The 133,644-nt window shown below is 43.1% G+C and overlaps 2 protein-coding genes across 3 annotated transcripts; both read left to right on the forward strand.

Moving 5' to 3' along the window:
- Window positions 1–6,154: 6,154 nt before the first annotated feature.
- Window positions 6,155–79,304, forward strand: LOC120024308 (connector enhancer of kinase suppressor of ras 3-like). 2 transcript variants are annotated; one of them, XM_038968523.1, is made up of 13 exons: window positions 6,155–6,393; window positions 19,358–19,521; window positions 27,168–27,370; window positions 28,086–28,173; window positions 30,505–30,546; window positions 47,375–47,494; window positions 48,252–48,311; window positions 48,440–48,508; window positions 50,242–50,388; window positions 51,308–51,432; window positions 75,542–75,741; window positions 75,926–76,012; window positions 76,624–79,304. In XM_038968523.1, the coding sequence occupies exons 1-13, from the start codon at window positions 6,342–6,344 to the stop codon at window positions 76,947–76,949; spliced, it is 1,683 nt and encodes a 560-aa protein (XP_038824451.1). In that variant the 5' UTR covers window positions 6,155–6,341; the 3' UTR covers window positions 76,950–79,304. The 2 variants fall into 2 exon arrangements, with proteins under 2 accessions (XP_038824451.1, XP_038824452.1); XM_038968524.1 differs by lacking the exon at window positions 47,375–47,494.
- A 3,801-nt stretch (window positions 79,305–83,105) lies between these two features.
- Window positions 83,106–92,599, forward strand: ipcef1 (interaction protein for cytohesin exchange factors 1). Its single transcript, XM_038968855.1, has 9 exons — window positions 83,106–83,357; window positions 83,670–83,863; window positions 87,054–87,127; window positions 87,610–87,681; window positions 88,584–88,660; window positions 89,520–89,614; window positions 89,795–90,005; window positions 91,190–91,359; window positions 91,671–92,599. The coding sequence occupies exons 2-9, from the start codon at window positions 83,705–83,707 to the stop codon at window positions 91,875–91,877; spliced, it is 1,065 nt and encodes a 354-aa protein (XP_038824783.1). The 5' UTR covers window positions 83,106–83,357; window positions 83,670–83,704; the 3' UTR covers window positions 91,878–92,599.
- The last annotated feature ends 41,045 nt before the right edge of the window (window positions 92,600–133,644 follow it).

Here is a 133,644-nt window from a genome sequence, read left to right on the forward strand (position 1 = left end):
GTAGCATGCACTCCAGCAGGTATATTCACTGGTCATCCCCAAAGCCAACACCTCCTTTGGCCGCCTTTCCTTCCAGTTCTCTGCTGCCAATGACTGGAACGAATTGCAAAAATCCCTGAAGTTGGAGACTTATATCTCCCTCACTAACAGTAAGCATCAGCTGTCAGAGCAGCTTACCGATTGCTGCAGCTGTACACAGCCCATCTGTAAATAGCCCATCCAACTAAATACCTACCCCATCCCTATATTTGTTTTTCTGCTCTTTTGCACACCGGTATTTCTACCTGCACATCCTCATCTGCACATATATCACTCCAGTGTAAATTGATAAATTGTAATTACTTCGCCACTATTGGCCTATTTATTGCCTTACCTCCTTACTTCATTTGCACACACTTTATGCAGATTTTTCTATTGTGTTATTGACTGTACGATTGTTTATCCCATGTGTAAGTCTGTGTTGTTTTTGTAGCACTGCTTTGCTTTATCTTGGCCAGGTCGCAGTTGTAAATGAGAACTTGTTCTCAACTGGCTTACCTGGTTAAATAAAGGTGAAATAAATAAAAAATAAAAAGGCTTTCCACTAGATGTTGGAACATTGCTGCGGGAACTTGCTTCCATTCAGCCACTAGAGCATTAGTGAGGTCGGACACTGATGTTGGGCGATTAGGCCTGGCTTGGAGTCGACGTTCCAATTCATCCCAAAGGTGTTCAATTGGGTTGAGGTCAGGGCTCTGTGCAAGCCAGTCAAGTTCATCCACACCGATCTTGACAAACCATTTCTGTATGGACCTCATTTTATGCACAGATGCATTGTAATGATAAAACAGGAAAGAGCCTTCCCCAAACTGTTGCCACAAAGTTGGAAGCACAGAATTGTCTAGAAGGTCATTGTATACTGTAGTGTTAAGATTTCCCTTCATTGGAACTAAGGGGCCTAGCCCGAACCGCGAAAAACAGCCCCAGACCATTATTCATCCTCCACCAAACTTTACAGTTGGCACTATGCATTGGGGCATTTAGCGTTCTCCTGGCATCCGCCAAACCCTGATTTGTCTGTCTGATTGCCAGATGGTGAAGCATGATTCATCACTCCAGAGAACGCATTTCCACTGCTCCAGAGTTCAGTGGCGGCAAGCTTTACACCACTCCAGCCAACGCTTGGCATTGTGCATGGTGATCTTAGGTTTGTGTGCTTGGCATTTCGCATTGTGATCTTAGGCTTGTGTGCGGCTACTCGGACATAGAAACACATTTCATGAAGCTCCCGACCAACAGTTTTTGTGCTGATGATGTTTCCAGAGGCAGTTTGGAACTTGGTAGTAGAGTGTTGCAACCGCAGACAGACGTCTTACACACTTCAGCACTCGCCAGTCCCATTCTGTGAGCTTGTGTGGCTGAGCCGTTGTTGCTCTTAGACATTTCCACTTCACAATAACATCACTTATAGTTGACCAGGTAAGCTCTAGCAGGGCAGAAATTTGACAAAGTGACTTGTTGGAAAGGTGGCATCATATGATGGTGCCATGTTGAAAGTATGATGGTGCCATGTTGATGGTGCCATGCTGTGTGCTCGATTTTATACACCTATCAGCAACGGGTGTGGCTGAAATAGCCGAATCCACTCATTTGAATAGGTGTCCACAAACTTTTGGACATGTAGTGTATCTAGCTATATCCCTCTCAATACAAACGAGACACATAAATGAGAGTTGAGTGATACAGAATAAATGTGTAATTTAGCTGACTTAATGCATGTCGTATTGGCTCCTGGCTGTCAGTCCGTCTGATTTGAAAACACTGCTGGGTCTGTCATTACAAAGTTGCTTTGATGTTGCTAGCATGAGCTATGAATGAAAACTGAAATTGTGGGCGATTTTCATTCAGCAAACGATTGAGAATATTTTCCTAATGCAGTACTTGCTAGTTTGACCATATTTCTTCATTCTCAGCACCACCAGTGCCAGCAACATGCTGAAGAATATGGATAATAATCACAAAAGCCAGCTCTGTCTACTGGTGAGTGAAGCAACATAGCTAGCAAACTTTGCAGGAGGTTCTAGCTGGCTAATTGTTTTCCTCTTGGATGTGTAGTTTACTATTGCAACCTTTTGATGGCGAATTTATTCAACCCTATAGTTGCTAAGGGTCTACTTTTCCTGGCATGTTTGCACTGCAAGAGATCAAGCGGATAGACGGCCTATATTGTTGAACTTTGTAAATTATATGTAAGTGAGAATTCCATTTTACTGCATTCATAGCTGACTCTACTTGTACATTTTTATACAGTAAAGTAACCTACAGTACATGCTAGTTGTAGGCTACAATCAAATGAGAACACCAGCTGTCAGATACTGACTGATGCTGGCTGCCTGGTCTCAGAGCATTTCATATTATTCTGAATGTAAATCCGAGACACTTAATTTAGTATAATATGTTACGTTTTGTATGGTATGTATTAATTTGTGGATGTCCATCATCCATTTCGTATGATATGTTACAAATTATAATTCGTATGATATGTTATGAATTAGCAAAGTGTATGATATGTTCCGAATTCTAATTTGTTGTGGCTAATGTTAGCTAGCTGGCTAACGTTAGCTAGGCTAGGTGTTAAGGTTAGGTTTAGGAGTTAGGTTAAAGGGTTAATGTTAGGGTTAGAGTTAGGGGAAGGATTTAGATAAAAGGGTTAAGGTTAGGGGAAGGCTTAGCTAACATGGTAAGTAGTTGCAAAGTAGCTAAAAATTAGTACATAGTTGAAAAGTTGCTAATTAGCTAAAGTTGTCCCTGATGAGATTTGAACACACAACCTTTGGGTTGCTATACATTTGCATTATTCACCCACCCATCCATCCATCCATCCACACCAACCAACCGCTCTCCTTTCATTTTTGCCCTAAGTAACCTTCTGTATTATGTAAACGTAACATAGCATACTAATATGAGTGTGTCGGATTTACATTTACTATGTTACGTCTAGTCTATGAGACCAGGCTGGATCGAAGGGTGGCACTAGAGAAGTCTTAGATAGAGCATGTTGTGATGTCTTCCTTGCCTGTTGTTTTTTTTAAACATTATGTCTTGCCTGGGTTTGTTTTGTCGCCCCGACAGTTTGATATTTCGCAATCACAAACGATGACCAATGCTCAAGGCAGAACAAGAATGCATCAGTCACACAGGAAGTCTCATCTGAACACAGGACGTCTAGAGATACACTGCAAGCGAAAAGCGTACTGCACTGAAAGAAACAGGTGTTACAAAGGCACTGATGGAGATTGTACTGTATATTGTGGAGGCACGCCAAGTCAAGGACCAAAAAGAAAACCTTTTGTGACATTGCCGGTTCATTATCACACATATACAGTACCAAATATCATATTATTGTTTATGCAATAAATTGTACACGCACGCGTGCATACACACTCTTGTTAAAGAGAATATCTATTTTTCTTCTCTGTGTAGCTCTCATAAAGCACATGGTTTTCCACTCCTAACAACAAAACCAACTGAAGGACAAACTGCTGCATTGATCAACCTGAGCGCCGTGCCCTTGTAACGCCGATACATTTTCCTGGCCCACAGTGAATTTCCTCCAAACAAATTATTATTTTGTTCTATTAGTCTTAGCCTGTGGAAAACTACAGAATAGCAAAACCTTGGGACACAAGCGTGTCAAGCATAGAAAGGAAAATATTGTTCAGAACAAGTTTATATTTCGGCAGAGGAGGGCTTACTTGTCAATGTCTGAACAAGTTCTACATTGCATTCATTAATGAATACCCAAGTAATCCTGCATATATAGTACAAGTCTGTATTGCGAGCCTAATGTTAGTCATGGATTAGTCTGTGCATAGCGATCCTATTATATTGTATTCTGTATGTATGTAATTATATTACTCGGAGCCTCAATGAACAAGCTCACCGACAGATTCACGTAAAGAACGTGCTTGTTCCAAATAGCCAATCTGAGCAAGTTAGCTATGGAGATAATGTAAATACCAACAACAACAAAAGATTTGGTACATGTATATTGGGGGAGTTAGTATTGACTTCACTGTCAAGTGTTCTCCAACTGCTAAAGTCAAGTACAGATGTGTAACGAGTGCGCTGAGAGTCGGGAAGCAAGTTCAGGGAGTGAGTGTTTTAAATAATAAAAATAAAAAACACGAAACTTGAAACACAAACAACGCACCGACATGAAAAAAGAGTCAATAACACCTGAGGAAAAACCAAAGGCAGTGACAGATATAGCAAGCAAGGATAAGCAAGGAGGTGATGGAGTGTCATGAGGCGCAGGTGCGCGAGACGATGGTGACAGGTGTGCGGGATAATCAGCAGCCTGATGACCTAGAGGCCGGTGAGGGTGTATACGTGACAACCTTTGGGTTGCTAGATGTTCGCATTGTACACCTGCTGCGGGAGAACCTTCCTGCAATGCAGTACATTTAAAACGTGTAGTGTATTTGAGGTTAAAAAAGGCTTCAGAAGTTTGTTTATGCAATAAATTGTACACGCACGCACACACTCTTGTTAAAGAGAATGTCTATTTTTCTTCTCTGTGTAGCTCTCATAAAGCACATGGTTTCCCACTCCTAACAACAACTGCTGCATTGATCAACCTGAGCGCCGTGCCTTGTAACACCGGCTCAAATTAAAATCCTACAGCTGTTACTACCCAATGGGCACAGACATAATTTCCGACACACTATAACAGTTTATTGTGAAATAGACACACATTTTTTGACAGTCCTCCGAAAAAGCCCACTTTTTCATGTATAATACACGATTTTCATCATTAAGCATTTTGTGTGTATTACATGATTTTCTTTCTTCATAACTAATTTTGGTACATTACACGAATTCCAATTTGTTGTGGCTAACGTTAGCTAGGCTAGGGGTTAAGGTTGGGGTTAGGTTTAGGGCTAGTTAACATGCTAGCTAAGAAGTGAAATGGTTAGGTTTATGAGTTATGTTATAGGGAAGGGTTAGCTAACATGCTAAGTAGTTGGAAAGTAGCTAAAAGAAATAGTAAGTAGTTACAAAGTAGCTGATTAGCGAAAATACTAGTTGTCCGTGACGAGATTCAAACACACAACCTTTGGGTTGCTAGACGTTCGCATTGTACACCCACCCATACTCCCCTACGAACCTCCCTTGTTTCTGTCATATTAAGTAACCTACTGTCTTTATCTGTGATTGAAATGCACTGTATAGAAAATTGTGTACTGCACATGAAAAAATTGACTTCGTGTCTATTTCACAATAATCTGTGAAACTGGGTTGATCAATTCAAAGTGTATTACAGGTTGGTTCAAGGTAACTCCATTGAAATGACGTGGAAACAACATTGATTTAACCCAAGTGAGCCCAGTGGGTAGTAGGCTAGTCTACATACAGTAGCAGAAGACAACCAACTTCCTGTTGTCAGAAGAGGGCAGTCTTTCCTTAAATAAAACTTTTACTTCTCATGATGTTTTACAGGTTGTGGATTGTATTGCCAGACAAATGAATGCTACGATGTTTCTAGATATAAGTGGCAAAGCCTGTCATTTATCCAGTCCCCCCCAAAAAGTATTATGAACTTATTGATTAAATTAAACATGACACCCACCAACAATAAATTGTGTTGTTGTTCATTTACACCCTTGTCATCTAAAAAGTATTATCATAACCCATGTAACCCAAAGTCCCCATAAAACCCTTAAAAGTCCTGTCCCCGCGTGTCTTGTGTGATATCACTGCCCCCACATCAATGTTGCCTGCACTCTTCCCATGGGAAACTTTTGGGACCTAAAAAAGTCTCATCGGGCAACACCCAACACATGAATAGATGGTTTAAGACTTATATGACGAGTCTAATTAGAGACCACTAGATCAAACTGTTGTGTGAGAATCTGTCCTGCGAAAGTTTGAGATACATTTCTAACACGTCACATGTTGTTCATAATAGTAGGTTAGGTTAGGTTAGTGTACTGTATTATTGTCACAGAAACCTGTTGATTCATGAAGTTTCACAATAAACTTCGCTATTTGCCTGCAATAGACTCTAGTAGAATTGATATATGTAACGGTTTTAGTTGAATAGGGTTGATGACCTGAACTGTAATCGGATACTCCCGCCCCTTCTCAGGTTTGCGCCGCTCCACTGTAAACTTGTTGTTTCCCCACATGCGATCGGTCTGTCATCGGGGCTGTAGCGGGAGAGGACTATGTCCATGTAATTTCGTCGTAGTTACATGTCTATTATGCCTACTATGTGGAAATACTGATTTTTCATCAAAGCTAACCTAAAAGACAAAGAAAAAAAAGCCGGTTCAATTTTAGAGAGCACCAATTCAAAGATGGATCCCATAACAAAGTGGACTTCTAAACAAGTTGTAGATTGGATAAGAGGTGAGTTGATTAGCCTTCCTAATTCTAACATACACTGTTACCATTATATTAGCCTAATGTGTAATACATTTTTTGAATAGCCTATGTTTGTTTCACTTTAGCTATATAATTCGATATTCGGCTATTGCATAGTTAATTGCCTGTTAATTAATTAATTGTCAAACTTTCTGCTTTAATTATGTTTTTTTCTCTCAGGATTGTTGGGAAGGGCCGTAAGTAAGCGTATCAATGTTAGTCTACACCTGTTGTTGACGAAGGATGTTACAAATACAATTTGATTTGATTTGATTTTCATTGGTTTTAGTTACCAACAACGTACAATTCAAAATTGCCCCGTATTGAGAATGTTGAGTGAATAACAGTGTTACAAATAGCAACAAAAGTTGCATTTGACGATAGGTATCTATTAGAAGCAGCCTAGGTGTCGTATTAATACTTTGTAACATAGTGTTTTATTGCTTGTTTGGGCAGCTATTAAGTCTCATCTTTAAAGCCATTTTAAAATTACATTTGATGATGAAAGGAAATTGTGTGCCAACGGGGAGAAGGGTTTATGTTTACTTTAACGTACATGTGCTCACTATATGGTTTTGACAACCAAAGCTCAACTGTCACCTTCTATGAACCCACTGGTAGGCTACCTTAAAAGGGTCAATCTGCAGTTTCTACATCAATTTTTTTTAAACTTAGAAATGAATGATATATACCCATTGATTCTTGAAGAATATAACTCTGGAATGCATCATGAGCTTAGTTCAACCCCATCAGAACCTAACATATAAGCTTGTTTTACTCCAATGGTTGTAAACATTGTAAATCTTAACAAACACTGTATAGCCGCAAAACATGCCTAAAACTATAATTTTGATATCATGGATGGCTAGTCCTTGCATCCATAGCTCTGGCTATGAATTTGAGAGTGGTTTGTTTCTCTAGCCCCATCCCTCAGCTTTTTACCGAAACAGGGGTGGTGTCACGTTCCTGACCGGTTTTCTGTTATTTTGTATGTGTTTGACGGTCAGGGCGTGAGTTTGGGTGGGTAGTCTATGTTATGTGTTTCTATGTTTGTTAAAGGGTGACCTGATATGGTTCTCAATTAGAGGCAGGTGGTTTTCATTTCCTCTGATTGAGAGCCATATTAAGGTAGGTGTTTTCACATTGATTGTTGTGGGTGGTTGTCTCCTGTGTCTGTGTTTGTCGCGCCACATGGGACTGTCTCGGTTTGTTTGTACGTTCGTTCTTTTGTGTAGTCATTTTCCTGTTCGTGAGTTCTTCGTTTTATGTAAGTTCGCATGTCCAGGTCTGTCTACTCCGTTTTGTTATTTTGTTAGTTATTCAAGTTAGTTCGTTTTTTGTCTTGTTAAATAAAGTCATTATGTCCTATTCCAACGCTGCATTTTGGTCGAATCCCTGCTCCTCCTCTTCGGATGAAGAGGAGGAATTCCGTTACAGGTGGAGGGTGCTTTGTTATTGTTTCAACTGCATATTGCCCCTTTCATCTAAATCAGCACATTTAATTTCCTATTATGCTTTACAAAATCCATGTCCACACTTGACTCCTTTGAATAGTGTGCCTAAATAACCATGGCAGTGGATTTCAGGCATTATGAACCCCTACTCCTGTCCTGTCACATATGACAAAATAAATTCCTAAAATTCCTAATGCATCACCATGCGGAGTGGATTCTATTGTGGGCTGCACACTTCTCCCTTCTGTTGGTGATCACTAAACCTATGGAGGCAGGGTGACATCTTAGTGTGAAAGTCAGAGGCAAACTTCTATTGCCTTCAATATAACTCTGAATGTATCTATTCTAATGCCTTGAATTCAACTGTGTTGATTCCAATGGAATGGTGTGGGAAACTGCCTTTAGGTGATGCCCCAGCAACACTGAACCAGGGAAAGCCTTGCTTATGCCCTTACAATATAAGCCTACCTTATTATTAGTTATAAACTATGAGTTGTGTTTAGATCAGACTAGGGTTGCACGTTTTGTGGAATATTCAGAGGTGGAAACTTTCCTTTAGAATTAACAGGAATATATGGGAATTAACGGAAATATATGCAAATTAATATTAATACAATTTAAATGTAGATGTTTTTTGCATTGGATATATTTACCATATCACATGGAGACAGAAACAAACTTTTACCTTATCATAAGTAGACATAATTGCAAATTATGAAATCCTTCCAATAGAAATTTAAAAAACAATTTAGTTACGAATTGAACTTTAATTAAATGAGTTGACTCTTCACATGGGATGATTTCACTGAACAACAAAAGAAAGGGAATATTGAAGGACTGCCAAGAACCTTGCCCTCATCCAGGCTAAGGTGGAGAGACACGGTAGTGATGACACCATACAGTAGGCCTTGTTGATCTCTGCACCAGACAGGATGCTCATCCCAACATACCTGGGGTCCAACATGTACGCTGCGGCGTGTATGGGCTTCAGGCAGAAGTCTTCACACTTTTTGATGTATTTCAGAACTGCAGTTTCCTCTGCTTGGAGCAACAATGAAGTGGTCAGGGCAGTACAGATTTCTTCTCTTACATCTGCAAGCAGAGTCTGAACATCAGACAGGATGACATTGTCTCCCTCAATCCGCGCAATGGCTACTGCTATAGGTTTCAGGAGTTTCAGGCTGCTTACCACTCTCTCCCAAAATACATGATCCAGGAGGATCCTCTTGATGGGGCTGTCCATATCGGCAGACTGTGAAATGGCCATTTCTTGGAGAGACTCCTTCCCCTCCAGGCGACAGTCAAACATGATGACAACACCACCCTAACGGGTGTCGCTGGGAAGCTTCAATGTGGTGCTCTTATTCTTCTCACTGCTCAGTGCGGTAGATTGCTGCTATAATTTGATGACCCTTCACCTACCTAACCATTTCCTTAGCTCTCTTGTAGAGTGTATCCATTGTTTTCAGTGCCATGATGTCCTTGAGGAGCAGATTCAATGCATGAGGGTAGGACTCCTCCACTTCAGACCAAGCAGCCATCGTGTTCACAGCATTGTCTGTCACCAGTGCAAATATCTTCTGTGGCCCACTGCCTTCAGCTCGTCTGCAATGTAGAGACCGGTGTGTCTGTTGTCCCTTGTGTCTGTGCTCTTGTAGAATACTGGTTGAGGGGTGGAGATGATGTAGTTAATTATTCCTTGCCCTCGAACATTCGACCACCCATCAGAGATGATTGCAATACAGTCTGCTTTCTCTATGATTTGCTTGACCTTCACTTGAACTCTGTTGAACTCTGCATCCAGCAAATTAATAGATAAAGCATGTTTGGTTGGAGGAGTGTATGCTGGGTGAAGAACATTCAGAAATCTCTTCCAATACACATTGCCTGTGAGCATCAGAGGTGAACCAGTTGCATACACAGCTCGAGAAAGACATTCATCAGCATTTCTCTGACTACGTTCCTCCATTAAGTCAAAAGAACTTCTGATTCCAGGAGGACCATGAGCTGTTGCTATCGATAAGGTGTCTGATTCATCATTTTCACCTCAAATAGAAGTAGAGGGACTTTTTGTCAGATGTTGCTTTTTGTGAGTGCTGAGGGAACTTTATGCACTTGGCCAGATGATTCTGCATCTTTGTTGCATTCTTCACATATGCTTTGGCACAGTATTTGCAAATGTACACAGCTTTTCCTTCTACATTAGCTGCAGTGAAATGTCTCCACACATCAGATAGTGCCCGTGGCATTTTCCTGTAAAGATTAGAAAAAAATGAATAAAAAAAAACCAAATACAATTCCATGTACAGATAAATAGTTAAACAGTTGGATTAAACAACTCATTTGTAAGATAAATGTTTTCAAATGTAACATGTATGGAAACAGGTGAATTAACACTCAGTTATCAGGCTCAAGCAAGCTAAAACCCACATGGTAGCAAAAACTAACTAGCAGAAATTCTTAACAAGGTAAAAATTATTTAAACACACTTTGCTGTAGGCTACTATTCACTAGTTAACAAAAAGTAATTGTATGTCATATAAAATATATTCACCCCACCCAGTATTATAATCAAAACTTACCAGAAAGCATGTAGTCCTTAGCCCAGACAGTGTAATAGTGTGGGCTCAATAGCATCTCATTAGTGTGCAAGATCTTGAGAATCAGCTGTACATGAGATGGAAGAGTGCATGTGATGAAAGAATGCACTGTGCATGCAGAGGGTTGCAATTCCATTGAATTGGGGATAGTTTAACTAAAATATGCCACAAGACCTAGACTTGCTTTATGTGTATCCTACAAAAAAGGTTCACTGTTACAAGCTAACTTTTTTAATTAATTTAAGCGAAATTACCAAAATTCCCAGGCTTAACTTCCCATGAAACATTTCTGGGAAAATTCCGGAAATTCACCGAAAAGTTTCCGACCCTTTGCAACCCTAGATGAGATAGCGCCTGTAGAGGATCTGACAGTACAGTCCACACAACCCCTGCATGGCCATTGTGTCAGCATTTACGGCATGCGTTCATATTGATGTGTCGTTAAGCTGTGATTGATGACATTATGATACGCTTGACCTGTTAGCAGCTGGTACCCCCTGTATATGGCCTCGCTATTGTTATTTTACTGCTGCTGTTTAATTATTTGTTACTTTTATTTTATATTTTTTACTTATCTATTTTTTACTTAACAATTATTTATTTTTTTACTTCTTAAAGCATTGTTGGTTAAGGGCTTGTAAGTAAGAATTTCACTTTAAGGTCTACACCTGTTGTATTCTGCGCATGTGACAATTTATTTTGATTTGATTTGATTTTTATAAACACATAAATAAACAGAGAGTAATAATAGTAATAACAGGGAAATAATTGACAATGAACAGTAAAAAAGTATATGTTTTATATATCCTGCCCCTTATATATGAGATGAACTTTGAAAATGCATAAGTCAGATACAGTAGAAGTAAACATTTGTGAGAAACACGCTCAGGCAAGTCTGCATTTTCCCATGCACTTCTGGCAGGTGCGATTATAGAGGATGATTGTGATTGATTGAAAATAAAGATTCAAGACTATAGATTTAGGTCATGCAACTCCCAATTCTGTTGAGTTATTTACTGAAGAAAAGAAAGGCATACATTAATAACTTTGAAATAAGGGTTGTTATCAAGCGGTTATCCTTATTCTATTAGATAAATATAGATTTGCCCTTTTGATATTTTTCATTTGGGCGTGACATAACACACTCACTGTTATCTTTTGGATAAGGAAGACTGTATGCATGAAACTTCTTCCCACAGGACAGGAGCATCCAGTTTATGTGCTTGTTTAGAGGGAGGAGGAGGACGCCAAGGGTGTGTCCCAAAGGGCACTCTATTCCCTATATAGTGCACTACTTTTGACCTTAGCCCCATGGGTCAAAAGTAGCACACTATAGGGAATAGGGTTCCATTTAGGATGCAACCCAAGTTTCATCTTGGAGACACCTGAGTCTGCGTCATAAGACTCTTTCACCTTACCATCACAACCCTCTGCCATTGGTTGAGCTTATCAGGAGTGAACCCAACCAAACCTCTGAGGAAACAGATCAACCTCCTCTTCCTGTTTCTTTTTGAATTGTTCCTTATTATTAGGGGCCCACCTACTACCACAGTCCATAGGGTGACACGTCACATACACTTACCTACCTGTTGCAGTTATGTGTGACCACTGGTCACTAATGACTACAAGGTCATGTTGTTTAAATTGATTACAGCTTAATGACACCACCAGAACGTCTTCAAAGTAATTGTATTGAATAAAGGAAGATAGTCGGGATAGGCAGCTGCATTTACACGTAACAGATGTACTGAACGGCTTATTGGCAGGATGCTATACTAATGGTTGACCACATTATCACTACGCAGTACACACTAATGGTTGACCACATTATCACTACTCATTACACACTAATGGTTGACCACATTATGACTAAGCAGTACACACTAATGGTTGACCACATTATGACTACTCAGTACACACTAATGGTTGACCACATTATCACTACTCAGTACACACTAATGGTTGACCACATTATCACTACTCAGTACACACTAATGGTTGACCACATTATCACTACTCAGTACACACTAATGGTTGACCACATTATCACTACTCAGTACACACTAATGGTTGACCACATTATCACTACGCAGTATACACTAATGGTTGACCACATTATCACTACGCAGTACACACTAATGGTTGACCACATTATCACTACGCAGTACACACTAATGGTTGACCACATTATCACTACGCAGTACACACTAATGGTTGACCACATTATGACTAAGCAGTACACACTAATGGTTGACCACATTATGACTACGCAGTATACACTAATGGTTGACCACATTATCACTACGCAGTATACACTAATGGTTGACCACATTATGACTAAGCAGTACACACTAATGGTTGACCACATTATGACTACGCAGTACACACTAATGGTGAATCGCATACCGCATCAACAGATCCACAGATGATGCAATCTCAGTCGCACTCCATACTGCCCTTTCCCACCTGGACAAAAGGAACACCTATGTGAGAATGCTGTTCATTGACAACAGCTCAGCGTTCATCACCATAGTGCCCTCAAAGTTCATCACTAAGCTAAGGACCCTGGGCCTAAACACCTCCCTCTGCAACTGTATCCTGGACTTCCTGACAGGCCGCCCCCAGGTGGCAAGGGTAGGCAACAACACGTCTGCCACGGTGATCCTGAACACTGGGACCCCTCAGGGGTGTGTACTTAGTCACCTCCTGTACTCCTTGTTTACCCACGACTGTGTGGCCAAACACGACTCCAACACCATCATTAAGTTTGCTGACGGCGGTAGATCAGGTAGGCCTGATCACCGACAACAATGACACAGCCTATAGGGAGGAGGTCAGAGAACTGGCAGTGTGGTGCCAGGACAACAACCTCTCCCTCAATGTGAGCAAGACAAAGGAGCTGATCGTGGACTACAGGAAAAGGCAGGCCGAACAGGCCCCCATTCACATCGACAGGGCTGTAGTAGAGCGGGTTGAGAGTTTCAAGTTCCTTGCTGTCCACATCACCAAAGAATGGTCCAAACACACCAAGACAGTCGTGACGAGGGCACGACAAAACCTTTTCCCCCTCAGGAGTCTGAAAAGATTTGGCATGGGTCCCCAGATCCTCAAAACTTCTACAGCTGCACCATCGAGAGCATCCTGACCAGTTGCATCACCGCCTGGTATGGCAACTGCTCGGCATCTGACCGTAAGGCGCTACAGATGGTAGTGTGTACAGCCCAGTACATCACTGGGGCCAAGCTTCCTGCCATCCAGGACCTATATAATAGGCGGTGTCAGAAAAAGCCCATAAAATTGTCAGAGACTCCAGTCTCCCAAGTCATAGACTGTTCTCTCTGCTACTGCACAGCAAGCGGTACCGTAGCGCCAAGTCTAGGTCCAAAAGGCCCCTTAACAGCTTCTACCCCCAAGTCATAAGACTGATGAACAATTAATCAAATGACCACTGGAATATTTACATTGACCCCCCCCCCTTGTTTTTACACTGCTGCTACTCACTGTTTATTATCTATGCATAGTCACTTCACCCCTTCACTTCACCCCTACCTTACATTTACAAAATACCTCAACTAACCTGTACCCCCGCACACTGACTCCGTACCGGTACCCCCTGTATATAGCCATGTTATTGTGTTAATTTTTTACTTTATCAAATCAAATGTATTTATATAGCCCTTCTTACATCAGCTGATATCTGATAGTGCTGTACAGAAACCCAGCCTAAATCCCCAAACAGCAAGCAATGGTGTTTGGTAAATATTTTCTTAACTCTTCTTGAACTGCACTGTTGGTTAAGGGCTTGTAAGTAAGCATTTCACGGTAAGGTCTACACTTGTTGTTTTCGGCACATGTGACAAATAAAGTTTGATTTGATTTGGTTGACCGCATTATCACCACGCATGACACACTAATGGTTGACCACATTATCACTACGCACTAATGGTTGGCCTGAACTGACTCACTCAGAACCATACATCCTGGTTACGTGTTACCATTAGTTTCTCTGACGTACATAGGAACATAGATAGGAGAGGCTGTTATTCATTTAGTATTATTATTATGACTCAGTTTTATGTCTAATCATTCCTCAAAATAGCAGGGCATGGAAACTTTCTCTTCAGTGGCTGAGTCTCAAATGGCACGCTAAAGTGCACTAGGGCTCTGTTCAAAAGTAGTTCAATATATAGGGAATAGGATGCCACTAGGGACATAGTGTCCCCATCCAGTTTATATCAGTCAGAAGAAGGGTTTCCATGGGAACAAACATGCCATTAATTAACCCTGTTACAGTACATAAGGAAACCCTGTAACCTCTTTGCTAGTCCCCAAATGTTGGAGAGATCTGTGAAGAGTAGGCACTGTCTGTCACTGGTTGTTTTGATAGGATAGGCTACTATTACGCTAATTCTGGATTTTTCCCAGAACACACACACACACACTCACACTCACAAACACACAATTGTTTTGTGTGATCAAGGAAATCCTTTTTCCTCATGAATCTGTTTTCCTGAGATAGGGTGTTTCCTGTCCTTTCTGAATGGGTTAGTGGAGTCTATAAATAGTCTGAATGCTTTAGAACCCCTCTCAATTCCTCTCGAATGACGACAACCACCACCTCTGTTCTGTTGTGAAGGGTGAAGTAAATATTCCCTATGTTGACCCCAGCTCTGCAGGTCCAAACTCCACTCATTTATTGCCTGTCTACCCCAGACGGCACAACACGTGTCTTTGTGTGATGTGATGAACAAGCCAGAGGCAGCGTTCACTTCAGTTCAATGTCCAATCTATCAAACCTTTGAATATAGACAGGATGCATGCTGCTAGCTTGTTAACACACATATCACAGTTGGTTGGTTAAATGTTACCACTCACAACACAGTCTAGCAAAACACATTGAATATGGTTTACTAGACAAGGAAAGTGAAACACTTGAGGAGGAAAGCAACCAAATTCTGGACGCGTCTGGGTTTTGTTTGTTTTTATGTTTCCGATAAATGATTAACTGGATTTTTCTGTGGAATGTGATTGCAGCCTGAGTCATGCACAAGAGTTTACTGACCTCAACCATTTTCTCAGTAACCCACTTCTTCTTTGCATAAATCTCCATAATCAGATGAGGAGGTCAATATTCATACACTCTTAGAAAGAAATGTTCTATCTAGAACCAATAAGGTTCTTCATAGGAGAACTATTTGACGAGCCCTTTCTGGTTACAGGTAGATCCCTTTTGGTTCCTATGGGGATAGCCGAAGATCCCTTTTGTTGTAAGAGTGTAGGAACTACATGGTTCATCCTGTAATGGGGTTATTTCCTTCATCATAAACAGTTCAAGACTACTTTATAACACTGTTTTTGTGAACATGCATAGAGAAGAGATAAAACATGATCATTGATTTTACTGGTCAACGGGGGAATTCAGAGTTCTAATTTATCAAGTTCTCATAGTTACCTAAAGGGCTGTCTCAAGTTGGAGCCATTTGTAGAATCTTGGGCTATTGTCAACTGTCAATAGAGCAGTGAAAACAATTAAGATGCTTCTGTCTGTTAAAGAGGTTGGTCAGTGTAAAAGCAATAGAGTCGTACAGTGCTACTGCCTTTTGTACACAAACGGCTAGCCCACTGTCAGTTCATTGGTTGTGAGGCCAGAGGGCCAGAGCTGTGAATACTTCATGGGAAGAAGGATAGTAAAGAGAGAGAGGGTTGCACCATTCCCTCATTTGTAACAAAACCTTGAGAAACTACCCCACCCCCCCCCCCCCCTCCTAATACTCTGCTATATGCCTGTTAGCCACAGGATTTGGGAGTAGGTCGGGCATGATCTGTGTCCAGATTTACAATTGGCTCATTCATCCCCCTCCTCTCCCCTGTAACTATTCCCCAGGTCGTTGCTGCAAATGAGAACGTGTTCTCAGTCAACTTACCTGGTAAAATAACGGATAAATAAAAAAATAAAAAAATTAGAAGACTTTTCATTTGGCTGACTGTTTTTTGGCGTGTTTTCACATGTGAAATGTACAGTGTGTTAAGGGGCTTTCACACTGAGCGGCTGTGTTAAGGGGCTTTCACACTGAGCGGATGTGTTAAGGATCTTTCACACTGAGCGGATGTGTTAAGGGGCTTTCACACTGAGCGGATGTGTTAAGGGGCTTTCACACTGAGCGGATGTGTTAAGGGGCTTTCACACTGAGCGGATGTGTTAAGGGGCTTTCACACTGAGCGGATGTGTTAAGGGGCTTTCACACTGAGCGGATGTGTTAAGGATCTTTCACACTGAGCGGATGTGTTGATGATCTAAGAGCTGCTGCTACATGTATCCATTGAGAGAAGATTAGATTATGTTGAGGTGGTGATTGTGCACATTATGTGAAAGCATGATAAACAAACTATACAATTGTACGAGTACAATTTGATTCGGCTAAGGGACAGCTAGTACACAAACAATGATATTTTGCAGCTTATCAGAAGTTAAATAGTTCTGCCTTTTTGCATCAATAGTTAAATAACTGGAATTAGCTCCATTTGTGCTTCACTCATTTCCAAAGCAGCCTATATACAGATGTAGGATCTTTATTTGATCACCCTGTTACAGGACAACTTTCCTGCAATGCAGTACATTTAAAACTTGTAGTGTATTTGAGATTTTAAAAGGCTTCTGAAGTTTGTAATTTCAACTTCGAAATTTCAGACTTGATTTTCCCTTACGAAAAATGTATCAACCCTTACAAAAATGTCCATTAATTATAATCAACATGATAATTCACATTTCTTTTTGCTGCAGGATTATTTTCATGCTGTAGCAAACTGGCTAAAATTAAGATCCTAATGTATGTCTGTATCGACATCCAACTGCACCAGTTGTTTGGTGTCTTTGTGAAGGTACAGTATACTGTAACTGATAGCAACATACTTTCCCTGGTCACAGATCTCTCAATGTAAATATTTAATGTGTGTGGGGACATCTTTGCCTGTAACCATAGTGACTGTTAAGTCATTAATGCTCAGCTGGAAAAGTCAACAAGTCTTTCTTTTTGAATAGCGTTCCTAAAGCAGGAAGACAGGGATGTTTTGAAATATTTCATCATTGTAATCCACACTAAGCCAGAGTTTAGTTGGGCTTTGAAGTTTGTCCCAACATTGGACTGAGCCAAACCCCAAGAAGGTTGAGGTTAAATCTAGTTGAAGAATGATACAAATGTTATGACTGTAAATTAATTTGAAAATCTTGCATTACTTTTGATGGGCTCTGGCCGTTTGGGATTCACCTGTTGTGTGTCATCATTAACAGGTGGTGGGCTGTGTAGCGTGACATTGGCTGGCCCTCTCTTGCTGTTGAGAGAGATTATTGCCCTCCTCAGGTGTCTGAAACGTGATCCTGCATGCTAGTTACCTTATCCCTTCATCACATCCTTATAGACAACACATAAAGCCTTGTCAGCTGACCCATGCATTACTTTCCGCCCACCTACATCTCCACCCAATGGCACAGGGCTAATTTCTTTCCCCAACCATTTAGAATGAGCATTTCATCTAATATTTAGCAGTTCTATCCTCGTGAAAGGTCAAAACACTTATAAACATTACTTTGGTTGCGTAAAGATTAACCAGAGTGCTTTAGTGTAACAACACAGTCATTAGCTTGTGCTAACACAATGGTGGCAGAAGGCAACACATTACAGGCTCGTTAAGAGGCGTTTCTACTCCGTAAACTCTGGAGATCTGTCCCAAATGGCACCCTATTCCCTATGACCCCTGGTCAAAAGTAGTGCACTATGGCACCTTATTCCCTATGTCCCCTGGTCAAAAGTAGTGCACTATGGCACCCTATGTCCACTTAAGAAATAAGGTGCCATTTGGGACGTAGTTTCAAAGTGAGTCATCTGTGGCGTAGCGCGGCATTCCAAGCCAAACGGAGCAATGGTTGTCTGGGATTTTAATGGTCACATGTGGTGGCAGTTGCTTTTTTCTTCACTATTTACAAACATATCCGTTTTGGGGACCAGTTACTAATGCCGTTTGGGTCAGAAGGTCTGAACATCAGATGAGATGCTGTATGTGATGGTCATAACCTCTGCTGCTATGTGTACGGTGTGGAATTCTGGGTGGTTAGATGTGTGGTCACTGGTGGTCAGAGATCAGTTTGATTCTGGGTGGTTAGATGTGTGGTCACTGGTGGTCAGAGATCAGTTTGATTCTGTGTGGCTAGATGTGTGGTCACTTGTGGTCAGAGATCAGTTTGATTCTGGTTATTGCTGGACAGTGCTATCCTGAGAAATGCCTGAGTGATGGACTGGTAAACAGCTTGTATTGACTCACTACGTGTTTTCTTCAACACTTGTGTGGTATCATAACAGGTCTTGGACTCTGAAAGAAGCTCTTTGTCTTACATCTGTCTCGCTCTCTCTCCCCCTCTACCCCTCTCTCTCTCTTTCTCTCTCTCTCTACCTCTTTCTCTCTCTCACACACACACACACACACACACACACACACACACACACACACACACACACACACACACACACACACACACACACACACACACACACACACACACACATTGCTAATTCTCTGTGAACATTGTTGAACATCTCTCTCTCTCTCTCTACCTCTCTCTCTACCTCTTTCTCTCTCTCACACACACACACACACACACACACACACACACACACACACACACACACACACACACACACACACACACACACACACACACACACACACACACACACACATTGCTAATTCTCTGTGAACATTGCTGAACATCTCTCTCTCTCTCTCTCTCTCTCTCTCTCTCTCTCTCTACCTCTTTCTCTCTCTACCTCTCTCTCTCTCTACCTCTTTCTCTCTCTCTCTCCCTCCTCCCCCTCTCTATCTCTCACTATCTCTCTTTCCCAGGCCTGGACGACAGCCTACAGCAGTATGTCCCGTACTTTGAGCGTGAGAAGATTGACGGGGAGCAGCTGTTGAAGATCTCCCACCAGGACCTGCTAGAACTGGGTGTGACCAGGATTGGACACCAGGAACTGGTGCTGGAGGCAGTCGACCTGCTCTGTGCTCTGGTTAGTAGTCTAATAATCACCACACCTACCACACACACACCTTCCTTCATATCCTATCAGAGCATAAGGTTTGGTCACACTTTATTTGAATAGTCCCTTAGGCGTATATATGATCTACAGATGTCAGACTATCAACCAACGTCATGTCCAATCATCCATTCAAATATCGCATAACTATTGTTTGATCATGGTTTGATCGCGTGTCAACTTCCCGTTCCCATGTCCCAAATGGCAATGTCATTTTAGGTCACTCTAAAAGTGGGAATTAGACCACATTCCAGCATGATAACATTCATGCCCCTGTAATTTCCAATGAACCTGGTGAAGTGATAGTGTATGGGGCTAGATGTGTGTAGTAGGCCTACTGAGTCTGAGTGGTGCTTCTGGTACTAGCTTTCCTTCTGATAACTTTAGTTAAGCTGTAACAGTGAGAAAGTCAGTGCATTATGCCAGTGCCTTGGTATCAAGTGGCTTTGACATTTTTATTTTAGGGGGTATCTTGAACTACCATCTTGTTTTTGAGGGTCCTCTTGAATAAACAGTAAAAAAGAGTAAGAGCTTGTTGTGCCTTCGGCAGAGTGATTGTTATTTAGCCCAGAGCGATCCCAGAACGAGCCCAACTTGAGCGTGTCCAAACGTCCCATGGATGGGAGAGGCTGGCATTGGTCAAGACACTGGGATTAGGGAAGAATGTCCGGTCAGCTGCCTCTCTCTCTCTCTCTCTCTCTCTTTCACACACTCTCTCTAACTCTCTCTCTTTCTCCATCTCTCTCTCCCTCAGCTTAAGTGTGTCCAAGTGACCCATTAATGGGTTACGGTTAGGGATGAGTGTGTCGAAGCGGCCCATGAACGTGTTAGGGTCAGGGTTAGGGATGAGTGTGTCGAAGCGGCCCATGAACGTGTTAGGGTCAGGGTTAGGGATGAGTGTGTCCAAGCGGCCCATGAACGTGTTAGGGTCAGGGTCAGGGTTAGGGTCAGGGTTAGGGTCAGGGTTGGGTTTAGGGTCAGGGTTAGGGTCAGGGTCGAGTGTGTCCAAGCGGCTTTTCGATACCGTCAATACTGTTGAAACTATTTCTTTGAAGTTTGACTATTTTAATATTTGTAGCTACTTTTTAAGTAGGTACCTGCAGTCAACTTGTGCAATACTTTAGGAGATAAAGCAGATCACAGATTCTGTTACATTATTTTACATTATGTAGCTTACCATAGTTCCCCAGAACAGTTGAGCCAGTCACATGTTTGTTTGTAAATAGCTCAATGGGAGAAAGCAGGAGTCCAGCTGTGCATTGACAGGGTTTTATAATGAAAGTGAACAGTGCTTTTTTTGCTTCAATAGAGTAATTTATATGACGTGCAACTATAGTTTTCCTTCACAGAAAATACATTATTGCAAAACATTCGGCAGAAAATAGCTTCATTTTCATCAGATGGCAACAGAAGTGGCTGGCAGCCACACAAGCAAAAACGATGCATGTCCATCATATTTCTAATGTTTATCATAGAAAGAATGTAGCCAGCTACATTTCCTAATGTTTTGTTTAAAGTTAATCTTGCATTTTACAGGAGAAAAGTTGTCTGGCTACACCGAAAAAAGTACTGGAGAAGAGTAGCTCCACATCAGTCAGAGCGCTGTATTTTCATCCATATCAAGTGAACCGTTTTTGAAATTAGAGCACATTTTGTACTTAGTCCCCCCATTTTTAAAGGTTTGTGACTACAAACTTGTTGGATGCATTTCCTTTTAGTTTTGGTTGTATTTCAGATTATTTTGTGCTCAATAGAAATTAATGGTACATAATGTATTATGTCATTTTGGAGTCACCTTTATTGTAAATAACAATATAATATGTTTCTAAACACTTCAACATTAATGTGGATGCTACCATGATTACGGATAGGCCTGAATGAATCGTGAATAATGATGAGTGAGAAGGTTAGACGCACAAATATCATACCCCCAAGACATACTAACCTCTCACCCTTACAATAACGGGGGAGGTTAGTATTTTTGGGGGGTATGATATTTGTGCGTCTATAACTTTTCCTTCAGGATTATCCATAATCATGGTAGCATCCACATCCACATTCATGTAGAAGTGTTAAGAAACATATTCTATTCTTATTTACAATAAGTGACCCCAAAAGGGGTATATTAGATTGCGTAGAAATGCAGGAAATTAGCTTTAGATGCCCCAACCACTTCTGAGGGAGGACCCCCAGATCCCCGCCAGGTTATGTCCCCCCCACTTCTAAAACCAAAGTTGTACCCCTGGTTGTATGTCCAAGCAGCCCACAGATGGGATAGGCTAGCATAGGTAAGAATGCCCAGTCAGCTGCCTCTCTGTCACTCTTCTCCCTCTCTCTCTGCAAAAACAGGTTTTTAGATTTGAAACTGAAATATCACATTTACATATGTATTCAGACCCTTTACTCGTTACTTTGTTGAAGCACCTTTGGCAGTGATTACAGCCTCGAGTCTTCTTGGTTATGACGCTACAAGCTTGGCACACCTGTATTTGGGGAGTTTCTCCCATTTTTCTCTGCAGATCCTCTCAAGCTCTGTCAGGTTGGATGGTGAGCGTCGCTGCCCAGCTATTTTCAGGTCTCTCCAGAGATGTTAGATCGGGTTCAAGTCTGTTCTCTGGCTGGGCCACTCAAGGACATTCAGAAATTTGTCCCGAAGCCACTCCTGTGTTGTCTTGGCTGTGTGCTTAGGGTCGTTGTCCTGTTGGAAGGTGAACCTTCGCCCCAGTCTGAGGTCCTGAGCGCTCTGAAGCAGGTTTTCATCAAGGATATCTCTGTACTTTTGCTCCGTTCATCTTTCCCTCGACCCTGACTAGTCTCCCAGTCCCTGCTGCTGAAAAACATCCCCACAGCATGATGCTGCCACCACCATGCTCCACTGTAGGGATGTTGCCAGGTTTCCTCCAGACATGACACTTGGGATTCAGGCCAGAGTTCAATCTTGGTTTCATCAGATCAGAGAATTTGGATTCTCATGATCTGAGAGTCCTTTATGTGCCTTTTGGCAAACTTCAAACAGGCTGTAATGTTCCACTCTACCATAAGGGCCTGATCGGTGGAGTGCTGCAGAGATGGTAGTTTTTCTGGAAGGTTCTCCCATCACCACAGAGGAACTCTGGAGCTTTGTCAGATTGACTATCGGGTTCTTGGTCACCTCCCTGACCAAGGCCCTTCTCCCCCGATTGCTCAGTTTGGATGGGCAACCAGCTCCAGGAAGAGTGTTGGTGGTTCCAAACTTCTTCCATTTAAGAATGATGGAGGCCACTGTGTTCTTGGGGACCGTCAATGCTGCAGACATTTTTTGGTACCCTTTCCCAGATCTGTGCCTCGACACAATCCTGTCTCGGAGCTCTATGGACAATTCCTTCAACCTCATGGCTTGGTTTTTGCTCTGACATGCACTGTCAACTGTGGGACCTTATGTAGACAGGTGTGTGCCTTTCCAAATAATGTCCAATCAATTGAATTTACTACAGGTGGTCTCCAATCAAGATGGAAACATCTCAAGGATGATCAATGGAAACAGGATGCACCTGAGCTCAATTTGGCGTTTCATAGCAAAGGGTCTGAATATGTATGTAAATAAGGTATCTGTTTTTATGAATTACTGTTCTAAAACCTGTTTGTCATTATGGTGTTTATGTGCAGATTGATGAGGAATTTGTTTTATTTAATACATTTTAGAATAAGGATGTAACATAAGAACATTTGGAAAAAGGGAAGGGGTTTGAATACTTTCTGAATGCACTTTATATACTCTCTCTCTCTGGTCGTGCCCTGCCTATGACATGGCCTCACACCAGGAAGCCTCTGTTCTCCATTACATACACAGTCCTGACATGACTTATGTTTGGATTGCAGGTAGGCCCACTGTGGACATCGTTGGGTTCTGTGGGGAAGAGAATCTTCTTTCTCTATGGATATCACATGGTCTAACAGGAGTTCCCTTCTGTCATCAATCAAATGATAAACATTTTGCTGATGTAAGAATAATGTTCTGTGTTTGTGCCATCTTGGCAACTCCCATCATTGTCATTGTCAAGAATGACCATAGGAATTGGCTATACAGCACAATGTCACGAATCGGCTCGAACCCAGGTGTGTCCCATTTCGCTGACGACCCTCCCGGCTCCGCCCACCAACATCCTATTAAGGAAAACAAGAACAAAGAGAAAGAATTCGGCAGACAGAGTGGGAGGGTCGTCACAACAAACAGATCTGGGACCAGGCTAGTGGTGCAGAACACGGTGTATTGTATTCCAGTGCTATGTTCTCTGGACTAGCTTCAGTGTGTAGTGTGCGATACATTGAAAATAGAATTTACAGTATACTCAGTGTTCTACTCTATTGTGAAGGCTTTTTGAATAGGGTCCACAGGCCAGAGAATGGAGCCCTGATACCCCCTAGTGTGAAGGATTACTAACAGTGGCACACATTAATAGGGCACATGGAAACAGATTGGCATGGGGCAACAGATTGGCACGGGGCAACAAACTGGCATGGGTTACCAGATTGGCACAGGGCAACAGATTGGCACGGGGCAACAGATTGGCACGGGGCAACAGATTGGCACGGGGCAACAAACTGGCATGGGTTAACAGACTGGCATGGGGCAACATATTGGGTGCCAGAACAGGTGGTGGTAGTACACCGGACCTTGTTATCTTTTAAGAGAGCTTTAGTGGTAGTACACCGGACCTTGTTATCTTTTAAGAGAGCTTTAGTGGTAGTACACCGAACCTTGTTATCTTTTAAGAGAGCTTTAGTGGTAGTACACCGGACCTTGTTATCTTTTAAGAGAGCTTTAGTGGTAGTACACCGGACCTTGTTATCTTTTAAGAGAGCTTTAGTGGTAGTATATACCGGACCTTGTTATCTTTTAAGAGAGCTTTAGTGGTAGTATATACCGGACCTTTCTATCTTTTAAGAGAGCTTTAGTGGTAGTATCCCGGACCTTGTTATCTTTTAAGAGAACTTTGGTGGTAGTATACCGGACCTTATTATCTTTTAAGAGAGCTTTGGTGGTAGTATACCGGACCTTATTATCTTTTAAGAGAGCTTTGGTGGTAGTATACCGGACCTTGTTATCTTTTAAGAGAGCTTTGGTTGTTGGAGGAAATGAACTGGGATCTTGACCATGTCCTACGTGAGAGGGAATATACATTATCTGGCCAATATAAAGTAGTGAGGGTTGAGTGTTGGCTGTGGGTGACTAGTAGGACTGTATCCCAAATGGCATCCTATACCCTACATAGTGCACTACTCCCTATAGGCCCTGGTCAAACGTAGTGCACTGTATAGGGAATTGGGTGCCATTTGGGATGCAATCTGGGCAGAGCTTTATGTTCTCGGGGATATCTCCTGGTGCTCAGGAAACAGATGTGACCCCACCCCCCACCTGTAATACACACATCCCGCTCGGGAAAAGCCGTTACACCATTGTTCCTGTGGTTTCCGTCTGGTGATTGGTTTTGCCCCTGCCTCTCCTCTCTCCGACCGTGCCCCATACATCATAATTGCTGTAGATCTCAGAGTCAACACTTTCTCCTTTTCCTCCCTTTGTCACATGCTCTCTTCCTCCTTTTCTTCACTTTCCCTTGCCCCTCTTCAGCGTCTGAACAGGAATAGGCATTCCATTGGCTTCAGAAGTTTCCATTGCTTCTATGCTTCAGGATAGGAACGTTCGCGCTGAACAGCTGTCGTGCGTGTCTGTGTGCGTGTCTGTGTGCGTGTGTATGTGCGTGTGTATGTGTGTTCATAGTGATTAAGGTAATAATTTAAGAGATTTTATTTGATCTCAATCAGACCTTGTTGGACTTTCCCATCCCACCATCCTTTGCACTTAATTAAGGCCTTTTTACCTCCGTCTACCATAGCTGTGCTACAGGTGTTACAGGGCCAGTGATCCACAGGTGTTACAGAACCAGTGATCCACAGGTGTTACAGGGCCAGTGATCCACAGGTGTTACAGGGCCAGTGATCCACAGGTGTTACAGGGCTAGTGATCCACAGGTGTTACAGGGCCAGTGATCCACAGGTGTTACAGGGCCAGTGATCCACAGGTGTTACAGGGCCAGTGATCCACAGGTGTTACAGGGCCAGTGATCCACAGGTGTTACAGGGCCAGTGATCCACAGGTGTTACAGGGCCAGTGATCCACAGGTGTTACAGGGCCAGTGATCCACAGGTGTTACAGGGCCAGTGATCCACAGGTGTTACAGGACCAGTGATCCACAGGTGTTACAGGGCCAGTGATCCACAGGTGTTACAGGGCCAGTGATCCACAGGTGTTACAGGGCCAGTGATCCACAGGTGTTACAGGGCCAGTGATCCACAGGTGTTAGCCTGCTATTAAACCCCTAGAGCTGTGTAGATATGAAAGGGTTGATAGTTCTCCCTTGCCATCTTCCTCCCTCCCTTGTTCACACACTTACATTTACACTCAGCACAAACAAAGACACACACACACACACACACACACACACACACACACACACACACACACACACACACACACACACACACACACACACACACACACACACACTTAGAATTTGAGATAATTCAGGTAGACGTGGAAGGGAATATGTTTTAGTCAGATGATGGGCCATGCAGGTTGCCATGGTGACTGGTCCTGAGTGTAGGGGGACTTGAGAACTTTGTCATGAACTTGGTCAGAGGGACTTGGTCATGAGAAAGACCCTGGAGTCCTTAATCCTCTGTCACTCTACAATTCAACAGAAAGGTAATGACTGTGTCTGAAATGGCACCCTTTTCACTCTGTAGTGCACTACTTTTGGCCAGAGCCGATGAGGGCCCATGAGACTGGCCAAAGGTAGTGCACTATAGATGGAATAGGGTGCCATTTGGGACATAGGCAATGTTTTCTGAACCCAAGCCAGTTGGTATTGAATGGAATTGATGACTTTATTTAAATTTTATTTATTTAACCTTTATTTAACTTGGCAAGTCAGTTAAGAACAAATTCTTATTTACAATGACAGCCTACCCCGGCCAAACCCGGACGACGCTGGGCCAATTGTGCGGCGCCCTATGGGACTCACAATTACGTCTGGATGTGATGCAGCCTGGATTACAACACACATGCTAATCACACTAATCAAAGCTCTGATAGCTACATGTATGGTATGTGACTATGATAAACTTAGTGAGTCAGATAACCTTGGTGTATTTCTTTCTTATTTTTGAATGTTGTGTTATGAGAATATGCCCATACATTTAAGCAATAAGTCACGAGGGTGTGTGGTATATGGCCAATATACCACGGCTAAGGGCTGTTCTTAACGCAACGCGGAGTGCCTGGATACAGCCGTTAGCCGTGGTATATTGGCCATATACCACAAACCCCCATATTGCTATTATAAACGGGTTACCAACATAATTAGAGCAGTAAAAATAAATGTTTTGTCATACCCGTGGTATACGGTCTGATATTCCACGGCTGTCAGCCAATCAGCATTCAGGGCTCGAACCACCCAGTTTATAATTTACATTTCGGTATTTTAGCGGACTTACAAGTCAGTGCATTCAACTAGGGTGGTTAAAACAACCACAAATCACAGTCAATGCAAGTAAAAACTTTTATCTCTTTTGTCTTCCAGAACTATGGGGTGGAGACAGACAACCTGAAGACTCTGGTTGGTCGTATGAGAGCGGCGTCCAACAACCTCCACAACTCAGCGTCGGAGCGCAGAAAGAACCCGTCGTACGAGGGCAAGAAGTCCCACAAACCCCCCAATGACTTCCTCACTGCTGTGGTGGAGCTCATCGGAGCAGCCAAGAGTCTACTGGCCTGGCTGGACAGGTAGGCTATACAAAACACACTTACATACATGCACGTAGGCAGTGGCACGCACACACACACACACACACACACACACACACACACACACACACACACACACACACACACACACACACACACACACACACACACACACACACTTAATATTTCACCTGGAAGGAATGCATTCTATTATGGTCTTAAGTGATGCCCATGTTAACATACATGTTATCTTGTTAAAGTCCTGACTTGAGGAAATGTTTTACTGTCTGGTAGTCAAAACAGCCACAGTGAAGTCTTTCCAAGTGAAGTAATGCAGCCGGTTGTATTCCTGTGCTTGTGTCGGCTTGAGACGCATTCCAGAAGGTCTCCGCTGCAAAATGAAACATCTGTATTGACGGACAACAGCAGATGCTGTTAGTAACCCCTCAAAACATGTTAGGGAGGGTACTGTAACCTACGTACATGACCAGTCAAAGCTCATCAAGTCAACAACAATAATTGCTATTACATTTCTCACATACCTGGGTCGTTTTTATTTAGATGCTGTCTTCATGCATCTGTCACACAACACTCATAATTGCTATATTATACAGAACCGTCATCACATTCAGCTCCATGATTGCACCTGATATTGTTATGATTGTACACACAGCGATAGATAGATTATTGCTGTGTTATTGGGGTTGTTGTAATTGGAATGGCTCCTGTCCTTCCTCTGGTCTCTATATAACAGGACTTCTCTGACGGGGATCAGTGACTTCACCTCCACTAAGAACAGGATCATTCAGCTGTGTCTGGAACTCACCTCCACCGTTCAGAAGGTTTGTTCTCTAATCATCACTATTCACACTCATGAGGTTTCATGGGACTTTGGGATGACTTTGCATATAAGGAAACTACTTGTGTGTGTTTGTTAAATTAGCATGATGCATGAATATTTCTTTCATGCTCGTAGTCAACACACAAATTAAAATAGAGCCCCTCTCATGAACGTTCTGGGAACCAAAAATGACAGTTTTTAAGGCATGTAAAAAGCAAACCATCTCTGAGAAAATTGTCTGTGGTTTCAAAGGTAGCCCATCTTACATGAACTTGTAGGGTCACAATGTCAGTCACACGAGACCTTAAAAACCCTGCATCAGAGGCTACTTCTTTTGATCTGTTACACATTGAGGTGGAGTTCAAATAGGAAGTGTTAGCTGAAGGTGTGGCCCACACAGACACTCACCACAGGATGCAATAAGAACTGGACCACTGAATTGTTAGTTTTTATTAAAAAAATTTAAATAATTTTTTAAGAGGGTGGATCAGCTTTAATATTGCGGATAGATTGTTGCTTTCATCAATGTAATTGTCTGCATCATTTCCAATCCCCCATATATTTTTGGGGTAGATATATATATCTATATATATACACATACATACACATACACACATCCACACATATATATAAACATTCATACATATACACATACATACACATATACAGTTGAAGTCAGAAGTTTACATACACTTAGGTTGGAGTCATTAAAACTCGTTTTTCAACACTCCAGAAATTTCTTCTTGACATCATTTTCTGGAATTTTCCAAGCTGTTTAAAGGCACAGTCAACTTAGTGTATGTAAACTTCTGACCCACTGGAATTGTGATACAGTGAATTATAAGTGAAATAATCTGTCTGTAAACAATTGTTGGAAAAATTACTTGTGTCATGCACAAAGTAGATGTCCTAACCGACTTGCCAAAACTAGTTTGTTAACAAGAAATTTGTGGAGTGGTTGAAAAACAAGTTTTAATGACTCCAACCTAAGTGTATGTAAACTTCCGACTTCAACTGTATACACATACACATTTTCTTTGAATATACCTTCCTGTATTATTCTCCTACCACCCCTCCTCCAACTGGAGTAAACTAGTGAACAACAACACTTAGGCTTCTACTTCCAGCTTATACACACTATATACATTTTACAGACACAATCTATTTTACAATAGTTATATTTTGTTTGTTTTTAGTCCTGGCCTTCCTCAATTTCTGATGTCCATCCAGTTTGATTTATATTATTTATATTTGTAACTGTGTCACGGCCGTCGAAAGAAGTGGACCAAAGTGCAGCGTGGTGATCGTACATATCCTTTTATTATTGAATGTCGCCAACAAAACAAGAAACAAAATAAACGACCGTGAAGCTTCCGAGGGCTATAGTGCCACTAACAAAAGTCAACTACCCACAATCACAAGTGGGAAAAAGGGCTACCTAAGTATGATTCCCAATCAGAGACAACGATAAACAGCTGTCCCTGATTGAGAACCATACCCGGCCAACACATAGAAATACAAAAACATAGAAATCAGAACATAGAATGCCCACCCCAAATCACACCCTGACCAAACCAAAATAGAGACATAAAAAGGCTTGACACTGTGCTATTTCACAAAAGTTCTGAACCTATATACATTTTACAGACCCCGTATGTTTTACATTTGTTATGTTGTTGGTATCAGTCCCACCCAACAGCTCCATTCAACCCCTCCCATCTATCTCTTAACACCATCCAATTTGGATTTCTATTTGACATATATTTTTCAACTGTGCTGTGATGCTTCACAAAAGTACCCACTGAAGACCTCCACCAGCAGCACATGGGAGGAGGAAAGATCAGCCTAATTCTGCTCTCTCCCTCAAAACGTGAAGTATACAGAGTCCGTTGTGTCCCAAATGGCACCCTGTTCCCTATATAGTGCACTAGCCAATAGGGTCCTGGTCAAAAGTAGTGCACTAAAAAGGGAACATGTTGCTATTTAGGACACAGGCATAGTGAAGGATACAGAGTGGGAGCAGTGTCCTTTCCACCTCACTGCTCCCTATAGTTAAGTGCCGTCCCACAGATCTGTCGTGCAATCATCTTGTCACACTGTTTACAGGGAGTTGTTATTTAAGTGCCCACAAGACACATCGTCCTGTATATTTGGGATGCTTTTTGCATTCCTGTTTGGTTTCACTCCCAATTTTTTATTTCCACAAATATTTGTCCTCCGCTCACTGCTAATTTGTGTTTTCGTCCACTATTTCCTGCTACGCCTCAGAGGGACACAGCTTAAGTGTTTTACTGTAGCATCTTGTGAAATATACTTCTGTCTCTGATTGCAGGACTGCACAGTTTATGACATGGAGGAGAAGATTCTGGAAGTGGTAAGTGGTACATCCTCTTTTTACCTCTGGTCTGGTCTGTTCACCAAGTCAGCCCTGGAGCTTCAAAATAAACACACTGCATACAGATATACACACAGGAAGCACACACACACACACAAGTACACACACTTCCCTTTCCTGTAGAGACTGCCATGGTTCTTGTGATGTCTGATGTGTTCCCGTATGGGTGCAGGGCTTTGTTTATACAGTTCAGAGCTGTTTTCCAAATGAAACCCTATTCCCTATATAGTGTACTATTATTGACCAGACCCCTATGGACATGGTCAAAAGTCGTGCACTACATGGGGAATAGGGTGCCATTTGGGATGCAGCCCCAGTGCTGTGATGGTCTACAGAAGCCCTGCTTCCACATCCTGTGTGAGATAGCCCTGCCTGGGGGGCCGTTGGGCTACACAGTCAGCTGAAAACTTAATTAACTAAGTGATAATATTAGTTTGGATCAGCAGTTTCCCTCAGAAGTTTCCCTCAGACCTACTGTATAACCTCAGCCTCCCATGCTGTGCTGTTTACAGCCAAGTTGTACAATGCTTATGTAAGTCTGTGTCAGGCTGTTGCAGCTTTAAAGCTAATATCCTACAATACTACCCATTTTGCCATGAGGCAGAGAGAAAACTTTGCAGTTTTAAAGTTTAAATTAAAGTGCATTTATGTTTTTTTTAAATACAGAAAGTATTGAGTTGTGCATACCAATATCCCTGTAAGCCTCCTAGGCCCATGTTTCCCAGTGTTAAGAAATTGTAGATGAATAATATTAGAGTCTTTCCACCAATTCAGTGCCTTTTGAGAAGTGTAACTTGGTAAAAAAAAACGATGTTAATTTCACTGAATTTCAACATTCTGTCATAAAGAGCACACAACTTCATAAAAAACATACTTTCCTATCTCAAGAGGTTGATGATTTATTCTTAAATCAGCCATGAATCCCCTTGTAACAGGGGGAATGGAAGCTTGTTGTGTGCAAGAGGGAGCCATGAATCCCCTTGTAACAGGGGGAATGGAAGCTTGTTGTGTGCAAGAGGGAGCCATGAATCCCCTTGTAACAGGGGGAATGGAAGCTTGTTGTGTGCAAGAGGGAGCCATGAATCCCCTTGTAACAGGGGAAATGGAAGCTTGTTGTGTGCAAGAGGGAGCCATGAATCCCCTTGTAACAGGGAATGGAAGCTTGTTGTGTGCAAGAGGGAGCCATGAATCCCCTTGTAACAGGGGGAATGGAAGCTTGTTGTGTGCAAGAGGGAGTGGCAATTGAATGCAAGCTTCATACCTTTTTTTACATGTATTTTTTATATATTTCTAGCCTGTCTATCTATGGGTAACAGGTTTGACTTGTTATGCTCGACCCACTCAGTTTTCCACCACAAAACATCAGAACATGTCCAAAAAGAGTAGAACTAGCTCACCTGCTTTTACACTATGATTTGAATATTAAATGTTCAATCTTAATTTAGAAAAAAATATTTAAAAAGGAATAGTTTTACCATATTATAACAGTTATCCTCACGTTACAGGGTTGACCTTAAAATGAGGGAAAGACGTCCACGGACCCCACTTTGAGAACCACTGCTGTAGAGTTCTCTAGGAACACACTAACACCTCCCTCTATTTTTGAAGACCCCTAACTACAGCCCCAAGCACCAAGTAATGGCAAAGCTATGACAACATGGATTGTAAAAGGGCCCTACCTATCTGCCCTATGTTATGACTTAGAATGAGTGGCACAACTGAAGTTCCTATGGTAACTTGTTTGTCAGAAGACAAATCCAAAACAGAAGGGTGTAGAAAACAACGAAATTTAATTAAATGAGTGGCAGTGTACAGAGCTACAAGCACAAGGCAAAGTAACACCCATGCTAAAATGTCCCTTGAAAGAACCCCAGTCATTATGAGCCATTATACAACGAGTAGGTCTAATCCTGAATGCTGATTGGTTAAAAGTGCATTCCAGCTGGTATCTATTCCAAGTAACCACCGGCTAAATCAATTTACTCTGTTCCATCTGACTGTGCAATCCACTGTCTCATCAGCCCAGGCAGGGAAATTATAAACTTGATCTCCACTATTAAAAGCATCTAGACATGATCTCACATTTCTTTTAGACTAACATGTAGTTTTCAACAGCAGAGATTTGTATAGACCTTGTTGTCTGTCTCTCCGACATCTGCAACATTGTTTCAATATTCAAATTCGATCTCCAACTGTCCCATAGTAAAGGAAGTGTTAGGGTCGGGAGTCGGAACGAGAGAGAGAGGCAGGCAGAGTTTCTCAACCAGTCGAAATCATGAATCAACTGGCATCATTTTTATGGATATATACAAAGAAATGTCAATTGAAAAAAAAATATTCTTCTCTGCTTGTGCTGTACAATTTATGACCATTGCAATAAATAATACTAAGTCCACCTTTTTAACATGTAGCATTTCATTATCCCTCGGTGGCTCTACTACCATTTCTTCTTCTCCACCACTTGTTCCTTTCAGTTTTCTCACCGCCTCCAGATAGGAGACACTCTGGACACTCCTTACCCTTGCCACCTCATTTTCCTTCACCCTAACAGGGCACCCCAAGAATTCAGGCGCATGTTCACCTCCACAGTTGCAGCATTTCCCTTCATCTGACATACGATATTCTTTCCTTCTGTACACACTTGACACATGACCAAATCTATTAAATTTATGACACTTAACGGGCTTGTACACAAAAGCTCTTACAGGGTATCTCATGAATCCTAACTTTATACAGTGGTTCGTCCTTTAAAAGTTGCAGCATACTGCAGCACATCTTCAATGGTACCGCAGAATTATATGGCACATTATTTAAGTGTCAGCTATTGTAACCATTAAAGTTAGTTGGTGCTAGTTTGACCACCAGAGGGCATCTTTGAGAAGCATTTGATAGCCTTCAATAGTGGCTGTACTAGAGAATTTAAAACCTTTTTTTGAGAGAACATAGTACATGGGACTGATTTTAGGAAAGTTTGCGTAATTAATTTGCTTAATATTATGGTGTTTCTATTCCAAGAAAAACTAAAAAACCCTCTGGGTTTCCGTTAGGATGGAAAGGAAAATATGGCGCTGTACAACATGACGGTCGGGAGTAGGCTACAGTACTGGGCTATTTAGCTAAAGAATCCCCATGTCGTGCGGGCCCGCGGGAGACCAGGGTTCAATTCCCTGACTGGGAGGAAGTAGTAGGCTGTCCTTGTAAATAAGAATTTGTTCTTAACTGACTTGCCTAGTTAAATAAAGGTTACACTAAGGGGATAACATTTCTACACCCTAATTGTATAATTGTAGTCTAACCAATACCCAAATGGAGATTCAGTGAAAATAAAATCTCATTGATTTATCAAGACCAGTCCCCATGCTTATCTCAGAGCAGGGCGAAACGGTGCTAAAATACTTGTAGGCTGGGCCTCCCGGGTGGCGCAGTGGTCTAGGGCAATCTCGCAGCGCTAGCTGCGCCACCAGAGTCTCTTTGGTTCGCGCCCAGGCTCTGTCGCAGCCGGCCGCGACCGGGAGGTCCGTGGGGCGACGCACAATTGGCCTAGCGTCTTCCGGGTTAGGGAGGGTTTGGCCGGTAGGGATATCCTTGTCTCATCGCGCTCCAGCGACTCCTGTGGCGGGCCGGGCGCAGTGCGCGCTAACCGAGGGGGCCAAGTGCACGGTGTTTCCTCCGACACATTGGTGCGGCTGGCTTCCGGGTTGGAGGCGCGCTGTGTTAAGAAGCAGTGCGGCTTGGTTGGGTTGTGCTTCGGAGGACGCATGGCTTTCGACCTTCGTCTCTCCCGAGCCCGTACGGGAGTTGTAGCGATGAGACAAGATAGTAATTACTAGCGATTGGATATTTTTTAAATAAAAAAAAATACTTGTAGGCTATTGCTTCTAACTTCAATATGCTCTTTTAACACCACTTTTAACAGCACATTACTCAACACTAGTGAGACTAATGTCGCCTAGGGTAGGCCTGCAGTACATCGAAAAATATTGACCTCCAATAATTACATATGGGTCTCCCGGCACAGGTATCAAACCTGCATCTGTAGCAACGCATTTGCACTGTGATGCAGTGTCTTAGACCGCTGCGCCAATCGGGAGGGCTATTATAATACTGTACATGGTGTCCAGGTCAGGATAACCAAAACATTTCTTTATTAAAGACTATCAGAAAGAATGTTGGTACTTATTTATTTTGATCCAAAGGCATGAATGAGTGAGTCACTCAGTTTTATGTAGGTGCCAAGGCTATATGACTGTGCCATCAACTTGATAATATATAATGATATTTTGGATGTTATTTTGTTTTCAAAAAACAAAAGTGAGCGATTGTAATCTGAATAAAGGCCAAAATAATATTTGTAAAGGCCAAAACATTTATTTTTGCTTTTAGAGGGAGAGAAACGCTGGGCCAATTGGGCGCCGCCCTATGGGACTCCCAATTATGGTCGGATGTGATACATAATAATAATAAAAATAATACTTTTTGTTGTATTATTTGTTGAGTCTTTTCTGGTGTATTAAACTGAAATTGCAACTAATCACGGATGGTTGTGATACAGCCAACCTAACTAAGAAATACATTTGACGATAGAATTCTCCCCCTACCCTCCTTCTAGGCAAGTATATTGTCCAGCTACCTGCTAATAGCCATAAGGACACTGTACAACGTGACCGTGTGTGTTTGAAAGAGTATTTTCCAGTAAGCAACAATTTGTTTACCTTCATTACACAACTTTGTTCCAATTTTCTGTAATTCAGTGATATTTATTCTCATAGTAATTCGTTATGAATCCATAACTAAATAAACATCTGTATTTTTATCATTATTTTATTAATGAAAGCATAAAGATGCTGATGAAGAAATGCAGTACTGTATAGTATATGCGTTATCCAACATTTTGCGGTTGCATGAGATGACCCACACGCAGCTTTATGTAGGTGCCGAGGCTATATGACTGTGCCATCAACTTGATTATTTAGCAGACATCACTTGCTTATATTCAGTCAACACATATATCTTAAGAATATCATGGAATATAATTGAACATTTTCATTTCTCCATGCTTGTCTCAGAGGTGGTGGAGTTCCAGAGCTCACAGGTATGCCTGGCATGGATTATGACTCCCATCTCGTTCCTCGCCCTCTTCAACACATCATTCTCCGCCCTCCGCCAATGCCGCCTGGCTCTGGACCAATGCATCAGCTGTCGCCCCTCAGATAATGTTTCTCTTTCTGCTGGTCTCCCTTCAATGACTCGATCTCGGTCTTCAAAGTTTGAATCTGATCCATGTGCACCTTCATCAGATGAGCAGAATGGTACCGCCCTGAGCCCCCATCGATTACAGCGGCCTATGATAGAAACGATAGATCAATTAACAATTAAAAGTGACTCCAACACACAAATGCTGCGTACACATTTTAAGAATCTAGCAAAACTAACCGCTTTCTTGGCAACCATGCGTTTTTTCGTTGCGGCCCGTTGTCCAGCCCTTTATCCACTGATCTCCACGGATGGTTGTCGGCATGGTTGTATGCTCTGCAAAAACACATTCACGTTTTTAGTACCCAACATTTTTTATTCAACCCTTATTTAATTATCGATTTTATTACACAGTATGCCTACACATTGATAGGCTATATACTGTATAAAAAAAAAATAAGAAAATGCACTGAAACCAAAATACCTTTAGTTTTGGTGATTCTCTCAGCTCCGGCTTATTTTGAAGTCCTGGTTACGGTCCTAACCCTGGAACGGGTAGCACCACAGAAAGAAGCTGGTGGTTACAGTCCTAACCCTGGAACAGGTAGCACCACAGAAAGAAGCTGGTGGTTACAGTCCTAACCCTGGAACAGGTAGCACCATAGAAAGAAGCTGGTGGTTACAGTCCTAACCCTGGAACGGGTAGCACCACAGAAAGAAGCTGGTGGTTACAGTCCTAACCCTGGAACAGGTAGCACCATAGAAAGAAGCTGGTGGTTACAGTCCTAACCCTGGAACGGGTAGCACCACAGAAAGAAGCTGGTGGTTACAGTCCTAACCCTGGAACGGGTAGCACCACAGAAAGAAGCTGGTGGTTACAGTCCTAACCCTGGAACGGGTAGCACCATAGAAAGAAGCTGGTGGTTACAGTCCTAACCCTGGAACGGGTAGCACCACAGAAATAAGCTGGTGGTTACAGTCCTAACCCTGGAACGGGTAGCACCATAGAAAGAAGCTGGTGGTTACAGTCCTAACCCTGGAACGGGTAGGACCACAGAAAGAAGCTGGTGGTTACAGTCCTAACCCTGGAACGGGTAGCACCACAGAAAGAAGCTGGTGGTTACGGTCCTAACCCTGGAACGGGTAGCATCATAGAAAGAAGCTGGTGGTTACAGTCCTAACCCTGGAACGGGTAGCACCATAGAAAGAAGCTGGTGGTTACAGTCCTAACCCTGGAACGGGTAGCACCATAGAAAGAAGCTGGTGGTTACAGTCCTAACCCTGGAACGGGTAGCACCATAGAAAGAAGCTGGTGGTTACAGTCCTAACCCTGGAACGGGTAGCACCATAGAAAGAAGCTGGTGGTTACAGTCCTAACCCTAGAACGGGTAGCACCATAGAAAGAAGCTGGTGGTTACAGTCCTAACCCTGGAACGGGTAGCACCATAGATAGAAGCTGGTGGCTACAGTCCTAACCCTGGAACGGGTAGCACCATAGAAAGAAGCTGGTGGTTACAGTCCTAACCCTGGAACGGGTAGCAACATAGAAAGAAGCTGGTGGTTACAGTCCTAACCCTGGAACGGGTAGCATCATAGAAAGAAGCTGGTGGTTACAGTCCTAACCCTGGAACGGGTAGCATCATAGAAAGAAGCTGGTGGTTACACTCCTAACCCTGGAACGGGTAGCACCATAGATAGAAGCTGGTGGTTACAGTCCTAACCCTGGAATGGGTAGCACCACAGAAAGAAGCTGGTGGTTACAGTCCTAACCCTGGAACGGGTAGAACCATAGAAAGAAGCTGGTGGTTACAGTCCTAATCCTGGAACGGGTAGCACCATAGAAAGAAGCTGGTGGTTACAGTCCTAACCCTGGAACGGGTAGCACCATAGAAAGAAGCTGGTGGTTACAGTCCTAACCCTGGAACGGGTAGCATCATAGAAAGAAGCTGGTGGTTACAGTCCTAACCCTGGAACAGGTAGCACCACAGAAAGAAGTTGGTGGTTACAGTCCTAACCCTGGAACAGGTAGCACCACAGAAAGAAGCTGGTGGTTACAGTCCTAACCCTGGAACAGGTAGCACCATAGAAAGAAGCTGGTGGTTACAGTCCTAACCCTGGAACGGGTAGCACCATAGAAAGAAGCTGGTGGTTACAGTCCTATCCCTGGAACGGGTAGCACCATAGAAAGAAGCTGGTGGTTACAGTCCTAACCCTGGAACGGGTAGCACCATAGAAAGAAGCTGGTGGTTACAGTCCTAACCCTGGAACGGGTAGCACCATAGATAGAAGCTGGTGGCTACAGTCCTAACCCTGGAACGGGTAGCACCATAGAAAGAAGCTGGTGGTTACAGTCCTAACCCTGGAACGGGTAGCACCATAGAAAGAAGCTGGTGGTTACAGTCCTAACCCTGGAACAGGTAGCACCATAGAAAGAAGCTGGTGGTTACAGTCCTAACCCTGGAACAGGTAGCACCATAGAAAGAAGCTGGTGGTTACAGTCCTAACCCTGGAACGGGTAGCACCATAGATAGAAGCTGGTGGCTACAGTCCTAACCCTGGAACAGGTAGCACCACAGAAAGAAGCTGGTGGTTACAGTCCTAACCCTGGAACGGGTAGCACCATAGAAAGAAGCTGGTGGTTACAGTCCTAACCCTGGAACAGGTAGCACCATAGAAAGAAGCTGGTGGTTACAGTCCTAACCCTGGAACAGGTAGCACCATAGAAAGAAGCTGGTGGTTACAGTCCTAACCCTGGAACAGGTAGCACCATAGAAAGAAGCTGGCTTGATGAAAACAATGTCCATTTCGTCTGTTCTCTTTGGTCGCAATGTCATATATTTTTTTTTTAGATAAACAGCTCGTTTTTGAATGGTAACTGTGTTAAGGGTGGAGTTTGGGGCGGGGTGAGGAGTACTGGAAAGGTGTGACTTTCACAGTACAGTAGCCGGGCTATAGAGTCTATTGTCCTGCTAATCGGGCTATAAGTGTTTGAAAACCTGTTTTCAAAATGCCACCAGCTGTCCATCACTACTGTAAATAAATACACAGCATCTTGTTTACATCTTGTTTACATTCTTTATTGTAACCACAATGTCACAAATCATTTGTATCTACCTTTCCAATTACTTTTAGAGTTTAGAGATTTACATATGTGTGCTTTTCACGTCACTTTTCGTTAAATCCAGTTCGGATTTAAGTCTTACTTTTGACTGACATCTTTAGTGAGAGGTCTAATGCTTTAATATTTAATAATATCTGGCCTCCGAATTCATATCTACGGGGAATTTTTCACACCATTATTGGTTACATTGTTTTAGTTTGAACGTGCAGACAGGCACTAAGACCAGCGGGAACGGTTCCCTAGTCAGCGCCATTATTAGTGCAATGTCCCTTAAAGTGTTGCTCTGTGCAACCCAGTGGGGAGGGGTGGGGGTCCACCCCCCCTCCCACTTCATCCTCCTTCCTTCCTTCCCTATGGGCTAGGTCTGTCTTCTGTGCGCGGCTCTGCGGCCCATCCCGTGCCCCCTGCCCTCGTGCTTTGAACCTCGCGCGCCCATCACTATTTCAGTGGATACAGCTGGAGAACTGCAAGGCAGTCCCATTCTGCACCTCTCGGGAGTCATGACCAATATGACCAATATATATTGTCCTGCTAACAACAGGGTTAATAATATATCTGTGAGAATATCCAAGGGGCTTTTATATAATTCTAAATTAATAATAATATTAATCACTTTTTTTTAAATAACAATATTTTGGAGATGATTTCGTTTTCAAATAACGTAAAATGAGCGAGAAAAAGGACATTCTTGAACACATTGACATTGTTACTAATTTGTAAATAAAGCCAGTTTGTTATTTAAAATTGTTTATTGTTTTTAGAGGGAGAGAAACCAAAACCTACAGTCATCTCATGGGTCTCCCAGTCGAGGCCAGCATGGGTATTGAACCAGCATCAGTAGCAATGCAGCTTGCACTGCGATTCAGTGTCTTAGACCGCTACGCCACTCAGGCGCTGTACAATGTCACCGGCTAAAGTACTACAGAAACACAGTAGCACCTTGGGACCCAAAAGCATAATCAGTGATCTAACTCCCCCTTGTGCTGGTCTGGTGCAATGACGTTGTGACGCAGGGTACCGTACTAAACCACAAATTACCTCTAAGTCCCGCAGCATAATCGCAAAACTTTTAGTGGAGCAACCACTGTATGAGAAGGGAGAGATCCTTCATCAAAGAACAGTAGCATGGATGAAGTGAGTCTTAACACACGCTTCTTCTGCTCCGCAGACACACAAACAATCTAAATAAGACCACTTCTTGTGACTCTCACTGACTCCACACTTTCTTCCAACACATTCCACATTTTCCTGGAGACAATAAACGGATTTCCCAAGTACCATTGATCCAAAACCCTGACTCCGACCAAAAATCGATTATTGTGGTTTCCTATTTTCCAACATAGCTTTACTTCTCGTTTCCCTTTTTGTTTGCCACTGTAACCCACTCATTCTCACTTTCTATTAGCTTCACTCGACTCACTAGCAGTTTCAAACAAAACCTCAGTTTCCGCTATCTTCCGTCCCCCACATCCATTCCTTCCAACCTCCAAACACAGGCTTCTCTGGCATTATCACTTAATTATAAACTGGGTGATTCGAGCCCTGAGTGCTGATTGGCTGACAGCCGTGGTATATCAGACCATAAACCACGGGAATGACAAAATATTTATTTTTACTTCTCTAATTACGTTGGTAACCAGTTTATAATAGCAATAAGGCACCTGGGTGGTATATGGCCAATATACCATGGCTAAGGGCTGTATCCAGGCACTCCAGGCACAATCCAGTCATTAGCACTAACGTGTGACTGCAGTCTTTCCCTCCCCTCACCTGAAGTTAACTCCATCATGCATGATCACACACCAGAGATCCAACACACCAGAATAGCTCTTTACAACAACCATAACCTCGTCCCTAGGCTAATTGTGCATACATTGCGAGGCATTGTCTTGTTAATGAGATTACAATGACGATGGTTATTTCCCCAAAGTTCAGTATACTGAACAAAAATATAAAATGCCGGCTTCCGGTGACGCAACTTAGGAAATGGCTGCCTAGTTTTTCGTACTGCACATCGGTTGGGAATTTCCCCCCCAAATTCAAGTATTTACTCTGAGCATTATAATAACTTACGCAAAATGGAAAAGGGGAAAACAGGAAAAGGTCGTGGAGCTACAACAACAGCCCGTAACAAGACAGCAGAAGATATAATCGTCGAAGAACCCGAAATGGCTAATGCTAGCGCAAATAAGATAGCAGCAGCAAAAGAACCCTCATTTCGTGAGGTGATGAAGGAGGAATTGCGCGAGGCGCTCACAGGCTTACGAGAGGAACTTCGAGAAGATGTAAGAAAAGAACTAAATGAGTTCAAGAAGGACATTAACCAGAAACTGGAAGAAAACAAATTAGAACTTCACAGCATATCTACAAGAATGGGGGACGCAGAACAGCGCATTGGGGAAACGGACACATGGAACTTCGCAGTCAAGGAAATACTTGAACAGTCACTGAAAAGCCAACACACACTACAGGCAAAAGTGACAGAACTCGAAGGTTTCTCACGTCGAAACAACATTAGACTTTATAACGTAGTAGAGGGCGCAGAAAAAGACTCTATGCCCAACTTCGTGGAGGGTCTATTCAAGGACATACTTGACGACGACACTGACCTGGGAATCAAGAGAGCACACCGAGCTCTGGCCTCAAAACCCCCCAGCGGCGCCCCACCAAGATCCATAGTAGTACGGTTCCTAAAATTCTCAGTCAAAGAGAAAGTCTTACATGCAACCTGGAAAAAGCCTGTTAACTTCCAAGGCCAACGAGTGTTCTTTGATCATGACTACGCGGGAGAGATACTGAAAAGAAGGAAAGAATACACCCCCATTAAGAAAGTACTTAAAGAGAAGGGTATTCGCTTCCAAACACCATACCCGGCAAAAATGCGGGTATTTCTGAAAAATGGCCCGGTTACATACGAGCATGCAGACGAGGCGGCTGAGGACCTGAAGTCAAGGGGCTTCCCAGTGGAGTATACCGCCAGGAGAAAGGCGACATCACCAGCGGAAAGACTCGAGCAGGCTCTCCCATGGATCGTTGTCAACAAGCAAGGTCATGGAGAAAGAGGGAAACCATCTCGGCGAGAGGACGTTCACATCCGAGAGAGACTCAGGCATTTCCAACGGGAAGATGAAAGACACTGAATCGGATTTAACAGAATTAATAGTTACCGCAGCTGTTAAGACTTTGGGTTGTTACGGTTGACATTGCAATAGATAAAATATCTCCCCTATTTTCCCCCAATGCTGAACAAGGGTGTGTTCTTTATGAACACATTAAGTAGCGTCACGTTAATAACATATATATTAGCTAAGGATTAATGACACATTGACAACGGGGCGACAGAAGGGCATATCAAGGGGAGGATTCATGATATGCACGCATGACCGATATAGTTTTCACTTGTAATTAAGCGAAGAAATAGGCGCACTTATTATTTTCGCTTCCACCAGGTCTTGTTTGTGACTACGTCACGCATTTTCATATCTGAGCGAGGGGCCCATCCTGCGGACAGGCTCATCCCCTCAAACCCCAGAGGCAAGAGACAGTCCTCTGACATGGGAGTCCAAATACCAAAGTACTTTCCCACTTTGGTTTACTTTATTATCGTTCTTGAATTTTCGTTCATTTTTAGGTTCATGATAAGCAGGCAGATATGGTGCACAGCTTTTTTTATTTATATCGATGCATCATCGGAATTTAAGGTCATAAGTCTCAATGTAAACGGACTGGGGAGTGCCATCAAGAGAAGTAAGGTAATAGCAAAGATGAAACGGGAGAGAGTTGACATACTATTCTGGCAGGAAACTCACTTATCCACACCTGAACACGAGAAACTCAAGAAAATGAGATATAGGAACACTTTTTTTTCTTCTTACAAAATGGGTAGAAGGGGAGTTGCAATCTTGATCCCAAATTCAGTTAATTTTGAGTTTATGTCAGAAATAAAAGACAAGGAGGGGAGATTTATACTTGTTAAATGTAAACTGGATAACAAGGAAGTTACATTATTTAATGTATACGCACCCCCAGGGAGTGACATGGTCTTCTATAGGAAGGTGTTTGATTTAATTGCCACAGAAACCACTGACACTCTTATCTGTGGAGGGGATTTTAACACAATTCTAAACTCAAAATTGGACAGCACAAATCAAAATAGGAAAATGAGCCTAGTTGCCAAAAAGATCAATAGGATACTGCAGGATCTAGGACTGCTCGATGTATGGCGTGACACCCACAAGACCGATAAGGAATATACTTTTTACTCAGCCCGCCACACTGAATACTCCAGGTTAGACTACTTTTTTATGTACAGTGCAGATAGACACAGGCTTAAGGATTGTAGGATCGGGCAGAGCGACTTATCAGATCATAATGGAGTTTACCTCACTCTACACCTTGATAGCAAACCAAGAAATACTACATGGAGACTTAATACAAGCATGCTGAATGATCCAGCATTCAAGGAATCAATAAAGACAGAATTGAACATCTATCTGGAGAATAATGATAATGGGGAAGTATCTCCTGCTATACTGTGGGATGCAGCTAAGGCGGTTATTAGAGGAAAAATCATAGCCACATCGTCTCTCAAGAAAAAGATTAAAGCACAGAAACTGCTGAAATTACAGGAAACCCTAAGAAACTTAGAACGATCTCATAGTCAATACAAAGACCCTCTTATATTACGAGAGATTCAAAGGTAAAACAGGAAATTGACCAGATTTATAGAGAAGAAGTAGAGAAAAAGCTTAGGTTCCTGAAACAACGATATTATGAAGCAGGCTCAAAGGCAACCAAATTACTAGCATGGAGACTCAGGAAACAACAAGCACAGAATACCATTTTTAAAATAAAAGACTCCAAAACAAAAAAGATCACATGCAAATTAGATGAAATACAGAATGCATTTGAATCATATTACACAAATCTGTACAAGCAACCAGAGAAGGCAGATGCACAGACAATAGAGCACTTTTTGAACTCACTTGATCTCCCCTCAATTGGGACAGAGCAAAATGATAGACTAACTTTAGAAATATCCACCGAAGAAATTAATAAAGCAATATCTCAACAAAAAGTCAACAAGTCTCCAGGCACTGATGGCTTCCCTTCAGAATGGTTCAAGACCTTCAGAGAACAACTAACACCTCTACTTAAGGCCTGTTTTAACTGGACTCTGAGGGAGGGGGGTCTCCCACCGTCATGGAGAGAGGCCATCATATCTGTAATCCCAAAAGAGGGTAAAGATAAGAAAGAATGCAGTTCATATAGACCTATCGCAATTCTTAACACAGATTATAAACTATATGCATCAATAATAGCCAAAAGAATGGAGAACATAATCCCAGAATTGATTGACGGAGATCAAACTGGTTTCATACAAAATAGGCAGATACAGGACAATATAAGGAGAACACTACATGTCATGGACCACATTACTCAGAATAAGACAAGTGCAATATTAATCAGTCTAGATGCAGAAAAAGCATTTGATTCAGTGGGATGGGATTACCTATTCCAAGTTATGGAAAGATTTGGTTTCAACAAAGAAGTGATACAGTGCATCAAAACACTGTATTCATGTCCGACCGCTAGAATAAAGATAAATGGACATTTGACACGAACGATAAAATTAGAGCGAGGGGCAAGACAAGGCTGTAATCTTTCACCCACGCTCTTCTCCTTGTACCTCGAACCATTAGCACAGGCAATAAGACAGGACCCAACCTTAGAGGGAATAACAATAAGAGACAGTGAACATAAGATATGCATGTATGCGGATGACGTTCTGTTATTCCTTAAAGACCCAGGCTCAAGCGTACCTAGATTGATGGATGTTCTACAAACATTTGGAACATATTCAGGGTATGTGCTTAACGTACACAAGACCCAAGCCCTAGTATATAATTATACCCCACAGGAAGAGCTGAAGAATAGGTATAACTTCACCTGGACCTCTTCATCCATTAAATATCTTGGAGTATACCTACCAAAAGATACACCCAAACTTTATTGCATGAATTACGATCACATCAACAAGAAAATATATGATGACCTAGACAGGTGGAACTCACTTCCCTTAGATCTTAGTAGTAGAATTGAAACAATCAAAATGAACATCCTGCCGAGGTTATTGTATTTGTTCCAATCACTGCCCATAGAAATCCCACCTAAACAGTTTAGGGAATGGGATAAACGGATATCAAGGTTTATCTGGAACAGTAAGAGACCAAGAACTAGATATACAACATTACAATTACCAAAAAACTGGGGGTATGGCCTTACCAAACCTAAAAGATTATTATGTGTCAGCCCAATTGAGACCCCTGGTTTGTTGGTGCAATTCAGAATACGAATCCAAATGGAAAGACATCGAGACTACTTTGACAGGGATACCCATACAGTCAGTTTTGGGAAATAAGGACATGGTAAAAGAAATATACAATAGACAAAATCAGTGGATTAATTTCTCTCTGAAGACATGGTTTAGGGTAGTTAAGCAAAATAATTTAGACAGAGAGATCAAACTGCTGAGTTGGCCCGCATACGACCCCAGCTTCATCCCTGCAACTCAGGACAGCAGATTTAAACAATGGACGCAGAAAGGCATCACATCATTCAGTACAATTATAAGGAATGGGAACCTAGATAACTTCCAGGACTTAAGTAAAAAACATGGCTTGGATAAACAAGATTTTTACAGATACCTACAAGTCCGACACTATTTCTTAAGGGAGATAAAAGTGACTGACCCTCGAGCACCTCCAAAATTAATCCAAGTATTCACTAACGCATACAACTTGGGGAGTAACAAAAAAACGATTTCAAATCTCTACTTGGGTATTCAATCCTCAAAGAAACATTCTACAAACTATATTAAAAAGAAATGGGAGGAGGAACTTAACATTGAAATAACTGATGAAACATGGTTGAACATATTAGAGACTCAACAAAGCTCCACCAACTCAAGGTCATGGAGAGAATTCTGTTGGAAGAATGTTATACGTTTCTTCATAACACCTAAACTGAAATCAAAACAGACTGGCTCACCACACCCTTGTTGGAGAGAATGTGGTCTATTGAGGGCGGACCACTCTCATATCTTTTGGTCCTGCCCCGCAATCGAAACTTACTGGGGAGAAATAAGATCTAACATTGGAAAAACAATGGGATATGACATAGAACAAACAATCATTTCTTTGTACTTGGGTGAAATACCAGATAACTTACACAATAGAGAAAAGTAACTCTTGAAGGTCCTACTGGCAGCCAGTAAAAAGGCTATCACTAGGAAATGGCTACAAAAAGACCCTCCCACAGTGACACAATGGATAGACATTGTAGAAGAAATACACCACATGGAGCGTATGACCTTTGCTTTAAGAACTCAACAGGAGAGAGGTCAGGAATACTGGGAGAAATGGGTTTCATACTTGGAAAAGGTCTAATTCAAAGATGCTAATGTAACTAATATGATGATGAAGGTATGAAGTGCACTGTAACTGCCAGATCATTTTTGTTCTTTTATTTTACTTTATTTGTACTTTCTTTGTGTTCCTACAATAAAAACAAAGTATAAAAAATATATATATATAAAATGCAACGTGCAACAATTTCTAAGATTTTACTGAGTTACATACATGTATGAGGAAAAAAGTCAATTGAAATAAATTCATTAGGTCCTAATCTATGGATTTCACATGACTGGGAATACAGATATGCACCCCACAAGAAAAAATAAAAAAAATAAAAAAATAAAAATTTAAAATTTTAAAATTTAAAAAAAATACAGATATGCATCTTAGGGTTACAGATACCTTTAAAAAAAAATGGGCCTCACAATGGGCCTCAGGATCTCGTTGGGGTATTTTTGTATATTCAAATTGTCAATCGATAAAATGCAATTGCGTTTGTTGTCTGTAGCTTATGCCTGCCTATGCCATAACCCCACCGCCACAGTGGGGCACTCAAATCGCTCACCCACACAACTCCATACACATGGTCTGCGGTTGTGAGGCCAGTTGGACGTACTGCCAAATTCTCTAAAACGATGTTGGAGGCGGCTTATGGTACAGAAATGAATAATCAATTCTCTGCCAACAGCTCTGGTGGACATTCCTGCAGTCAGCATACCAATTGCATGCTCCCTCAACTTGAGACATTTGTGGCATTGTGTTGTGTGAAAAAACTGCACATTTTAGAGTAGCCATTTATTGTCCCCAGCACAAGGTGCACCTGTATGCCACACCTGTCAGGTGGATGGATTATCTTGGCAAAGGAGAAATGCTCACTAACAGGGATGTAAATACATTTGTGTACAATATTTTAGAGAAATAAGCTTTTTGTGCGTATGGAACATTTCTGGGATATTTTATTTCAGCTTAGAAAATATGGGACCAACACTTTACATGTTGCGTTGATATTTTTGTTCAGTGTATATTGGTGTTCTGAGACAACGTAGCTGAGTGTATTCAGTTATATGTTCCATTCCAGTCTGTGGCTCTGAACGTGATCAGTGAGCAGACGATGAGGACGACCTCTGACCCCCAGAAGAGTCAGATGGCCTGTCTGGAGGAGGTCCATATCACCAACATCAGACCTAGGGATGGACTGGTGAGAAGAGTTAGGCTGCATCCCAAATGGCACCCTATACCGTATACAGTGGTGTAAATACTTTAAAGTACTACTTAATTCGATTTTTGGGGTATCTGTACTTTACTTTACTATTTATATTTTTGCATACTTTTACTTCACTACATTCCTAAAAAATATATATATTTTTACTCCATAAATGTTCCCTGACACCCAAAAGTACTTGTTACATTTTGACAGGAAAATTGTCCAATTCACACACTTAACAAGAGTACTGTCTCTGATCTGGTGGCCTCACTGAACACAAACGCTTCGTTTGTAAATTATGTCTGAGTGTTGGAATTTGAAATGGTTTATACTTTTACTTTTGATACTTAAGTATATTTTAGCAATTATATTTACTTTTGATACTTAAGTATACTTAAAACCAAATACTTTTAGACTTTAACTCAAGTAATATTTTACTGGTTGACTTTTACTTTAACTTGAGTCATTTTCTATTAAGGTATCTTTACTTTTACTCAAGTATGACAATTTAGTACTTTTTCCGCCGCTGACCGTATACTTTATAATGCACAACGTTTGACCAGGGTCCATAGGTGTCAGGTCAAAAAGTTGTGACTATATAGGAAATAGGTTGGCATATAAGAAGCTGACTTATACTTGAAATTAGAGAAGAGTCTTACATGATCAACCCGAGCCAGATGTACTGCTTGATTTCTCAGTCTCTGAGATTGATTGCTTCTTCCTTACATTATGCTGTCCTGTATCATCTCAGGGGTTGTATATCAAATCCACCTATGACGGGCTTCACATCATCACTGGAACCACAGAACATGTGAGTATCCCGTCTATCCCGATAGTAGTAGTCCAAGATAGTCTGGAGTGATCCAGTCAGAGTGAATGTACAGTACTGTGATGTCTCCTTGCTCACCATCTGTCTTTATGTTGTCCTCTGCCCTCCAGTCTCCAGCAGACAGAACACACAGGATCCACGCAGGAGACGAGGTCGTCCAGGTCAACAAGCAGACAGTGGTAGCTACCTCATAGAGCTTCTCTCATCTGTCCATTATCTCTCAGCCTAACCCAGGGCTGAGAGAGACCAAATATCTTTGTTAAATCAACAACAAGCACAGGGATAGACAGAAAGTCTATCAATAATGATAGGAGCACAGGGATAGACAGAAAGTCTATCAATAATGATAGGAGCACAGGGATAGACAGAAAGTGTTGATGATGAAGGGTCTGCTGATGGGACTGATGATGATGGATGTGATGATGGATGTGATGATGATGGGAGTGATGATGGTAGTGATGATGATGGATGTGATGATGGATGTGATGATGATGGGAGTGATGATGATGGATGTGATGATGGTAGTGATGATGATGGATGTGATGATGGGAGTGATGATGATGGATGTGATGATGATGAATGTGATGATGGGAGTGATGATTATGGGAGTGATGATGATGGATGTGATGATGATGGGAGTGATGATGATGGATGTGATGATGACTGGAGTGATGATGATGGATGTGATGATGGATGTGATGATGGGAGTGATGATGATGGATGTGATGATGGGAGTGATGATTATGGGAGTGATGATGATGGATGTGATGATGATGGGAGTGATGATGGGAGTGATGATGATGGATGTGATGATGACTGGAGTGATGATGGTAGTGATGATGATGGATGTGATGATGATGGGAGTGATGATGGTAGTGATGATGATGGATGTGATGATGACTGGAGTGATGATGATGAATGTGATGATGGATGTGATGATGGGAGTGATGATGATGGATGTGATGATGGGAGTGATGATTATGGGAGTAATGATGATGGATGTGATGATGATGGGAGTGATGATGGGAGTGATGATGATGGATGTGATGATGACTGGAGTGATGATGATGAATGTGATGATGGATGTGATGATGGGAGTGATGATGGAAGTGATGATGATGGATGTGATGATGGGAGTGATGATGATGATGGATGTGATGATGGGAGTGATGATGATGGATGTGATGATGGATGTGATGATGGGAGTGATGGTGATGGATGTGATGACTGGAGTGATGATGATGGATGTGATGACTGGAGTGATGATGGAAGTGATGATGATGGAAGTGATGATGATGGATGTGATGATGGGAGTGATGATGATGATGGATGTGATGATGGGAGTGATGATGGAAGTGATGATGATGGATGTGATGATGGGAGTGATGATGGATGTGATGATGATGAATGTGATGATGGAGTGATGATGGGAGTGATGATGATGGATGTGATGACTGGAGTGATGATGATGAATGTGATGATGGATGTGATGATGGGAGTGATGATGGGAGTGATGATGATGAATGTGATGATGGGAGTGATGATGGGAGTGATGATGATGGATGTGATGACTGGAGTGATGATGATGAATGTGATGATGGATGTGATGATGGGAGTGATGATGGGAGTGATGATGATGGATGTGATGACTGGAGTGATGATGATGAATGTGATGATGGATGTGATGATGGGAGTGATGATGGAAGTGATGATGATGGATGTGATGATGGGAGTGGTGATGATGGATGTGATGATGGGAGTGATGATTGATGGATGTGATGACTGGAGTGATGATGATGAATGTGATGATGGATGTGATGATGGGAGTGATGATGATGGATGTGATGATGAGGGTTGTGATGCTGGATGGGTCTGACGAGGTGTCCTATCTGTCTGTCTGTGGTGCCTCCAGGTGGGCTGGCAGCTGGAGAAACTGGTGGGTAAGCTGAAGGCGGACCCAGCAGGTGTTACTCTGGTGGTAAAGAAGAGGCCCTCGGGTACCTTTAGCTTCACCCCGGCCCCCCTGAAGAACATGCGCTGGAGGCCCCTTCTGGTGCAGGTAGAGCCGTAATACACACACACACACACACACACACACACACACACACACACACATACACATACACATACACATACACACACACATACACACACACACACACACACACACACACACACACACACACACACACACACACACACACACACACACACACACACACACACACACACACACACACATACACACACACACACACACACACACACACACACACACACACACACACACATACACACACACACACACACACACACACACTCTGTTTGGTATCCCAGAGCTGTTTGTTTTTGTGTTTGGTATCCCAGAGCTGTTTGTTTTTGTGTTTGGTATCCCAGAGCTGTTTGTTTTTGTGTTTGGTATCCCAGAGCTGTTTGTTTTTGTGTTTGGTATCCCAGAGCTGTTTGTTTTTGGTTGGGGTTTGACAAGATAGGACAAGTTCCTCAGTTATTCAGCCACTCTGGCTGAAGGTGACTCATGTTCACAGATCATGGGTCTAGTGTGACTGAATAGGCTTTGTGTTTCAGAACCCGTTTAGGATGTATGTTTTAAATAGATTGCATAGTCCTTCAAATGTCAGTAGTGGGCTGAGTCAGTGTGCCAGGTCTGGATTCTACCAAAGGGAAATTTGCTTAATTCGAAATAACGCCATGTAACGCATTAGTATTTTGCTGATTATTTTGCTGATCGTTATGGTGAAGTTGTCTAATTTTAGCAGCTAAGCTACCTCAAGCCAATCATTTAACACAGATTTCTGTCGTCTTAGTGTTTTTATTTGACAACATTTGGAAATATCTGGGAATCTATTCCGCTACACCCGCAATAACATCAATAACATCTGCTAAACATGTGTATGTGACAAATAAAAATGAATTTGATTTGATTATTATAACAAGTATTTTGTTGTTTTGTGTGTTAGAGCGCCCTGAGTATGCATAAGATCCAGTCTCCAAAACATGCCAGTGAAGCCCGCATGAAAAAAGAGAAGCCAGCCATTCTGGACCTATTTATCCCTCCTCCCCCCACTGTACCCTATACCCCACGGTGAGTATCTGTCTGTCTGTCTGTTTGACTGTCTGTCTGTCTGTCTGTTTGACTGTCTGTCTGTCTATCTGTTTGACTGTCTGTCTGTTTGACTGTCTGTCTGTCTGTCTGTTTGACTGTCTGTCTGTCTGTCTGTCTGTCTGTCTGTCTGTCTGTCTGTCTGTCTGTCTGTCTGTCTGTTTGACTGTCTATCTGTTTGACTGTCTGTCTGTCTGTCTGTCTGTTTGACTGTCTGTCTGTCTGTCTGTTTGACTGTCTGTTTGACTGTCTGTCGGTCTGTCTGTTTGACTGTCTGTCTGTCTGTCTGTTTGTTTGACTGTCTGTCTATCTGTCTGTTTGACTGTCTGTCTGTTTGACTGTCTGTCTGTCTGTCTGTTTGACTGTCTGTCTGTCTGTCTGTCTGTCTGTCTGTCTGTCTGTCTGTCTGTCTGTTTGACTGTCTGTCTGTTTGACTGTCTGTCGGTCGGTGGGTTTGACTGTCTGTCTGTCTGCCTTTCTGTCTGTATCTCTGCCCTCCTCAGGGATAACACCAACTCTTGTTTAGTCCATTAAGTCCCAAACATGTACTTATAACTTCTGTTGAAATTACTGTTTGGGAAGACAAAAGTATTTGTACCCCTACAATGCTGGATACTGCTCTGTTAGCTGGAAACTGCTCTGTTAGCTGGATACTGCTCTGTTAGCTGGATACTGCTCTGTTAGCTGGAAACTGCTCTGTTAGCTGGATACTGCTCTGTTAGCTGGATAGTGCTCTTTTAGCTGGATACTGCTCTGTTAGCTGGATACTTCTCTGTTAGCTGGATACTGCTCTGTTAGCTGGATACTGCTCTGTTAGCTGAATACTGCTCTGTTAGCTGGATACTTCTCTGTTAGCTGGATACTGCTCTGTTAGCTGGATACTTCTCTGTTAGCTGGATAGTGCTCTTTTAGCTGGATACTGCTCTGTTAGCTGGATAGTGCTCTTTTAGCTGGATACTGCTCTGTTAGCTGGATACTGCTCTGTTAGCTGGATACTGCTCTGTTCGCTGGATACTGCTCTGTTAGCTGGATACTTCTCTGTTAGCTGGATACTTCTGTTAGCTGGATACTGCTCTGTTAGCTGGATACTGCTCTGTTCGCTGGATACTGCTCTGTTAGCTGGATACTTCTCTGTTAGCTGGATAGTGCTCTGTTAGCTGGATACTGCTCTGTTAGCTGGATACTTCTCTGTTAGCTGGATAGTGCTCTGTTAGCTGGATACTGCTCTGTTAGCTGGATACTGCTCTGTTCGCTGGATACTGCTCTGTTAGCTGGATACTGCTCTGTTAGCTGGATAGTGCTCTGTTAGCTGGATAGTGCACTGTTAGCTGGATACTTCTCTGTTAGCTGGATACTGCTCTGTTAGCTGGATACTGCTCTGTTAGCTGGAAACTGCTCTTTTAGCTGGATAGTGCTCTGTTAGCTGGATACTTCTCTGTTAGCTGGATACTGCTCTGTTAGCTGAATACTGCTCTGTTAGCTGGATACTGCTCTGTTAGCTGGATACTGCTCTGTTAGCTGAATACTGCTCTGTTAGCTGGATACTGCTCTGTTAGCTGGATACTGCTCTGTTAGCTGGAAACTGCTCTTTTAGCTGGATACTGCTTTGTTAGCTGGATAGTGCTCTGTTAGCTGGATACTTCTCTGTTACATTTTACATTTACATTTTAGTCATTTAGCAGACGCTCTTATCCAGAGCGACTTACAGTAGAGTGCATACATTTTTTTTTTTTTTTTTTTTTTTACATACTGAGACAAGGATATCCCTACCGGCCAAACCCTCCCTAACCCGGACGACGCTATGCCAATTGTGCGTCGCCCCACGGACCTCCCGGTTGCGGTCGGCTGCGACAGAGCTGTTAGCTGGATACTTCTCTGTTAGCTGGATACTGCACTGTTAGCTGGATACTTCTCTGTTAGCTGGATACTGCTCTGTTAGCTGGATACTGCTCTGTTAGCTGAATAGTTCTCTGTTAGCTAGATACTGCTCTGTTAGCTGGATACTTCTCTGTTAGCTGGATACTTCTCTGTTAGCTGGATACTTCACTGTTAGCTGGATACTGCTCTGTTAGCTGGATACTTCTCTGTTAGCTGGATACTTCTCTGTTAGCTGGATACTGCTCTGTTAGCTGGATACAGCTCTGTAAGCTGGATACTTCTCTTTTAGCTGGATACCGCTCTGTTAGCTGGATACTGCTCTGTTAGCTGGATACTGCTCTGTTAGCTGGATACTGCTCTTTTAGCTGGATTCTGCTCTGTTAGCTGGATACTGCTCTGTTAGCTGGATACTGCTCTGTTAGCTGGATACTTCTCTGTTAGCTGGATACTACTCTGTTAGCTGGATACTGCTCTGTTAGCTGGATACTTCTCTGTTAGTTGGATACTGCTCTGTTAGCTGGATACTTCTCTGTTGGCTGGATACTTCTCTGTTAGCTGGATAGTGCTCTGTTAGCTGGATACTTCTCTGTTAGCTGGATAATGCTCTGTTAGCTGGATACTGCTCTGTTAGCTGGATACTGCTCTGTTAGCTGGATAGTGCTCTGTTAGCTGGATAGTGCTCTGTTAGCTGGATACTGCTCTGTTAGCTGGATACTGCTCTGTTAGCTGGATACTGCTCTGTTAGCTGGATACTTCTCTGTTAGCTGTATAGTGCTCTGTTAGCTGGATACTGCTCTGTTAGCTGGATACTGCTCTGTTAGCTGGATACTGCTCTGTAAGCTGGATACTTCTCTTTTAGTTGGATACCGCTCTGTTAGCTGGATACTTCTCTGTTAGCTGGATACTGCTCTGTTAGCTGGATACTGCTCTGTTAGCTGGATACTGCTCTGTTGGCTGGATACTTCTCTGTTAGCTGGATAGTGCTCTGTTAGCTGGATACTTCTCTGTTAGCTGGATACTGCTCTGTTAGCTGGATAATGCTCTGTTAACTGGATAGTGCTCTGTTAGCTGGATACTTCTCTGTTAGCTGGAAACTGCTCTGTTAGCTGGATATTGCTCTGTTAGCTGGATAGTGCTCTGTTAGCTGGATACTGCTCTGTTAGCTGGATACTGCTCTGTTAGCTGGATAGTGCTCTGTTAGCTGGATACTTCTCTGTTAGCTGGATACTGCTCTGTTAGCTGGATACTACTCTGTTAGCTGGATACTGCTCTGTTAGCTGGATACTTCTCTGTTAGCTGTATAGTGCTCTGTTAGCTGGATACTGCTCTGTTAGCTGGATACTGCTCTGTTAGCTGGATACAGCTCTGTAAGCTGGATACTTCTCTTTTAGCTGGATACCGCTCTGTTAGCTGGATACTTCTCTGTTAGCTGGATACTGCTCTGTTAGCTGGATACTGCTCTGTTAGCTGGATACTGCTCTGTTAGCTGGATAATGCTCTGTTAGCTGGATAGTGCTCTGTTAGCTGGATACTTCTCTGTTAGCTGGAAACTGCTCTGTTAGCTGGATAGTGCTCTGTTAGCTGGATACTGCTCTGTTAGCTGGATACTGCTCTGTTAGCTGGATACCGCTCTGTTAGCTGGATACCTCTCTGTTAGCTGGATACTGCTCTGTTAGCTGGATACTGCTCTGTTAGCTGGATACTGCTCTGTTAGCTGGATAGTGCTCTGTTAGCTGGATACTGCTCTGTTAGCTGGATAGTGCTCTGTTAGCTGGATAGTGCTCTGTTAGCTGGATACTGCTCTGTTAGCTGGATACTGCTCTGTTAGCTGGATAGTGCTCTGTTAGCTGGATAGTAATCTGTTAGCTGGATACTTCTCTGTTAGCTGGATAGTGCTCTGTTAGCTGGATAGTGCTCTGTTAGCTGGATAGTGCTCTGTTAGCTGGATACTTCTGTTAGCTGGATACTGCTCTGTTAGCTGGATACTGCTCTGTTAGCTGGATAGTGCTCTGTTAGCTGGATAGTGCTCTGTTAGCTTGATAGTGCTCTTTTAGCTGGATACTTCTCTGTTAGCTGGATAGTGCTCTGTTAGCTGGATAGTGCTCTGTTAGCTGGATACTGCTCTGTTAGCTGGATAGTGCTCTGTTAGCTGGATACTTCTCTGTTAGCTGGATAGTGCTCTGTTAGCTGGATACTGCTCTGTTAGCTGGATAGTGCTCTGTTAGCTGGATACTTCTCTGTTAGCTGGATAGTGCTCTGTTAGCTGGATAGTGATGTGTTAGCTGGATAGTGCTCTGTTAGCTGGATACTGCTCTGTTAGCTGGATAGTGCTCTGTTAGCTGGATACTGCTCTGTTAGCTGGATACAGCTCTGTAAGCTGGATACTTCTCTTTTAGCTGGATACCGCTCTGTTAGCTGGATACTTCTCTGTTAGCTGGATACTGCTCTGTTAGCTGGATACTGCTCTGTTAGCTGGATACTGCTCTGTTGGCTGTATACTTCTCTGTTAGCTGGATAGTGCTCTGTTAGCTGGGTACTTCTCTGTTAGCTGGATACTGCTCTGTTAGCTGGATACTTCTCTGTTAGCTGGATAGTGCTCTGTTAGCTGGATAGTGCTCTGTTAGCTGGATACTGCTCTGTTAGCTGGATAGTGCTCTGTTAGCTGGATAGTGCTCTGTCAGCTGGATGGTGCTCTGTTAGCTGGATAGTAATCTGTTAGCTGGATACTTCTCTGTTAGCTGGATAGTGCTCTGTTAGCTGGATAGTGCTCTGTTTGCTGGATAGTGCTCTGTTAGCTGGATACTTCTCTGTTAGCTGGATACTGCTCTGTTAGCTGAATACTTCTCTGTTAGCTGGATACTGCTCTGTTAGCTGAATACTGCTCTGTTAGCTGGATACTTCTCTGTTAGCTGGATACTGCTCTGTTAGCTGAATACTGCTCTGTTAGCTGGATACTTCTCTGTTAGCTGGATACTGCTCTGTTAAGCTGGATACTTCTCTGTTAGCTGGATACTGCTCTGTTAGCTGGATACTTCTCTGTTAGCTGGATAGTGCTCTGTTAGCTGAATCCTTCTCTGTTAGCTGGATACTTCTCTGTTAGCTGAATACTTCTCTGTTAGCTGGATACTGCTCTGTTAGCTGGATACTGCTCTGTTAGCTGGATACTTCTCTGTTAGCTGGATAGTGCTCTGTTAGCTGAATACTGCTCTGTTAGCTGGATACTGCTCTGTTAGCTGGATACTGCTCTGTTAGCTGGATACTGCTCTGTTAGATGGATACTGCTCTGTTAGCTGGATACTTCTCTGTTAGCTGGATAGTGCTCTGTTAGCTGGATAGTGCTCTGTTAGCTGGATACTGCTCTGTTAGCTGGATAGTGCTCTGTTAGCTGGATAGTGCTCTGTCAGCTGGATGGTGCTCTGTTAGCTGGATAGTAATCTGTTAGCTGGATACTTCTCTGTTAGCTGGATAGTGCTCTGTTAGCTGGATAGTGCTCTGTTAGCTGGATAGTGCTCTGTTAGCTGCATACTTCTGTTAGCTGGATACTGCTCTGTTAGCTGGATAGTGCTCTGTTAGCTGGATAGTGCTCTGTTAGCTTGATAGTGCTCTTTTAGCTGGATACTTCTCTGTTAGCTGGATAGTGCTCTGTTAGCTGGATAGTGCTCTGTTAGCTGGATACTGCTCTGTTAGCTGGATAGTGCTCTGTTAGCTGGATACTTCTCTGTTAGCTGGATACTGCTCTGTTAGCTGGATACTGCTCTGTTAGCTGGATAGTGCTCTGTTAGCTGGATACTTCTCTGTTAGCTGGATAGTGCTCTGTTAGCTGGATAGTGATGTGTTAGCTGGATAGTGCTCTGTTAGCTGGATACTGCTCTGTTAGCTGGATAGTGCTCTGTTAGCTGGATACTGCTCTGTTAGCTGGATACAGCTCTGTAAGCTGGATACTTCTCTTTTAGCTGGATACCGCTCTGTTAGCTGGATACTTCTCTGTTAGCTGGATACTGCTCTGTTAGCTGGATACTGCTCTGTTAGCTGGATACTGCTCTGTTGGCTGGATACTTCTCTGTTAGCTGGATAGTGCTCTGTTAGCTGGATACTTCTCTGTTAGCTGGATACTGCTCTGTTAGCTGGATAATGCTCTGTTAACTGGATAGTGCTCTGTTAGCTGGATACTTCTCTGTTAGCTGGAAACTGCTCTGTTAGCTGGATAGTGCTCTGTTAGCTGGATAGTGCTCTGTTAGCTGGATACTGCTCTGTTAGCTGGATACTGCTCTGTTAGCTGGATAGTGCTCTGTTAGCTGGATACTTCTCTGTTAGCTGGGTACTGCTCTGTTAGCTGGATAATGCTCTGTTAGCTGGATACTGCTCTGTTAGCTGGATACTTCTCTGTTAGCTGTATAGTGCTCTGTTAGCTGGATAGTGCTCTGTTAGCTGGATACTGCTCTGTTAGCTGGATACAGCTCTGTAAGCTGGATACTTCTCTTTTAGCTGGATACCGCTCTGTTAGCTGGATACTTCTCTGTTAGCTGGATACTGCTCTGTTAGCTGGATACTGCTCTGTTAGCTGGATACTGCTCTGTTAGCTGGATAATGCTCTGTTAGCTGGATAGTGCTCTGTTAGCTGGATACTTCTCTGTTAGCTGGAAACTGCTCTGTTAGCTGGATAGTGCTCTGTTAGCTGGATACTGCTCTGTTAGCTGGATACTGCTCTGTTAGCTGGATACCGCTCTGTTAGCTGGATACCTCTCTGTTAGCTGGATACTGCTCTGTTAGCTGGATACTGCTCTGTTAGCTGGATACTGCTCTGTTAGCTGGATAGTGCTCTGTTAGCTGGATACTGCTCTGTTAGCTGGATAGTGTGCTCTGTTTAGCTGGATAGTGCTCTGTATAGCTGGATACTGCTCTGTTAGCTGGATACTGCCTCTGTTAGCTGGATAGTGCTCTGTCAGCTGGATGGTGCTCTGTTAGCTGGATAGTAATCTGTTAGCTGGATACTTCTCTGTTAGCTGGATAGTGCTCTGTTAGCTGGATAGTGCTCTGTTAGCTGGATAGTGCTCTGTTAGCGGAGACTTCTGTTAGCTGGATACTGCTCTGTTAGCTGGATAGTGCTCTGTTAGCAGGATAGTGCTCTGTTAGCTGGATAGTGGCTCTGTTAGCTTGATAGTGCTCTTTAGCTGGATAGCTTCTCTGTTAGCTGGATAGTGCTCTGTTAGCTGGATCAGTGCTCTGTAGCGGATACTGCTCTGTTAGCTGGATAGTGCTCTGTTAGCTGGATACTTCTCTGTTAGCTGGATAGTGCTGTGTTAGCTGGATACTGCTCTGTTAGCGGGATAGTTGCTCTGTTAGCTGGATACTTCTCTGTTAGCTGGATAGTGCTCTGTTAGCTGGATACGTGATGCGGTTAGCTGGATAGTGCTCTGTTAGCTGGATACTGCTCTGTTAGCTGGATAGTGCTCTGTTAGCTTGATACTGCTCTGGTTACTGGATTATGGCTCTGTTAGCTGGATACTGCTCTGTTAGCTGATAGGTGTGTGCTCTGTTAGCTGGATACTGCTCTGTTAGCTGGATACTGCTCTGTTAGCTGATAATTTTTCTGTTAGCTGGATACTGCTCTTTTAGCTGGATACTGCTCTGTTACTGATATGCTGTAGCTGGATATAGTGCTCTGTTAGCTGGATACTGCTCTTTTAGCTGGATACTGCTCTGTTAGCTGAAATACTTCTCTGTTAGCTGGATACTTCTCTGTTAGCTGGATACTGCTCTGTTAGCTGGAATACTTCTCTGTTTAGCTGGATACTGCTCTGTTAGCTGAATACTGCTCTGTTAGCTGGATACTTCTCTGTTAGTCTGGATACTCTCTCTGGTAGCTGATACTGCTCTGTTAGCTGGATACTTTCTCTGTTAGCTGGATACTGCTCTTTAGCTGGATAGTAGCTGCTCTGTTAGCTGAATCCTTCTCGTGTTAGCTGGATACTTCTGTCTCTGTTAGCTGAATACTTCTCTGTTAGCTGGATACTGCTCTGTTAGTGGATACTGCTCTGTTAGCTGGATACTTGCTCTGTTAGCTGGAAGTGCTCTGTTACTGAATATGCTCTTTTAGCTGGATACTCTCTCTGTTAGCTGGATACTGCTCTGTTAGCTGGATACTGCTCTGTTAGTGGATACTGCTCTGTAGCTGATACTTCTCTGTTAGCTGGGATATGCTCTGTTAGCTGGATAGTGCTCTGTTAGCTGGATACTGCTCTGTTAGCTGGATTGCTCTGTTAGCTTGATAGTGCCTGTAGCTGGATGGTGCTCTGTTAGCTGGATAGTAGATCTGTTAGCTGGATACTTCTCTTGTTAGCTGGATAGTGCTCTGTTATGCTGGATAGTGCTCTGTTAGCTGGATACTGCTCTGTTAGCTGGATAGTGCTCTGTTAGCTGGATAGCTGCTCTCTGTTAGCTGGATACTGCTCTGTTAGCTGGATACTACTCTGTTAGCTGGATAGTGCTCTGTTAGCTGGATATAATCTGTTAGCTGGATACTTCCTCTGTTAGCTGGATAGTTGCTCTGTTAGCTGGATAGTGCTCTTGTTAGCTGGATATGCTCTGTTAGCTGGAACTTCTGTTACGGATCTGCTCTGTTAGCTGGATACTGCTCTGCTCTGTTAGCTGGATAGTGCTCTGTTAGCTGGATAGTGCTCTGTTAGCTTGATAGTGCTCTTTTAGCTGGATACTTCTCTGTTACTGGCTTAGTGCTCTGTTAGCTGGATAGTGCTCTGTTAGCTGGATACTGCTCTGTTAGCTGATGATAAGCTGCTCTGTTAGCTGATACTTCTCTGTTAGCTGGATAGTGCTCTGTTAGCTGGATACTGCTCTGTTAGCTGGATAGTGCTCCCTGTTAGCTTTGGGAGGGATACTTCTACTTTCTGTTAGCTGGATAGTGCTCTGTTAGCTGGATAGTGATTGTTAGCTGGATAGTGCTCTGTTGCTGATACTTCTATTAGCTGGATAGTGCTCTGTTAGCTGTACTGCTCTGTTACTGGATACGCTCTGTAGACTGGATACTTCTCTTTTAGCTGGATACCTCTCTGTTAGCTGATACTTCTCTGTTAGCTGATACTTCTGCTCTGTTATCTGGATACTGTCTGTTAGCTGGATACTGCTCTGTTTGGCTGGATACCTTCTCTGTTAGCTGGATATGCTCTGTTAGCTGGATACTTCTCTGTTAGCTGGATACTGCTCTGTTAGCTGGATACTTCTCTGTTAGCTGATAGTGCTCTGTTATCTGGATAGTGCTCTGTTAAGCTGGATACTGCTCTGTTAGCTGGATAGTGCTCTGTTAGCTGGATAGTGCTCTCTGTCAGCTGGATGGTGCTCTGTTAGCTGGATAGTATCTGTTAGCTGGATACTTCTCATTTTAGCTGGATAGTGCTCTGTTGCTGGATAGTGCTCTGTAGCTGGATTTGCTCTTAGCTGATACTTCCTGTTAGCTGGATACTGCTCTGTTAGCTGAATACTTCTCTGTAGGGCGATACTGCTCTGTTAGCTGAATACTGCTCTGTTAGCTGGATACTTCTCGTTAGCTCTGGATACTGCTCTGTTAGCTGGATACTGCTCTGTTAGCTGAATACTGTCTCTGTTAGCTTGGATGTGCTCTGTAGCTGATACCTTCTCTGTTAGCTGGATACTTCTCTGTTAGCTGAATACTTCTCTGTTAGCTTGGATACTGCTCTGTTAGCTGGATACTGCTCTGTTAGCTGGATACTTCTCTGTTACTGGATAGTTCTCTGTTCCTGAATACTGCTCTGTTTAGCTGATACTGCTCGTTGCTGGATACTTCTCTGTTAGCTGATATGCTCTGTTAGCTGATATAGCTGGCTCTGTGTTAGCTGGATACTGCTCTGTTAGCTGGATACGTGCTCTGTTAGCTGGATACTAGCTCTGTTAGCTGGATTGCTCTGTTACTGATAGTAATCTGTTAGCTGGATACTTCTTCTGTTAGCTGATATGCTCTGTACTGGATAGTGCTCTGTTACTGGATAGTGCTTCTGTTAGCTGGATACTTCTGTTACTGGATACTGCTCTGTAGCTGGTACTGCTCTGTTAGCTGGATAGTGCTCTGTTTAGCTGGATAATGCTCTGTTAGCTGCTATGTCTTTAGCTGGATACTTCTCTGTTAGCTGGATAGTGCTCTGTTAGCTGGATAGTGCTCTGTTAGCTGGATACTGCTCTGTTAGCTGGATAGTGCTCTGTTAGCTGGATACTTCTCTGTTAGCTGGATTCGTGCTCTGTTAGCTGGATACTGCTCTGTTAGCTGGATAGTGCTCTGTTAGCTGGATCCTTCTCTGTTAGCTGGAGATGCTCTGTTAGCTGGATAGTGATGTGTTAGCTGGATAGGCTCTGTTAGCTGGATACTGCTCTTTAGCTGGATAGTGCTCTGTTAGCTGGATACTGCTCTGTTAGCTGGATACAGCTCTGTAAGCTGGATACTTCTCTTTTAGCTGGATACCGCTCTGTTAGCTGGATACTTCTCTGTTAGCTGGATACTGCTCTGTTAGCTGGATACTGCTCTGTTAGCTGGATACTGGTGCTCTGTTGGCTGTATACTTCTCTGTTAGCTGGATAGTGCTCTGTTAGCTGGATACTTCTCTGTTAGCTGGATACTGCTCTGTTAGCTGTACTTCTCTGTTAGCTGGATAGTGCTCTGTTAGCTGGATAGTGCTCTGTTAAGCTGGATACTGCTCTGTAGCTGATAGTGCTCTGTTAGCTGGCTAGCTGCTCTGTCAGCTGGATGGTGCTCTGTTAGCTGGATAGTAATCTGTTAGCTGGATACTTCTCTGTTAGCTGGATAGTGCTCTGTTAGCTGGATAGTGTCTGTTAGCTGAGTGCTACTGTTAGCTGGATACTTCTCTGTTAGCTGATACTGCTCTGTTAGCTGAATACTTCTCTGTTAGCTGGATACTGCTCTGTTAGCTGAATACTGCTCTGTTAGCTGGATACTTCTCTGTTACTGATACTTCTCTGTTAGCTGGATACTGCTCTGTTGCTGAATACTGCTCTGTTAGCGGATACTTCTCTGTTAGCTGGATACTGCTCTGTTAGCTGGATACTTCTCTGTTAGCTGGATACTGCTCTGTTAGCTGGATACTTCTCTGTTAGCTGGATATGTCTCTGTTAGCTGAATCTTCTCTGTAGCTGATACTTCTCTGTTAGCTGAATACTTCTCTTAGCTGGATACGGCTCTGTTAGCTGGATACTGCTCTTTAGCTGATACTTCTCTGTTAGCTGGATAGTGCTCTGTTTAGCTGAATACTGCTCTGTTAGCTGGATCTGCTCTGTTAGCTGGATACTGCTCTGTTAGCTGGATACTGCTCTGTTAGATGGATACTGCTCGTGTTAGCTGGATACTTCTCTGTTAGCTGGATAGGTGCTCTGTTAGCTGGATAGTGCTCTGTTAGCTGGATACTGCTCTGTTAGCTGGATAGTGCTCTGTTAGCTGGATACTTCTCTGTTAGCTGGATACTGCTCTGTTAGCTGGATACTGCTCTGTTAGCTGGATAGTGCTCTGTTAGCTGGATACTTCTCTGTTAGCTGGATAGTGCTCTGTTAGCTGGATAGTGATGTGTTAGTGGATAGTGCTCTGTTAGCTGGATACTGCTCTGTTAGCTGGATAGTGCTCTGTTAGCTGGATACTGCTCTGTTAGCTGGATACAGCTCTGTAAGCTGGATACTTCTCTTTTAGCTGGATACCGCTCTGTTAGCTGGATACTTCTCTGTTAGTGGATACTGCTCTGTTAGCTGGATACATGCTCTGTTAGCTGGATACTGCTCTGTTGGCTGGATACTTCTCTGTTAGCTGGATAGTGCTCTGTTAGCTGGATACTTCTCTGTTAGCTGGATACTGCTCTGTTAGCTGGATAATGCTCTGTTAACTGGATAGTGCTCTGTTAGCTGGATACTTCTCTGTTAGCTGGATACTGCTCTGTTAGCTGGATACTGCTCTGTTAGCTGGATAGTGCTCTGTTAGCTGGATACTGCTCTGTTAGCTGGATACTGCTCTGTTAGCTGAATAGTGCTCTGTTAGCTGGATACTTCTCTGTTAGCTGGATACTGCTCTGTTAGCTGGATACTTCTCTTTTAGCTGGATACTGCTCTGTTAGCTGAAGACTTCTCTGTTAGCTGGATACTTCTCTGTTAGCTGGATACTTCTCTGTAGCTGTATAGTGCTCTGTTAGCTGGATACTGCTCTGTTAGCTGGATACTGCTCTGTTAGCTGGATACAGCTCTGTAAGCTGGATACTTCTCTTTTAGCTGGATACCGCTCTGTTAGCTGGATACTTCTCTGTTAGCTGGATACTGCTCTGTTAGCTGGATACTGCTCTGTTAGCTGGATAGTGCTCTGTTAGCTGGATAGTGATGTGTTAGCTGGATAGTGCTCTGTTAGCTGGATACTGCTCTATTAGCTGGATAGTGCTCTGTTAGCTGGATACTGCTCTGTTAGCTGGATACAGCTCTGTAAGCTGGATACTTCTCTTTTAGCTGGATACCGCTCTGTTAGCTGGATACTTCTCTGTTAGCTGGATACTGCTCTGTTAGCTGGATACTGCTCTGTTAGCTGGATACTGCTCTGTTGGCTGGATACTTCTCTGTTAGCTGGATAGTGCTCTGTTAGCTGGATACTTCTCTGTTAGCTGGATACTGCTCTGTTAGCTGGATACTTCTCTGTTAGCTGGATAGTGCTCTGTTAGCTGGATAGTGCTCTGTTAGCTGGATACTGCTCTGTTAGCTGGATAGTGCTCTGTTAGCTGGATAGTGCTCTGTCAGCTGGATGGTGCTCTGTTAGCTGGATAGTAATCTGTTAGCTGGATACTTCTCTGTTAGCTGGATAGTGCTCTGTTAGCTGGATAGTGCTCTGTTAGCTGGATAGTGCTCTGTTAGCTGGATACTTCTCTGTTAGCTGGATACTGCTCTGTTAGCTGAATACTTCTCTGTTAGCTGGATACTGCTCTGTTAGCTGAATACTGCTCTGTTAGCTGGATACTTCTCTGTTAGCTGGATACTGCTCTGTTAGCTGGATACTGCTCTGTTAGCTGAATACTGCTCTGTTAGCTGGATACTTCTCTGTTAGCTGGATACTGCTCTGTTAAGCTGGATACTTCTCTGTTAGCTGGATACTGCTCTGTTAGCTGGATACTTCTCTGTTAGCTGGATAGTGCTCTGTTAGCTGAATCCTTCTCTGTTAGCTGGATACTTCTCTGTTAGCTGAATACTTCTCTGTTAGCTGGATACTGCTCTGTTAGCTGGATACTGCTCTGTTAGCTGGATACTTCTCTGTTAGCTGGATAGTGCTCTGTTAGCTGAATACTGCTCTGTTAGCTGGATACTGCTCTGTTAGCTGGATACTTCTCTGTTAGCTGGATAGTGCTCTGTTAGCTGAATACTGCTCTGTTAGCTGGATACTGCTCTGTTAGCTGGATACTGCTCTGTTAGATGGATACTGCTCTGTTAGCTGGATACTTCTCTGTTAGCTGGATAGTGCTCTGTTAGCTGGATAGTGCTCTGTTAGCTGGATACTGCTCTGTTAGCTGGATAGTGCTCTGTTAGCTGGATAGTGCTCTGTCAGCTGGATGGTGCTCTGTTAGCTGGATAGTAATCTGTTAGCTGGATACTTCTCTGTTAGCTGGATAGTGCTCTGTTAGCTGGATAGTGCTCTGTTAGCTGGATACTGCTCTGTTAGCTGGATAGTGCTCTGTTAGCTGGATAGTGCTCTGTTAGCTGGATACTGCTCTGTTAGCTGGATACTACTCTGTTAGCTGGATAGTGCTCTGTTAGCTGGATAGTAATCTGTTAGCTGGATACTTCTCTGTTAGCTGGATAGTGCTCTGTTAGCTGGATAGTGCTCTGTTAGCTGGATAGTGCTCTGTTAGCTGGATACTTCTGTTAGCTGGATACTGCTCTGTTAGCTGGATACTGCTCTGTTAGCTGGATAGTGCTCTGTTAGCTGAATCCTTCTCTGTTAGCTGGATACTTCTCTGTTAGCTGAATACTTCTCTGTTAGCTGGATACTGCTCTGTTAGCTGGATACTGCTCTGTTAGCTGGATACTTCTCTGTTAGCTGGATAGTGCTCTGTTAGCTGAATACTGCTCTGTTAGCTGGATACTGCTCTGTTAGCTGGATACTTCTCTGTTAGCTGGATAGTGCTCTGTTAGCTGAATACTGCTCTGTTAGCTGGATACTGCTCTGTTAGCTGGATACTGCTCTGTTAGATGGATACTGCTCTGTTAGCTGGATACTTCTCTGTTAGCTGGATAGTGCTCTGTTAGCTGGATAGTGCTCTGTTAGCTGGATACTGCTCTGTTAGCTGGATAGTGCTCTGTTAGCTGGATAGTGCTCTGTCAGCTGGATGGTGCTCTGTTAGCTGGATAGTAATCTGTTAGCTGGATACTTCTCTGTTAGCTGGATAGTGCTCTGTTAGCTGGATAGTGCTCTGTTAGCTGGATACTGCTCTGTTAGCTGGATAGTGCTCTGTTAGCTGGATAGTGCTCTGTTAGCTGGATACTGCTCTGTTAGCTGGATACTACTCTGTTAGCTGGATAGTGCTCTGTTAGCTGGATAGTAATCTGTTAGCTGGATACTTCTCTGTTAGCTGGATAGTGCTCTGTTAGCTGGATAGTGCTCTGTTAGCTGGATAGTGCTCTGTTAGCTGGATACTTCTGTTAGCTGGATACTGCTCTGTTAGCTGGATACTGCTCTGTTAGCTGGATAGTGCTCTGTTAGCTGGATAGTGCTCTGTTAGCTTGATAGTGCTCTTTTAGCTGGATACTTCTCTGTTAGCTGGATAGTGCTCTGTTAGCTGGATAGTGCTCTGTTAGCTGGATACTGCTCTGTTAGCTGGATAGTGCTCTGTTAGCTGGATACTTCTCTGTTAGCTGGATAGTGCTCTGTTAGCTGGATACTGCTCTGTTAGCTGGATAGTGCTCTGTTAGCTGGATACTTCTCTGTTAGCTGGATAGTGCTCTGTTAGCTGGATAGTGATGTGTTAGCTGGATAGTGCTCTGTTAGCTGGATACTGCTCTATTAGCTGGATAGTGCTCTGTTAGCTGGATACTGCTCTGTTAGCTGGATACAGCTCTGTAAGCTGGATACTTCTCTTTTAGCTGGATACCGCTCTGTTAGCTGGATACTTCTCTGTTAGCTGGATACTGCTCTGTTAGCTGGATACTGCTCTGTTAGCTGGATACTGCTCTGTTGGCTGGATACTTCTCTGTTAGCTGGATAGTGCTCTGTTAGCTGGATACTTCTGTTAGCTGGATACTGCTCTGTTAGCTGGATACTTCTCTGTTAGCTGGATAGTGCTCTGTTAGCTGGATAGTGCTCTGTTAGCTGGATACTGCTCTGTTAGCTGGATAGTGCTCTGTTAGCTGGATAGTGCTCTGTCAGCTGGATGGTGCTCTGTTAGCTGGATAGTAATCTGTTAGCTGGATACTTCTCTGTTAGCTGGATAGTGCTCTGTTAGCTGGATAGTGCTCTGTTAGCTGGATAGTGCTCTGTTAGCTGGATACTTCTCTGTTAGCTGGATACTGCTCTGTTAGCTGAATACTTCTCTGTTAGCTGGATACTGCTCTGTTAGCTGAATACTGCTCTGTTAGCTGGATACTTCTCTGTTAGCTGGATACTGCTCTGTTAGCTGGATACTGCTCTGTTAGCTGAATACTGCTCTGTTAGCTGGATACTTCTCTGTTAGCTGGATACTGCTCTGTTAAGCTGGATACTTCTCTGTTAGCTGGATACTGCTCTGTTAGCTGGATACTTCTCTGTTAGCTGGATAGTGCTCTGTTAGCTGAATCCTTCTCTGTTAGCTGGATACTTCTCTGTTAGCTGAATACTTCTCTGTTAGCTGGATACTGCTCTGTTAGCTGGATACTGCTCTGTTAGCTGGATACTTCTCTGTTAGCTGGATAGTGCTCTGTTAGCTGAATACTGCTCTGTTAGCTGGATACTGCTCTGTTAGCTGGATACTGCTCTGTTAGCTGGATACTGCTCTGTTAGATGGATACTGCTCTGTTAGCTGGATACTTCTCTGTTAGCTGGATAGTGCTCTGTTAGCTGGATAGTGCTCTGTTAGCTGGATACTGCTCTGTTAGCTGGATAGTGCTCTGTTAGCTGGATAGTGCTCTGTTAGCTTGATAGTGCTCTTTTAGCTGGATACTTCTCTGTTAGCTGGATAGTGCTCTGTTAGCTGGATAGTGCTCTGTTAGCTGGATACTGCTCTGTTAGCTGGATAGTGCTCTGTTAGCTGGATACTTCTCTGTTAGCTGGATACTGCTCTGTTAGCTGGATACTGCTCTGTTAGCTGGATAGTGCTCTGTTAGCTGGATACTTCTCTGTTAGCTGGATAGTGCTCTGTTAGCTGGATAGTGATGTGTTAGCTGGATAGTGCTCTGTTAGCTGGATACTGCTCTGTTAGCTGGATAGTGCTCTGTTAGCTGGATACTGCTCTGTTAGCTGGATACAGCTCTGTAAGCTGGATACTTCTCTTTTAGCTGGATACCGCTCTGTTAGCTGGATACTTCTCTGTTAGCTGGATACTGCTCTGTTAGCTGGATACTGCTCTGTTAGCTGGATACTGCTCTGTTGGCTGGATACTTCTCTGTTAGCTGGATAGTGCTCTGTTAGCTGGATACTTCTCTGTTAGCTGGATACTGCTCTGTTAGCTGGATAATGCTCTGTTAACTGGATAGTGCTCTGTTAGCTGGATACTTCTCTGTTAGCTGGAAACTGCTCTGTTAGCTGGATAGTGCTCTGTTAGCTGGATAGTGCTCTGTTAGCTGGATACTGCTCTGTTAGCTGGATACTGCTCTGTTAGCTGGATAGTGCTCTGTTAGCTGGATACTTCTCTGTTAGCTGGATACTGCTCTGTTAGCTGGATACTGCTCTGTTAGCTGGATACTGCTCTGTTAGCTGGATACTTCTCTGTTAGCTGTATAGTGCTCTGTTAGCTGGATACTGCTCTGTTAGCTGGATACTGCTCTGTTAGCTGGATACAGCTCTGTAAGCTGGATACTTCTCTTTTAGCTGGATACCGCTCTGTTAGCTGGATACTTCTCTGTTAGCTGGATACTGCTCTGTTAGCTGGATACTGCTCTGTTAGCTGGATACTGCTCTGTTAGCTGGATAATGCTCTGTTAGCTGGATAGTGCTCTGTTAGCTGGATACTTCTCTGTTAGCTGGAAACTGCTCTGTTAGCTGGATAGTGCTCTGTTAGCTGGATACTGCTCTGTTAGCTGGATACTGCTCTGTTAGCTGGATACCGCTCTGTTAGCTGGATACCTCTCTGTTAGCTGGATACTGCTCTGTTAGCTGGATACTGCTCTGTTAGCTGGATACTGCTCTGTTAGCTGGATAGTGCTCTGTTAGCTGGATACTGCTCTTTTAGCTGGATAGTGCTCTGTTAGCTGGATAGTGCTCTGTTAGCTGGATACTGCTCTGTTAGCTGGATACTGCTCTGTTAGCTGGATAGTGCTCTGTCAGCTGGATGGTGCTCTGTTAGCTGGATAGTAATCTGTTAGCTGGATACTTCTCTGTTAGCTGGATAGTGCTCTGTTAGCTGGATAGTGCTCTGTTAGCTGGATACTTCTGTTAGCTGGATACTGCTCTGTTAGCTGGATAGTGCTCTGTTAGCAGGATAGTGCTCTGTTAGCTGGATAGTGCTCTGTTAGCTTGATAGTGCTCTTTTAGCTGGATACTTCTCTGTTAGCTGGATAGTGCTCTGTTAGCTGGATAGTGCTCTGTTAGCTGGATACTGCTCTGTTAGCTGGATAGTGCTCTGTTAGCTGGATACTTCTCTGTTAGCTGGATAGTGCTGTGTTAGCTGGATACTGCTCTGTTAGCTGGATAGTGCTCTGTTAGCTGGATACTTCTCTGTTAGCTGGATAGTGCTCTGTTAGCTGGATAGTGATGTGTTAGCTGGATAGTGCTCTGTTAGCTGGATACTGCTCTGTTAGCTGGATAGTGCTCTGTTAGCTGGATACTGCTCTGTTAGCTGGATAGTGCTCTGTTAGCTGGATACTGCTCTGTTAGCTGGATAGTGCTCTGTTAGCTGGATACTGCTCTGTTAGCTGGATACTGCTCTGTTAGCTGGATACTTCTCTGTTAGCTGGATACTGCTCTGTTAGCTGGATACTGCTCTGTTAGCTGGATACTGCTCTGTTGGCTGGATACTGCTCTGTTAGCTGGATACTGCGCTGTTAGCTGGATACTGCTCTGTTGGCTGGATACTTCTCTGTTAGCTGGATAGTGCTCTGTTAGCTGGATACTTCTCTGTTAGCTGGATACTGCTCTGTTAGCTGGATAATGCTCTGTTAACTGGATAGTGCTCTGTTAGCTGGATACTTCTCTGTTAGCTGGAAACTGCTCTGTTAGCTGGATAGTGCTCTGTTAGCTGGATAGTGCTCTGTTAGCTGGATACTGCTCTGTTAGCTGGATACTGCTCTGTTAGCTGGATAGTGCTCTGTTAGCTGGATACTTCTCTGTTAGCTGGATACTGCTCTGTTAGCTGGATACTGCTCTGTTAGCTGGATACTGCTCTGTTAGCTGGATACTTCTCTGTTAGCTGTATAGTGCTCTGTTAGCTGGATACTGCTCTGTTAGCTGGATACTGCTCTGTTAGCTGGATACAGCTCTGTAAGCTGGATACTTCTCTTTTAGCTGGATACCGCTCTGTTAGCTGGATACTTCTCTGTTAGCTGGATACTGCTCTGTTAGCTGGATACTGCTCTGTTAGCTGGATACTGCTCTGTTAGCTGGATAATGCTCTGTTAGCTGGATAGTGCTCTGTTAGCTGGATACTTCTCTGTTAGCTGGAAACTGCTCTGTTAGCTGGATAGTGCTCTGTTAGCTGGATACCGCTCTGTTAGCTGGATACCTCTCTGTTAGCTGGATACTGCTCTGTTAGCTGGATACTGCTCTGTTAGCTGGATACTGCTCTGTTAGCTGGATAGTGCTCTGTTAGCTGGATACTGCTCTTTTAGCTGGATAGTGCTCTGTTAGCTGGATAGTGCTCTGTTAGCTGGATACTGCTCTGTTAGCTGGATACTGCTCTGTTAGCTGGATAGTGCTCTGTCAGCTGGATGGTGCTCTGTTAGCTGGATAGTAATCTGTTAGCTGGATACTTCTCTGTTAGCTGGATAGTGCTCTGTTAGCTGGATAGTGCTCTGTTAGCTGGATACTTCTGTTAGCTGGATACTGCTCTGTTAGCTGGATAGTGCTCTGTTAGCAGGATAGTGCTCTGTTAGCTGGATAGTGCTCTGTTAGCTTGATAGTGCTCTTTTAGCTGGATACTTCTCTGTTAGCTGGATAGTGCTCTGTTAGCTGGATAGTGCTCTGTTAGCTGGATACTGCTCTGTTAGCTGGATAGTGCTCTGTTAGCTGGATACTTCTCTGTTAGCTGGATAGTGCTGTGTTAGCTGGATACTGCTCTGTTAGCTGGATAGTGCTCTGTTAGCTGGATACTTCTCTGTTAGCTGGATAGTGCTCTGTTAGCTGGATAGTGATGTGTTAGCTGGATAGTGCTCTGTTAGCTGGATACTGCTCTGTTAGCTGGATAGTGCTCTGTTAGCTGGATACTGCTCTGTTAGCTGGATAGTGCTCTGTTAGCTGGATACTGCTCTGTTAGCTGGATACTGCTCTGTTAGCTGAATAGTGCTCTGTTAGCTGGATACTGCTCTTTTAGCTGGATACTGCTCTGTTAGCTGAATACTTCTCTGTTAGCTGGATACTTCTCTGTTAGCTGGATACTGCTCTGTTAGCTGAATACTTCTCTGTTAGCTGGATACTGCTCTGTTAGCTGAATACTGCTCTGTTAGCTGGATACTTCTCTGTTAGCTGGATACTGCTCTGTTAGCTGAATACTGCTCTGTTAGCTGGATACTTCTCTGTTAGCTGGATACTGCTCTGTTAGCTGGATACTTCTCTGTTAGCTGGATAGTGCTCTGTTAGCTGAATCCTTCTCTGTTAGCTGGATACTTCTCTGTTAGCTGAATACTTCTCTGTTAGCTGGATACTGCTCTGTTAGCTGGATACTGCTCTGTTAGCTGGATACTTCTCTGTTAGCTGGATAGTGCTCTGTTAGCTGAATACTGCTCTGTTAGCTGGATACTGCTCTGTTAGCTGGATACTGCTCTGTTAGCTGGATACTGCTCTGTTAGATGGATACTGCTCTGTTAGCTGGATACTTCTCTGTTAGCTGGATAGTGCTCTGTTAGCTGGATAGTGCTCTGTTAGCTGGATACTGCTCTGTTAGCTGGATAGTGCTCTGTTAGCTGGATAGTGCTCTGTCAGCTGGATGGTGCTCTGTTAGCTGGATAGTAATCTGTTAGCTGGATACTTCTCTGTTAGCTGGATAGTGCTCTGTTAGCTGGATAGTGCTCTGTTAGCTGGATACTGCTCTGTTAGCTGGATAGTGCTCTGTTAGCTGGATAGTGCTCTGTTAGCTGGATACTGCTCTGTTAGCTGGATACTACTCTGTTAGCTGGATAGTGCTCTGTTAGCTGGATAGTAATCTGTTAGCTGGATACTTCTCTGTTAGCTGGATAGTGCTCTGTTAGCTGGATAGTGCTCTGTTAGCTGGATAGTGCTCTGTTAGCTGGATACTTCTGTTAGCTGGATACTGCTCTGTTAGCTGGATACTGCTCTGTTAGCTGGATAGTGCTCTGTTAGCTGGATAGTGCTCTGTTAGCTTGATAGTGCTCTTTTAGCTGGATACTTCTCTGTTAGCTGGATAGTGCTCTGTTAGCTGGATAGTGCTCTGTTAGCTGGATACTGCTCTGTTAGCTGGATAGTGCTCTGTTAGCTGGATACTTCTCTGTTAGCTGGATAGTGCTCTGTTAGCTGGATACTGCTCTGTTAGCTGGATAGTGCTCTGTTAGCTGGATACTTCTCTGTTAGCTGGATAGTGCTCTGTTAGCTGGATAGTGATGTGTTAGCTGGATAGTGCTCTGTTAGCTGGATACTGCTCTATTAGCTGGATAGTGCTCTGTTAGCTGGATACTGCTCTGTTAGCTGGATACAGCTCTGTAAGCTGGATACTTCTCTTTTAGCTGGATACCGCTCTGTTAGCTGGATACTTCTCTGTTAGCTGGATACTGCTCTGTTAGCTGGATACTGCTCTGTTAGCTGGATACTGCTCTGTTGGCTGGATACTTCTCTGTTAGCTGGATAGTGCTCTGTTAGCTGGATACTTCTCTGTTAGCTGGATACTGCTCTGTTAGCTGGATACTTCTCTGTTAGCTGGATAGTGCTCTGTTAGCTGGATAGTGCTCTGTTAGCTGGATACTGCTCTGTTAGCTGGATAGTGCTCTGTTAGCTGGATAGTGCTCTGTCAGCTGGATGGTGCTCTGTTAGCTGGATAGTAATCTGTTAGCTGGATACTTCTCTGTTAGCTGGATAGTGCTCTGTTAGCTGGATAGTGCTCTGTTAGCTGGATAGTGCTCTGTTAGCTGGATACTTCTCTGTTAGCTGGATACTGCTCTGTTAGCTGAATACTTCTCTGTTAGCTGGATACTGCTCTGTTAGCTGAATACTGCTCTGTTAGCTGGATACTTCTCTGTTAGCTGGATACTGCTCTGTTAGCTGAATACTGCTCTGTTAGCTGGATACTTCTCTGTTAGCTGGATACTGCTCTGTTAAGCTGGATACTTCTCTGTTAGCTGGATACTGCTCTGTTAGCTGGATACTTCTCTGTTAGCTGGATAGTGCTCTGTTAGCTGAATCCTTCTCTGTTAGCTGGATACTTCTCTGTTAGCTGAATACTTCTCTGTTAGCTGGATACTGCTCTGTTAGCTGGATACTGCTCTGTTAGCTGGATACTTCTCTGTTAGCTGGATAGTGCTCTGTTAGCTGAATACTGCTCTGTTAGCTGGATACTGCTCTGTTAGCTGGATACTGCTCTGTTAGCTGGATACTGCTCTGTTAGATGGATACTGCTCTGTTAGCTGGATACTTCTCTGTTAGCTGGATAGTGCTCTGTTAGCTGGATAGTGCTCTGTTAGCTGGATACTGCTCTGTTAGCTGGATAGTGCTCTGTTAGCTGGATAGTGCTCTGTCAGCTGGATGGTGCTCTGTTTAGCTGGATAGTAATCTGTTAGCTGGATACTTCTCTGTTAGCTGGATAGTGCTCTGTTAGCTGGATAGTGCTCTGTTAGCTGGATAGTGCTCTGTTAGCTGCATACTTCTGTTAGCTGGATACTGCTCTGTTAGCTGGATAGTGCTCTGTTAGCTGGATAGTGCTCTGTTAGCTTGATAGTGCTCTTTTAGCTGGATACTTCTCTGTTAGCTGGATAGTGCTCTGTTAGCTGGATAGTGCTCTGTTAGCTGGATACTGCTCTGTTAGCTGGATAGTGCTCTGTTAGCTGGATACTTCTCTGTTAGCTGGATACTGCTCTGTTAGCTGGATACTGCTCTGTTAGCTGGATAGTGCTCTGTTAGCTGGATACTTCTCTGTTAGCTGGATAGTGCTCTGTTAGCTGGATAGTGATGTGTTAGCTGGATAGTGCTCTGTTAGCTGGATAGTGCTCTGTTAGCTGGATACTGCTCTGTTAGCTGGATACAGCTCTGTAAGCTGGATACTTCTCTTTTAGCTGGATACCGCTCTGTTAGCTGGATACTTCTCTGTTAGCTGGATACTGCTCTGTTAGCTGGATACTGCTCTGTTAGCTGGATACTGCTCTGTTGGCTGGATACTTCTCTGTTAGCTGGATAGTGCTCTGTTAGCTGGATACTTCTCTGTTAGCTGGATACTGCTCTGTTAGCTGGATAATGCTCTGTTAACTGGATAGTGCTCTGTTAGCTGGATACTTCTCTGTTAGCTGGAAACTGCTCTGTTAGCTGGATAGTGCTCTGTTAGCTGGATAGTGCTCTGTTAGCTGGATACTGCTCTGTTAGCTGGATACTGCTCTGTTAGCTGGATAGTGCTCTGTTAGCTGGATACTTCTCTGTTAGCTGGATACTGCTCTGTTAGCTGGATACTGCTCTGTTAGCTGGATACTGCTCTGTTAGCTGGATACTTCTCTGTTAGCTGTATAGTGCTCTGTTAGCTGGATACTGCTCTGTTAGCTGGATACTGCTCTGTTAGCTGGATACAGCTCTGTAAGCTGGATACTTCTCTTTTAGCTGGATACTGCTCTGTTAGCTGGATACTTCTCTGTTAGCTGGATACTGCTCTGTTAGCTGGATACTGCTCTGTTAGCTGGATACTGCTCTGTTAGCTGGATACTTCTCTGTTAGCTGGATACTGCTCTGTTAGCTGGATACTGCTCTGTTAGCTGGATACTGCTCTGTTAGCTGGATAATGCTCTGTTAGCTGGATAGTGCTCTGTTAGCTGGATAGTGCTCTGTTAGCTGGATACTTCTCTGTTAGCTGGATAGTGCTCTGTTAGCTGGATACTGCTCTGTTAGCTGGATACTGCTCTGTTAGCTGGATACCGCTCTGTTAGCTGGATACCTCTCTGTTAGCTGGATACTGCTCTGTTAGCTGGATACTGCTCTGTTAGCTGGATACTGCTCTGTTAGCTGGATAGTGCTCTGTTAGCTGGATACTGCTCTGTTAGCTGGATAGTGCTCTGTTAGCTGGATAGTGCTCTGTTAGCTGGATACTGCTCTGTTAGCTGTATACTGCTCTGTTAGCTGGATACTGCTCTGTTAGCTGGATACTGCTCTGTTAGCTGGATACTGCTCTGTTAGCTGGATACTTCTCTGTTAGCTGGATAGTGCTCTGTTAGCTGGATACTGCTCTGTTAGCTGGATACTGCTCTGTTAGCTGGATACTGCTCTGTTAGCTGGATACTGCTCTGTTAGCTGGATACTGCTCTGTTAGCTGGATACTGCTCTGTCAGCTGGAATCTGCTCTTTTAGCTGGATACTGCTCTGTTAGCTGGATACTTCTCTGTTAGCTGGATACTTTTCTGTTAGCTGGATAGTGCTCTGTTAGCTGGATACTTCTCTGTTAGCTGGATACTGCTCTGTTAGCTGGATACTGCTCTGTTAGCTGGATACTGCTCTGTTAGCTGGATACTGCTCTGTTAGCTGGATACTGCTCTGTTAGCTGGATACTTCTCTGTTAGCTGGATACTGCTCTGTTAGCTGGATACTGCTCTGTTAGCTGGATACTGCTCTGTTAGCTGGATACTTCTCTGTTAGCTGACATTGGTGTTGTTTCTTCTTTTCCTCTCATCACAGAGATGAGAAGCCTAAAGCCAGTGTCAAACTGAGACCGAAGGGTTCACAGTCGCCAAACTCTTTCCTGGATGAGGGCAGACGGCGCTTCACCATCGCAGACTATGACAACAAAATCAGAGTCTGCCCCCCTCCTGAACCCAACCTCCAACCAGCCCAACCAGCCCCAGTAGCCCGCCTGAGACAACGGACATCCACACGGGGTCAGTACGCTAACATACACACACACACACGCACAAACAAACACACACACACACACACAAGGTCAGTGCGCACACACACAAACACACTTCTACCCAGATTAATCACAGTAGCATTCTGCTTCCATTTCACTGACTTTTATTGATTCTTTACCATTGAAAAGATTGATATTTGAACTCTTTACAGGTAAACCACGGCCCCTGTCCATGCCTGTAGACTCGTGTTTGGGCATGTCCGATTCGTCTTCCAGACCCTGGCCCCAAGGGAGAAAAGGTACGCCTGCTACATCTATAGCACTGGGTGCCAATTGCATCCCAAATGGCACCCTATATAGTGCACTACTTTTGATTGGGGCCCCGGTCAAAAGTAGTGCACTATATAAGGAATAGGGTGCCATTTGGGATGGAACCTAACTGAGGCTAATCCACTGTTATCAGAATGACCATTTCACAAGCTCATTTACACTGCAGAACAAACTGAGGCAGACTCGGATTGCATGCCTTGAATTCTTAAGTCGTTGTTCATTAACTTTGGGGTAAGCCCCAGCATAACCAGTGTTGACTTTGGCCGCAACTACTTCTTAGACTCACTTATTCTTAAACAGCGATGGTTCGGCGGATGTTGTGAGACAAGTGTGTTCGTTTGTGTATGTCTGTGAGTATATCATGTGTGTTCGATGAGTATATATACATGTACACGTGTAAGTAGGCCCACAGGTTTTACTGGTCAGATCACAGTCAGGAGAAACTCTAGTTTCTAGGTCTAGTTATGCATCTACAGTATATGCCAGCCCCATGCTGAGATTCCTGTCTTATATATGGTTCTTGCATGGTGATGATGTTCTTGGATGGACAATAAAGTCCTATTCTATTATACTCTTGCAGGAGAGGACATCCTGCACAGATACCTGAGTAACGAGCGCATCACCACCATCTCTGAGGAGGCCTCGTTCTTCCCCCTACCCTACAGACCCCTGGAGGGGCGATCTGGCCAGCTGGTCCGTGGCGTCGACCACATCCGGGGCTCCCAGTGCTTCATCAATGCTGACCTGCACAACAGTGCCACCATCCCCTACCAGGAGGCATTGTGGAAAAAGGCCCCGGCTACGACTCTGACCCCTAGTGCTGCTGCTACTCCCAAACCCCCTCCGTCTGAACCCTCTTCGATCCTGGGGGGCTGGCTAGCCCGCCTCAGGCTGTTGAGTCATTGACGAGTGCCTCAACCTTGTGGACAGTGGAACGTGTGTCGCCCCCACTGCCTTTACCTTGCTATAATCGAACAGTGGTATGGTTTCTCCACTCAGTATTCTGACTAACACGTACCATTCCTGGAACGTTCTGTTGGAACTTGGAACACTAAAACAGCCTTTGGAAGCTTTGCTTCATTTCAACGCCACATAGCCTAGGGGTAGACCATTTGGTTGGATCTCTCACTACATTTCAACTCCACATAGCCTAGGGGTAGACCATTTGGTTGGATCTCTCACTACATTTCAACTCCACATAGCCTGGGGGTAGACCATTTGGTTGGATCTCTCACTACATTTCAACTCCACATAGCCTAGGGGTAGACCATTTGGTTGGATCTCTCACTACATTTCAACTCCACATAGCCTAGGGGTAGACCATTTGGTTGGATCTCTCACTACATTTCAACTCCACATAGCCTAGGGGTAGACCATTTGGTTGGATCTCTCACTACATTTCAACTCCACATAGCCTGGGGGTAGACCATTTGGTTGGATCTCTCACTACATTTCAACTCCACATAGCCTAGGGGTAGACCATTTGGTTGGATCTCTCACTACATTTCAACTCCACATAGCCTGGGGGTAGACCATTTGGTTGGATCTCACTACATTTCAACGCCACATAGCCTGGGGGTAGACCATTTGGTTGGATCTCTCACTACATTTCAACGCCACATAGCCTAGGGGTAGACCATTTGGTTGGATCTCTCACTACATTTCAACTCCACATAGCCCAGGGGTAGACCATTTGGTTGGATCTCTCACTACATTTCAACGCCACATAGCCTAGGGGTAGACCATTTGGTTGGATCTCACTACATTTCAACTCCACATAGCCTAGGGGTAGACCATTTGGTTGGATCTCACTACATTTCAACTCCACATAGCCTAGGGGTAGACCATTTGGTTGGATCTCTCACTACATTTCAACTCCACATAGCCTAGGGGTAGACCATTTGGTTGGATCTCTCACTACATTTCAACTCCACATAGCCTGGGGGTAGACCATTTGGTTGGATCTCTCACTACATTTCAACTCCACATAGCCTAGGGGTAGACCATTTGGTTGGATCTCACTACATTTCAACTCCACATAGCCTAGGGGTAGACCATTTGGTTGGATCTCACTACATTTCAACTCCACATAGCCTGGGGGTAGACCATTTGGTTGGATCTCTCACTACATTTCAACGCCACATAGCCTAGGGGTAGACCATTTGGTTGGATCTCTCACTACATTTCAACTCCACATAGCCTAGGGGTAGACCATTTGGTTGGATCTCTCACTACATTTCAACTCCACATAGCCTAGGGGTAGACCATTTGGTTGGATCTCACTACATTTCAACTCCACATAGCCTAGGGGTAGACCATTTGGTTGGATCTCACTACATTTCAACTCCACATAGCCTAGGGGTAGACCATTTGGTTGGATCTCTCACTACATTTCAACTCCACATAGCCTAGGGGTAGACCATTTGGTTGGATCTCACTACATTTCAACTCCACATAGCCTAGGGGTAGACCATTTGGTTGGATCTCACTACATTTCAACTCCACATAGCCTAGGGGTAGACCATTTGGTTGGATCTCTCACTACATTTCAACGCCACATAGCCTAGGGGTAGACCATTTGGTTGGATCTCTCACTACATTTCAACGCCACATAGCCTAGGGGTAGACCATTTGGTTGGATCTCTCACTACATTTCAACGCCACATAGCCTAGGGGTAGACCATTTGGTTGGATCTCTCACTACATTTCAACGCCACATAGCCTAGGGGTAGACCATTTGGTTGGATCTCTCACTACATTTCAACGCCACATAGCCTAGGGGTAGACCATTTGGTTGGATCTCACTACATTTCAACTCCACATAGCCTAGGGGTAGACCATTTGGTTGGATCTCACTACATTTCAACTCCACATAGCCCAGGGGTAGACCATTTGGTTGGATCTCTCGCTACATTTCAACTCCTTGGCGTGACAGACTTGGTTTAGATTCAATATGCTGACAGATTCAGAATGTTTCGTGGAGGAGTTGGAGAAAATTACAAGAAAGTTTCTGTTTCTGCTCATTTTCCTAATCAAGAGAAGGACTGTCATTCAGGTTTAGGGAACATTAGCCTTGCTTCTGTAGGTGAACTGTCATACGTGTAAATTGTTAAGTTATTTAGTTTGTGTCTGTACAGATTTCTTGTACATGTGTTTAAAATCATTTTAAGAAGTTGATTTGATTTTTGTACCGATTTATTTTGTATTTCATTCCATGAGTTGATATATAGATATAATTAAACCCTTTCATTTTATTTGAGATAATGTGCTTCTCTTCATAGTGTTTCATGTTACTATGCGATGGACATAACTGCCAGAGTTGGCCTTTCTTAAAGCTACCGTATGAAAACCCTTGATCCGGTGCTGTTACAAATAGTGTGTTTGTGTGTGTGTGTGTGTGTGTGTGTGTGTGTGTGTGTGTGTGTGAGTGAGTGAGTGAGTGAGTGAGTGAGTGAGTGAGTGAGTGAGTGAGTGAGTGAGTGAGTGAGTGAGTGAGTGAGTGAGTGAGTGAGTGAGTGAGTGAGTGAGTGAGTGAGTGAGTGAGTGAGTGAGTGAGTGAGTGAGTGAGTGAGTGAGTGAGTGAGTATTTTTGTGAAGTTCAGGTAACATTTCAAAACAGTGTAACTACTTTATCTCACTAACTGGTCTTCAATGAAACAGGTATGATTCAATGTGAAACTATAACATGATGTCATGACCAGGAAGACACTGAGACACAGATAGTGCCTTAGCAACACTAACCATACATACTAAACATATGCAAGAGCTGTGAAGCTTGTCTTAAAGGAGGAAATCAGTGTCTTCATTCCAATAATAGAATAGAAAAAAGTTTTACGCAGAAATGTCTAGCAACTAAAATCAAATCAAATGTTATTAGTCACATGCGCTGAATACAACAGGTGTAGACCTTACAGTGAAACGCCTACGTACAAGCCCCTAACCGACAGTGCAGTTAAAAAAAAATATGGATAAGAATAAGAGATAAAAGTAACAAGTAATTAAAGAGCAGCAGTAAGAAATAACAATATATACAGGGGGGTGCTGGTACAGAGTCAATGTGCGGGGGCACCGGTTAGTTGAGGTAGTATGTACATGTAGGTAGAGTTATTAAAGTGACTATGCATAGATGACAACAGAGAGCTGCAGTGGTGTGGAGAGGGAAGGGTGGGGGGGCAATGCGAATAGTCTGGGTAGCCATTTGACTAGATGTTCAGGAGTCTTATGGCTTGGGGGTAGAAGCTGTTTAGAAGCCTCTTGGATCTAGACATGGCGCTCCGGTTCCGCTTGACGTGCCCGCTTCACGACTGTCATGGTGTGCTTGGACCATGTTAGTTTGTTGGTGATGTGGACACCAAGGAACTTGAAGCTCTCAACCTGCTCCACTACAGCCCCGTCGATGAGAATGGGGGCGTGCTCAGTCCTCTTTTTCCTGTTGTCCACAATCATTTCCTTTGTCTTGATCACGTTGAGGGAGAGGTTGTTATTCTGGCACCACCCGGCCAGGTCTCTGACCTCCTCGCTATAGGCTGTCTCGTTGTTGTCGCAACTCACAATACTTTTCAAGTGCTTTGCAATATGAATACCTCTGTGATAGTTTCAACATTTTCTAAACTATAATAAAAAGATGCAATTTCACTTTTGGTTACTTCTTTCTTGTTTGTTCTTTCTTATCTCAACAATAATTACTTATAATTACTGATCTGATTGCCATTTGAAAACATAATTATAACATATTGCAGAACTTCAAAAAGTTTTTTAATGCAGACCGATCATGAGGCAGAGTTTGACATAGCTTCCCATTAGGTACAGATGTCAATTCAACGTCTATTCCATGCTGGTTCAACGTAATTTAATTGAAATTACGTGGAAACAACATTGATTCAACCAGTGTGTGCCCAGTTGGTTAAAGCTCTGTTACTGTTTGATCACAGAAAGGACTATAGCCTGCCCTACATGGTATTTCACAATCAGATTGGAATCTAGGATTTAGGCGTACTAACTCACTGGTACACACTACGCAGGTCAGACAGGCAGCCCATGTCTGGAAAGAGGTTTAGTTGTGAATTGGAGAACAAATCCCAGATAAAGTATTTTATGAGAGTAATGCATGTGATGTAATATGATCATATGCCTAAAGATTAAGGCCCAGGTCCTCCATACTCAACTGGCGGGCCGCGGACAGTATCCGCGGTCCCCCAAAAATACGAATAATTAAAAAAAATGTTTTTATTATTATTATTATTATTGTTGGTATCATATAAACACACATAAGACATGGAAGAATGCATAGAAAATGTATGAAATTAGCTTAAAAACAGCAAAAACAACAAATATATCTGCCCCATGCAAAATGTGTAGAATTGTGGGAAATTAGCTTTAAAACTGCAACATATTCTCTCCACCAACAAGAGGGGAATGGGTTGCGAAGTGGCGGTTTGTTACCAGTGGCGGTTCTAGACCATTTCAACTGGGGGGGCCAAGCTGGGGCCAGTTGTACTGTTAGAGGGGCCAGTTACATTAGACGTTATTGTTGTCATATTGTTTTCTTCACTGCATTGCAGGCATTAGCAGGCAAAATACCATGTTCATAATCATCATTGTTGCCACTGTCTAATAATGGATGTAAAAAAAGAACGATAGCAAAAATTTGTTATGTAAAAATGATTTCATACTCCACATTTAGGGGGGCCACAAGGGGGTCCAAAATTGTTGTCACAGGGGCACTGCCCCCCCCCCCCAGAACCGCCACTGTTTGTTACTACACTGAAAAATTACATTATACATCCGGACTTTTGCCACCTAGAAAATTTGTGCGACCGGACTTTCTCAAATAGTACTTGAGTACCCCTGGCCTAGGTGTTCTGATGGAACTATCAAGTTGTTTTCAGTCTGCATTAATTTGATTATCATGCCCTAGTAGCCTAAAGTATGCAGACTTTAAGAACTACGGCGACTTTCAGTGGCGGATGACAGAACAGCATACATCAAGCATATCACGGAGGAAACGGTCGTCACTAGTTACCACAGCCACAAAGTCATAAACTCCGCCCATTTGTACAATTTTTCGTTTTAAAAATGTATTTTAAACCTTAACCTTAAACCAACCACACTGCTAATCTTATGCATAACCCTAACCTTAAATTAAGACCAAAAAGCATATTTTTGTTTTCAATTTTTTTTTTGCTAAAGCCAATTTGAACTTTGTGGCTGTGGTCACTAGTGGAAACTGAGAATGTTGAACCAAATAGAAGATTAAGAATAATGACCGGAAATCGTGCATCATCAGTAGCAAGGGCAGCAGCAGAGAACGCTTCTTGAAGCTGAAATTGTGTATTTTCATGCAATTGCTGTCTCTTCACGAAGAACAATGCTTTCAAAGCATCTGTAGAGTAGCCTTCTTCGTCTGATGGGTTGGATAATGCACTTATTCAAAAGTTTGTTACAGGTTGAGGAGGCGTTGTGGAGAAGTTGTTTCTCGTCTGATCTAATTCATTCAGCCAATCATTACTCAGAAGTACCGACGTTAAAGTATCCATGTTTGATTGAACCTTTTTTTATGCGTGGAATTGTTATCCTCGTCAAACACTTTCTAAATGATATCTAACACACTGCCTTCATATTAAATGACATGCTACCTGTGAAATCTAGACTGCAAAATGAAGGTTCATGATTGTGATTTTCTTATATGGGTAAAGGTATTTTCAATCTGTAGCCGAATACAAGTAGATGGTACACAGGGCGGTGTCTAAAATATAGGAGTAGTGTTTGTCCAACCTGCCGCGATGAATTTGAAGATGAAACGTGCCCTCATGCAGTAATAACCCCAAATAACATTTGCAGTCAGCTCCTCTCACTTCCATTTGTGCCTACTAGTGGGCTAATGTCTTCATTTGATCTCTTGCATGTAGTTTGATCAAACCACGAAAACATATTTGGGTTGATAAATGCTTAACATGTATATCATTTTGTAAACCCATGTCACTACATTTTGGAGAGCAAGACAGACATGCTGTTGCCATGTGAAACAGGATGCTGTTTTATCTGTGAGCTTAGTGGTTAGTGGTGACTGCAGCAGGAGGGGTGTATGTAACTGTTGGACTGTACAAAGCCCTACATGTAGGCTATACTTGGTTGGGCAATGTTAAGGAAGTGTATGCTCTTCATGTGCATCCTCTTGTCATTCTGCGAGTCTGTATGTGCTGTTGTGACTGATGGCTCCAGCATGCTGGTGACATGCTGCTGTAATAGGATATCTCTTCTCTCTGGATCAAACTCTCCTGGTGCCGTACAGTACCTTCAGGACAGTGGTTGGAGGTAAGATAGCTAGATGTTCTAGAAAGGGTAGGATCAACACCTCTCAGCCTATTAGATTACATTACAATGTACAGATTCCATTATTTAACATGGGCTTTTCCTAATTTGCCAAATGTGGAATACAAAGGGCTACTTTATGGTAGAGTGTTGAAGAAAACAATACTTGCCTGCCTCACTGCCTCAACCAAAGGTCTAGATGACCTGCTCACAAGGTTACAAATAACAAAGAGTAATATACTCTAAGGACGTAGTCGCCCTGTCTGTCTGCCTGTACTGTAGCTAATGTTGCAGTGCCTGACTGTCTGTCTGTAGGCCCCATAGGTAGGCCTACCATAGGTGATTCTGTGATGAGCCGTCGCAAGGTGTCTTTGAAGGAGCTGGGTCAGGTGGACTGCCAGGGCTGGCTCTACAAGAAGAAGGAGGGCAAGGGCTTCCTGGGAACAAAATGGAAGAAGTACTGGTTTGTTCTGAAAAAGATCTCCATGTACTGGTACACTGGTCAGACGGTGAGTCCTAGTGTTGTGTTATGTTGTGTTATCCCGTTGTGCTAATCTAATCTTTGTTGTTTTTAGGTTGTTGAGTTGTGCTAATCTAATCTGTCGATCTGTGTTGTGTTGTGTTAGATTAGATTAGCACAACTGTCCCGGAGTTGTGCTAATCTAATCTAACACAACATGTCGTTTTGCTAATCTGTTGTTGGGTTGTTGTGTTCTAATATGTGTTATTGTTATGTTGTGTTGGGACTGAGTCTGTTAACATTTCATTAGCTAAATCTCAAAATGCTTTAGTTAAGGGCAGGGCTGGGGAACTGGCGGCGGTTCCAATTTTGTAGGCCTGCGGACCAATTTAAAAATAAATAAAAAAGAATTTACTGTTCAGTTAGAATAATAGAATACACAAGGTGCTATTTAGACATTTAGTTGTGCGTCAGCAGTCACTCAATTACCCCAGGTCAGCTAAATATTTTTAGATTGTTAAATAAGTCTAGCGTCCAGCTATCTAAACTTGTAGTAAGCATGGTCTAATTACCGACCGGGGTGGGGCCCATTGATAATCATTTATCATATTAAAAACAGCAAACTTTTGCCTCCACCGTATGGCAAAATATGTACAATTGCAGCAAATTTGCTTTAAAACAGCAACATTTTCTCTACACCCAATGGCAACATGTGAGGAATTGCAGGAAATGAACTCTAAAACTTTGCTGTAACGAGGGGGGCTGCTTTGCTCGCATGGTACGGAGGCCCCTTATGATGAGTTCCATTTTTTGTCCCAGCCCCATCAAAGTTGCCCATCTCTGGTTTATGGTATACAAAAAAGTATGCTCATATTCAATCAAATGTATTTATAAAGCCCTTTTTACATCAGCCGATGTCACAAAGTGCTATACAGAAACCCAGCCTAAAACCCCAAACAGCAAGTAATGCAGATGTAGAAGCACGGTGGCTAGGAAAAACTCCCTATAAAGGCAGGAACCTAGGAAAAAACCTAGAGAGGAACCAGGCTCTGATGGGTGGCCAGTCCTCTTCTGGCTGTGCCGGGTGGAGATTATAACAGTACATGGCCAAGATGTTCAAGCGTTCATAGATGACCAGCAGGGTCAAATAATAATAATCACAGTGGTTGTCGAGGGTGCAACATAGAGTGCAACAGGTCAGCACCTCAGCAGTAGATGTCAGTTGGCTTTTCATAGCCGAGTATTCAGAGTTCGAGAAAACAGGTGTGGTAGAGAGAGAGATAGTCAATCATATGACCTACTGAAGAGATGAGTCTTCAATAAAGATTTAAAGTTCAAGACCGAGTCTGCGTCTCTCACAGATAGACAGACCATTCCAAAACAAATGGAGCTCAATAGGAGAAAGCCCTGCCTCCAGCTGTTTGCTTAGAAATACTAGGGACCATAAGGAGGCCTGCGTATTGTAACCGTAGCGTACATGTTGGTACAGTTGAAGTCGGAAGTTTACATACACCTTAGCCAAATTCATTTAAACTCAGTTTCTCATAATTTCTGACAATTAATCCTAGTAAAGATTCCCTGTCTTAGGTCAGTTAGGATCACCATTTCATTTTAATGTGAAATGTCAGAATAATAGTAGAGAGAATTATTTATTTCAGCTTTTATTTCTTTCATCACATTCCCAGTGGGTCAGAAGTTTACATACACAATTAGTATTTGGTAGCATTGCCTTTAAATTGTTTAACCTGAGTCAAACATTTCGGTTAGCCTTCCACAAGCTTCCCACAATAAGTTCGGTGAATTTTGGCCCATTCCTACTGACAGAGCTGGCGTAACTGAGTCAGGTTTGTAGGCCTCCTTGCTCGCACACGCTTTTTCAGTTCTGCCCACACATTTTCTATAGGATTGAGGTCAGGGCTTTGTGATGGCCACTCCAATACCTTGACTTTGTTGTCCTTAAGCCATTTTGCCACAACTTTGGAAGTATGCTTGGGGTCGTTGTCCATTTGGAAGGCCATTTGCGACCAAGCTTTAACTTCCTGACTGATGTCTTGAGATGTTGCTTCAATATATCCACATCATTTTCCTACCTCATGATTCCATCTATTTTGTGAAGTGCACCAGTCCCTCCTGCAGCAAAGCACCCCCACAACATGATGCTGCCACCCCCTTGCTTCATTGTTGGGATGGTGTTCTCCGGCTTGCAAGCCTCCCCCTTTTTCCTCCAAACATAACGATGGTTATTATGGCCAAACAGTTCTATTTTTGTTTCATCAGACCAGAGGACATTTCTCCAAAAAGTACGATCTTTGTCCCAATGTGCAGTTGCAAACCGTAGTCTGGCTTTTTTATGGCAGTTTTGGAGCAGTGGCTTCTTCCTTGCTGAGTGGCCTTTCAGGTTATGTTGATATAGGACTCGTTTTACTGTGGATATAGATACTTTTGTACCCATTTCTTCCAGCATCTTCACAAGGTCCTTTGCTGTTGTTCTGGGATTGATTTGCACTTTTCGCTCTTTGCACTTTTCATCTCTAGGAGACAGAACACGTCTCCTTCCTGAGCGGTATGACGGCTGCTTGGTCCCATGGTATTTATACTTGCGTACTATTGTTTGTACAGATGAACGTGGTACCTTCAGGTGTTTGGAAATTGCTCCCAAGGATGAACCAGAATTGTGGAGGTCTACAATTTTTTTTCTGAGGTCTTGGCTGATTTCTTTTGATTTTCCCATGATGTCAAGCAAAGACGCACTGAGTTTGAAGGTAGGCCTTGAACTACATCCACAGGTACACCTCCAATTGACTCAAATTATGTCAATTAGCCTATTAGAAGCTTCTAAAGCCATGACATCATTTTGGGGAATTTTACAATCTGTTTAAAGGCACAGTCAATTTAGTGTATGTAAACTTCTGACCCACTGGAATTGTGATACAGTGAATTATAAGTGAAATCATCTGTCTGTAAACATGCACAAAGTAGATGTCCTAACCGACTTGCCAAAACTATAGTTTGTTAACAAGAAACTTGTGGAGTGGTTGAAAAACGAGTTTTAATGACTCCAACCTAAGCGTATGTAAACTTCTGACTTCAACTGTAAATATTAAAACAGTAATGTGTACTACTCTCCCGGACAATGTTCCTCTAACCAACCATATTTATTAACTATCATCTTGTCATATGAGCGTAATCAATTATGCATGTTATTGTTGTTTCTCTCTCTGTCACCTCTTGGTGTGTAGGCTGAGAAAGCAGAAGGATACATCGACCTTACAAACTTCACTGTCGACCAAGCAACAGAGTGCAAGAAAAAGCAGTAAGGTTTTTCTAATTTAAAGTTTCCATTTGGCCTGTTGGAAACCTGAGTAGTGTGGGCTACACACCCCACGGTCACAGGAAATTGCTGGGCTTTTGCAAGTCGAGCTCAAATGTAGTCTTTGTACGGTAACTCTTCCTTGCTGTCCATTGACGGTATATTTCAAGCTGTGGTCTGTATTATCACATGTAGCATTCTTTCGTCTGTGTAAATCATCAACCCTAAACCATGTTTCTTTTGTTCTTTATGGTATGAACGCATGCATACAATAACTGCTGGTCTGCTGTTGACCCCATTTTGTGGTTTCACTTTTGCTTCCTTCCACACAGAGCAGTGTTCCACTCTCTCCTTTAGTGTCCTATCCTGTCGTAGTAATGATAATAATTGTATTTGTAGAGCATTTTTCATATGTTTACGCTCAAAACACTCAATGTAGTATTTGTTGATCTGACGGCTATGTTGTTTTGCCTGATCTCATTCAGTGCTATGAAGGCCAGCCATCCACAGGTTGTGACACTCTACTTTGCCGCCGAGAGTCTGAGAGAGATGAACAAGTGAGTATGTAAAAGAGGAGGGCAATGGAGGCAGGCCAGGAGGTTGTAGCCTACTTGTGCCAAATATTTTTTATAACTAAACCAAGATAGACCACAGCCTGTCGTTTCCAATGGGAATAGATGAGTCATAGTGGGCAGAACAAGCAAGGAGGTTTGCAGAGCCAAGCACGAGCTAGCGAGATCCTATTGGCCGGTTCTGGCATACATCTGCGTATTTCCGTTAGGGAACGCCTACTCTGTGAAATGCGGTGTGCAATAACTCAATTCGACTTTGCACTCCTTCTAAACAATGTGATTTAAAAGAAACTTTGGCAAAGGCTAAAGTCTACAAAACTTAGTCCACTCTGTTCATAACATATGTTAATTTTGGGACATAAAACTGTATTGAGATCAAATGTTTAATGATGACAACATTTGCAGAATGTAGGCCAAAATCTATCTCATTTTATCTTCTCCCACTGCCCACCAGTGGGCTTCCTCTCACTACCATATTTGGTAGTGAGTGGAAACGCCAAGCAGATGCTTCATATTTATACATCCAGTGAAATATTTGGCTCGTTGTTCTATCTGTGTTTGTGCAACGCTGATGTCAAAGGAACACTTACTGGAAGAGGATGTGGGCTGACGCTATGAAAATATAGCCTATTTATGTGAACGACTTTTTGTGTACTGTTTAAATGGTGTGAAAATTGAATCTTATTGTATATTATCTCAGCTTCATTTGGTTTCATGGGGCCATATTAAAATGCCATTACAGTTACCCATCCTGAAACTATTTCAGGAAGCTACAAGCTATTTGAGGAAGCATGTGCAAAGAGGACATTTGCCTCATAAGTACATAAAGCATTGGCCGTACTGGTCAGCTATTAGTGTTTTTAAGTCATGGCTTCTCAATGTTACAGGTGGCTGTCTAAACTGTCAGCAGCAGCGGCTGCTACACTGAACGAGTCGTCACGAGTCGTCGAGAGGAACACTGGGGGTAATGGACTCAAGACATTACATGGATATTTTTTTATTCAATTGTTTTGTTTGTTTTCTTGATGGGGAGAGCCAGCAATAAGCCAGGCGAACGATAGAGGGGAACACCATTGGTGTAGTGGAGGGTATACCCACTTATTTTTCAGTGGGCATTGCGTGAACACATTTCTTAATCTCCACTGATGCGTATCAAAGTAGTGTACTGGAAGTATAAACCATGTCAATTAATAGGGATGATGGAACAGATCAGAATGTTTCGCTTAAAATGTTGATAAACTATTCCTTCACATTTTAGGCGCAGCAATGTACACACGGCGCTAGGCCTTACGCGTGAAAGTTCCCGAAATGCAATTGCGGGAAAACGCCCTTCTAAAATGCGCATCGCACAAAGCGAGCGGTTTAATGGACAGAAATCGAAATATCCGTTAGAAATTTAGGAAAGGGCGGGATATAAAGATGCAACAACTTTCATGAGTTGCTACTGTGACTAGGATAATGCCTTTGGCTGATAGACAATAAAATAAAGTTGAAAGAACCAATAGAACAGGAGAATGCATATGAGTAAGTCTTTAGAAAAAATGATTGCCTCCACGTTTCTGTGGTCGGATTTTGGTTATAGGGTACTTTGAAGCAAGGGAAGACAACATAATATGAAGTAAAACGTCCAGGTGTCAAACAATTAATGAACAGGAACAATATCGTGATGGTAATGATAGACCTAACTGTCTTCTGGTAGATGGAAAGGCTTTCCCAAAAAGCTCTATTAAATGTCAACTAGCTACAAAGTAGCCCATGTCTACCTGTCAGACGGATATCATGATTATTTGCATCAATCCATTGGCGTGCGTGCGTTTGTCTAGAGTGCTACAGTGAGGAGAGTGACCAAGAGGAGGTTGAGTCACTGGAGACATCTGACGTTTTCGACTCTGAGCAGCTGACCATAGACTCTGTTAATGTGAGTGCTCTGTCCCATTATACTGCTTTGTATGTATGAAGATTGTTCAGCATTGATGCTACTTTGTGCTAGTGTTTAGACTCAGTGTCGACTCAGACTCTGTGTCTGTTGCTGTAGATAAGACAATACGCCTCATGTTAACCCAGTGTGAATGTTGTTCTCTGTTCTCTCTCTGCCCAGGGAGATGTCCCCCCATCTTGCTCCACCTCGTCCCCCTGTCACTCCACTGACCCCATGTCTGCCCCTGACAGCATTGTGACTTCAGAGAGCATGGAGTCCTGGCTGGATGTCCCTTCTCCAGAGAGGGCAGTGGGACAGGGCGCTCCCCTCCACCCCTTCAGACTGGAAGAGGAGGATGGACCAGGGGCTGAGGCCCAGGGAGGAAAGGAGGGTAAACTGTTAGCTTATTTGAATCGACACCACATCATCTCATTATCCTGGATTGACATCACATCATCTCATTATCCTGGATTGACACCGCATCATCTCATTATCCTGGATTGACATCACATCATCTCATTATCCTGGATTGACATCACATCATCTCATTATCCTGGATTGACATCACATCATCTCATTATCCTGGATTGACACCACATCATCTCATTATCCTGGATTGACACCACATCATCTCATTATCCTGGATTGACATCACATCATCTCATTATCCTGGATTGACATCACATCATCTCATTATCCTGGATTGACATCACATCATCTCATTATCCTGGATTGACATCACATCATCTCATTATCCTGGATTGACATCACATCATCTCATGATCCTGGATTGACATCACATCATCTCATTATCCTGGATTGACACCACATCATCTCATTATCCTGGATTGACACCACATCATCTCATTATCCTGGATTGACATCACATCATCTCATTATCCTGGATTGACATCACATCATCTCATTATCCTGGATTGACACCACATCATCTCATTATCCTGGATTGACACCACATCATCTCATTATCCTGGATTGACACCACATCATCTCATTATCCTGGATTGACACCACATCATCTCATTATCCTGGATTGACATCACATCATCTCATTATCCTGGATTGACACCACATCATCTCATTATCCTGGATTGACATCACATCATCTCATTATCCTGGATTGACACCACATCATCTCATTATCCTGGATTGACACCACATCATCTCATTATCCTGGATTGACATCACATCATCTCATTATCCTGGATTGACATCACATCATCTCATTATCCTGGATTGACATCACATCATCTCATTATCCTGGATTGACACCACATCATCTCATTATCCTGGATTGACATCACATCATCTCATTATCCTGGATTGACATCACATCATCTCATTATCCTGGATTGACACCACATCATCTCATTATCCTGGATTGACACCACATCATCTCATTATCCTGGATTGACACAAAAGATGGCAGAGTAGCCTAGTTAACACCCACACCTCTATACTGCCTGTTTGTTCTTATGAAATTATTTTGAATGATAACATGTAAATGATGGCATATTTGTATGCCAAATCTTGATTTATTATTATGATGATTTTTAGAGGGCACATCTGATGAAATGGAGGCACTGTACATCCATCTGAAGCATGCCAGACTATCTCCAACTGGAGAACTGAAGAGGGACTTCAGAGCGTCATTCATTCAACGCTGCAAAAATGACAGAGTCAATGAGAAGCTGCATCTGGTTAGGACCCTCAACAGCACTTTAAAGGTGAGTCACTTCATTCTGGGTCGATGAGCTTTCTGCTCATTAGAACAGGGTCATGTTCAGCAGGGCACGCCATAATTTATTTTTCAAACAAAGTGTAAATTAGCATTTCTGCTGGACTAGTTTCAGGTAGTAGCTCCCCACAACCCTGATCTCTCATAGTTTGTCAATCAAACCCATGAACATGGAAGTTTTTAGTTTGCTGATTTTCCTTGGCTACAATACCCTTAGATGCACCTACATTAATTCCTGTTGAAATGTGAACAGCTGTACATGTCTTTTCAACACCTTAGTCTGATTTATATATTTAATAGGCAAAAGAAGCCGACCTGTTGGCTATAGAACACGTGCTGGCAGATCCCATTCTTACTGCACAGAGGTATCGTCAATGGAGGGTTGGGAACGTGGCGCTACTGCAGGAGATCACTCATCGCAAAAAGGGCCCACCAGGTGGCAGCAGAGAGCAGTCGTTCCCCCTCGAAGCTCCACGGACCCACTGCATCGCTGAAACCAGTGTGTGACCAACACAGAACAATGATAGGCATAGAGGCATCGGATACGATTCTTCACGGCCCGTATTTATAAAGCGGCTCAGTTTAGGAGTGTTGATCTAAGATCAACCCCCCCCCCCCCCCCCTTAAGGCGAAACTGATTTTTGATCAGCACTACTCTGAGATACTTTATGAGTAGGAGCCCAGGCATGCCCGTAAACAAAAAAACAACAGCATTGTATTCCTTATTTTATCGAGAATATTCCTGAAAATGTGCCGTGGATATTCCTATGCTTTCTTGTATGAATGGTTATCCATGTTTCTTACAGTCTTTTAAACACATTTTATTTTATGACATGTGCAGTATAGTGCCACTTATGGATTTTGGGAATAAGATGCTCTCTCTTTTAAAGGGAAACGTAATTATAATGGGACATTTTGCATTCCTTTAGAAATGTGTTTGCTAAATCACAGGGTCATGTATCCTATCACTGGGTAGGGGTTGGGTGTTATACCATTTTTTAGTCACCATTGTTTGTAACACTGATATTAAGGAAGGTTGTTCTAGGTACACACCTTGTTCAATTAGTTTCACATCACTGAGTCTGGCCTAAGTAGAGTTTGTCTAAATAACTTTTCCTATCATAAGTAAATCAGCATTGACTAAATTATATTTTTTATTTGTTTTTAATATTTTTATATATTTTATCATTCAAACTTTGTAAATATTTTGTACATTGTGTATGGTTTTGTGGAACAAACTTGTACTGTTTACATGTACAAGTTTACATTTTATAAACAAATAAAGTCAGAGCTTTTTGCTAAGTCAAAGCCTAATGTCGTATTGACTTATTATCAGTAGGCCACATGGCTCCAAATAGGCTAATGATGGCACGCATTGAACCTGCTGGTATTTCTGTACAGCAGCATTCACACGCTGAAATTAGTATTAAAGCACGACATCTGCAGTAGCAATGAAAAGGTCAAAGTATTGTAAAGAAACTGCATATGATTGCAGAAATACTCGTCAAAAAGTTATGTGAATGAAGTTGATGGAAAGTAGCCTGGAAGATGCAGATGATATCTTGGCCATCTGTTGCAGGACCTTTTGTGTAAAGCACAAAGAAGGATTCTTGGCTGGCTGCCCTCCTGTCAACCTCACTGCTGACACCAACTCAATTGAATGAGGAATGGGAGGGTTATTCACTGTCTCTCCACTAGAAGGCCCTGTTATGCCTGATGGATGGAGAGCCTGTCTTTGACTGCTTCTTTCTCAGATGGTGCATTATTCCCAACAAAGTGCACTACTTTTGCCCAGAGCCCTATAGGGCCCTAAATAGGGTACCATTGCAGACAGCATTGCCTTGCTGTAGGCCTCAGGGTTGGTAGGGGAACTCGCCTTGCAGCATAACTAAGGTTAACAGAACTTTAAATGTGTTTCCCAGGAAAACACCTATGTTTTCCATGGATGCTATCCTATATGAGCCCCCTGAGGGCTAACACAGTATATATTTAACTGGGGTCATACTGAAGGAGAGAGAAGACTGCAGTAGAGGGTATAGGAGGACTACCTAGTATACACTGCACTGTGTTATTATGATGTTTAATGAAAAGGCTCTTTTCAAACTGACTATGTACTCTAAATTGGAGTGGTTACATGTGTGTGGTCTTGGGAATGTCAGTGTGTATGAGCTAGAGCTGTTAAATAAGCAGTCGCATTCCGAACACCTGATGACAAGTTATCTAAATGTAGAGACGGAGTATGAGACGTCAAGAGGCAAAATGTCAAATAAACGATTAGATAGAATTTCAGAGTGCAGGTGTTTTACAACAAACTGGTCAGAAAATAAAACAGACTCTCTTTGTGTAGACACAAAGCAAGCTATTGTTGGGGCCAGAGGTGTGGAATTAAGGCTTATCTAGACCTACTCATATCCAACTATGGCTCTGCTGCTTACAAACGGTAAAATGGTCTCAAAATGGTTTAATCATGAGAGGATTTGGATGCAGGGCTGCCTGCTCCCCGCAAAATCAGCATGAACAGACTTCTTTGCATTTAACAGGAGATCCCTGGGTTATATGCATATCTATTAGTCTCTGACGTTCTCCACTCAAGAGTACAGAGAGCGATGTCAACAGCAACTTTGTTGTCCCGTTCATTAAAAATGACCTGAACTACACACACACACACACACACACTGGTGATGGGGTATACATCATACACTGACTCATTAGTGTAATATGAATTAATGACTTGTGGTTTACCAATCCACACAGAAATTATTTTATATGATGCTGACTAAATCAGGGGCTAATATTGCCTTTCCTAGAGTTCTATCGTGTCAATATTATTTTTCTCTTTCAAAAGAGTATCAAAACCTTGATACAATAAATGTCATGAAATGTAAATTCTACATTGAGTGAGAGAGATATGGCCTTGAGTAATCTGCAAAGATGATAATGTTGGGGAAACATCAGCTATTTCTATTGGCGTATACTGTATGTCCAGCCGTAAGAATGTCCCAGGCCAACATGAAGCTGGTTCAAGAAGGGCTATTTCTCGGTAGGTTGTGTTTATGTGCATATTTAACAAACTGATTTGTTCTACAGTGCCTTCAGAAAGTATTCAGACCCCTTGACTTTTTCCACATTTTGTTACATTAAAGCTTTATTCTAAAATTGATTACATGAATACAAAACCTCAGCAATCTACACACAATACCCCATGATGACAAAGTGAAAACAGGTTTTTAGAAATTTTTACAAAAGTATAAAAAACAGAAATGTCTTATTTACATAAGACCGTTTGCCATGAGACTCGAAATTGAGCTCAGGTGCATCCTGTTTCCATTGATCATCCTTGAGATGTTTCTACAACTTGATTGGAGTCCATCTGTGGTAAATTGAACTGATTGGATATGATTTGGAAAGGCACCCACCTGTCTATATAAGGTCCCACAGTTGACTGTGCATGTCAGAGCAAAAACCAAGCCATGAGGTCAAAGGAATTGTACGTAGAGCTCAGACAAGATTGTGTCAAGGCACAGATCTGGAGAAGGGTACCAAAAAATGTCTGCAGCAATGAAGGTCCCCAAGAACACAGTGGCATCCATCATTCTTAAATGGAAAAAATGTGGAACCACCAAGACACTTCCTAGAGCTGGCCACCCGGCCAAACTGAGAAATCGGGAGAGAAGAGCCTTGGTCAGGGAGGTGACCAAGAACCCAATGGTCACTCTGACAGAGCTCTAGAGTTCCTCTGTGGAGATGGGAGAATCTTCCAGAAGGACAACCATCTCTGCAGCACTCCACCAATCAGGCCTTTTATGGTAGAGTGGCCAGATGGAAGCCACTCCTCAGAAAAAGGCACATAACAGCCTGCTTGGAGTTTGCCAAAAAGGCACCTGAAGAATCTCAGACCATGATAAACAAGATTCTCTGGTCTGATGAAACCAAGAGTGAACTCTTTGGCCTGAATGCCAAGCGTCACATCTGGAGGAAACCTGGTATCCCTATGGTGGCAGCATCTTCTGTGGGGATGTTTTTCAGCGGCAGGGACTGGGAGACTAGTCTGGATCGATGGAAAGATGAACAGAGCAAAGTATAGAGAGATCCTTGATGAAAATCTGCTGCAGAGCGCTCAGGACCTCAGACTGGGGCGAAGGATCACCTTCCAACAGGACAATGACCCTAAACACACAGCCAAGACAACGCAGAAGTGGCTTCGGGACAAGTCTCTGAATGTCCTTGAGTGGCACAGTCAGAGCTTGAACTTGAACCCAATCGAACATCTCTGGAAAGACCTAAAAATAGAGAATGGGAGAAACTCCCCAAAATACAGGTATGCCAAGCTTGTAGTGTCATACCCAAGAAGACTCGAGGATGTAATCTCTGCCAAAGGTGCTTCAAAAAAGTACTTAAAGGGTCTGAGTACTTATGTAAATGTCATATTACATTTATTTTTGTTTTTTTATAGATTAGCAAAATAAAAACTGTTTTTGCTTTGCCATTATGGGGTATTGTAAAGATTGAGGGAAAAAAATATTTAATACATTTTAGAATAAGGCTGTAACGTAACAACCAGAGTAGAGACCAGAGTAGAGTAAAGCACTGGTCAAAAGTAGTGCACTATAAAGAGAATAGGGTGCCATTTGGGAGGTAAATAAAGACTCCAGTGAGTCATTAGTCATCTTTGGACAGATTCAGAAACAGCCTTGGTGTTGCTCAGATGACAATGCCACACATTCCTAAGCAGTGTTTGTGGTGTAGGCCACCACCAATGTCGCGTCAGACCAGCTACAGAGTGCTCCTCACTTTAACCCACAGCGAAGGAGCAACAAGAGGACTGTTTGTCACAATCGCCATAATAACTGGACCAAAGCGCAGCATGATCTGGGTTCCACATTTTTATTTACTATGTGAAACTCAAAGCAAAACAAAACAATAAACGAACAAACGAAACGTGAAGAAAATGCAGTGCTAACAGGCACTACACAAAACCAAGATCCCACAAAGCACAATGGGGAAATGGCTGCCTAAATATGATCCCCAATCAGAGACAACGATAAACAGCTGCCTCTGATTGGGAACCATACCAGGCCAACATAGATAATAAATCACCTAGATAACTCACCCTAGTCACTGTCACGCCCCAACCAACATAGAGAATAAACAGCTCTCTATGGTCAGGGCGTGACAGTACCCCACCCCCAAAGGTGCGGACTCCGACCGCAAAACCTGACTCAATAGGGGAGGGTCCAGGTGGGCATCTACCGTCGGGGGCAGCTCCAGTGCGGGGCGAAGTACCCACTCCGCTCGCAGATACGTTATCTTCCATGGCGGCTCTGGTGCGGGGATCGCCGCCGGAAGCTCCGGACCATGGATCCTCGCCGGAGTAACCGAACCGTGGGTCGTCGCCGGAAGCTCCGGACCATGGATCCTCGCCGGAGTAACCGAACCGTGGGTCGTCGCCGGAGGAACCGGACCGTGGGTCGTCGCCGGAGGCTCCGGACCGTGGATCGTCGCCAGAGGCTCCGGACCGTGGATCGTCGCCAGAGGAACTGGACCGCAGACTGTCACTGGAGGCTCTGGACCGCAGACCTTCGCTGGTGGTTCCGGACCGTGAACCGTCTCGGAAGCTCTGGACTGGGAACCGTCGCCGGAAGCTCTGGACTGGGAACCGTCGCCGGAAGCTCTGGACAGGGACATGTCGCCGGAAGCTCTGGACTGTGGAGGCGCACTGGAGGCCTGATGCGTGGGGGCGGTACAGGTGACACCGGGCTGGTGACACGCACCTCAGGGTGAGTGCAAGGAGGAGGCACAGGACGTACTGGACTGTGGAGGCGCACTGGAGACCAGGCGTGCTGAGCCGGCACAACCCGTCCTGGACAGATACCCACTTTAGCACGACAAGTGCGAGGAGCTGGCACAGAACGCACCGGGCTGTGAATGCGCACTGGAGACACAGTGCGTATCACTGCAAAACATGGTGCCTGATTGGTCACACGCTCCCCACGGTGAGTATGGGGAGTTGGCTCTGGTTCAATCCCCTCAACATTCGCCGCCCACTCCTCGCTCAATCTGTCCCAATATTCCTCCTCGGTCTCTGACTCACCCCTCAGCGTCGCCGACCACTCCGTGTGCCCCCCCAAAAAATGTTTGGGAGCTGTCTCTCGGGCTTCCGTTGTGGCCGCGAACCCCGGTGTTGTCGTTGTTCCCTCGCTGCCTCCGCCTGCTTCCATGGCAGGCTTCTGTCTCCTGCCATAATCTCATCCCACGTCCAGGATGTCCTCCACTCCTGGCTTTCCTCCTGGGCACGCTGCTTGGTCCGTTGTTGGTGGGATCTTCTGTCACGATCGCCATAATACCTGGACCAAAGCGCAGCGTGATCTGGGTTCCACATCTTTATTTACTATGTGAAACTCAAAGCAAAACAAAACAATAAACGAACAAACGAAACGTGAAGAAAATGCAGTGCTAACAGGCACTACACAAAACCAAGATCCCACAAAGCACAATGGGGAAATGGCTGCCTAAATATGATCCCCAATCAGAGACAACGATAAACAGCTGCCTCTGATTGGGAACCATACCAGGCCAACATAGATAATAAATCACCTAGATAACCCACCCTAGTCACTGTCACACCCCAACCAACATAGAGAATAAACAGTTCTCTATGGTCAGGGTGTGACACTGTTCTTATGCTCTAGACACATTGTTTACTACTTTGAGCAAACAACAATAACATTCCAGACATAATTTTGTTCCATCTAAAAACAAAAAGTCACAGAAACTGGGATTTTCCTGGAAGGCGATTTGGAAGATGATTTGTCAGGCAGTGTTATGTGAGTTGACTTGCCACACAGATACAGTATGTTCATCACATTGTAAGAAAGTCAACAATGACTGTAGGATAGCCTGGACATGCTCATCCCAAAGCCCACACCCTCTCTCTCCCCTGGAGCTCAATCAACCATCAATGCAGGTGCAGACCATCACACATGCCAACCAATAAAAAAGAACATCCTGAGAAAAAGCACTTCCCTGGATCTTCCCTGGATCTCCTGGGTTACAGTTAGTCTGTCAGCATCCCAGAGAGCCTTCCTCAATCTGCCCTCATCCACTCAGTCAATATCAGCAGTGATAATGTTTCTGCATCACTGGACACGCAAGCGTCCCAAATAACACCCTCTTCAATATATAGTGTACTAATTTTTACCAAAGCACTACCCTACATGGTGAATAGGGTGCTATTTAGGACGGAGACACAGGAATATTAATGCTGATTGTTGCTATGTGCTGACAGTGCTGCCGATGGGCAGTCCAGGTCCCCTGTGAGTCTCCTCTCTCAACACTTCTATATATTTTATATCTTTACATGATTACATTTTCTCACCCTGTTTGGGGCCTTTCGTAATGCCCTGTGGCAATGATTACATGGTGTGAGTGTGAGTCATGCCATTAAAACAAGGTTATGGTGTTAGACATTCAGAGGCTGTGTTGCATGGGCTACAGACAATAAAAACAGACAGACAAAGCCAGCACAACTGATGGCTAGACTATTACAGGCCCCGTGGCTTGCTTGGAAGCTATGTACTGAAATTATATATGTCGATTTGACAGCCAGGGCTGAGGGGACCTTACCTTAGGCTGGAAACGATTATATCCTTGACAATGACAACCGTGTTGAGGGTGAAAAAAACAGAGCGGTGAAATAGATCCAGAAAACACCACAGATAAGATGTTTCTTGATGTCTGAACTTGGGTGGTTTCAGGGACTGCGACTGATGAACCAAGTCACACAGCAGATAGTAAATATAGATGCTCTGTCCTTACGGCTCTTATACTCTGTGGTGGGATGGATGGGATGAGTGAGGATAAAGTATCCCACTCAATAAGTGAACCATCCACACTCTGGCTGGACCAAATGACATCCTGGATCATTGGCCCCAGTCCGTCACCTCTCACCACCACTCACCTTGCCCGGGGAACTCCACTGTAAATAGGAAACGAGAGCCCATGTGGACACCCACCCGCAGGGTTTCATTTCACAACCTAGCCGGGTGAACTAAGGACTGGAGGGGGGAGGCAGAGAGAAGGGGAGGCTGACACAGTTCCAGGCACGTATAGTAGGGTACAGATAGATGGAGCGTTGTTGTACCTGATGGGGAGATGGACATTGTAAAATGTTGAAAATGTAAACATTTATTTCAATACTGCCAATAAAAACATCCAGTGCTCTGTTTTGAGTCGTCAGTCATGGTTCCATATATTTCCTCCCTCTTCGTGTTAAAAACAGGACATTTGATGGACAAATCTTGTATTTGATTAGAGGAAATCAAAGAAATGACAGATTTCTAGTTGCCTCCTTTGTGTATGTTTTGTTGATAGGAACTGTTGTGAGGAGCAGGCCCTAATTGAGATCAGGCTTCTCTGGTTAGCTGAACAGTTCATGACTTACTTTGTGTTTACAAGGCTAGTGTGGACTTCCCCTGTTTTTCTTAGCTTGGATCAAATTAATACATCCCTATGTAACACTTGATTTGGGTAACTCAGTTCTACACTCTTAGAAAAAAAAGGTGCTATCTAGAACCTAAAAGGGTTCTTCAGCTGTCCCCATAGGTGAACCCTTTGAATAACTCGTTTTGGTTCCAGGTAAAACCCTTTAGGTTCTAGGTAGAACCCTTTCCACAGTGTTCTACATGGAACCAAAAAGGGTTCTACCTGAAAGCAAAAAGGGTTCTACCTGGAACCCCCCAAAAATGTACTATGGGGACAGCTGAAGAACCCTTTTGGAACCCTTTTTTCCTAAGAGTGTAGGGTCCACTTGGTCACACTTCAATGGCTTTAGATTGCAGCTTCCTTTGTTATTACTGTGTATTGTAACTTGCCATGCTGTACTTAAAGAGTTAAACATTAATAATAGCACTATGTAGAATCCTGTGTGCAGATATCTTTTAAATGTAGTCTAGTCAAGATATGGAAAATTCTTGAAGCTTCTCCTCACACTTAGTAACCCTTACAAAAAAAGATTCCAGTTTTGAAAGTGCAGTAACTGCAGTCAACTGTGGTACTTAGGACGCAGTAACTGCAGAATAACTGTGGTGTACTGCAGTTACACAGTAAAACGTTTTTTTTATTTTGGACATAGTATTTGCAGCATACTGCAGTTATACTGCACTCTGACTGCAATCTTTTTTCTTAAAACTTTTGGAAGAGGTAATGAAGACAAATTAGGACTATGTCAATTTGTGGGAGCAGGATTCCACACCATGGAGAAAAGTGAAGGATTAAGAATGAGGCATATATGAATTAGAGAAACGATATGTTATTAATGTTGTTACTATTCCTTAGGAAATGTATTATGGCATGTTCATGCTCCATAGAAAAATGAAGAGCGCATCCGTCCCACTGGCGGGGGTGTGGTTTCCACCGATACAACTACTATGGTTGAGGTCCTCCTCCCTCAATGTATTGATGAGCATACTATTGTACATTTGTTGAAGGATAGGCTAGGCTACTGTTCATTGCTTAGACAGCATTTTAATTCCTGGGAGTTGTTTAGATCGAACAGTCAGAGTTTTGTTGATTAGGACTCCAGTAAAGTTTTGTGTCATTTGAAGATCTGTAATTCGTGCAGAAATTATGGAGTAACTGCAATTGTTGCCGATCGTGCAACCTCCGGATTTAGGCTACCGTGGGTTTAAAACGGGTGAGTTTAACTATTGGTAAATTATCTTGATTTTATTGTTTCAGCGTTGATCAGATAACAATTGTATTGTCTCTCCGGAATTTGCTTTCGGACACATTGTTGGTTAGTCTAGAAGTATTTATATTGTTCTCACGCAATTGTCGAATAGTATCCACAAATTAGCAGCATAGCCATATTCTCACGTGTGTGGGTCAAATAAAGGAGTTCCAATTAAATGTATCAACATTTCCCCAAAAGTGTTTACTCCTCGAGCAACTTCAGCGTGATATGACATGTCACAGTGCGCTTGGCTTGCATGTGACTGGTCCTGTTGTAAGGCTCACTTGACATCTGTTTATTAATCATTTATGGAGGGATTCATTGAGTAAAAGTCGTGTTACATGCTGACCAGACCGCTCGCGCTCGTGTGTTTGCGTGGATTTTATCCACCCACACCAGCAGTGGCGGTTCTAGACCATTTCAACTGGGGGGGCCAAGCTGGGGCCAGTTGTACTGTTAGAGGGGCCAGTTACATTAGACGTTATTGTTGTCATATTGTTTTCTTCACTGCATTGCCGGCATTAGCAGGCAAAAGACCATGTTCATAATCATCATCTTTGCCACTGTCTAATAACGGATGTAAAAAAAGAACAATAGCAAAAATTAGTTATGTAAAAATGATTTCATACTCCACATTTAGGGGGGCCACAAGGGGGTCCAAAATTGTTGTCACAGGGGCACTGTGTACACATGTATGTGTACATTTATTTTGCAATGCACGCGCACGCGACGCGAGCAGTGTGGTCTGCATGTTACTGTCAAATACTTAGTGAGAATCATAAAATGGTCATACAACAAAAAGACTCTGGAAGATTATTTTGTAACACCTTTATGTTAATCGACATCGATATGTCTTGTGTGTGAGCAGAGCGCAGAGGAGATGGCATAGCGGCACTTGTGGTCATGGTGGGTGATCTGGATGTAATTGTAGGGGCCAAACCAAGACTTACTATAAATAACTGTGGCTCTTGTCTTACTGTGGTTTTTGGACAGTGAGGCTACTGCGTCTGACAGTCTGAATTATTTGTCTGAATGGATGCAATAAATATGACCTGTTATGATGCCATTACAACTATACTCAGATAGTTTATGCTCACTAAAAAGATACTTACAAACTGTAGCAAATGATACCAATGCATTTCTATGACACATAAGGTAGCCCGACCAGCTGCAGATGTCACTATTATTCCATTTACGTCGTTTGTCATCTGCGTCCAACTGGATTCTTGAAAGCGTCAGCATGATTCAGTTAGGCAGGCGCCTAGCCGAACCGAAGGAGTCGCAGACTCCCTTAAAAGACCTTTGCTTGAAAAACAAGAAAAAAGATTGCCGTAGGCAGTGTACACTTCCTCAAAATAGTCAGAATTCATTTAAACTAATTCAAGAAATCGGTCAATTCTTTTTACGTTTTTGCCGAGGAGATTTTAGTCACTCAATTTTACATCTAACTTTTTGGTGCAGTATTTATCATAGAAAAAATTTGCATGAAAAGTAGTCGTCTCTCATTGAATGACAACAAAGACATTATTGAATAATCCCTACTGTTGACCAGTCACCGAAGAAGGGGCGTAGACTTCGGCTTGCCTCCAGAATTTTTTATTTTGCCCGAACAGCCAAAAAAAACGACACCGAATTCCAAAATGAACAAAAACGTCACAAAATGTCATAATATATGGACAAACTCTTCCAAACTTTTTAGTCTGGGAAGCATGCGGACGCCTTTATGCAGCCGGCTAGCTATACACGTGTGTCCCTGGGGACCGGCTCGTACATAAAACATCCTCCATTCAGACTGCAGGCGCATCGTTTTCCTCCTCAACTTGCTTTAATGGCGAGCCGGCAGGAAAAAAACTATTCCACCACCATGCTAGTAGCTAATGCTACTTCCTGATCTTGCATATAGCGTTCAGCCAGGGGTAACAGACTGCTGCAACCTGATTGACCGAACATCAGGAAGTAGCATTAGCCACTCTAGCATTGTGGTGGAAAATTGTGCTTTATTAAGACAGTACGCATATTTTTCCAGTTCTTCTTTTGGAGTCTCGCCATTAAAGCTAGTTAAAGAGGAAATCGACGCCTTTGCAACCTGAATGGAGGATATTTTAAGTACGAGCCATTCGCCAGGGGACGGGAGTGTATAGCCAGCTGCACAAAGTCCAGTTGGACTCAGATGACAAACAATGTAAATGGAATAATAGAGCCATCTGCGGCCCGTCGGGTTACCTTATAAGACTGCGATCAATGGAATTGTAACGTCAGATAACATTAACGCACCCTTAATTCTGTCATTAGCAAAGCACATGAGCATGAAGCCAGGTTTAGAAACCAACAAACCATCCAGCCCACTATTCATTAACTTGCTCCAACACAATGTCGTTAAGTCATTAGACAACATATGGGGAAACAAGTCTTCACACATGACTGAAGGTACCTCCTCCTATTCATATGTAAACCTCCCATTGTCCATGTAGGCCTAACCATTAAGAGCACAAGACAGGAATTACTAATGACAAATGCATCGACAGAATGTTGTGATGTGGTGGGAACAAATTATTATTTTTTATAGATCAAACAGTTTCTATCTAAAATGCCAAATACGTTTGATATGCAAACTCTCAATGAGACTTCATGGAGCTGAGAAGCTCACTCATAAGATATAGCTGGGGCCATGTGTATAAGCATATCCGGTCCCTCCTGTCCAGATCACCTTATTCATTATGGTCTAAAAGGCTAAACTGATCCTAGATCAGCACTCCTACGCTGAGACACTTGATACATAAAGTCCCTGGTCTGTCTATACTGAAGAAATATATAAACGCAACATGCAACCATTTCAAAGATTTTGCTGTTAAAGTTCATATAAGGAAATCAGCAACTTGAAATAAATTCATTAGGCCCTAATCTATGGATTTCACATGACTCTGCAAGGGTGCAGCCATGGGTGGGCCTGGGAGGGCATAGGCCCACCCACTTGGGAACCAGGCCCACCCAAAGAGGGAGCCAGGCCCAGCCAATCAGAATGTGTTTTTCCCCACAAAATCACTTTGTTACAGACAGAAATACTCCTCCTTATTTTAGCTCATTAAACATGGGACCAACACTTTACATTGCGTTTTTATTTTAGTTCAGTGTATAATAAGGCTGTAACAGCTGGTCATTGACCATATGGCCATTGAGGTGGTGACTTCTTGGCCATAAAGACTGCTGTCAAATGAGCAAACAAGAGAAAGTCTTCATGTGTGACCCTCTGAGATAAAAGCAATTCAGAACACTTTTATTGAATAGTCCATGACAGCCATGACAGTATGGCCATTGTCCAACCTTATTTCATTCGATGTGAAAAGAAACCTCTTGTAAGGATATTGGGCGACTTGTGGTCAAAGCTATCGTAACTTTGCAGAGAAACTTTGGGTCACATTTCATTATAATATTTATTTGGTCTGGTGGAAGAAAGTAGACATAACAAAAATAAAAAAATTTACACAAGAATTACAAACATTGACCAGGGTTTTTTTCTGGATTAAAAAAGGGCTTAGGTGGTGGGCGTGGCAGGGGGGGAGCGGTCGGCGAGGCTAAATTTGAGAGAAGATTTTAGATGCCCCCATCTTGGTGTAGACATATTTTTGCATTTTTAAGACCAATTTCCTGTAATTCTAAACATTTTGCCATGCAGCTGAGTGAAAACTTTGCAGTTTTAAAGCAAATTTCCTGCGATGCTACATATTCTACCATGGAGCTGAGACAATATTTTTCATTTTAAAAGCACATTTCCTGTAATTCTATGCATTTTGCCATGGTTAATGCTGTGTTCTTTTGCTCAAACATAATAACAACATCTATACTGCTAAATTCATTGTTTTGGGAATTTTGAATTCTCTCTACATACTTTATATCTGGTTTAGTCGTTTACATTTACACTGAAACTGTTTTTCTATCCCAAAAATCTATTTCCAAATTTTGGGGGCTTAGGCGACCTGAAAAAAAGCTTAGGCTGCTTGCCCAAGATTTCAATTGCAGAAGAATCCCTGTTTGACATAATTGTTGCGTTCTCTGACACATGCTAGAAGTTGGAAACCAAACTGTTTACTCCCTGGTCCCTTGCTGAACCCAGTCAGAAAACTGGTCAGCCCAAAGCAAACGAAGAGCCAGTCCCTGGTCTTGGACACCAGTCAAAGAGGGCGATATTGGACCCCATGCAACATTCCAACAGCTATGCTAGACCGACATATGCTTACATACTGACAACAATAATCAGGTGAACCAACCAACATCAATAACCAGGCCTGGCCAACGCTGGGCCAGCCAGGTTTGCTCCCAGATAACCAGATGTAAATGGTCTGCGCTCACGCTCAATTGAAGTCAAACACTGGGTCCAATTGGCTGCAATCAGTAGATAACATCGACCAATTCGCTAAGGCAAATTTGCTTTAGTAAAGTAAAGCTGGCACCAGACTCCTAAGCACAAAAACATCATCATATATTTTCTCAGCATAAATCCTTGACTAATCCACATCAATATATACATTCTTTCCTAAGAACAACACCCTCCAGAAAAAGTAAACCCTGTAATCTAGCGGCATCCAAATAAAAGTCTGTGTGTGTGCAGATGCAGTGTACCTACAGATGGATAGAGTCAAGGCAGTGGAGTGGTTAGTCACTATGGGCTTTGGGTTTCCATGACAGCGCTCTCTTTGTGCCCGTCAGTCGGCAGCATGCCCCAGCCTTCCATCCTGTGGTGGTGGTGGTGTGCTGTGTTTGCTCTGCCTACCGCTGCACTCCAGGACTCCAGTTGGCCTTTTGTGTGCTCTTTAGCCTGCCCAAGCCCCTCACACACTCAGCTTCAGCAGCACAACAAGCCACGTTGGGGGGGGGATTTCCAGCCGCTTATTAGAGGCTGAAGAGAAAGAGACGTTTTTACGGTCAACATGAGGTGACTTTCCTGCTGAATTTCTTGCTCTGTAAATCAGTAAAAGAGACAAGGGTGGCATTGCAAGCAACAAGCATCCTCATTACCTTGCCATCATATGCACACAGAAGGAGGAACATGTGTGTAAATGTGAACAGTTAAGTGGATGGTGTGGTGCAGTCAAAAGATAGCAGGGGCCTCATTTATACAGTTTTCATGCAAAAGTTGGCATTTATAAAAACTAAACTTGAAAATGTGCTTATCCTCCCGCAAACTTTAGACCATGTGTACATACTGTTTCTAGTGGTTGACGTATTGCATTGCAAGAAAACAAAAGCCAAGTAGTAGCCTTGTGATGACACTCTTAATCATAACAATAAAACAGGTAGCTAAATATATGATGACACTCTTAATCATAACAATAAAACAGGTAGCTAAATATATGACACTCTTAATCATAACAATAAAACAGGTAGCTAAATATATGATGACACTTATTCATAACAATAAAACAGGTAGCTAAATATATGATGACACTTATTCATAACAATAAAACAGGTAGCTAAATATATGATGACACTTATTCATAACAATAAAACAGGTAGCTAAATACACACTGAACAAAAATATAAATGCAACATGTAAAGTGTTGGTCCAATGTTTCCCGAGCTGAAATAAAAGATTCCAGAAAATTTCCATACGGACAAAAAGCTTATTTCCCTAAAATGTTGTGCACAAATTTGTTTACATCCCTGTTAGTGAGCATTTCTCATTTGCCAAGATAATCCATCCACCTGACAGGTGTAGCATATCAAGAAGCTGATTTAAACAGCATGATCATCACACAGGTGGACCTTGTGCTGGGGACAATTAAAGGCCACTCTAAAATGTTTAGTTTTGTCCAACAACACAATGCCACAGATGTATCAAGTTTTGAGGGAGCTTGCAATTGGCATGCTGACTGCAGGAATGTCCACCAGAGAATTTAATGTTAATTTCTCTACCATAAGCTGCCTCCAATGTCGTTTTAGAGAATTTGGCAGTACGTCCAACCGGTCAGACCAAGACCTCCACATCCGGCTTCTTCATCTGCGTTTGACTGTGTGATATTAGGTTGCTTCTTATGTAAATATTTTCCGTATGGATATTTTCCGTATTTTCTGTCTGTAATAAAGCTCTTTTGTGGGGGAAAACTAATTCTGATTGGCTGGGCCTGGCTCCCAAGTGGGTGGGACTACCCACCCATGGCTGCGCCACTGCCCAGTCATGTAAAATCCATAGACATTCTAATGAATTTATTTCAATTGTCTGATTTCCTTATATGAACTCTAACTCAGTAAAATCGTTGCAATTGCTGAATGTTGCGTTTATATTTTTCTTCAATATAATAACAAGATGCAGTCATTTGCCATTAGTGAGAACAGCTATGATCAATTTATTTTATCTTTGCATTCTAAAATACTTAGAAATAGGCATCTATTTCCTGTTATTTATTTCATTTCCATGATCATTGCAGAATAAATTCCTCACCTTTTCTGACTGTGATGGTTTCAAACTCGCGAAAATAGCCTATAGGCCAACAACAAGTTAGGATAGGCTACCATTCATCCCATCTCTCATTTATCTGGAACCACTTCACAGTAGCATAGTAAATAGATAAGCTATTTCAAGTATTATGTGATCCGATCCGATGCGCAGTTTAACAGTAGAACCGACGGTTCACCTTTTCCATTGATGTTTGTAGGCTACGTCTTAATAATGTCAAATTTCTCATAGACTATATTTCATTTCTAAACATAATACATCATACATACACTGAGTATACCAAGCATTCGGAACACCTTCTTAATATTGAGTTGCATCCTCCCCTTTTGCCCTCAGAACAGCCTCAATTCGTCAGGGCATGCACTCTACAATGTTTTAAAAGCATTCCACAGGGATGCTGGCCCATGTTGACTCCAGTGCTTCCCACAGTTGTGTCAAGTTGGCTGGATGTCCTTTGGGTTGTGGACCATTCTTGATACAAACGGGAAACTGTTGAGTGTGAAAAGCCCAACAGTGTTGCAGTTCTTGGCACTAATTGGTGCACCTGGCACTTACTACCATACCCTGTTCAAAGGCACTTAAATATTTTTTTTCTTGTCCATTCACCCTCTGAATGGCACACACACACACACAATCCAATTTCTCAATTGTCTCAAGGCTTAAAAATCATTCTTTAACCAGGCTCCTCCCCTTCATCTACACTACTTGAAGTGGATTTAACAAGTGGCATCAATAAGGGATCATAGCTTTCCTCTGGATTCACCTGGTCAGTCTATGTCAGGGAAAGAGCAGGTGTTCTTAATGTTATGTATACTCAGTGTACACCATAACCATTGCAGAATAAATTCATCACCTTTCATGGCCATGATGAGTTCATATTCCCGAAGTAGCCATAAAACAAATTACCATGCGCATCTCTCATTTAATTGGGCCTATTAGATAGGCTATTATAATTTCAAGTTTTTGCTCTCCTTGCTCTGAGAAAATGAGGATGGTTTATAACATACAGTAGAATTTAACAGGTGAACAGACAGTTGATATTTTGCATTGAAGTGTGTAGGCTACCACTGTAAGTATAGCCTACTCTAGTAAAAAATAAATAGGAGTATACGTTTCAGAATTCGCAGGCAATGTAGCATATTTAGGTTCGGGAAAACAGTAAATGCAAAACATTATTGAATTCAAACTGTCTACAGGTGCACAACAATTTACAATAGTTTTTGTCTTTCAGAAGCGGTCAGATAGCCTACAGCAAATGTCCCTGCATAAGAAAACATTCTGCAAGTACCTCCAAAGACATTTGATCAAGTTCACCATTGCTATTTCCTTTAGATATACTGTGTTGGCCTAATTCCAATACTTCCTAAGTAGACAGCAAATAAGGGCGTTATTGTCAAATCTCAATATTTCTGTGCGTGAACAGTCTTTTCAGAAATGGCACACACAGATATTTAGTGTAAATTCTACCCAACTGTTATAAATGAGGCCTCAGGTGCTTTTGTCAGCAGCAGAATGAATGACGAGAGACGTGGCTGGGAGAGGTTTGAAATAATAAACAGCAGTTCAGTCACAAGTTGAATCAAAGATTATTCCCCAACAGTGAAATAATTAAATGGATTAATTGCCACCTTTTAACCCGAATAGAAATGCATTGGTATCCTTTGCTACAGTCAGTAAGTAACTATTTTAAAGGAGTGTCACCTGAGTTTTCACCAGGACTTTTGTTAGGCTGTGCAGGTGGGGTTTGGACCGTGTACAGTTTATGGTGCTTCTACATACTAGCCTCTTGTTGCCAATGTTTGCTGACTGAGTTAGCAGCGTGCACCGCTCCTCATGAACAGTAGTGAAGCCTCACTTACAGTAGCAGCCTGGTCTCTGCACACAAGACAACATTTTATTTAAAAAATGTAACAGAGTTGTGGAGTTGATCAGAGAGTCACATGGTAGCAACACTTTCAGAACATTTTCAGTGTGGGACCAAATCCTTTATATGTTGTTGTAGTTCTCCTACGTGAGGGCTCCTAAGAGCTCCTTGTTAGTCAGAGATAACTTTGAGTGGTACATGTAAAGAGGATAAGATGCATCAAGAGGTGTAGTCCCAGGATAAGGGGTTCATTTTTCCACTAGGTAGTCATCACAGGCACGTAGCCCAGCAGCCTCATCCAGCCCAGATCCAGTGGTAAACTGCCTTGATGTCTTTGTGGTTCCAGTGCAGAAGAAGGGCCCTCTGTGTTCAGCTGGCTGAACTGCTGCCATGCGGAATGTGCGGTGGATTTTCTACCTAATTATCTCCTATTTTCTCATGCAAGCCGGCACTTTTTCACGATGGAAGAATGCGATATAGGCTTAGCTGTCCTGGGTTTTGTTGTTTTTCGCTAAGCAGTCTCGCGCACAACATTAGGACTGGGTGTACCGAGGATGAAGAGGCCTTGTAATCCCACAATGGAGACCCTATATACATATGGCATTATAAGGCACGAGAACAGCCCTGATACAATCTTATTTCACTCATGTAAAATTCAATTATGGCAGACTGAACTATTCAACTATTAAAATGCTCCTGGCCAATAAACATAATTGGGTTCACATTTTCTTTATAATAAAGAGTTTATTGTTGACCTGGAAGAGGTCAGACATTGAAAGAAATAGTTTTAAATAAATGCTTTGATAAAAATTAAAAAAATCTGACTGGGGTGGTAATATTAATCTATACATTTCTCTTTGGGAATCATCTTGATAGAAGAACAGTGGTTGATAATTATCTTGTTGTTAACATCATGGACAATACAATATGTTCTACCCAATGTTGATAGAAATTGAGACTGGAGTGGAACGCTGCTCTTTTGTGCTGGCTATGCCAAAAACATGTGACTGGCTCGAGGTAGGTGAAAGAGCACATTTTGGGAACGAAAGAACCCATTGAGCGTAATAGAGTATATGATGCTGAAAGTCAACATGGAGAGGAAGGGAAGGGTGCTGTCTGAGCAGCATACCTTAACCCAAATTAAACAAGGCAAATATTGTTCTTGGCAAGACACCATCTTGTTTTTTTTTCACACGTCAGGGAAAAGCAAATGGCTGTGGATAAAGCTGAGCAAAGTGTTTCAGTGTTTCAAGTCATTTCAGGGACTGGCATTAGCCCAGTGGGGACTCTCTGACAGCAACAAAGAGCCAGACTTTAAAAGACCTGAATATGAATTAGTCATACATCATTTATTTCTCACTTGAACACCCTTTAATGTGCGACAGTCCGGTATCACATCATCAACTTGTATCGATCACATTTTTACTAACATGGCTGAACATTGTTCTAAAGCTGTATCAGTGGCACTAGGATGTAGTGATCATAACTTGGTTGCACTCACTAGGAAAACAAGCTACCGATGGTCCTACAGAGGGTCATATCGAAGTGCTTCAAGCTATGTTGTCATGCAGTTGGTAGCTACACAGTTCATAATATGCATCCTCTCTCAACTATGAGACGTAAAGTCTATGTTGTCATGCAGTTGGTAGCTACACAGTTCATAATATGCATCCTCTCTCAACTATGAGACGTAAAGTCTATGTTGTCATGCAGTTGGTAGCTACACAGTTCATAATATGCATCCTCTCTCAACTATGAGACGTAAAGTCTATGTTGTCATGCAGTTGGTAGCTACACAGTTCATAATATGCATCCTCTTTCAACTATGAGACGTAAAGTCTATGTTGTCATGCAGTCAGTAGCTACACAGTTCATAATATGCACCCTCTCTCAACTATGAGACGTAAAGTCTATGTTGTCATGCAGTCAGTAGCTACACAGTTCATAATATGCATCCTCTCTCAACTATGAGACGTAAAGTCTATGTTGTCATGCAGTCAGTAGCTACACAGTTCATAATATGCATCCTCTCTCAACTATGAGACGTAAAGTCTATGTTGTCATGCAGTCAGTAGCTACACAGTTCATAATATGCATCCTCTCTCAACTATGAGACGTAAAGTCTATGTTGTCATGCAGTCAGTAGCTACACAGTTCATAATATGCATCCTCTCTCAACTATGAGACGTAAAGTCTATGTTGTCATGCAGTCGGTAGCTACACAGTTCATAATATGCATCCTCTCTCAACTATGAGACGTAAAGTCTATGTTGTCATGCAGTCAGTAGCTACACAGTTCATAATATGCATCCTCTCTCAACTATGAGACGTAAAGTCTATGTTGTCATGCAGTCAGTAGCTACACAGTTCATAATATGCACCCTCTCTCAACTATGAGACGTAAAGTCTATGTTGTCATGCAGTCGGTAGCTACACAGTTCATAATATGCATCCTCTCTCAACTATGAGACGTAAAGTCTATGTTGTCATGCAGTCAGTAGCTACACAGTTCATAATATGCACCCTCTCTCAACTATGAGACGTAAAGTCTACAGCACTGTTAGATGATCTGCACTTCCAAAACATAGACATGGATTGCCAGGCCAGACGTCTGTCTCGTATATACAGTACCAGTCAAAAGTTTGGACACACCTACTCATTCAAGGGTCTTTCTTTATTTAATAATAGTATAATAGTAATAATAGTAAAGACATCAAAACTATGAAATAACACATATGGAATCATGTTGTACCCAAAAAAGTATTTTATATTTTATATTCTTCAAAGTAGCCACCCTTTGCCTTGATGACTGACAGCTTTGGACACTGTTGGCATTCTCTCAACCAGCTTCATGAGCTAGTCACCTGGAATGCATTTAAATTAACAGGTGTGCCTTGTTAATTTGTGGAATTTCTTTCCTTCTTAATGCGTTTGAACCATATATACATTAAGTCCAGAGGAAATCAGCAGCGTATACCTCATGATAATGTGGATTACTGTGTTACCCACAGCTGTAATTTAGGTCGTCCTCTGTCTCCATGGTCTCCCCCACTGGGCCCAGTGAGTATGTTGAAACCTGATGGGGGTAGAGAAGGGAACTAGAGTATAGGGGGGTTTGGGTAAGGGGTAATGTTTTTTCCTGACTGGGCTGGAAAAAACAGCCTGCGATACGCACAGCGGTCCCCATCCTCCAGCCACACTGGAAACTCGTGGCTCCCATTAGGGTCTCTCAGCGATGCCATTTCACAGTAAATTTGATCTTATCAATGTTCCATTTGGGATAATGACGGTCCATTGCAAACCCTAACCCAACCCAACTCACCAGTATCCCTTCTTTCTTTTTGAGTGCGCGCGTGGCATTAGAACAGAATTAAATCTCGTCCAGCCGCAGCGCTGTAACCCCCTCTAAACAAGGCAGCCGCTTACCCAGACCAGACCACAGATGGGCCAAGGTTTGTTTCCATCTCTGAAATAAGTGTGAAGTTGACGCCATGAAACATGTTAATTGTTCTATTCCTCAATGTGCATTGGGAGAGCTCTACCCAGGGAAGCACGTCATCTTTTCATATCTTATCATTTCATTCTGCCGAGTGTCAGAATGATGATACAAGAGCTCTTTTGTTTTCTCTTGAAGTGCTCTCAGAATACATCCCCTACCTCCATTCTTACTCAAAAGTAGATTGGTGGCTAGCTAACTAACATTGCTTTGTGCGTGGAAGGTGTTGTTATGCAGAAGTGAGGGACAGGAACTGAACCTACAGTGGCTGCTCTGTTACACGAATCCACTGTTCTCTGCAGCATTATTACATCATAAACAGGCCTCCCCTTTTCTTCTGAGAGTCCAAGAACATGGCTTTTTGTTTCCTCATGTCTTCATGGGCCTGGCTGGGCCACAGCTGCGTTTCATTACCGATCTAAAAGTCCTACCGTTATGCTCTCCAGTCTCGTCTACTGCCTGTTCCCACACAAGATAAGTCCCGTCGCTTGCCCCCTCTGATTCATCCCCCTCACCACCAGCCCCCAAACACATACGCTTACACACACAGGCACGCACAAAGGCATACAGGCATATATATATATATATATATATATATAGATATATATATATACTGTATACACACACACACACACACACACACACACACACACACACACACACACACACACACACACACACACACACACACACACACACACACACACACACACACACACATTTCCGGGAATACCCACACTTCAGAGCACAAAAAGTTCCTCTGCTTGTTTACAAACACAGACATACACATATATTTATAGCCTCCATGCGCCACTTAAAAATCCATCCTCAAACTCATTTTCTCTTAACGTGGACAATGTCCATGAATGTCACAGTTGTTCTTATCCTGCTCTTTCTGGTCGCCCAGGGGACTCATCCATCTCCCTAACACCAGCAGAGGCATACTCCCTGGTGAGAGGGACAGGGAGACAGCCATCACTATAGAAAAAACTAATAATTATGTTGATTCAAACTTTTTGTTGCGAGTTTGCCCAATAACATTTTTGTTGAGTGAACACACAATCCTATTGCAGCTGGTTGCCTTACAATTGTATGTTGAATCGCTATCTTTTTTTCTTACAGTGTATGTAGTGTACTACTTTTGACCAGGGCCGAAATGTGGTTGTGCATCATTAGTTTTCCTCTTGTTTTATGTCAGTCACTGACAGTCACTCAATTAGCCCATGTAAGCAACAAAAAAATGTGATTGGTAAGTTAGTCTAGCCAGCTATCTAAACTTAGTAGTAATCATGGCCAAATTACCAACCAGGCACGAAGGTCATGTGCCCAGGGGCCCCACATTGATTTTGTTAGTCACTCACTCAGATATTGTATTGACATGGCATAAATAATGGCAAAATGTGTAGAATTTCAGGAAATTAGCTTTAAAATGGCAAATTCTTCTCTCTGCCCCATGGCAAAATGAGTAGAATTGCATGGCATTTTTTATAAAATAGCAACATTTTCTCTCCGCCTAATGGCAGAATGTGTAGAATTGCAGAAAACTTGCTTTAAAATTGCAACATTTTCTCTAAGCCCTGTGGCAATGGAACTGTACTTTAAAATGTAAAAACGTTCTCTCCGCCGTCAAGAGGGGGGCCACTAAAATGTTTTGCCCGCTTTGTGGGTTCCCCCCCCCCAACCAAATATGTTTAGGGCCCCCAAAAGGCTGCTTCCCACAATGGATATCTGGGAACCTTCCTTGACCCAAATAAAAATGCAAGGGTTGGAAAGGGGGGTGCGTGTGTACTGTATGTGTGTTCAAGCATGTGTATGAACAAGTGTATGAACAAATGTATGTGAGTCAGATACACATCTTTTCCCCTGTGTGTCAGTTTTTCCCACTCCCCCACGTTCCTTCTTATTTGTTCTCCATCAGCACTGTTCAGTGGTATCTCTCTCAGTTGATGTTTTGGCATTGTGTCCTGCTCCTTTCTAGCTCCAGCACCTTATTGTTTTCCATTCTGTGGGGCCGGATCCCCAGCCTATCCCAGTGTTGGATCTCCAGCCTCTCCCAGTGTTAGATCCCCAGCCTCTTTCAGTGTTGGAACTCCATCCTCTCCCAATGTTGGATCTCCAGCCTCTCCCAATATTGGATCCCCAGCCTCTCCCAATGTTGGATCCCCAGCCTCTCCCAATGTTGGATCCACAGCCTCTCCCAATGTTGGATCTCCAGCCTCTCCCAATGTTGGATCCCCAGCCTCTCCCAATGTTGGATCCCCAGCCTCTCCCAATGTTGGATCCCCAGCCTCTCCCAATGTTGGATCCCCAGCCTCTCCCAATGTTGGATCCACAGCCTCTCCCAATGTTGGATCCACAGCCTCTCCCAATGTTGGATCCCCAGCCTCTCCAAATGTTGGATCCACTGCCTCTCCCAATGTTGGATCCCCAGCCTCTCCCAATGTTGGATCCCCAGCCTCTCCCAATGTTGGATCCCCAGCCTCTCCCAATGTTGGATCCACAGCCTCTCCCAATGTTGGATCCCCAGCCTCTCCCAATGTTGGATCCCCAGCCTCTCCCAATGTTGGATCCCCAGCCTCTCCCAATGTTGGATCCACAGCCTCTCCCAATGTTGGATCCACAGCCTCTCCCAGTGTTGTATACCCAGCCTCTCCCAGTGTTGCATACCCAGCCTCTCCCAGTGTTGGATACCCAGCCTCTCTCAGTGTTGGATACCCAGCCTCTCTCAGTGTTGGATACCCAGCCTCTCTCAGTGTTGGATACCCAGCCTCTCCCAGTGTTGGATACCCAGCCTCTCCCAGTGTTGGATACCCAGCCTCTCTCAGTGTTGGATACCCAGCCTCTCCCAGTGTTGGATACCCAGCCTCTCCCAGTGTTGGATACCCAGCCTCTCTCAGTGTTGCGTAAGAGAGGAGTGAGTGAGGCTCTCCTGACTTCTCTCCTGCGTCCCGATTATCCACCTTGCACACTACACTGTCTCATGAATTTAACAATAATGGAAAAACTCACTCCAGCCAATGTTTACAACAATCATATCCATGACGGGGAGCGTGCAAGTGCACACTTCTGGAAAAGGGTGGAGAATTGGGACTCAGCCTCTGTGGTTCCTGGTAAACTCAGCTCTGTGACTCTCCCTCCATGTCTGAACATTCACACTCCCTGGAAGGGCGGCATCTCATGTAAGCCAGGAGAGAAGTGTTCCCATCAAACGAGATGTCACGCCCTGGTCTGTTTTACCTGTCCTTGTGCTTGTCTCCACTCCCCTCCAGCTGTCGCCCATCTTCCCCATTTATATTTATACCTGTCTGTCTGTTGCCAGTTCGTCTTGTTTGTTCAAGCCTACCAGCGTTTTGTCTCAGCTCCTGGTTTTCCCTAGTCTCTCTTTTTCTCGTCCTCTTTTTCTCGTTTTCTCGTCCTGACCCTGAGCCTGCCTGCCGTCCTGTACCTTTGCTCCACCTCTGGATTACCGACCTCTGTCTGACCCTGAGCCTGCCTGCCGTCCTGTACCTTTGCTCCACCTCTGGATTACCGACCTCTGTCTGACCCTGAGCCTGCCTGCCGTCCTGTACCTTTGCTCCACCTCTGGATTACCGACCTCTGTCTGACCCTGAGCCTGCCTGCCGTCCTGTACCTTTACTCCACCTCTGGATTACCGACCTCTGTCTGACCCTGAGCCTGCCTGCCGTCCTGTACCTTTACTCCACCTCTGGATTACCGACCTCTGTCTGACCCTGAGGCTGCCTGCCGTCCTGTACCTTTACTCCACCTCTGGATTACCGACCTCTGCCTGACCCTGAGCCTGCCTGCCGTCCTGTACCTTTGCTCCACCTCTGGATTACCGACCTCTGCCTGATCTGACCCTGAGCCTGCCTGCCGTCCTGTACCTTGGCCTCTGCTCTGGATTATCGACCCCTGCCTGCCTTGACCTGTCGTTTGTTACTTCACACAGTCTGCACTTGGGTCTTACCTTGATTCCTGATAGAAGAGACTGAAGTCAGAGGAGAACTTGGTGAAGTGCTGCTGCACTTTTCAGTAATCAGTACACAGTTTAGAAATACATTTTGAAATCTTTGTATTCCTCAAAGCAGGCAGCAGAAATACAATGCATTTGGAAAGAATGTTTTTCATCAAGGATCTCTCTGTACTTTGCTCCGTTCATCTTTCCCTCGATCCTGACTAGTTTCCCCGTTGTCCTTCTGGAAGGTTCTCCCATCTCCACAGAGGAACTTTGGAGCTCTGTCATAATGACCATCAGGTTCTTGGTCACCTCCCTGACCAAGGCCCTTCTCCCCCAATTGCTCAGTTTGGCTGGGTGCCAGCTCTAGGAAGAGTCTTGGTGGTTCCAAACTGCTTCCATTTAAGAATGATGGAGGCCACTGTGTACTAGGGGACCTTCAATGCTGCAGACATTTTTTGGTACCCTTCCCGAGAGCTGTGTCTCGACACAATCCTGTCTCGGAGCTCTACGGACAATTCCTTCCACCTCATGGCTTGGTTTTTGCTCTTGACATGCACTGTCAACTGTGGTCCCTTATATAGACAGGAGTGTGCCATTCCAAATCATGTCCAATCAATTGAATTTACCACAGGTGGACTCCAATCAAGTTGTAGAAATAAATGAGCAAACATTTCTAAAAACCTGTTTTTGCTTTGTCATTATAGGATATTGTCTGTAGATTGATGACGGAGAACATTTACTGAATCCATTTTAGGATAAGGCTGTAACGTAACAAAATGTGGAAAACGGAAAGGGGTCTGAATGTTTTCTGAATGCACTGTATGTGTATGGACACTGTGTGTACTGTGTCTGATAGCTCTCCTGAAGGCTCTGCTGTAGGCTATTCCGATGAAACTTCAGTTGGGCGTTCATTCCCAGGTTTTACACTACAGTACTACAGCGTCACAGGAACACATGTGGACGGGATGTTTGACCTTCTGAGACCTGTTAGTCAGATAGGAACGGAGCCCTGCTATTGGTGAGACCAGCTGAGAGGAAATAGCCCTACCCCAACACAGGAAGTGACCTCGTCCTGTGTGAGTATGTTTTATGTACAGTGTATTATAGTCTGTGTGTGTGTGTGTGTGTGTGTGTGTGTGTGTGTGTGTGTGTGTGTGTGTGTGTGTGTGTGTGTGTGTGTGTGTGTGTGTGTGTGTGTGTGTGTGTGTGTGTGTGTGTGTGTGTGTCTGTGCGTGTGTTTTCGTAAGTCAGCAGTGCTAGTGAGAAAGTCTCAAGATAATGTATTTGTCAGCCCTCACCTCTCAGTGACTGGTCAACAGTATTACTAAGCTGTGTTCACAGTCAGAGGTGTTTCAAACAAGATAACCAATATTTTCATGGCTGTGGACCTCTGGCAGCCATACTGCCATGTTAAGGCTGCACCGTCTACAATAGAAACTAGGGAAATAAAACAGAGAATACAATTGGTGGATGTAGTTTTTAGCTGCTCTACAGCACATTGACACATCTACTTGAAAAATTTTCGTATTGCTCTACACCTAAAATGACCAGTGACCTTCTGGACAGATAGTATTCAACTTTAAGCCATTAAATCCAGGAATCGTTATACCACTTGGTCCCTTTCTCCTGTTTTAGGTTGGTTGCACTGGAATGAAAACACTTTTTTTTCTTTCATTTGGCATCTAAAAGGCAGATCAATACTGTTAATGAACTCCTTTAGTTTTTTTATCGCTTTGGTACTATTTTCACAAGAATGTGGTCAAATTTCACAACTCTTAGTACAAAACTGAAAACAGATCATCAAAAAGGCAGTTTTTTCAAAACGTTAAACACATTATCAATTGACTATATACAACACACAGAATCACACAGTAACTTTTTCAACAAACCTAATCAGTGTTTCATCTAGAAATATCTTTCATATAAAGTAATTGCGTTTCACAATGAAATGCTCACAATACTTTTCATATGATTCTCTTCTCGTTTGTATAAATACATTTGACCATCACTTAATCCAACTGCGCTTAACCGTTTGGTAAACCTATAGATTTTAAACTGGTTTGTCTGCTATATATGGATTTTGAGATGTCCGATCCAGAGATGTCCGATCGGGTTCAAGTCCGGGCTCTGGCTGGGCCACTCAAGGACATTCAGAGACTTGTCCCAAAGCCACTCCTGCGTTGTCTTGGCTGTGTGCTTAGAGTCGTGTTCCTGTTGGAAGGTGAACCTTCTCCCCAGTCTGAGGTCCTGAGCGCTCTGGAGCAAGTTTTCATCAAGGATCTCTCTGCACTTTGCTCCGTTCATCTTTGCCTCAAATCCTGACTAGTCTCCCAGTCCCTGCCGCGGAAAAACATCCCCACAGCATGATGCTGCCACCTCCAGACGTGACGCTTAGCATTCAGGTCAAAGAGTTCACTCTTGGTTTCATCAGACCCAGAGAATCTTGTTTCTTATGGTCTGAGAGTCTTTGGGTGTCTTTTGGCAAACTCCAAGCGGGCTGTCATGTGCCTTTTACTGAGGAGTGTCGTCTGTCTGGTCACTCTACCATAAAGGCCTGATTGGTGTAGTGCTGCAGAGATGGTTGTCCTGGAAGGTTCTCCCGTCTCCACAGAGGAACTCTGGAGCTCTGTCAGAGTGACCATCAAGGTCTTGGTCACCTCCTTGACCAAGACCCTTCTCCCCCGCTCTAGGAAAGTCTTGATGGTTCCAAACTTCTTCCATTTAAGAATGATGGAGGCTCTGTGTTCTTGGGGACCTTCAATGCTGCAGAAATGTTTTGGTACCCTTCCCCAGATCTGTGCCTTGACACAATCCTGTCTCAGAGCTCTACGGACAATTCCTTTGACCTCATGGCTTGGTTTTTTCTCTGACATGCACTGTCAACTGTGGGACCTTATATAGACAGCTGTGTGCCTTTCCAAATCATGTCCAATCAATTTACCACAGGTGGACTCCAATCAAGTTGTAGAAACATCTCAAGGATGATCAATGGAAACAGGATGCACCTGAGCTCAATTTCGAGTCTCATAGCAAAGGGTCTGAATACGTATGTAAATAAGGTATTTCAGATTTTTATTTGTAATACATTTGGAAAAATGTGAACCTTGTATCTTGCAATGTTTGCTATTGGATTAACTGGTAGTTAAAACGACTAAATTATATCATTATGTTGTTTTGGTGATTAAACCAATGTTCTCATTACATGTCACAATAAACGTATATGTTGAATCAATGGTTGTGTGGAGAGATGTTTACAATCCAAATGAATGCACAAGGACAGGTTTTGAATGAAAGACTGGCTGCGTTACAAGTGTGACCAGCTTGGAGTTATGTATTAAGAGTTGTGAAAATGTACCACACACTTGTGAAACTAGTACCAAAGTGACAAAAAATAAATACTGAATTGACTCCAAGCCCAAAGTACTTAGAGTGCGTGTGTGTGCTTACGTGCATTCTTGTGTGCGGATCTGTGCGTTAGGGAAGGCTTCGGGTTTGCCTGTGGTATCCCTGTGTTTACATGGGGCTTAGCCTTAACCAGCACATCCTGCTCATTAGTGTGTGTGGTGTTGTACAGCGGTACACAGCTCGGACCCAAGTGCTAAGCTATTGCTGGAGCAAACCCAGCATGCCTCACTCTGCCTCTGACTAGAGATGAATGGGCCAAATCTGAAAACGTGTGCTGAATATACACCCACCGTGTTAACTCTTCCCCACCGTATAGTAACTGACAGACTGATCATGCCATCATGGATGAGTTGAATGCCTGAATAAAGTAATGAATAAATAGCATAACATAATGTCGAAAAATCTAAAAAATGTTGTGTGCAAATGAATCTTATGTTTTGATTTTGGTCAACACATCAGTTCTGAATGCAGTGGTTTCAAGGACCTTTGAGTGGAATCCCGGCCACTGCCTCTATAGAAATGCACAACCTGAAGGTGCTGCAGCATTTTAAAAGATTCTCCAGTTGTTACTAATTCCCTGCCGGTAACTGTTATCAGCACTTCACAATCCTTTCAAGGTGCACACTCCACTCCCCATCCCCCATGACCAGAGCCTGAGAGACTGGGGGTACCATAAACTGGCCTCTCACTCAATTTCAATTCAATTCAAAGGACTTTATTGGCATGGGAAACATATGTTTACATTGCCAAAGCAAGTGAAATAGATAACAAACAAAGTGAAATAAACAGCTGGTGTACAAGTGGTAGATCTGTTCTATGTGCCCTATTTCTATGCTTCCCATTGTTAAGTTTAGTTTTTGCTTCTTTTACTTTCGATTTTGGACACCAGCTTCAAACAGCTGAAAATACAATATTTTGGTTATGGAAAAGATATTTCACAGTGGTTTAGATGGTACAATGACTATACTTACCTGTTTTGTCACATAAACTGAAACTAGGCAAACTATTATAATTGTAGCAACCAGGAAATGCTAATTGTTTGTTTATCTTAGCTTTATATTTACACAGTCCTTACCAGTGCTCCTGCTGTGCTATTGTATTGGATTCATGCTATGCTAATTGTGTACAGTCTATTCATTACTGTTTATCTCCTGTATTACAGAACCACATCCTTCCCACATCTATTTCTTGTCTGTTGTGTGTAACGCTGAGGTGCTAGCAGGTCACAGATCAGCCCAAATGGAGAGCATCTTTCTGTCACCAGTACTTTTGTATACTTTTTAGCCAGTAGTTCTGAATGTAGTGCTCACGAGCCAAAAGGGTCCCCAAAAATTGCGTACTACGTCACATGTGGAGATATGTGCACCCCACGCCATTGCCCTCTCTCTCTGTCTGCTGTGTGTGCATCTTGCTAGCTGTCACTGAAATGGCAAGGGGCTGAAGCTCATTGGCTAGAACTCTAATTCCTCGGGGTCAATTTGGTTTGACATTCGATATCTCTATGGGGATAGTTAGGGACCATCAGTAAATGACACAATGTACATGGGACAATATTTTTAAAGGACAATCTCTCCAAATTTCAATGAATTAAAAACCTCAAACGAACTATACATTCTAGAAATTCATATACAAATATTGAAAGCTTTTAATAAGACAACTAAAAGATGTGCAACATGCAAATATTGTCCCATTTACATTGTGTAATTTATTCACGGCCCCTAACTAGCCCCAGAGCAAGACTACCAAATGTCAAACCAACTTTGCCATGGTTGCACACCAGCCAATTGAAGCTAATTGGCGAAAAATATGTCTAGCACTAGCTAGCCTAGACCTTGTTAGACTGCTTTTAATTATCTAGAAGGGTGAGTGACTGTAACTGTGTAATGTTTTGGCAGAGTGCATGTACAAAGGCTTGCCAGGTGTGAACACACACACACAAGAGACACCCACAACTACTTCCACTATAAGACATACAGATGCAGTATAAAGACGTGAGCATCACTATGGAGACTGCTCTATCAATCGTCAGAGAAAGTCTGAATCCATCAGAGTAAGTCACCGCACAGGCCTGGCCAAACATTGATGGGCCCTGGTAAAGAAGTTGTGCACTAAATAGGGAATAGGGTGATATTTGGGATGCTATCTGTGTCCTCACCTCAACCCCCATCATGTTTGCTAAAAACAGAATGCTCAGGAACAGTGATGGATCGATGAGGTCCAACGTTAATTGACAGCTAACTTAGTTAACCATTCATTAACTGGTGTTGGAGAAATTGACAGGTTGAGGCCTAGCGTGGAAATGGGCTGGATGTGGCTAAAGAGAGTCAGATTAGATTTAACACCAGGTCAAATATAGTCTGGTTAGTAGATACGGGTTCAACTTTGTTTTGGGAACAGATGATGAATAAGTGAATAAGAGAAACACTGCTTACTAGTGAAATATATGGGCAGTATTTTAATTGAGAGCCGCTAGCTGAACTCAGATTGAACTCCCATTGACATCAATGAACGATTTACGCAAAAAATCTGAGTTGCAGTTGCACGTGTTTATCTGAACTCTGAATCTGTCTCTTTATGAGTATGAATAAAACACCAGACCACATTTGGCCTGAGCAGTCATATTCAGACTTATGGACAAATCAAAAGGGGCCAGACCACACCAGACCAACACAGTTTTATCAAGACAACTAGACCACACCAGACCAACACAGTTTTATCAAGACAACTAGACCACACCAGACCAACACAGTTTTATCACGACAACTAGACCACACCAGACCAACACAGTTTTATCAAGACAACTAGACCACACCAGACCAACACAGTTTTATCAAGACAACTAGACCACACCAGACCAACACAGTTTTATCACGACAACTAGACCACACCAGACCAACACAGTTTTATCAAGACAACCAGACCAACACAGTTTTATCAAGACAACTAGACCAACACAGTTTTATCAAGACAACTAGACCAACACAGTTTTATCAAGACAACTAGACCTCACCAGACCAACACAATTTTATCAAGACGACCAGACCTCACCAGACCAACACGGTTTTATCAAGACAACCAGACCAACACAGTTTTATCAAGACAACTAGACCACACCAGACCAACACAGTTTTATCAAGACAACCAGACCAACACAGTTTTATCAAGACAACTAGACCACACCAGACCAACACCGTTTTATCAAGACGACCAGACCTCACCAGACCAACACAGTTTTATCAAGACAACCAGACCAACACAGTTTTATCAAGACAACTAGACCAACACAGTTTTATCAAGACAACTAGACCTCACCAGACCAACACAGTTTTATCAAGACGACCAGACCTCACCAGACCAACACAGTTTTATCAAGACAACCAGACCAACACAGTTTTATCAAGACGACCAGACCTCACCAGACCAACACAGTTTTATCAAGACAACCAGACCAACACAGTTTTATCAAGACAACTAGACCACACCAGACCAACACAGTCCTATAAATAGACCCTCAGGTGCATAATATTACCCAGGTCTCCCTACTCAAAGTCTCCCCTCTGCCCTTCTAAATGGTTTGATGGGGTCCAGAGGAGGAAGCAGCTGCAGGACCACACCAAACGTAACAGGGGTTTCAGGGGCCCCACCTGTCTGCCCACACTGGGAGCACAAGGCCCCCTGTCAGGCACTGCCGGGATAGGGAGGAAGCAGGCACTCTCTCCCTCTTTCTGACAGAGAGCTGTTCCCTGGTTGCTGGGTTGCTGGGTTGCTGGTTCCAGGCGCCCAACCTCCCACCCTGCCTGCCTGTTCTACTCATACCGGAGCTCCTTTGTGTTTTCCCATGCTGCTGCCCTCTTAGTCCTCATCCCACCCACCACAACTCAGGTTGTCCCCCAAATGGCAACCTATTCCCTAGTGCTCTACTTTTGGCCGAAGCCCTATAGGCCCTGGTCAAAAGTAGTGCACTATATAGGGGATAGGGTGCCATTAGGGGGACAACCCCAGTCTACCTTCTCCCCATGTAACCCACCCCCAGCATGTCCCACCCCAGCTACCAGCCTGGGAGATGAGCTAAGGCAACATGTCTTAATAAAGAACTTTGTTGATACGCAAACTGTCTGCCGACACTGACAGCTAGGCAATTGTTTTGAAATGAATAAATGTACTGGCAGAGCGCAAGGGGAAAATAATTTCCGGGAATGTCTGGTGTTATTTGATCAGGCACTGCAAAGTAGTCAGTCAGTCACCCTCGGGCTTGGGAGAGATACAGCAGGATCATGTAAAACCAGTTTCTTTGTGTCTGAATAAAGAAGCTCAAAATAACACAGACTAATATGTGTGAGAGATGAGCGATGGATGTTAGGAATGTCCTCTTCCTGTCTGTACCCTTTCACCATCCCAGGCAGCCAGACACCTGTGGCCAACAATGGGCCCTCTTCTTCTCTCTCTGTCTTTCTCACCCTGTTCCTCTGACCCTGATCTTCCATGTGTCTGTGTGTGTATGTGTATGTGTGTGTGTGCGTGTGTGTGCCAGTGTGTGTGTGTGTGTGTGTGTGTGTGTGTGTGTGTGTGTGTGTGTGTGTGTGTGTGTGTGTGTGTGTGTGTGTGTGTGTGTGTGTGTGTGTGTGTGTATGTGTGTGCCTGCATGTGTATGTGTGTGTATTTGGGGTCTCCCAGCCCAAGTGTTGTATCATGGTCCTCTGTAGCTCAGTTGATAGCAGAGTATGTGAGCAGAGCTGAGCGAGGAGTGGAGCATGCCCAATTTGACTGGAGCGCGAGCGAGATTCCCAAAGGCTGGAGCATCGCCCGCTCCAATTTCGCTCCAATAGAGCTCACTTCATGAGCTCAGGGCATGCATGACGCAGCATGCATTTGTAGTCAGTCTACTTGTCTGCTGCTATAGCCCCTTGCTTTAGCTACTGTCATGGAGTTTGCTAAATATTTTCATAAAGAAACTGATCAAATACACAGGTGTAAAAATCAAGGTGATTTAGAAAGATGAGGACCAAGAGTAAGAGAGGGAGTGCAATGATGTATTGTCCACAACTAAAGAATAATTGTGGAATCTGAAAAGACTTCCCAAAAGTATGATGCTGTACTTACTATGTGCTAACAGAAAGGAACGAGGTGGGTTGATAACTAAGTGTGTCATTGTAGCAAAGTATTTATAAACTAGAACTGAGATCTCTTAAAAGTTCAAAACCAACTGGTAGGTCCAGGTAGTCACAAAAATAGATGGGTGTTGGTTAAATTGTGATTTTAATTCATGGAATTCAGAGAGGCAGTTTTTTCTGTGAGCTAGGAGCAGTTTTTTCTGTGAGCTAGGAGCAGTTTTTTCTGTGAGCTAGGAGCAGTTTTTTCTGTGAGCTAGGAGCAGTTTTTTTCTGTGAGCTAGGAGCAGTTTTTAGCCAAGAGGTTGGAAAGGATGTGGAGCGCCGGGGAGCGTTGCGCAGCGCTCCATGAGCTCAACTCTCCTGACATACTCTTTGGTAGACCATGGCGCTTCAACACGACAACTGTGGGTTCGATTCCCGGGATAGAGGGAGACCACAGCAGAGTGTCCTGAGGGAGAGAGGGAGACCACAGCAGAGTGTCCTGAGGAAGAGAAGGAGAGAGGGAGACTACAGCAGAGTGTCCTGAGGAAGAGAAGGAGAGAGGGAGACTACAGCAGAGTGTCCTGAGGAAGAGAAGGAGAGAGGGAGACCACAGCAGAGTGTCCTGGGGAAGAGAAGGAGAGAGGGAGACTACAGCAGAGTGTCCTGAGGAAGAGAAGGAAAGAGGGAGACCACAGCAGAGTGTCCTGAGGAAGAGAAGGAGAGAGGGAGACCACAGCAGAGAGTCCTGAGGAAGAGAAGGAGAGAGGGAGACCACAGCAGAGTGTCCTGAGGAAGAGAAGGAGAGAGGGAGACTACAGCAGAGTGTCCTGAGGAAGAGAAGGAGAGAGGGAGACCACAGCAGAGTGTCCTGAGGAAGAGAAGGAGAGAGGGAGACCACAGCAGTGTCCTGAGGAAGACAGAAGGAGAGAGGGAGACCTCAGCAGAGTGTCCTGAGGAAAAGAGAAGGAGAGAGGGAGACCTCAGCAGAGTGTCCTGAGAGAGAGAGAAGGAGAGAGAGACCACAGCAGAGTGTCCTGAGGAAGAGGGAAGGAGAGAGAATGAGAGAGGGAGATCACAGCAGAGTGTCCTGAGGAAGAGAGAAGGAGAGAGAATGAGAGAGGGAGATCACAGCAGAGTGTCCTGAGGAAGAGAGGAGAGAGAATGAGAGAGGGAGATCACAGCAGAGTGTCCTGAGAAGGAGAGAGAAGGAGAGAGGGAGATCACAGCAGAGTGTCCTGAGGAAGAGAGAAGGAGAGAGAATGAGAGAGGGAGATCACAGCAGAGTGTCCTGAGGAAGAGAGAAGGAGAGAGAATGAGAGAGGGAGATCACAGCAGAGTGTCCTGAGGAAGAGAGAAGGAGAGAGGGGGCTCTGGGCTTTGTCTCTGTCAGTAGTACACATACTGCTACTGACACAGTGTGGAGATTTGAAACCAGCGAATCACTGCCTTCTTAACAACTCTACATACACAGTATTATTTTAAACAACTTTATGATCATTTCTTTAATCATTTAGCATTTTTCTGTGAACGTGTTCATTTACAATGAATAATTCCATTCTCAGTCTGATGATTCATATGTACTGTAGTCATAAACTAAACTTCAGCTTGTGTGTTATTACAATATTAGCTCATAGCAGTAGATTTTTAGTTGGGAGTTCTTGGCCGCAGCAGATGGGTTCTAAGGACATAAAGTTGATGAAGAGAACCTGTGCCAGGTTTTAACGGTCCATTTCGAACGCTGTTAGGTTGCTCTCTGTCTGTGCCAGCTCTCTATCCCCTCAAATGTTATTTGTCACATGCGCCGAATACAACAGGTGTTGACCTTACAGTGAAATGCTTACTTACAAGCCTTTTAACCAAAAATGCAGTTTTAAGAAAAATATGTGTTAAGAAAGTATTTACTAAATTAAACTGAAGTAATAAATAAATAATAATAAAATATAAATAAATAAAATATACAAAGTAAAATAAAATAATTTTTTTAATTTAAATAAATAACAATAGAAATAGAACAAATCCATTGATCTGTTGGAGTGGATCCAGGGTTTCTGGGATGATGGTGTTGATGTGAGACATGACCAGCCTTTCAAAGCACTTCATTGCTACAGACGTGAGTGCTACGGGTCGGTAGTCATTTAGGCAGCTTACCTTGGTGTTCTTGGGCACAGGGACTATGGTGATCTGATTGAAACATGTTGGTATTACAGACTCGGTCAGGGACAGGTTGAAAATGTCAGTGAAGACACTGGTCAGCGCATGCTCGGAGTACACGTCCTGGTAATCCGTCTGGCCCTGCAGCCTTGTGAATGTTGATCTGTTTAAAGGTCTTACTCACATCGGCTACGGAGAGCTTAATCACACAGTCGTCTGGAACAGCTGGTGCTCTCATGCATGCTTCATTGTTGCTTTCCTTGAAGCGAGCATAGAAGTAATTTAGCCCGTCTGGTAGGCTTGTGTCACTGGGCAGCTCGCAGCTGTGCTTCCCTTTGTAGTCCTTAATAGTTTGCAAGCCCTGCCACATCCGACGAGTGTCGGAGCCGGTGTAGTAGGATTCAGTCTTAGTCCTGTGTTGACATTTTGACTAATTGATGGCTCGTCGGAGGTCGTAGCGGGATTTCTTATAAGCGTATTAGTGTCCCTCTCCTTGAAAGCGGTAGCTCTAGCCTTTATCTCAGTGCGGATGTTGCCTGTAATCCATGGCTTCTGGTTGGGATATGTACGTATGGTCAGTGTGAGGACGACATCGTCGATGCACTTATTAATTAAGCCGGTGACTGATGTGGTACTCATCAATGTTTTTGGATGAATCCTGGAACATATAATAGTCCTATAGCTTAGCATCCGCTTCATCGAACCACTTCCGTACTGAGCCCGTCACTGGTACTTCCTGTATGAGTTTTTGCTTGTAAGCAGGAATCAGGAGGATAGAGTTATGGTCAGATTTGCCACATGGAGGGTGAGGGAGAGTTTTGTATGTGTTTCTGTGTGTGGAGTAAAGGTGATCTAGAGTTTTGTATGTGTCTCTGTGTGTGGAGTAAAGGTGATCTAGAGTTTTGTATGTGTCTCTGTGTGTGGAGTAAAGGAGATCTAGAGTTTTGTATGTCTCTGTGTGTGGAGTAAAGGTGATCTAGAGTTTTGTATGTGTCTCTGTGTGTGGAGTAAAGGTGATCTAGAGTTTTGTATGTGTCTCTGTGTGTGGAGTAAAGGTGATCTAGAGTTTTGTATGTGTCTCTGTGTGTGGTGTAAAGGTGATCTAGAGGTTTTGTATGTGTCTCTGTGTGTGGAGTAAAGGTGATCTAGAGTTTTGTATGTGTTTCTGTGTGTGGAGTAAAGGTGATCTAGAGTTTTGTATGTGTCTCTGTGTGTGGAGTAAAGGAGATCTAGAGTTTTGTATGTGTCTCTGTGTGTGGAGTAAAGGTGATCTAGAGTTTTGTATGTGTCTCTGTGTGTGGAGTAAAGGTGATCTAGAGTTTTGTATGTGTCTCTGTGTGTGGAGTAAAGGTGATCTAGAGTTTTGTATGTGTCTCTGTGTGTGGAGTAAAGGTGATCTAGAGTTTTGTATGTGTCTCTGTGTGTGGAGTAAAGGTGATCTAGAGTTTTGTATGTGTCTCTGTGTGTGGAGTAAAGGTGATCTAGAGTTTTGTATGTGTCTCTGTGTGTGGAGTAAAGGAGATCTAGAGTTTTGTATGTGTCTCTGTGTGTGGAGTAAAGGTGATCTAGAGTTTTGTATGTGTCTCTGTGTGTGGAGTAAAGGAGATCTAGAGTTTTGTATGTGTTTCTGTGTGTGGAGTAAAGGTGATCTAGAGTTTTGTATGTGTCTCTGTGTGTGGAGTAAAGGTGATCTAGAGTTGTGTATGTGTCTCTGTGTGTGGAGTAGAGGTGATCTAGAGTTTTGTATGTGTCTCTGTGTGTGGAGTAAATGTGATCTAGAGTTTTGTATGTGTCTCTGTGTGTGGAGTAAAGGTGATCTGGAGTTTTGTATGTGTCTCTGTGTGTGGAGTAAAGGAGATCTAGAGTTTTGTATGTGTCTCTGTGTGTGGAGTAAAGGAGATCTAGAGTTTTGTATGTGTCTCTGTGTGTGGAGTAAAGATGATCTAGAGTTTTGTATGTGTCTCTGTGTGTGGAGTAAAGGTGATCTAGAGTTTTGTATGTGTCTCTGTGTGTGGAGTAAAGGTGATCTAGAGTTTTGTATGTGTCTCTGTGTGTGGAGTAAAGGTGATCTAGAGTTGTGTATGTGTCTCTGTGTGTGGAGTAGAGGTGATCTAGAGTTTTGTATGTGTCTCTGTGTGTGGAGTAAATGTGATCTAGAGTTTTGTATGTGTCTCTGTGTGTGGAGTAAAGGTGATCTGGAGTTTTGTATGTGTCTCTGTGTGTGGAGTAAAGGAGATCTAGAGTTTTGTATGTGTCTCTGTGTGTGGAGTAAAGGAGATCTAGAGTTTTGTATGTGTCTCTGTGTGTGGAGTAAAGGTGATCTAGAGTTTTGTATGTGTCTCTGTGTGTGGAGTAAATGTGATCTAGAGTTTTGTATGTGTTTCTGTGTGTGGAGTAAATGTGATCTAGAGTTTTGTATGTGTCTCTGTGTGTGGAGTAAAGATGATCTAGAGTTTTGTATGTGTCTCTGTGTGTGGAGTAAAGGTGATCTAGAGGTTTTGTATGTGTCTCTGTGTGTGGAGTAAAGGAGATCTAGAGTTTTGTATGTGTCTCTGTGTGTGGAGTAAAGGTGATCTAGAGTTTTGTATGTGTCTCTGTGTGTGGAGTAAAGGTGATCTAGAGGTTTTGTATGTGTCTCTGTGTGTGGAGTAAAGGTGATCTAGAGGTTTTGTATGTGTCTCTGTGTGTGGAGTAAAGGTGATCTAGAGTTTTGTATGTGTTCCTGTGTGTGGAGTAAAGGTGATCTAGAGTTTTGTATGTGTCTCTGTGTGTGGAGTAAAGGAGATCTAGAGTTTTGTATGTGTCTCTGTGTGTGGAGTAAAGGTGATCTAGAGTTTTGTATGTGTCTCTGTGTGTGGAGTAAAGGTGATCTAGAGTTTTGTATGTGTCTCTGTGTGTGGAGTAAAGGTGATCTAGAGTTTTGTATGCGTCTCTGTGTGTGGAGTAAAGGTGATCTAGAGTTTTGTATGTGTCTCTGTGTGTGGAGTAAAGGTGATCTGGAGTTTTGTATGTGTCTCTGTGTGTGGAGTAAAGGTGATCTAGAGTTTTGTATGTGTCTCTGTGTGTGGAGTAAAGGAGATCTAGAGTTTTGTATGTGTCTCTGTGTGTGGAGTAAAGGTGATCTAGAGTTTTGTATGTGTCTCTGTGTGTGGAGTAAAGGTGATCTAGAGTTTTGTATGTGTCTCTGTGTGTGGAGTAAAGGAGATCTAGAGGTTTTGTATGTGTCTCTGTGTGTGGAGTAAAGGTGATCTAGAGTTTTGTATGTGTTTCTGTGTGTGGAGTAAAGGTGATCTAGAGTTTTGTATGTCTCTGTGTGTGGAGTAAAGGTGATCTAGAGTTTTGTATGTGTCTCTGTGTGTGGAGTAAAGGTGATCTAGAGGTTTTGTATGTGTCTCTGTGTGTGGAGTAAAGGTGATCTAGAGTTTTGTATGTGTTTCTGTGTGTGGAGTAAAGGTGATCTAGAGTTTTGTATGTGTCTCTGTGTGTGGAGTAAAGGTGATCTAGAGTTTTATATGTGTCTCTGTGTGTGGAGTAAAGGTGATCTAGAGGTTTTGTATGTGTCTCTGTGTGTGGAGTAAAGGTGATCTAGAGTTTTGTATGTGTCTCTGTGTGTGGAGTAAAGGTGATCTAGAGTTTTGTATGTGTCTCTGTGTGTGGAGTAAAGGTGATCTAGAGTTTTGTATGTGTCTCTGTGTGTGGAGTAAATGTGATCTAGAGTTTTGTATGTGTCTCTGTGTGTGGAGTAAAGATGATCTAGAGTTTTGTATGTGTCTCTGTGTGTGGAGTAAAGGAGATCTAGAGTTTTGTATGTGTCTCTGTGTGTGGAGTAAAGGTGATCTAGAGTTTTGTATGTGTCTCTGTGTGTGGAGTAAAGGTGATCTAGAGTTTTGTATGTGTCTCTGTGTGTGGAGTAAAGGTGATCTAGAGTTTTGTATGCTTCTCTGTGTGTGGAGTAAAGGTGATCTAGAGTTTTGTATGTGTCTCTGTGTGTGGAGTAAAGGTGATCTGGAGTTTTGTATGTGTCTCTGTGTGTGGAGTAAAGGTGATCTAGAGTTTTGTATGTGTCTCTGTGTGTGGAGTAAAGGAGATCTAGAGTTTTGTATGTGTCTCTGTGTGTGGAGTAAAGGTGATCTAGAGTTTTGTATGTGTCTCTGTGTGTGGAGTAAATGTGATCTAGAGTTTTGTATGTGTTTCTGTGTGTGGAGTAAAGGTGATCTAGAGTTTTGTATGTGTCTCTGTGTGTGGAGTAAAGGTGATCTGGAGTTTTGTATGTGTCTCTGTGTGTGGAGTAAAGGTGATCTAGAGTTTTGTATGTGTCTCTGTGTGTGGAGTAAAGGAGATCTAGAGTTTTGTATGTGTCTCTGTGTGTGGAGTAAAGGTGATCTAGAGGTTTTGTATGTGTCTCTGTGTGTGGAGTAAAGGTGATCTAGAGTTTTGTATGTGTTTCTGTGTGTGGAGTAAAGGTGATCTAGAGTTTTGTATGTCTCTGTGTGTGGAGTAAAGGTGATCTAGAGTTTTGTATGTGTCTCTGTGTGTGGAGTAAAGGTGATCTAGAGTTTTGTATGTGTCTCTGTGTGTGGAGTAAAGGTGATCTAGAGGTTTTGTATGTGTCTCTGTGTGTGGAGTAAAGGTGATCTAGAGATTTGTATGTGTTTCTGTGTGTGGAGTAAAGGTGATCTAGAGTTTTGTATGTGTCTCTGTGTGTGGAGTAAAGGTGATCTAGAGTTTTATATGTGTCTCTGTGTGTGGAGTAAAGGTGATCTAGAGGTTTTGTATGTGTCTCTGTGTGTGGAGTAAAGGTGATCTAGAGTTTTGTATGTGTCTCTGTGTGTGGAGTAAAGGTGATCTAGAGTTTTGTATGTGTCTCTGTGTGTGGAGTAAAGGTGATCTAGAGTTTTGTATGTGTCTCTGTGTGTGGAGTAAATGTGATCTAGAGTTTTGTATGTGTCTCTGTGTGTGGAGTAAAGATGATCTAGAGTTTTGTATGTGTCTCTGTGTGTGGAGTAAAGGAGATCTAGAGTTTTGTATGTGTCTCTGTGTGTGGAGTAAAGGTGATCTAGAGTTTTGTATGTGTCTCTGTGTGTGGAGTAAAGGTGATCTAGAGTTTTGTATGTGTCTCTGTGTGTGGAGTAAAGGTGATCTAGAGTTTTGTATGTGTCTCTGTGTGTGGAGTAAAGGTGATCTAGAGTTTTGTATGTGTCTCTGTGTGTGGAGTAAAGGTGATCTAGAGTTTTGTATGTGTCTCTGTGTGTGGAGTAAAGGTGATCTGGAGTTTTGTATGTGTCTCTGTGTGTGGAGTAAAGGTGATCTAGAGTTTTGTATGTGTCTCTGTGTGTGGAGTAAAGGAGATCTAGAGTTTTGTATGTGTCTCTGTGTGTGGAGTAAAGGTGATCTAGAGTTTTGTATGTGTCTCTGTGTGTGGAGTAAATGTGATCTAGAGTTTTGTATGTGTTTCTGTGTGTGGAGTAAAGGTGATCTAGAGTTTTGTATGTGTCTCTGTGTGTGGAGTAAAGATGATCTAGAGTTTTGTATGTGTCTCTGTGTGTGGAGTAAAGGTGATCTAGAGTTTTGTATGTGTCTCTGTGTGTGGAGTAAAGGTGATCTAGAGGTTTTGTATGTGTCTCTGTGTGTGGAGTAAATGTGATCTAGAGTTTTGTATGTGTCTCTGTGTGTGGAGTAAAGGTGATCTAGAGTTTTGTATGTGTTTCTGTGTGTGGAGTAAAGGTGATCTAGAGTTTTGTATGTGTCTCTGTGTGTGGAGTAAAGGTGATCTAGAGTTTTGTATGTGTCTCTGTGTGTGGAGTAAAGGAGATCTAGAGTTTTGTATGTGTCTCTGTGTGTGGAGTAAAGGTGATCTAGAGTTTTGTATGTGTCTCTGTGTGTGGAGTAAAGGTGATCTAGAGTTTTGTATGTGTCTCTGTGTGTGGAGTAAAGGTGATCTAGAGTTTTGTATGCGTCTCTGTGTGTGGAGTAAAGGTGATCTAGAGTTTTGTATGTGTCTCTGTGTGTGGAGTAAAGGTGATCTAGAGTTTTGTATGCGTCTCTGTGTGTGGAGTAAAGGTGATCTAGAGTTTTGTATGTGTTTCTGTGTGTGGAGTAAAGGTGATCTAGAGTTTTGTATGTGTC

Source organism: Salvelinus namaycush, chromosome 29 (genome assembly GCF_016432855.1).
Source record: "Salvelinus namaycush isolate Seneca chromosome 29, SaNama_1.0, whole genome shotgun sequence".
NCBI lineage: Eukaryota > Metazoa > Chordata > Actinopteri > Salmoniformes > Salmonidae > Salvelinus > Salvelinus namaycush.

Bases quoted from the DNA above. Each gene is read 5' to 3' on its own strand.
- LOC120024308 (XM_038968523.1), top strand. From the start codon at position 6,342: ATGGATCCCATAACAAAGTGGACTTCTAAACAAGTTGTAGATTGGATA. The intron at 48,509-50,241 runs GTAGCTACCTCA...TGGTGCCTCCAG, and splicing joins AGGTCAACAAGCAGACAGTG to GTGGGCTGGCAGCTGGAGAA. The intron at 75,742-75,925 runs GTCAGTACGCTA...AACTCTTTACAG, and splicing joins ACAACGGACATCCACACGGG to GTAAACCACGGCCCCTGTCC.
- ipcef1 (XM_038968855.1), top strand. From the start codon at position 83,705: ATGAGCCGTCGCAAGGTGTCTTTGAAGGAGCTGGGTCAGGTGGACTGC. The intron at 87,128-87,609 runs GTAAGGTTTTTC...GATCTCATTCAG, and splicing joins ACAGAGTGCAAGAAAAAGCA to TGCTATGAAGGCCAGCCATC. The intron at 89,615-89,794 runs GTGAGTGCTCTG...CTCTCTGCCCAG, and splicing joins TGACCATAGACTCTGTTAAT to GGAGATGTCCCCCCATCTTG.